The following is a 144,179-nucleotide window of genomic DNA, read 5'->3' on the forward strand; positions in this document are numbered from 1 at the left end:
ATTATTAGGATACACAGTATATCACCACAGTTTTCTCTGTGAGACAAATGATAGAGAGAGCTTTTGGATGTAGGCAGATTGATCCTTGTCACTTTTTTGCTGTCTCCCTGAACAGCAGAATGTAGAGGGGGGTTGTGTGAAGAGAAGGAATGAACAGTTAGCAAAAATCGGGCACCCTCACCATTGTGACAGTATTGCCATCTAGCATGGCAACAAGATATAAATAGGTGCTAATAAGTAAAATCAGGCTAATTGCTGAAAAAATACCACTCATAATACGTCTGCCTTACATAAATGTTTGCACATGTTAAATCATTTAATACCTGCGGACCTGGTCTTATCAGCGTGGAAAATTGCCAACTTTGCCACCATTAGCGGTACAATTTCAGGCAACTCTCTGCATTTGCCTGGGGCTCAATTTCATTGGCCATAAAATGAGACTATTAATTAACTTCTTATAAAAATGGACCAGATGAGGTAATGTGTAGGAACGGCCTTTAAAAACTGGGCAGCACTGTACTGAGGTGTTTAGCAGCACTTCTTATAACAAATAATTGTCCACAACAAGCATATATTTCAGGGGGTAAAAATGGTTGAGAATACAGTTTGAAAGCCAACCTTCAAGATGATCCAGAAGGGCTGGGGGAATGGTTCAGTGCTTTGCTTGCAGTACAGACATGAAGACCTGAGTTTGCTCTTCAGCACTCAAGTAAAGGAAAAAAAAAAAAAAAGCCAGTGTGGTGGTATGCACGTGCAATCCCAGCCCTGGGGAGGAGACAGGAGGGCTCTTACTGGCCAGCCAGTCTAGTTGAACCCTTCAGCCCAAAATTCACTGGGAGACCCTGTCTCCAGATAATAAGATCGAGAGTGATTGAGGATAACACTGACATGGACCTCTGTCTTACGTAGACATGTGTGATCACCTCCAAAAATAATCTAGAAGCACTATATTCCAAACTTCTGTTTTTCTTTACAGTGGAGTCTATAAATTAGAAGCATCTAATCTCTCTTTGACACACTGTCTTTTTATTACACCATCTTTGGTCCTTTGGATATCTTCAGAGGCCAAATTGTTAACTTGTTTCTGAAAGACACCTGGGTGTCCCAAGCTCCTAGAATAAGGTAGGTCTCCTTATGAATATATCTTATAAACTAGATTAAACCAAGCACTTCATTGAGGATAAAAAAAAAAGGATGTCCTGTGGGCTGCACTGAGCTGCTCATAATCTGACAAATATGGATTCACTATTTATATCTAGGAGTTCTGCTCTCTCAAACCATGCCCTTTAGCTCCCCATTCAAATTCATTTCTGGCTAAAAGCAACCAATGGCAGACCCCTGCTGGCCTAGACTGGTACTGTATAGGGGAACACACTTCAAATCCTATTAATGGACATATAAGTTGGAGACTAAAGAGCTGAGGCTCCATAAATTCAGTTCTCTTTCTCTCTCTCTCTCTCTCTCTCTCTCTCTCTCTCTCTCTCTCTCTCTCTCCCTCCCTCCCTCCCTCCCTCCCTCCCTCCCTCCCTTTCTACCTGTGGAAAGTGTTGAGCATCTTCCCCAATTGTTCTTTAAAGAAAATATTTATTTTATGTGTACATGTGTGGTGAGTGTATGCATGCACACTGCATACACATACAAGCCTGTGTTCAGAAGAGGGGGTTGGGTCCCTGAAGTTACAGGCAGTTATAAGGTGCTGGGAACTGAACCTGGATCCTCCAGTGGGAGGGGTAAGTGCTCTCACCACACACGGAGCCGTTTCTCCAGACCTTTGCCTCCTTTTTTTGATACTGAGCCTTTTCACTGAATCTGAAGCTTGCTGTATCAGCTAGGCTGACTGGGATCCTCCTGTCTCTGCTCCCTCCCAGTGCTGGGGTTACAGATGAGTGGCCTCCCTGAACATTTTATGTGGGTGCTGAGGATGCATACTTAGGCCTTCAGGCTTGAGTGATGAGCACTCTATCCACTGGGCCTTCTCCCCAGCCCCACCTCCCTCTATTTCTAATTGCCAGTATCTGTCTAAAGGCTGCTGAAGTGGGGGCAAGAAGAAAGGCTGGGCTTTTTCTACAATGGTGGATGGTTCTTAAAGAGGAATTGCAGGTCTCAATCTCCCTTTAGGGTAGTTTGGGCTTGGCTTGGATCTCTGTCCTCACAGCTCATGCTGTGTTGCTAACAACAGCTTGTAGGGTGCTCAGGTTTTCCAATGTGTTCACACTCAATGTTCGGTACACATTCTAACCCAAGCACAGCATCATCTCTTAAATGCAAAGAGGACTGCGGAGGGCCAAGGGAAAAAAGGAGTATTTAAGGACACAGGTAGAGGGATCATACTAGGAAGTAGAGTCTGCAGGATAAGGAATACCCAGGACTACAATTCTTTACTTCTTGTGATCACTATTTCCTCCTCTTTCATGAAACTGGAATAAATTGAGGTCCACTCCTGTGAGGTAAAATAGGACCCCGGGAAAGGAAGCAAGGCAGAACAAGGACAAGAGGAAGACCCCAAGAACTTGTGAGGAAAAACATAGGTCTTATTTGGGGACCAGAGAGGTTGATGGCAGCTGGAGGTAACAGTGACGAGGTTAGCCAGTACAGGCAGATAAAGGGCCTGTTTGAGTCCCACCTCAGTTCTGGCTGCAGTGGACAGAAAACAAACCTGAAGAGCAGCCCAAAGGATGAGGAGAGCTGAAGGGCTGGGGCAGATCATTTCACATCTGTTCGAGACCTCACAGATGACTTTTTCTCTTCCCCTTTCAGTACAAGGGGCTAAGGGGGTTTGCCAGTGACCAGAAGTCAGGGTCTTCACTAGGCCCATCCAAACTCATTTGTGACATGAGTCAGGGTATCTTTTCATTTGTGACATGAGCCAGAGTATCTTTTGCCTAAGCTCCTCACTCTCTTCCTGCGCAGAGCTCCTATCTCTTCAGTTTGGCTTCACAGTAAAACAAATCGTCACTTCATTAGAATCCCAGGAAATGTTCTGTGACTGCAAGGAGAGCTGTGATTGCTAATCCAGACAAGGAGGTGGTTTTTGGAAGTATTGTTGGCTGGGCCAGTAGGCAGTGAAAAACCCACTCTTGATTTTCTTCACTGTTCTTTCATGTGATGAACTCTGAGATTCACAGCCAGTTCCCTGTTAGTAGCTATTTTTGTCATTACCACATTTTTTTGTCATTAGAAACAATATTATATAAACATTCCTATGCAAAAACTCTTGCATGTGTCAAGGTTTTTAAAGAGGTGTCTTTTAAATATTTGCTTTTTATTATTTTTAATTATGTTTGTTTCTGTGTGGGTATGTACATGGGACCTCCTCAGAGGCCCTAAGTGTTGGTCTCCTGGACCTGGCATTACACACAGCTCACAGTTGTCTGGCAGTATAGGGAATAAACTCTGCAGGAGCAGAATGTGCTCTTAATCACTGAGTCATTGCTCTAGCCCAGATAAAGAGATTTCCAAGAAATACAATTGGCTTTCGTTGATTAATACCTACTTTGATACCTAACAAATAATAATGATTTATTATAATAATTCTACTAGCCAATCAACCTAGTAGTTCATTTAACCTCTATAGAACTCTGCTTGAAGTGTCTTGTTTTTCCTTTTCACAGCCTTGAAAAGTGTCATGAAATAAAATGGGGAGTTCATCCAATTTCAGGCCATACATGGTGTTGTATATTTCTAAACCAAATCCCATGTGCATCTGCACATACATTAATACAAACATAAACACACACATTCATACATGTGCACATATACACACAAATGAAAACCCTAAGTTCCTTGAGAGGTGTGAAACAGTACAGTTGAACATCACACCACCAACAGCTCTGCTCACGCATGCCTATCATTCCAAACTACAGTGGGTAAAGTTCCCTGCTCCTGGTTACAAAGTAGAGGAGGAGGCTGAGCATGAGGGTGAGAGGCAGGCAGCAGAGAAGAAGACAGCTGTCCCTGCAAGGGGCTATTTATTCCTTACCATTATTAAATCCTCCGTGGCATTCCAGAGTGTCTAACAATCTCGTAAGAAAACATCACCCTTGGGTCTCTTTTTACATGAAAGGACATGAACTCTGTACCAGACAGCCTACGGCTACATGGGGGGAATTGTGTTCTGGGGGTCACACACATTTCTGTAAGAGGAATGGTGTCCTGACTGAATTAAAACACACACACACACACACACACACACACACACACACACACACACACACACTGTACACAGCACATGATTAGTCTCTTGGGGTAAGGTATTGGTGGTGGAAAACCTCACTCAAATGAAAATGAGGTGGCAGAAATGAATTCCAAGAATGCCTCTCAGGGAAACAGTTGTATGAAGTTGCAAGATATACTTTGAAAGCCATTTGGAAGTGGGTGTGGTGAGACCCCAGGAGGGATAAGCTGGACTAACAGCAGATGGTTGCTAAATGGTCTTCTAAAAGGGGCTTAGAGCTTTTGTTTCTGAGTGTGGTATGCAAGTGGGGCAGAGCTCCAGTGACAAGTACCCCGACTCTTCACACTACCTCCGTCTTTCCTTTAAATAAACGTTGATCTAATATTGAAAGAACAGCAGTTTGGAGGGGTGTAGAGTCATTTTTCTTCCTGATGTGCACATATTTCCCTGGCGTGGAGCACACACTCTAGAACCTCCCACCCACATGTTGCTGCCTATCACACTGAAGCTGTGTCTGAAGGTTCTCCCGTGGCTTCAAGGATAACACGCTAGTAAAAACATAGCAAGAGTTAATGGCCAATGCTGTCAGAAGTCAGACAACAGTAATTCCTCCCCCAACCCTCCTGGTTTCTTTTCTTCTTTGTGGTGGTGAGGGCACTGCACAGGCTGGGCAAATACTCTACCACTGAGCTCCACGCCCAGCCCCAAATCTCTCATCTTTGAAAATGGATGTAAACTCAAACTGGGGTAAAAGGGGCCTGCCCCCACCCTCGGCTTGCTTGGAATATTAGTAGAATCTTTACTTAAACAGGCAAGTGCTGAGTTCACTGTGATTTTACAGTGGGAGAGCTGGAAGAGAGCGGAAACACCTCAGCTTAGAAGACTCTGCCCTTAGTCTAGGTGTACAGAGAAGGGCATGGCTGCTGGAGACTGCAGAGTCGCCTAGAGGGAGGACAGGGATGGGAGTTAGGTTTCTCCTAGGAAAAACAGGCGTCTGTCAGTGGTACCGCCTGATTTAGACTTTCAGCTAAAGGTGTCTTCCAGTTATCAGCATCCAGATACAGTATCTGGAGAAAGTGTGACTTTGAATGCTAATCAGTCTATCCACAAAATGTCTGAATAGTTACTTTGTGTGAGACAATTTTGTTAGCACTGGTGATACAACAGCCAACAATATAACCTTCACAGAGCTACAAAGAATAAACAAACATAAGATAATCTGAAGTACTTACAATGGGTGTAACAGGGACCATGAAAGAGCCTGGATCTGGACCTCAAGGCTAGACTGAGCAGCTCCGTGTGAGCTAAGGTAAGGATATGCTCCATCCACATCTGTAAGGGGACTCCAATGATGAGTGACTGTCAGCCCAGTGAGTAGTTACCAAAAGTTGCTATTTCCCCCCTCATTCCTTTCCTCCCATTCCCTCCCTTCACCTCTTTCTACCCCATCTCTTCCACTCCTCAGAGAGGCTAAGGCCTCCCATGGAAGTCAACAAAGCATGGCATATCAAGTTGAAGCAGGACCAAGCTCCTCTTATCTGCATCAAGGATAAGCAAAGCATTCCACCATAGGGAATAGGTTCTAAAAAGCCAGCTCATGTGCCAGTGACAGATCCTGGTCCCACTGCTAGGGGCCACAAATAAACCAAGCTACACAACTGTCACCCACATGCAGAGTGCCTAGGTTGGTCCCATATAGGCTCCCTAGCTCTCGGTCTAGAGTCCATGAGCCCCACGGAAAGCTACCATTTCTAAAGGCACACTGTGTGTTCCAGCACTGTACCAGTTCCTGGATATCATCTACTTGTTTACTCCCTAAGTTAGGAAAGGACAAAGTCAGTACTAGAACCAAGACTGTTTACTTCCAAAGCCCAGGATCAGGAGAAAGCTCTACTTATTCCATGTTCCAAAGGCAGAAGGCACACGTTGCTTTTTCTTAGAGACACCACAATAGTGTTAAACAGTTCTTCATGTTAACAGGCCTCCCCTCTACCATCCCCCAAAAACCCTAGGTCTAAATTTTGTTTTTCATGTCACTCCATCACTCTTCATTCCATCCCCTGGAGACTCGCTTCTTCCCTACTAACACACACAAAATCAATTACGTCACATTACCCAAGGCTTGCTGTGTTTATACAACAGAAGAAGAGCATGTTTTTGTGAGCAGAGATTTTGTTTTTCTATTCTGTTACCTCCGAGGGGAAATAGAAATACCTTCTTTGGAGCTAGGCAATGTGTGTGGTTTGGGAACTGAGTTGACAAAAGGGTGGATCCACATCACACCTTATTTATTTTCTCTTCTGTGAAAGGATCTTAGCTATTTTTTTCTTCCAAACCAAATCCTCTTACTCTTGAACAATGACCCAAGCTGAGAAATTTCCCAAACATCTGAAACCTGAGAATTTGTGTCTGGGATCCTTGAAGCTCATGTTTTCCAGATGGAGAGATTGGAAGAAGGGTAGAGGGGTAGGAGGAGGCGGGTGGGTGAGAGATGGGGGAAGCCTCAACTCTGGATCACTTCTGACTTCCTTGGAGTCTGCCATCTGACAGTGTGCCAGGCCTGAGGAGACAGCAGTTGCTCCTCTGAGACTGTGCCAGTGACGATTAGGAAGTCATTGTGAAATAGTTTTTTCCAAGGGCAGTGATGGGCTTTGATAGCACAATATAAAAGAATGCCTATGGCTTGGCTATCACAAGGGGCGTAAACACTCTGGATGGATTTTGTCATCCCTCCACAGGTGGTATGCTGCAGCCACAACTGGTGGACCAGAGGGACCTTCATTCTTTCCCTGTGTCTTGTCCCCTTGCCAGAACTGGGGGAGGGCTTAGCAGGCAACTTTGAGTAAATAACAGGCAAGTATAGTTTCGATAAATGTGGGTTAGGTATGATTTAAATGAGAATGCTTTTCTTGGATCAGATAGGCCCGATCTACCAGGGTAAATGGGTTCTAATCTACCTGTTAACAAATAGAATTGGTTTCAGTGTTGAGAAAATAACATCCCCCCCCCCCCCATTTTTTCTCTTTTCTTTCTGTTGTTTTGGAGGCAGGGTCTTGCTTATGTAAGCCCAGCCTGGGCATGACCTCAGAATCATCCGTTCTCATCCTGTCATGAATGGAGCTGGAAGACATGATGTAAAATGAAATACATCAGACACAGAAAGATAAATATTGTCTTCTCACTCATAGGTAGAAACTAGATGTGAATCTCGTAAAGAGTGAAATAGAGGAACTAGAGGCTGTATGGGCAGGGGATACAGAGAACTCAGGTAATGGGGACCAAAATACAGTTGAGATGAACGGTCTTTTGTATCCCAATAGGTGACTGTAGCTTACAACAATATGCTGCCTTTTCACCAGGAGAAAATGTCCACTTCTATTGCTATCAGTGTTATCTCTACCCCAAACCACCCACCAGGACCACTTCGTAAGTGAGCTCTTCTACGGTGCGTCTGGCCTCTTGGAATAGGTCAATTTTAATTCTAGGATATAGCTTCTCCCTGGGCCCAAAAGGTCTTTCAATGGGGGTGTGGGAAAAAATTACTAAGAAAAGTTCCTTTCAGTTAACACCCTTCACCTCCAGATGTTAAAATAAAATAGTATGTAGCCAATAGTGACAGCCTTGGACTCAATGTTCTCAAGACCAAGCAGAGCGGTCAGCCCCTTCTGAACCCACTCTCCTGGCCTGGGGCACAGAGGTGCATTAAAGTGTCCCGCTTTAGAGAAGCAAGTATAGATTTCCTTCAGTGGCATGCCTGCAGACCCATCTTACCTGAGGTCGGAAGACACCACCTCGGCAAGCTGAGTGGTACCCAGAATTTATGGACTTCTTTGGAGTATGATATGAATCTGGGACCTGGGCCAGATAGTTTCATTGGGAAAATGTGGACAATTTCCACCTCCCTCCTTTCCTATTGCTGACTGTATGGTTCTAAAGTGAATTATGATTTAATCTTTTCTGCTAAAGGTATAAAAAAATGTTGGTTGCAAAGAAATAATGAAAACCATTTAAGTAAAAGAAAGGAAGATGGTTGATTGATACTATTACAGTAAAAGACAAAACTCTGTTCATAACCACAGCCAAAAGGTGTAGAAAAATCCTTGTCTGTGCACCAAATGGAATGAAACTGATTAACACACTATTTCTACACACAATCAATGCAGCCTGTGCTTTTATAACCATGCGGTATTCACTGACAGTCAGTTCCACTTGAATGCTCCTGGATTTAAAAAAAAAAAAAAAATCTTTGGGTCATCAGATCAGGAACAGGCTACCCCGAAGTCCTTAATGATCCATGAGAAATGAACTGAATCTTCATTCCAGGGCTAAGTATATATTCTCCATCAGGATTAGAAGTCAGTTACCCTTTGGTTGATGGCTCCAACATAGAAGTTCTCCAGGGAGGGAATGGTATCCAACTCCATGTTCACGTTGCTTTTGAATTCTTCTCCTAGAACAACTCACCACCAGTTTTCTAGGCTGCAGTGTATTGACAGTAAGGTTTATTCTTCTTGTAGCACAGAGCTGGAGAAATAGGAGTGGAAATCTGCTATTACAGGTTAAATTGTGTTACACTCAATTTGCAGAGAGGGTCTAGCTTCTTTTTATTGTACTTCTGATTTTGTTGTAATGACTATTGCCTAAAATAAATGGGCAATCGACAGGGGCTTAGGGATGCCTAAGTGATTTTTATAATAGCAGTATTTGTTGTTGCAGAATTTGACCTGTATTCTGGTTATTAGTTTTATTCATCACATTGAAAACTTGGCACATCTACTGTTCATGCCATTATATGCAAAGTACTGTAGCATGAAAGTCACTTATAAACCTAGGGGGAAAAAACCTCTCTGAACACAAGAGGCTCACAGGACAATGAACCCTCAGTTAAGTGGATGTACATTTTCTTTAGTTAAATGTTCTGGATTGTCAAACGTTTATTCCTTTTAAGCCCAAGGAGGTTTTTCTTTCTTTCTTTTTCTACCATCTGTTATAAGCCTTTAAAAATATTTACTGTACAAACACTTGCCTTTGAGCATCTTGTGTGTGTGTATGTGATGCTCAGTCATTATTCTGAATGGACACCAAAGTGAGACTCCTCTGATACAAGTGTCCTCTATAAAATGAGTTTTGGCACTCTCTCAGTCCACTTGACGTTGTCTTGTCTAGTGCCGTCACTCCCTTGAATTTGGTTTCTCTGGAAGTCCTCACTTTCCTTAAATTCAACCTTCTGTAGACTTGGAAACTAATCAAATATTTACAATTGGAGAACTGAAGTTCTGGGCAGGTGCCCCATGTTTGGATGTATGGCCTCTCTTGGACGTTTGCTTTCTGGTATTTATTTCCACTAGGTAGAAGGCTAGGCTGCTTCCTTCTTAGTTTTCCATCATTTTTCAGTGGGTTTCACTTCTGCTAGGGTTTCCCAGCTGCTTCAATTACTCATTTTCAAGCCATTTGTTTGGATTTCATGTTCAGGAACCACAAATAAATGAAGTTATCAGATGGCTGAACCTAGATGAATGGGTAGCAACTGAAACCTCTAACAGCATGAAGATTGTGATCCATTTTTTATGGCATACTGTGGCCATCTCAGACACAGAACTATAAAACAGATAGCTTCTTTTGCCACCCATTTCCAAGAATAGGAAGCAGGACTACATCAAGCTGCTGGAGACATCTTCATGATGCTTAATCAACCTATAGGCTCTATGTCAGAGCTGGCTGACATTGGAGATTGTAAGTCCACAGTCAAGACAGCATTGATGCTGTCTCCTGGTGATTCTATTATTTATGGCCTTAAAATTTAGGAGGCAAAGCAAGTCTAACAGTTCTCTCCTTCCTAAAGTGAGGCTCTGGGTCAGAAGAGGATTGCTATGCTGCCTTTAGTCCTTTCTTCACTGTGTTTTTTTCCAGGCTGTACAAGCAAGGGCTAGCAAAGGCCTAATTTATTTGCCCAAGGCTAAACTGTGTGGAGTGAGTGCCAGGGGTAACATGATGTTATTTCTCAATACCAGGTGGAGTCAGTATAGTTAGGAGTGAAGAGGGGACAGCATAGTCTGATAGCCAAACTATTTAAATCCTGGCTCTCTGCTTATTAAAATATACCTTGGCTATAGTACTTAAATATGATCTCTGAGCAATAAAATAAGAGACAATAATAGTATTACTGCTTTGAGAATTAAATAAGGCAATGTGAAAAGCAAGGAGAGTCCTTGGCCCGAAGAGCTCACTAAACAGTAGCTATTACTGTTAACAAAAATAAATGTTTTAACACTGGAAATGGCAATATTTAATAAAAAGACACTCAGTGCAGCCACTGAGTGACTGCAAACGATCTAGTTTCTCATTTGTTTGCTGTAACATTGTTCTCTCTTATTGAAAGGTTGGGAGCCTGATTTTCTGTTGAGCATAACTCACTCTGGCGCCTTGTGAAGGCCAGGAGATATTCCAGACAAGGTGCAATTTCACTTTTTTATGAGTCTGAAGGAAATGAGGCTACATGTAAGTGGAATCAAGAAACAATCGATTAAAAAAAGGAGCTGTCTAAAGGAAAGATAATAAAATGAGAAAGACTGGGACACCAGGATGCAGAATTGAGGTACTGGCACCAGGAAGCAGGGATGAAGACCTTTCAAGATGCTGTGGTTTGAAATGCTGGAGACTATCAGGTGCTACAGCGCCTGGCGATGCCCTCACTCAACCCCTAGCAGCTGGGAAGGAAGTGGGACATAGTGATCGCTCCACAAGACAGTCTTCTGTCCTGCGGCTAGAACCCAGATTGGTTTATTGGGTGACCTTGTGGAGACCAGGAGATACTCCAGACAAGATGCAATTCACTTTTTTAAAAAAATGAATCTAAAGGAAATGAGGCTACATATAAGTTAAATTAAGAAACGATCAATTAGAAAAACTTTTCCCCAAAGTTCCCATACCATGTAGAAAGAGTTAATGAAGACATATTTGATAGAAGGAAATTATAGCAGGGTTGACAAACATACTTCAAGTGGCTTCTAGGATTTTGAAACATTAAGTTTTATGCTTTGGGAAGGTTTGTATTTTCAGATCTGCATAGTTCTAGCATCTCTGATATTCACATTGGCTACTGAAGGCTGGAGTACATGTCTCCAGGTGTCAATACAAATACTGAAGCCAGACTGAAATAAGTTTATTTACAACTTCATTTGCTCATCAATTATATTCAAATAGGTACCTTTAAAGTTCCACAGAGATGGCTCTGCTAGCTTAACTATAATTTGTTCAAGGTTGGTTTTTACTTTTAAACAACATTTGTCAAAAGCTTAATTTTGATTTTCCTTCTAGTTAATCAAAGTTGTAAAGCTGTAAGTGGTATTTGAAAAGACCACAGGAGTGAATACTGCTTACCTTATAACCTACTCATGGATCAAATCTAATCTAATCTAGCCATTGTTCACTTGGCTTGGTTCTAAATACTAACACTCTCCAGTCTACCCTTTGCCACCATCCAGAGGTCTCCTAAGGCACTTCAGGAAGTCAGGAGTAAATTAGGTCCCCACAGCTAATAACACAAATACCATCATCTCTAGCATTGCCACAGTTAAGTATGCAGATCATCATGAATATTTACACCTATCAGGGTCTTTTGTGCACAACTCTTAGAGACAAATGGTATTTCCAGTAATAGTTTATTGATTTCCAAATGCACAGGGGCGGCAAGTCTGAACATCCTGGGATAGCAGTAAATCTCTCTTACAAAATAATTTACAGTATGAAAATGATATACTGAAACATTAACTCAGATATGCAATTCCCTTGAAAGATTGAGTGTTCCCTTGTTTAGTGGAAAGGGTGGCAGGGGACGATGGCTAAGGAGGGAATGTGACTGTGTACACGAAAACAGGCAGAAGACAATGGATATGTTGGCTCTACCCACTCACGCGTTGTGGCTTGTCACTGTAAAAAGACTGGTCAGGTTTAACTTCCATAAAGGATACATCAATGGTCCCCCCTCAAAGTCACATCAAATCCAGCATGGACTCTGGCTGTTTTTCCCCCAGTGTGCCTCCAAATGTCTTCATTTATTTCACTTTCCTACTCTGGCCCTAGTTCTGGTGTTTCTGGTGTGTTCTCAGCCTCACATGGTAAGGTGAGACCAAATGATTGAAATGATCTCCTGTTTTCCTGGGGAATACCCAGCTCCTGTGGCTCCTGGAATTCCATAGGGTAGGGGCCTCAGAAATACTGCTGGGGTGAAGGCAGTGTTGCAATCTCCCTCTGGGCTTGTTCCTTTAGGGCAAGGCTGGACTTGATTTATAATGGGATTTTTGTCTTTAAAAAACAAGCAAACAAAATTCTAAATGTGCTCAGCCCACAGTAAACATGCAACCAATTTACTGAAAAGCATGTACTGAACAGCTATTACATGAGAGAAGAATGTCAGGAATCAGCAGGACATTTTCTCTGTGGGGAGATAGGACTTCCTAGACCTCTGACTACTACAAGGTTATAAATTCTGCAGCTGTACACTCAGGCCAAAATGGAATGACCAAAACGATCCAAGTCACCAAAATGACAAGGCACCTAACTTTCCCATGTTATTAGACATGGTGGAAAGGGGTGGGGTGCAATTTCCTTCCTAGCTCAGTGCTTTAAAAGTTGACACCTACCACTAGGGGCTATTCTGGAAAGGCAGCACACTCACACTCCAATTATCTGCTGACATTGTACGGATTTAGAAGAAACCTTTGTGGTGGTATATAAGATCAGCAGGGACAGTTGTGAGTCTCATTTAACTCTAAAATAATTAAGCAGTATGGTGTGTGCACGTGTATATAAATCTCATACACACACACACACACACACACACACACACACACACACATACACACACACACCAGGAAACACGTCCAAAGTCAGTGATTTGAATTGGCACCTTCTCACAGAGTACAGAACATGGTAGCTAGGTTTACTAAAATAAGAAGATTTGCTTTTCTATAGCAATGAAGCAGGAGATATTGAAGACTGCTGTCACCTTCATACTCCTGAGGGCTGAATATCACCTTTTTTTTTTGTTTGGTGGGGATGGCACTGAAAAGAAAAGGCTCTCCAGCTTCTGGAAGGAAGCTCAAGTTAACAATGAGTATTTAAAACATCTACTAAAGCAGAGGAATAAGGCCATCCTGATATCTTTGAAAAATAGTTTATAATGTGAATGAGCATATTGCACCAGGGAACTGAAAGCCTCTTCCTCTCTCTGAATCTGTAGGTGAGTCATGGTATGGGGCAGAAGGCTGACTGAAGAGCAGGGAGAACCATGTTTAAAACTGGTTCCTGTGTTTCCTAGCAACTACAGACACGTGGCTTGCCCTGGGTACATCTACAGAGAGCCTGGCTCACAGCCTGTCGTCCTCAGGTACTTCCTTGTCCTGGCTGTCCAGCTGAGAAGTCAAACACTTCTTAGAAATGTCCAAATCAAAGATCAAATCCCTCTAAGTACTCACAGGCTGCCAGTACTTCCTGTGGGTACCCAACTCATTTCTGGAGATGTTCTTTACCTGAATCATATGATGATTTCTCCCCAGGGATCTGGGTAAACTCTGCTGTCCACAGTCAGTGAGGACACACAACTCTAACTCACACTGAGCTGGAAGGCAGGAAGCTTCCTTATGATGGGGCACAAGGCCAAGTAGCAGGGCCTAGCTTGGAGAACGAAGCTTGTGCCATTGCAGAAGGCATCCTACATCTCACACTGACAAATGCAGCCACAGGAACTTCGGGACCTGGGCAGAAGCTGCTGTGCTGTGTTTGAAGCTTTCCTGGTTAAAGTTTCATCAGGTGCTGGAGACAGCAGGAGCCCAGAAAGCAAATCCAAAACTTGTTCTAAATAAAGGGGAAATGCTTCTTGGATAGATAATTTATAGAGACAGGTTGGCAAATATTTTTATATTTCTGTTTATAACCACTACATAAATGCTTGGATTCCCCAAATACTGATATAAAGTAATAGCATGATTAGGTATGGAAAGCCAGTGATCTGTCCATTGGTAATACAAGGTCAACATATAAAGATCAAACAATGATTACTGGGGAAAGACAACACAAGCTTCCAAATTCTGAAGTCTTTTCAATCTTCGGATTTTCCACATTCTTTTTAGAGTGTTTTTGATCCTTCTTTTAGAATTTCTTTTAAACAGGATTGGAGGTTATTAACTCAGGGTGTATTAAATTCTCCAGTCTTGGCAGACAGATGGTAAAGCATCAAAATTGTCTAAGCCATCTACTAGTCACCAGTTTGGGAATGAAATCTTCAGCTCCTCTCTGCCCTAATATCCTTATATGTGTAGTGAGCTAGGGTAATCCTAACCTAGAGCATATAGGCTTGGCAGTTTCCTGTCCTCAAAGGAATAAATCATTTTCTAGCATGCACAGGATTGAACAATGATATAAATAGGACTCCTACAGTAAGCACATGTTGTTTCTGCCTCAGAACTATCCTGTACACACACACATCAGCTACCCCTAAAGCTTTGTGATAAGTACACAGGTTATAGGCAGGCAAGCAGACAAGCAAGAAAAGGGGGATTTTCCCCAAGGCAGACTCCTTGGATCTGCCTCAGAGATACTGGAAACAGGCCTTGGTCAACAGCAACCCCAAGGCTGCTTGAAACAGTTCAGACAGAATCTCAATGGGAACATAGAAATACCACACAAGCAGAAGAGAGGGAATACACTGCCCACCTGCAAATAAGAGTTACCTTCCAAGTCTCCTATCTTCTCTTAACAGTTGAAGTGTATGAACATTCTCTTCTCTAACCTGTTTGTTCTATTAAAAATAAGGTTCTCTCCGACTTCAAATCATTTGGTAAGAAAAACTCATGTCTCAACAAGATATGGTGTGTGTGAGCTTGCAGTTGGGTATCTCCCAGCACACCACTGCTTCCTTGATCCTGAAAAGTGTGGTTGTAAGGAACTGTGATCTGAGAATGGGAGAAGGCCAGAAAATCCAGCTCTGGGGCATGCCTGCTCATACTATATTGGAGAGGAGAGCTGGGTGGGAGGTGAACTGAAGGCCTGATGCAGGGGAGGGAGGATTCAGCTGTAGCAAATAGAGGAAATGCTTGCTGGCAGATGGACATGAGTCCAACCACCCAGTGAGTGGCAAGGATTCTCCTCACAGAGCACTGAGGCCACCTTAGGCTAACCTGGGGTGGAACTGGTACATTTTACAGTGACAATTCCCACTTGGCGATATACATGCCAGTCTTCTATGTTGTGACAGGCCTATTAATCCATACAGCTAGCCCAAAAATTCAGGTTTTATCAGACACTTTAGTGACCATTTTGGAAAATTCGGGCAATCTGAATTCTGAAACACTGATTTCAACTTTGGATCAGATTTCTTTACTCCTTCCCCTCCACACTCCTTAAAGTCATTTCCTTTCTATCTCTTCAATCACTTCTTCCATTTCCACAGCACTGAATTATGAATCTCAAGTCCCAGATAACCTCAAGTACTAAAAATATCTTCTTTCCAGCTCTGGACTCTTTCTTCAATCCCATTTTCCACCCAACTGCCTAACGCCTTCCAAAAAGGCAGAATTGGACTGAGAGACTGTTGGATAAGTCAGTATGGCCATACTTGCTTTAGGCTTCGGTACGAACAAAGTGGGTTTTCTGTTTGCAGGTAAGGAAAAAACTGATTTCCTTTCAAGATATTCTAGAACCTTCCTAAGGAAGTGATACTGTTGACTTGCACAATATTCCAGGGGCTGGCTTCCTGAGAAAGTAAGTTCAAAGCAGCCTTTGGGGAGTTGCCTGAAGAGCCCTCCAAGTTGATCAAAGGGGCTCTTCCTGTGACCTACCACAAGAGAACAAGAAGCACACAGTCAGTATGCATAAAACTTGTTGTCCCTTGGAGACATGTGTGCCTGCTGTGGATCTGGGGACATATCCAGTGGAAGAAGTTTGTTGCCAGGCAGCTTTCACAGATATCAGAAGCCATTACATACACACTGTCACATACACACAGGGAAGGGGTGTTTTCCATGGGGAATGGTTAAGTCTTCATGTGTCCTCTTCTTCACTGGCACCACTACAAAAGAAAAGGAAATGCAGGTGAGTTCAATATCAATCACAGGAAGGGAGGCAACACAATCTATAGGCTGACAACCTTGTGCTACTCTTAACTACCACGATCGAGCAGCAGGGACACAGGCAAGTACCTCAGTTTCTTTGATTTCTGAATCTAAATTTAACTACAGTGATCATAAAAATTAAACACTTAAATGATCTTGGGCTGTGAACGGATCAAATAAGAACACATGTAAAATACTCAGTATACAGTAAGTAAGTAAAGGAGCAGGAGGCGTCATCAGACTTAGAATTTTAATGAGCAAAATAAACTGCTGGTAGAAACCAGGAGTTTGAGTTCCTCTAGGTGTTAGACCACCTATTATTAGGTCAGAAAAACAAGCAGCAGCAATTATTGGCACTCTGCACTGGGTAGAGCCAAGGTCTTGCCCATGCAGCAGAGTCAGTCTCCAGGAAGTACTCTACCTCATTAGGACACTGGATCATTCTCTGTGTACTTTCCTTGCCCTTACTACGTTCTATAGTTCGGTATTTATTCTCATTCCCCCTTCTACTGAAGTATATAAGGGTAGCATTAATACTATTTTACCAATGTCTAGGCATCTAGAAGTTGTACAATAAACACACAGAGGTGCTCAACAAACACTGACTTCCAAAAACAACAGAAAGAAAGGGTGGGAGGAACAGACAGGGTCGAAAAGAATAGCCACAGATGGTACTGATATAATCAGAGGATTCCAGTGTCAGTGTTTCAGTGCCAAAACACAAGTGTATAGTCCCAAGGATATAGCTACTACTTCAGATGCTCAGCGTTAAGCATCACTGGTCCTGGGAAAGAAAGGCAGCAGGTCTGAGCACACTTACAGAAAGGCAAAAGCAGCAAACCTGCCTAGGCACTCCTCAGCCACTTCTAGACGTCACCGATTCAAACATGGACAAGAACCAATTTGATCTCCTGCTTACTGGACCTGAACACAGAAATACCATGACCTGGAACTTGGTTGTTTACTAATCCTTCTATCACTCCTCACTCCAATCCCAGGATATGTTCATACAATCTTATCTGAAATTATTATTTTCTCACTGCCCTGAAGAAAATGAAGCTCTTTGAGACGTAAGAACCTAGAGTCCTTTGAGATCAAGGTTTAAAATTTTGACTGGAAGTCTAACATTTCAAGCTGGTAGAGACAGAAATGGTTTGTAGTGTATTAGCTCCCAGCTATGACCTAGAAAAGTTCTCAGAAAGGATTATCTTCGTCTACATAAATCTGTGCTCTTTGTTTCAATCTGGGGAAACAGTCAAGATAAAATAATCTAGCAGTGGGGTTCTAGTACTTCCAAGGAACAAACACTTAGGACACAGGCCTACAGATTAAGGGGTGTACACTCTAAATGCCAGAAGAGCCAATTCAGTAATGTGTCACATTCAGAATGCTGCCCTCCTCTTTTCCTATTGGTTGTCCCATTATGGGATAAAGGGTGCATGTAGGCAGGGCTGACCAGAGGACTGCTATTAGAGCAGTATTTGGTGGCATCTGTCCCAAAGGGAACAAAGGGTCTTTTACAAATTGATTGTAGCCAGAATCAAAGCACAGATAAAACTGGCCTCATATTCTCCCCTCGGTATTATATTCAGAGCAAGCTCTTTCTGTTTCTGTCAGTCTTACTTCTAATAGAAGAGGACAGATGGTGACTGTACCCTTTCCTTAAGCTGCAGTCACTTTTTAGCATTCTTGAGATAAAGTGTTCATGAACCTATTGAAATTGTATTCATAGTTTTGTCTGTGTGTCCCTTTGTTTGAGAAAGGCCATGATTTTCATCATAGTCTCAAAGAGGTCAGCAACTCCAACCCCAAACTGAGGATATCAAATCACACACAATTTCTTTTCCAGTTTTTTTTTTTTTTTTTTTTTTTTCCCCCTCCCAAGAAGGGGAGGCAGTTTGAGACAGGGTTTCTTTGTGTAGCCTTGGCTGTCCTGGAACTATGTAGACCAGGCTGGCCTTGAACTCAGAGGTCCTCCTGCCTCTGTCTCCTGAATGTTGGAATTAAAGGCATGTGTTCAGGTTTTTTACTATAAAACTATATAAAACTTGGAGTAGCTAAGGGAAAAGGTCAGGGGTATTGACTGACAAAATCTATTCTCATTACCCTAAGAGAGATCTGTTCCGTGGGCTGAAAGATAAAATTATCTCACTGTTTAGAGCATGAAACCCTGTGACTCTGACATATCACTTATTGATTTCCTCAATTGCTAAATATTTATTGATTGTCTAAAGTGTATTAGGCTGGATGTCAGGACTAGAATAAAAAAGAAGGGCACAGTAGTCACCCACACAGATGTCACAGCTTTGGTGTGATGGGGGCTGGGGAGATAGCTTGTTTTGTTTTTGTCTTTAAAGAAAAAAAGGAAGCATATTTTCATAGGACAACCTATTCATCATGATAATTCAAAAAAGATCTTAATGAAATGTATAGCACAGGTTACCCCAGCTGGTATATGGTCTCTTCTGGTGGGTTACCCATAACTTCCATCTGTGACAGGCATCTCCTCTCCTCTCCATTCTGCTCTCATTTATTACACAAGCCAGCATATGTTCATACAATCTTATCTGAAATGCCTTAAAATCTCCATCTTCTCCAAGTGAAGCAGCACAGTCTTCCTCTTGGGTACCTATCTGCTTTTACAGAAACACCTACTTGTCACACAGGGATCTACAACTGGACTGGGGATTGCGGACGGTGTCTGTTGAATGTGTCAATTTCTAGTGAACGAGGGGATTAGGCAGACAGCCATGCTATCTATTCTACTGAGGTCCTTAAGGAGGGGGCAGTGTTATATAATGACCCTGAGGTCATGAGACTGAGAAGGTTTAAATTCTTAGTGAATCTCAACTTCCTCAAGGTAGTGCTATATCTTACAGTGTTAATAGTCAGAGCTTTAGATACACATGATACAAGGAGTTGGACCCTTCCTTTTAAAAATCAAAAGTCTGGGGTTGGGGATTTAGCTCAGTGGTAGAGCGCTTTCCTAGCAAGCTCAAGGCCCTGGGTTCGGTCCTCAGCTCCACATACAAAAAAAAAAAAAACAAAGAAAAAAGAAAAAAAAATCCAAAGTCAAATTTGCCTTCTTCTTACTTTCCCTCAATACCTTTGTTTTGGCATCTGAAACTATTATATTCTAGATTAAACATGCTATCTCAATTTCCTTCAGATATCTGAGATGAAACAGGTTCTTTTTTTTAAAAAAAAAAACAACATGTGTATGTGGGGTGTGTGTGTATATCTCTGTGTGATCATATGGAGGCCTGGGGTTGATGTTGGGTGTCTACTTCTATAAATCTTCACTTTATTTTTGAGACTGTCATACACTGAACCCAAAGCTTACCATTTGAACTAGAATAAATTTCAGCAACTCTGTGGCATCTGCCTGTCACCACTCTTCCCCTAATACTCGGGCGATAGACATGAAATGACAACATGCAGTTTTTAATGTGAGCTCTGAGTTTCTAAATTTAGGTCCCCATGCATTTGCTGGTCCCCATGCACTGAACCACCTCCCTAGCCCTTATCTTTTTATTGAATGAAAATTTCAAAGCTAAGGAGATACAGACAGAACAGAATGGACAGAAAGTTTCATGGTTCTGACCATTCTAAGGAGGTTTCTAGAAAAATTTTCCCTTGTCAATGCTGTTAATAGCAGGGCATTGAGTAGTGTGGATTAGTCAGGAGGCTTCTGCTCACTGACTGGTCTGGATTGAAAACACTGTATTTAGAAACAGTAGTCTTAAAGCTGTAGTACACATTCCCTGGTTGTATGTAATGACTTTCCAGGATGACTTGGACATGGGTAATCTTAAGGCGAACAATTTATAAGTCTTTAATTTCTACATATCTTCTTTCCTAAAAGTGATCACCTAAAGAACAAATTCTCTTTGTAGCCAGGTCCACTTTCAAAATCTTCTCACTCCCACTTCAGAAAAGATATGCACACTTTTCTTCATATAGCATTGTATATGCAAAAACTTTAAAGAGATCCCATGAAAGCAGGGTAAGACATAGTAAGACATTATTCTCTATTTCATCTACACAAGGTAATATGCTTACCTATGTTTCACTAAAAATCTAAACTCAGAAGACAACTGTCATAAAGTATTAGTATATTTATTTGAATTGGATATAAATAAAATCAGATCTAACAGAAAGTGAGTGAGATTTGGCTGGCTAGTTTGAGTATAAGAAAATGATCTGCCAATTAGATTATATAGCAAATTTCGTCTGTAAATTTAATTAGTTTGTGATGCCAGTTTTGACAAAAACATACACAAAATGAGATGAAAACTACAAGATGTGAGCAGTTACATCCTTTCCAATTATCTAATTCTGACCCAAAACTTAAGGAATTAACTTTAAGGTGGGCAAGGAGGCACACACTTTTTCCTATATTCCTTTAAGGGATGTAAAACCAGAAAGTTTAACTAAAGGAACTAGGAGCACCTAAATTCTGAATGGGATGGTGGTGTGAGATTTAGCGCCTTTCTGTCTAGGGACAGGGTCTGTGGGAATAGAATGGGGCCAAGGAGTCCCAGCTAGTGTAATGAATGCTGTGTCCTCTTCCCAGACTTGGACACACTGAGATAGCCTTTCTATTTTGCTGTGGCACTTAGAAATGTAAACTGGGAGAAGATACAAGACCCAGTCCCACTCAACCCCAAGCACCTGCTGAAAGAGGGTTACCATGCAGAAGGAAATCCTGACAAATCTACACAGACAGGTGGCTCAGCTTTGCAGCTTCTGTCTTCAGAGTTGAAGGGTTTTAATTAAAGGAAGCTAGGAAGTGAGCTGGCACGCACTCAGAGTTTACAGACTTAACAGTCTTCTTTCTCCTATGCACATAATACTCTACTTTGATTTGGTATCACTTGTGTCTTGCTGAGTTCATGGCTATTAATTAATCATTGCTCTAAAAAGAGTTAGTCAAGAGAATAGAGAAATTAAGAGGTACTGCCACTGAAGAGGGAAGAGGAAGGCTACATGTAGTTAGGATTAAAAAAGATTCAGTATTCTTACAGAAAGCGAACTGGGAAGCCTTTTGCTTCCAGTATCTGAGAAAGCGGTCGTCCAGTTCTAGTAGATATGTCAGCTGTATGGGGATGGACTGCACTGATCCAGGAGCTCTCCTCCATGACACACTCACCAGCCCTACTTCCTGGGCAGAAGGGGGCGGAGCTGCTATGCTGGTTAAGTATAGGAACTTAGTAGTCTTGACCTGTGGAACTAGTTAGGTATAAATATAAAGCAAAGCAAAATGTTCCTGGTGGTCTTGGGGGGAAGGAAGGAAGAAGAAGGAGGAGGAGGAGGAGGAGGAGGAGGAGGAGGAGGAGGAGGAGGAGGAGGAGGAGGAGGAGGAGGAGGAGGAGGAGGCGGCGGCAGAGGAAGAGGAGGAGGAGGAGGAGGAGGAGGAGGAGGCGGCGGCAGAGGAAGAGGAGGAGGAGGAGGAGGAGGAGGAGGAGGAGGAGGAGGAGGAAGAAGAAGAAGAAGAAGAAGAAAGGAAGGAAGAAGAGGAGGAGGAAGAGGAAGAGGAGGAAGAGGAAGAGTATGAAAAGTTTGGCATTCTAGTCCAGGTTCTGCTGTATGACTCTGGAACACATTTTCTCACCTGAGAAAGTGGGACAGCCTGAGTGATAAATGCAATTTAGGAAAACTCCAAAACAGATAAAGCTAAGCTCCTTTCCAAATTAAACACTTGTTGAGTCAAATAATTGGCTCTTATTTGTAGGGCTTACCTATTCCCATGCCCCTCCCCTTTCCACCTTTTCTGTCCATCTGGAAGGCTGGTCAAGCTGTACCATTTGTTTTCCTAGTTGGGCCCAAACACTGGGTTGATCAGCATCTAAAAGAGCCTGAAGAATAAGCTCTGATCTGAGCAAAAACTTCATGGTTCCTACTTCTCTTGTGGTTCTTTAAAAAGCAAGGCTTTGCTTCAGTCACACTCATCTTCCTTCTCAAGCCATGGGAAAGAGAAAGGAAAGGGCCATTCTTTCCCTAGACTGCTTCATGATTTATAGTTTTCCCTCCTTTGGTAACTAACATGATTTACAAAGGCCTAACTTAATGGTCCATAAGCAATTTATATTCATAGCATTTCTAACAATAACTTCTAGTACTGGCATCTCCATTCTGCAGTTAAGAACTGAGGTGCTGGGGCTGGAGAGATGGCTCAGTAGTTAAGAGCTGCTCCCCCAGGACTCATATTCAATTCCCAACATCCACATGGTGGCTCACAACAGTCTATAACTCCAGTTTCAAAGGGTCCAACACTCTTTTCTGGCCTCTGCAGTTACCAGATACTACACAGACACACATGCAGGCAAAACATGTATACACAGAAAATAAAAGCCAATAAATCTTTTAAAAAAGAATTGGTATGCTATTATAGATTCTGGTAGGCACATCTCCATTATACAGAAGAGAAAATTGAGGCCCAAGGGTGTTACATGATTTATTTGTTCAAGGTTCACAGCCTGTAAATGATAGCTCTAGGTGAAACAATCAACTTCCAGAAACCACACTGAACTCAGGAAAGAGGTGAGTTTTTACTCTTCTACTCAATCCCTTGTTTCCCAGCCCTATAACAAGTAGTGGTGATTTAAGATTTTTTTTTTTTAACACCTGAAAAATGGGACAGTAATACCCACTATCAAGTTTTGTAGTAGAATGAAAGAACTGTGCATTGCTTTTTTTAAGGGAGAAAAAAAAAAAAAGAGCCAGGTAAGAAGCCTTATAGAAGAAGGAAATACAGATCTGGTTTGTCTCACAGCCTCACAGCTGCCCCTATGTCTGCAAATCTATTTAGAGCCTCTGAGCAAAGCTTTTGACCAAGTGTCAAGTTTGATCCCTGTGAATCTAGCAGCCATTTTCACAGGTGATGCTCCTCACACTTACACACAAGTATGTGTAAAGTCCTGCTTCTCTGGAAGATCACAAGCCTTTCACCCAGCGTCCTGCAACAGGGAAGTAAAGGAATGGAAGTAGCAGATAGCTCCTTAGCTGCCAACACCACATCTGCTTTAGAACTCCCTTCCAGAGGGCTGAATTCTTTGTTGTTGCCAGATTAAGAACTGAAGCTACTTCTAGTGCCCCTCACAAAAAAAGAAGAAAGATCAAAACATAACTTTTTGGATGTCTTTTACTTTCTATACTAAATGGGTACTACTTCCTTGAAAAAGAAAAAAAAAACTTTCTATAGCACCATACACCAGGGATAATCCCCATTAACACACTGAAATATATTTGCATCTATCTTTTCTCTGCATGTATAAAATACATACCTAGCTTTCATAAAATTGGCTCACTTCCTAAGCTCATTTATAACCCAGTTTTTTCATTCAAGTATCAGTCATGAACATTTTTCCTCATCAAGAAATATATTTCTTTAAGATTATGATTCATGATTGAATTGCATATATTTAGAATACCAAATATTGGATATTTAAAGGATTTCTACTATTTTACTATTTCCCATATTTCTGTGACATACATCAATGCTGATGAATCATCCTTACATTATTGTACTTTGAAAACAAACTTCAAATGTTAGAACGACTTTAGATTAATAAAGAAATTATGCCTATTGTCAAGAAGAAATGGTTCATATCTTGTCATTTTCTGTTTCAGGAAACCATATTGGCTCCTGGTAATTGCCACAGCTACTCCTGATGGTACAGTATTGCTTCTTAGATACTTGGTAGGATATCCTTCAGTTGGGATTTGTTGAATGTCTTGCTCATAATTACAGGGTTTTGGAACGAAGATGACAGTGTTAAAGTATAATCAGTACCACATACTATCAAAGTTCAAGTTCAACATAACTCCACACTGTTATCATGATCATGTTATCACTGATCATGATCACTGGCTTCAATACTGATTGTCAAGTTTCATACAGTGTACTATTTGGAAGTAAGTTACTATGAGTAGCCCAAACTTGCTCCCTCTCTTTGAAGAGTATTTACATAAGTCATCTGAAATACTTTTGGATGTAAGATTTGTCTCTTCTCCTTTTATTTACCTATTCAGTCATTTATACCAGTGTAGACTCCTAGGTATTAATTTTATACTTGGGGTTATAATCTAAAACTATTTTGTTGTTTAACTTTGGCCTCTGGGGTGCTTTTAGCTAGTTCTTAGCTTCCTTTGATATTTCTTCACCAATGTGAACTTTTCTGGCTTGCTTTTGAGCTCTTTCTTACTTTATGATATCACAAGATCCTCCAGGCTTGTCTTCTGTTTTCCCCACCTCTTAGAATCAACTATTTCTCCAATAAACCAAGGATATGTTGGCTCCTGACACATTATTGTTAAAATGTGTGGCAGAAATCACTGTGTGCTGATTTATAACCATTAGTTACACAGAGATGAGAATGCCCATTTTCCCTACACACCTGCCACAAATAGGATGGTTTCAAAGTATATGCAGGAAACTAAAGTAGTGCAGAAATAAAAATGTCTGTGTGTGTATGAGCATGTGTCTGTAAGAGGCAAATGCCAGGAGGACAGTTAAGTTTTCCTTTCTTTCTGCCATATTGGCTGTTTGCAACCTTCCTTCCTTCCTTCCCCGGCACTTCTGGACCTCCCCTCCCGCTCGCTGATCTCCCGTGAGTGAGGACTGAGGGGAACCCTTCACACCCTCTATTAGGGCCCATGCAGCTCTAGGGGGCAGAGAAGGAGAAAATAGCCCAAAGGTTTGCTCTCTCTGCTTCCTATACCTTCAGGAAGCACCTGACCCAGTTTCCTCATCTTCTCTTGGCATATGAATAATGGAAACCAAATCTCTTAAGGAGTTTCCTTTAAAAACAAACAAAACAAAACAAAACAAAAAAAAAAAACCCTGAGACATAAAATTTAATAAATTCTGGGGCTTCAAATTTTCTGTTGCCCCAAGCTGCTAGATCTTGCAAGTAAGCAAAGGAAAGGAAAAAAGGAACAATAAATAAATGTACTTGACACTAACCTCATCTCTATATGAAAAGTTTGTGTGTGTGTGTGTGTGTGTGTGTGTGTGTGTGTGTGTGTGCGCGCGCGTGCGCTTTGAGTGTTATGATGACTGTGGTATAAGGTGTGAAATCTGTAGACCATTATAAGTTGGAATAACTACAACTCTTAAAAATTAAGACTACTTCTCCTATTGCTAAGAATTATGAATGTTGATTTAGCAGTTAAACTGAAGAACCAGCCTGCCTCCATCTTAGACTTAAAAGCCATCTTATAGTAAGGACAAACTAGGTTCATTCCTATTTATGACTAAACATCTGTTTTACAAGGATTGGGCTATGTCCCACCTGTAACCTTAACGACAAATGGTCCTGGTCCTGCACATTCCAAGAATAACAATCATGTCTTTGTTTCAAAGTATTTGTTTATAACCATCTTGCAAACCTACCTTTATTTCAAAAGGTTATATAACCATCTATGATTACCTGGTTATGTTCATTTTGCAATCATGTTTTTGTTTCAGGAGGTAGTTAGTACTAATTGTTACGATTATGCTCCTGTAACCCTGGTTATTTTACGTACCAAATCTCCCATTTGGAAACCCCTATATCTAAGCCTCATCTCCCTCACGTCCAATGCTGACCTCTTAAACCCTGCCTTAGGGAGAGAAAGACCATGTACACAAATAAAAAGCTTTCCTTACTTAATTTGGTCATGATGATTTGGGCAAGTGGTCTTTCTCCTCCCATCTTTGTTTGGGATTAACAAAACATGTGGTTTTGAGTCACAGCTCTACCATTTAGTAAAAAGGACTTTTGACTTCTATGCTTTTACTTGAAAATGGGGGACAAATTAGTTAGTAACTAGCTACTTTAAAGAGTTACTAAAAGGAATTAAATGTGACACACACACACATACATTCTCTCAGTCTAGAGTATATTAATATAGATGGTGTACACACACACACACACACACACACACACACACACACACACAGAGTATAAGTTCACCCATGTGGTATAATATCTAGCACACTTCAGGCACCTGATATATTTTGGAGTTACAAATGAATACGTAATGATTAAAATGACCCCACAGAGTCTGAATATTCTGAGAAACCTCCTTAGCTGACCATGGGTCACCATTGGTCCTAGAGACACTGCCCAGGAATCTCACATATTGTTAACAGTTTATCTCTACACGTAAACGAAGAGCCCATTTTCTTTTCTAATTGTCACTGGAATTATGAGGTGTATGTAAGCACTCCAACACCAAGTGTGGGTCAAAATGCTGTATCATAAACAAGGATTGCTCTTATAAAACACAGACTTGCTGGTAAAGGGCAGGCCTGGTCAATGGATCAGTAAAACTGTTATCACCAAGGACTGTCTTAATTACTTCTTTACTGCTGTGATAAGACAGCATGACCAAGGCAACTTATAGAAGAAACAGTCTGGGGAGGCTTACAGTTTTGGAGGGTTAAAGTCTATGACCACCATGGTAAGGAGCATGCCCAGTGGGCAGCCAGGCAAGCATGGCACTGACGTTGTACCTGAGAGCTTCTATCTTGATCTACGGGCACCAGAGCTAACTGGGAAGGGCATGGACTTTGGAAACCTAAAACTCCACCTCCATCGGCACACCTTCTTCAACAAGGTCATTCCCTCTTAATCCTTCCCAAACAGCTCCACCAACTGGGGACCATATATTTAAATATATGATCTTATGGGGGCCATTCTCACTCAAACTGCAAGGACCCAGTAGAAGCAAGCTTATGTCTAAACATCCCCAACAAGGGAACCTCAAAAACCAACTTAGCTCCATAAGGAAAGGATTTATCTTCATAAAGAAAAATTCTTATCTTGCTTCCCTATTAAACAGCTACATGTTTGGAATCTTACAGTGTTCTGCAACTTAGCTGAAAGTTGTTCTCAAGACACATGCAAACTGCAAGACGGTGAATCATTTACCCCTCATTTACCCCTCACCTTAATGACCATTGGTGGGAGAGAGGTAAGGATGTCGTCATTAAGTCTTCCAGGCCATCCCAAGGGTGAAAGAGTGTTTAAGCCACTGCTTCCCTCTCTCATTCAGATGAAATGTCAGCTGAAGCTTGGATCCAGTAGAGGGAGAGCTGCACTGGAACTGTGGTTGTGACTAGTAGTGTGTAGTAGAATATTTTAAGGTTGTCACTTTTGTTTATGCTGCATTTGTTTAACCCCGTGAAGCTGTGTTACTGTGCCTGTGTAAAACACCTGATAGTGTAATGAAGAACCGGCCAATAACAAGACAGGAGAAAGGATAGGGGGCGCTGGCAGGCAGAGAGAATATACAGAGGGAGAAATCTGGGAGAAAAAGAAAGTGATGGAGGAGTAAAAAGATATAGGAGTCAGAGAAGGAGGAGGACTCCAGAAGCCAACCACCACACTACACAGCCAGTCATGGAGTAAGAAATAAAGAAAGGTTCGATCCTCAGCTCCAAAAAAAGAAAAAAGAAACAAAGAAAGGTATTTAGGAAGAGAAAGGGAAAAGCCCAGGGGCAAAAGGTAGATGAGATAAATTAAAGTTAAGGAAAGCTGGTTAGAAAGCCAAGGTCAGGCATTCATAATTAACAATAAACTTACTTGTGTGATTTATTTGGGAGCTGAGTGGTGGGCCCCCCTAAAAAGAGCCAAAAGACAAACAATAGTAGAAAAAACACATGCAAATCTTCAAGATCCCATTCTCACACACACAAGAGAGGCTTCCTTTAACAAAGGTTTCCATGTTGGTTAAGGGGACACATTATAAGCACTCACTATAGGAATGGTGTGATTATTTGTTAGATACTGAGGTAGTTACTTACCAACATTTTACATTCAGTTTTCACAATGACTATGTAGCAGCACTGACAATCCATTTTACAGATGAAGAAAATGAGGACTAGAGTAAGAAAGTATCATCTCAAGGTCCCAGAGCTAGACAGAACTGCAACTACAATCAAGGCCTGTCCCTTGTGTTCAACCCTGTACAGGAAACTCAGTGATGGCTAGGCAATCTACGAGGAGGCTTGTGAAGTCAATCTCCTGGCCTCTACCAACCGGCTAATGCCTCAATGCTAAAGATTTTCCAAGGCCTTGCGAGTCTTAAAACTCCACTGTGGTTACAACTGCTAGAAAACTTCATGTCATGGAGAATCCACAACAGCCTTGTCAAAAGGGGGTTGGAAGTTAAGATTTTTTTTTCCTCCTTTCAGTTTTTACAACTATTCTTGTGATAACTTTGCTGAAAGACAGCCTTTCCCCTGAGCTTCCAGCAAACAGTGATGCAAAAGACCCACTACCAAGACCCATGAGAAGCAGAATCACTAGAACAGAGTTCCTCTAGGTCAATTTCAGTTCTGTCTGTCCAGGTCAGAAGCATCAGGCTATTTAATCTCATTATCCATTGTTTTATAATCTGTGGGATAAAGAGTCATCTCCCTCTTTCAATGAAAATATTTATTGAACATTTGCAATATATTAACAACTTTAATAGGTGCTGCTTTAGAGCATCAAGAGAGAGAGAGACAAAGTTTTGGCTCTCTTGCAGTATAATTTCCAATGAAGCAACACTAAGCACACTAATTATACTGAGTAGAAAGTACTATGAAGAAAATGAAGCAAGATGATGGGGTAAAAAAATGACTGGTGCTTGTGTCAGGCCATTCAGAAAAGTGAAAACATGAGGCTACCCCTTACAAGTGAGTAAGTATTAAATGAATAATAGATGAAAGTGATTAACATATTCCTAATAATAAGTACTCAGCCACATCTAAATGTTTTTCTATCACTTCTATACTTGTTTTTTTTTCATCTCACAGTAGCTGAATCCCTACTAATGTGCAAATTAATAACCAAGTGATGGAATATAGTTAAAGACCTCAGAGTGTGCAAAAATGTAGGTAGTCTGCACACTATAAGAAAGAGAACAAAGTTAGGTGACTCACATTTAACAAGTAAGAAACTGTTTCATCACTCATCATTGACAGATGGGTTAGTACCATCCAGAAAGACAATGGGGTCAGGAGGAAGGCATGCCAGGTGGAGGGAACAGCTTGAATCAACTCTGGAAGATGTGAAACAGCTTAGCATGGTCAGTGGGCTGTGAAAAGTCCAGAATAGCCAGAATAAAGCAAGGGTGAGTAGGCTGAAAGCAACTCATAGCTCCCAGTACTTCCTTTCATAGGTTATGCCTGAAGTGTCTCCTAAGAAGATGGGGGTTATAGATGGGAAAGAATAGAAGATTAGGAGGTGTCAGATCTCCATATGGCGTCTACCACACTGCCAGCACTTCAAAATGTGAACAAGAACAATGTTTAAAATATTCAGGCTGTATTCTGTGCAACATTCCCTCAAGACAGCACAAACTGATGTTTCAGGGGAAAAAAAAAGAAAAACAAATACCCAGTGGTAACTCAATATAAAGTCTGCGTGGGGGAAGTAGACAGGCTTCTGAAATATAACTATACCATCAGTACACGTCTGAGACTCAGAATGAAAGAGTGTCCAGAGCAGTACTAATGCTGGGGGTCTGAAGTAAGGAAAACCTGCTTCTATGCAGAGCCTGGGAGGGTCCCTTTTTGCCAATGCCAAACTAACTTGTCTGTTCTAAGGCCCATGCTAGGTACAGCAAAACTCTTAATGGAGAAAGAAGAAACTGTGGAAACAAATGTTTTCTGTCAATAGGCCAGAGGTCTCTGTGGACCATCCTCCCCAGGGTTCTGAGTAGATGTTTGTATAAGATAGCAGAAGGTCCTGTTCTACTGCCTGATCCCTACTCATCTATCCCCCTTCTTGCAGCTGGTATGTTTATTATATGTTTCCCCAGGAAATGGAAAAAATCGTAAGCAAGTTCTATCCACCTGTAATCCACTCCAATACTCAGGAAGCTGAGGAGACAGAAAATAGGCACGGACTCAGCAGGATCTGCCTCTACTATGAGGCAGGTTCCTAAGACGGACGGGTTCCTATGGTCATCTGAAAAGATGACTACATTTATTTCCAGCCAGTCTTACCAGAGGCTCTTTCTGGATTGTACTTCAGTGTTATCAGATGAGAGAGAGCACTAGTCTGGTCATTACTAGACCTCCAAACCCACGGTAACAGCAAATGGGAGAGGGAGGAGTGAGCGGAGGGACAATACCTAAACACAGGAAACTGAACAATGCAGCCTTCCATCTACTGCATGTCATCTAGTTTAAACCAAACAAGGCCTATTACTCTGAACTCAAAGTGTCCTATATACTGGCGGAAGTAACAGATACTGAGCATGAGATCACGTGAGGAAAATACAAGGCCTTTATTCCTTTTAATAGGTCCCCAGAGGCTATTAAGCAAAAAGTCCCTATGAAAGTTGTTCTTCATTCTAAAGTCCTATACTTAGAACTTTTCTTCTGCTTGAAGCTGTAGAGTTAGAAGTTGGCTGTGGGACTACCGTAACCCAGCTAAGCACAGATGAGTTACTGGATGAGCCTATTGTAACCACTGAGATGGTGGGATGTAACCACTGGGATGGAGGGTTAGGGTTACTGGGGAAAGAAAATGCCCAGCTTTAAGGGAGCTTGGACTAATGTGTGAGAACAGAGTGCTAAAATCATTGAAGTAAGGATCGTTAAGGACACATTTGCTCTTCTCTCAGTTTTTCCTGAAGCCTGTTCTATGACATTGAAATGATATAATTCTATCACTCAGACTCCATCTATGGAGATGGGTCTGTTTATGTTTATCTCAACATAAATCTAGTGTCATGATATTTATTTATGATATTTACAAAACAGTCACTCTCTGTTGGCCCTACTATAAGACCCTGCCAGACAGAACAGTGCAAATACCCAAAAGAACACCAGGATGACAATGCCCCGAGTAAAGGCTAAGCACCCCTAAGGCTGCCCAATTGATGGTCATCTGTCAATAATCTGTAAGACAGGCTTCCCTGCTGTCAAAACTTTCAATCCTGCCTTTCAAACTGAAGAGAACCAGCAATCATGCCCAAGAGAAACAAAGGTTTAAAGTCAATCCTTTCTTCACTCAGTAACTCCCCTACAAAACTGACTCTCCTTGGCCTCAGTTTTCTTGCTTGTAGTTAGTGAATCCTAGGTTCTTTATGAATGTAAAGCATAGGAAACTGGTAAATGATCAATGTTTTTATGAAATGTGTGAGGACAATGTCTACCTACTGCTCTGTTCCCTTCTTCCTTAAAGGATTAGGAGTCTCAAGTTCTTACATTCTGAGTCCCAATCTGACTTGTTTAATATAGAACAATGCATTACAGATAGCATTCATCTATACCAGCATGAGAAGTTAACATAAAGAACAAAGATCAGTTTGCTTTCCCAACCCACTTACCACTTAACTATTCCATGCAATCTTCACTCAGCCTAGGAATGGCATGGAAGAATGGTTAACTAAGTATTTCATATATTTCTTCAAGGAGAAGAGACTTCTTTCGGGGGTTGTCTTTATATTTAAGGTAATCTGCTGTGAGACAATGAAGACACTTCTTTATAAAAACTATTTTAAGGATTTTTAGATAAATAAATGTAACTAGAAAAAAATGATCACTCTCACAGTTTAAATAAAGTCAGTGGAAGTAATTTTTTTGTTTGTTTGTTTTTGGAGAGAAGACTATTTTCTCCACATACTGATCTTCCAGGTATCTCTCCAGAGTCAAACTGGTGATAGTACTTGGGGATCTGGTGGGCCTAACCCACTGGCTAAGTCACATGCCTCTCCTTGCCTACAGAAGAACCAGACCATGCTCTGGAAAATTAAATGCAGTAGTCCAGCAATGGAGGCTGGGGACCACTGGTCTATGTGAAAAGCAAGAGAACACCCCCCTCCCCAGCTTATCTCTTAATTCTTTTAATTGGCATGGATGGTTATGGTTTACAGATGTAGAAATTGAGGCTCAGGGAACATGGCCACATCTGGAACCCACATCTGGCCAATTACAAAACCCATGTTTTTCAGTAAAAGGAAAGTTGAGGCTGACTGTAACTTTTGTCAAGCCTGCATCACTCAGATCTCATTAATTAGTGCAAAGCATAGTAGCTTCCATTCACCTGATCAAAAGAAGTTTCAACCTATCAGTCTCAAGTAGACTATAATACAATCTCTCTGGTGGATCTTTCTTTGATCTTTTGGTTATCAATTATCATCTCAAAGAAAAGGGTTGGGAACTGAGATAAATAAACAAAGTAAACCTGGTGAGGTCATTTTTCTCTCTGAATTCTAGTGTCCCCATCTATAAAATGGGTCATATATAACCTATGTAATAGAGTAGGTGTGAACCTAAATAGGAAACCTTATTAAAATTCTAGCACAGGGTAATAAATACGTTTTACTAACAACTATTAATGTAACTACTTCTTTATTTCAGATTAATAGTTTTCAAAAGCTCAGAGGTTTGCCACAACTTTTTCCTCATTCAATAAGTACTATTTATAGTTGAAAAATAAAATCATGAGTTTTTTTTTCATAGCTAAAAACAAACAAGACAGAAGAACTGTAATGCAAGCACAGAGGACTGAGTTCAAGAAATAGAGTCACATTTTCTGTGGGGCTAGCCCTCGCCTGTATGCTATAATCTCTGTAGAGCTGAAGTATAGCTTTGTCGAAACTAGAAACTGGAATATATACATAGATGGCCAGGAATGTTGACCATTTAGAGGGCCAAGGACCTGTAGGATGAATTAATGCAAAAGGCTTTGCTCTAGTTTATAGTCCCCGAAGGTAGATTTGTTAGGAACTCTGTTAACATGTGCAGCTCAACAGAAGCAGGGTTCAGGCTGGTCTTCAGGCTTGCCCAACAGTTTATTTGAGCAGAAAGTAGTGAGATGAGGGAGAGTCAGGCTGTTAACAAAGTATCCCTGCTTTACCTATAACGCCTGAGGAATGAGCCTAATAGGAGCACATGCAAGTTCCCTTTGAGGGTTTTCTAGTATTCCTGCAATTCTGACAGACTTGGTCTGGTGGTAAACTGTCCTTGCCTCCTGTGTTCTGTTAACAGAAGCAAGAGCTGCATGAGGCAGCTTCCCTCTGCAATGCATCTCCATGTCCCTTTCACAAAGGCTTTAACAGGCTGAAGAAAGACTAACCCTGCTATGGCAATCATAAAATGTGTTTCAGATCACTGTCCCCAAGGAATGGTGAACAGTGTGGCAGACAGCCCAGACCCACAGGTCTCAAATATTCCTGCCCTCTTGCTGTTTCCTCCTAGAGATATAACAGGCACAGTGTCACTATTTGAACCCACATGTGGGATCAGAGATACAATTCACTTATTTATTTGCATTTTAGCTACTCCCTTAAAATTTTGTGTAAAATCTAAACTTTTTAGCACAGGACAAGTATTAGTAGCTTTCTAGGATGAAGGGGCAGAAAATAACTTCTTCAAGGTTACTGCTTGGGTTTCATCTGAGCATGCATTTCTGGAACGGCACAGGCAAACTAGTTCTTCCTGTTATTGACAAGAGTGTGCAAAAATTAAACCTTGGGAGACTCACAGAGGGAAAGCACTACCCATGCAACAGAAAAGGAGGCATCAGAAGTTCCACAATGTATTTTTTTTTTGGATAGACTTTCAGCTATAAAATTCTGGTGAGATTTATTATCACGTAGAGATACAGAGAGCATTTTTACTTTCCCTAAGCCAATTTCTAGAACAGGTCTCGGCCTTTTTCTTCTCCTCTATCTCCCCTCTCCCCTTTATGGAGCATGTGTTGTTGGAGGCAAATGAACATTTTTCTGAACCCTTAACAATATTGTCTTTAGTATATACAGATAAACATACACAGAAGCATACATATATGAACACATTCTAAGTTTAGTTTATAATCACTATTCTGTCTTGGATTTACCTTGTAAATAGTAAGTTAGTGATCTTAAATTAAGTAGCCAAGTTTTATTAGGGGGGCATTCCTAGATAGTTACAAGTTTAGCTAGTATATTATAAACATGTAGCATTTTTGAGGATACTACTATATTATGTGAACTACAAGACCTCTTACCCTTTAATTTCTGCAACTTATAAATGACTCATAATACTGAGTGCCTATAGCATTACAGCTATACATACACTGTGGAAACAAAGGAGATCATTTCTTGGATAACAGAGGACTGTACCCCTCCCCCCCACAAAGAACCCAGAGCTTTATGGTCCATACTCATTCTTTACAATATGCTTTCCTCTCTTACATAAAGACCAATTCACACAACTACTCCAAATCCTAGCATATTCTATTTCCAAGTGGATTTTTGTCTCACTATTCACCCTCAACACTGAAGGTTATGTCAATATATGGTTAATGGACAGGGAGATGGAGGTCCTGAAAGTAACAGCAACCTTTGCTGGCTCTGCACATAAGGTTAAGATCTTGGAGGACTCCCTTTTCCCTTCCTTATAAAATCTGAGTAGTCTATGCCTAGCAAGCAGTGAGAACATGCATGCAGAAAGTAATCTGCTTGCATAGGTTTGTCAATATGCACAGCAAATAATCTTCAATGTGCCCTTCCAGGAAAGATCTAGACTCTCATTTCAGGCACACAATTCATTCTGACCAAACCATTCTATCTACTGCATGAGTGCAAGAACATATGCACACACACAGGGCGCCTCTCATTTCCTCTGGAGTAATGGGAGCCTGGGCAATACTTTAAGCATTCATTTTCTGACATAAATTAGAATGGAGCATCAAAAACACCAGTGACATCTGCATGGGAACAAAATGTAGTCATTAGAGTTGGTGCTATTACAATGAAAGGAAATGTATTCATAATGGTAGAGCATTTAAAATAATGTGTTGCTGAATTCTGTGTTCATAAAAACAATAATGAAGAAGCAGGATGGATCATATAAATTAAAAGGAGTAACAGGGGCACAGAGTGACTTCAAGGTCTCTGGGCATTGTCAGTGACATGGCACATGCCTAGATAAACAGAGGTGAAGTTTGATAGTGAAAAGGCAGAAGCAGCTGAAGAGCACTAGGCTAACACTGACAGAGTCTGAATTCTGTCTCTGCTCTATCCTGCGATACTGGGTAAATTACATCAAAACTTGTCTATATCTCTATTACTCAGATACATCTATAAATAAGGAGAGCTGAATCCTCTCCCACCAGCCCCAGGAAGGGAGGAAAGAACAAAATACCTGTAAAGTGCTTAGCATCCAATGCATAGTAGGCATGCATATAATCAACACTATCTTGTTTTTGTTATCATTAAATAACTGTATGACACTGTAATATCAGCAAAATAAAGTAGAACTAACAAACCCTGGCTTTCCAATGCACAAGTTTATTATAAACAGCAAATGAAATGTTTGTCAGATACTACATACTAGCTGACTTGGTAGTTGTTCCCAGCTCATTCCATTAAAGATTATTTGCATATATGTCCTATACTGCAGCTAGCACTGGCTGTATAATCTTGCTGCAATGTGTATTACAAAAAAAGAAAAAGAAATCTGGTTTGGTGGTAGGGTTACAAAGTATGATCTTGGGAGAGTGTTTACTTCCCTGATTAATAGAGACATGATCCTTTCATCATGCTTGGGCAAAGATATGATACCTCAAGCTGCAGCCCCCTTTTCAGTTATAAGGGAATCCTAGGGTTGGCTGATGACTCTGTGACTAAAAGGACATGATACCAACCCTGGCCACCTGAGTTTGATCTCCAGGACCCACATGGTGGAAAGAAAGAATCAACTCTTGCAAACTGTCTCTGATAAGAACCAAAGCAGTCTTGACATCACAAGCCACTGAGCTAAAGCCAGAATTCATTTTCTGTTGTATATATTCTGTGATACAAAGAAAGCTTTGTTTCCTGAAAGTACTGACACCAGAGTTTTCTGTTGCTCAAAGCCAAACACAATGCTAACTGATATAATGTGGAAGTACTCAGGAGAATCAAAAGGCATACACTTGAGGATATCTTTTCTTTGCCAAGATTTTCCTTCCCTTGGTTCCAGATCACTAACGTCTACTTTTGTTTTGTTTTGTTTTTTGTTTTTTTTTGGTGGTGGGGTATGTATGTACACATGTGCAGAGGTCAGAGGCAAGTCTTCGGTTTTATTCCTCAGGTATCATCCACCTTCCTTTATTTACCTGTTTTTGAGACAGGGTCTCTCACTGGTCTGGAGGTCACCATGTATAGGATAGGCTGGACAGTCCACGAGCCCCAGGGAATCTTCATGTCTCTACTTTCCCAGAGCTGGGGTTAAAAATATACCACTGTACCTGGCACTTCTACATGGGCTCTAGGCACTAAATCTGAGTATTCATAAACGAAAATATTTTATCAACTGAGTAACCTCCTTATCCCCATTTATACTGCATTTTAACTTATTTTTTAGAATTCCCTTTGATAACCATGTGTTACAAAGTCACCTGAATTTTAAGAAAATTTAGACATACTGCCAACAGCTTCCTTACCCTGCCTCTGGCTTGAGAAAAGCCCAGGTGAAGGCTGCACTGGTTTTGTCATTTCAATAGTTACTCCACTTTTCAGGCTTGTGTTTATGGCATCTCATATTCCTATTCCCTAGATTATTTTATACCATATATTTAATCTACTCTTATTTACACAAAATAGTGTTCTTTCTTTCTTCGCTATTTAAAAAAATGTTTTCCTTCTTTCTTGGGAATAATTTTATTTGGCACCAAAACACTTGACTTGAAAACAAGAAGAGAAGGATGAGGAGAAGCAGCAGAGAGGACAGTGTGTATTCATTTAGATGTTCACATCACATCATTCAGCAGTTCCCTTCTGAGGTAGCCAAGTTGCATATTGGTGACCAAGGTTCTGGAGGCTTCCTGTTGCATAGAGTCCTGACCATTCCTGCTGTAGTATGCAGCAACTAAGGCTGCACCTAAAGCATGTAGTTTTCTCTGCCAGAAAACAATGTAAACTCTCATGCCTTCACTCTCTCATAAAGCAGCCTGTCTCTGGAACTCATATAGATGGCTTCCTTCTCAAACAAAGATTATTAGCTTTCCTTCCAAAATACCCCCCAAATAATAACACCAAATAATGCAACACAGATTTGCATGCACAATGACACACTGACCAATGGTGAACTATTTGTTATGTATGGAGGTGACCCCATTATAATGCTTAATGTCATAGCTGTTTAAAAAGTACATTCTATATGCTCACATAATAACTATCAACCCATTTCTCAGAATGGCTCCCTGTTGCTTATATATATGACTATTATAATCCAGATGTTATATCAGAAACATACATTAAACATATGGCATCAAAAAAAGGAAAGGGGGGGGGAAAGAGAGAGGAGGGGGAGGGGGGGAGAGAGAGAGAGAGAGAGAGAGAGAGAGAGAGAGAGAGAGAGAGAGAGAGAGAGAGAGAGAGGTCTAAAACATGCAGTGGTCTGATGCAGGTCTGGAGTTCTGAGCCTTGTGTCTGTAGCTCTGCCTCCACTTTCCGTATCCATTTTGGCTTGGCTAGCTCTTTCGTCAGTCAGCGTTCTGCTCAAACACACCTCCTTCAATCCTTTGAGCACTTTCCACACCTTATCTACAGCAGCTTCTTCTCCCAAGCTTCCTACTCACTTCTCTCTTTCATTTTCCCTATAATACTGCTATCTGAAATTATTCTGGTATTTAATAATAAGTTTTTGTTTTGTTTTGCTTTTGGTTTTGGGGGACAGAGTTTCAGTGTGTAGTCCAGGCTGGCCCTCAATTTAAAATCTTCTTGCTTCTTTCTACCTCTTCAGTCATGGGATTATGTGTCATTGTGATCCGATTTATTAGCTTTTCTGTCTCTTTTTCTAACAGAGCGATCTTCCCTGGCATTTTTATCCTGTCAAGGGCAGTGTTCAAGTGCCTAAGAAGTATGACTTGAAAACAAGAGGAGCAGCAGCAGCAGCAGCGGGTACAGCATGAATTAACTTAGTTTATCTCCTCTACCGACCTTTATCTCCTTTTAGGGGAGGGTTAAGGTTGACAAGCTTGGTGCATACTATGGACAGTGAGGTGGGCTTTAGGAGCCTACATGGTGCTGAAGAAAAAAACAAAGTCCTGGTCCAATCCTTAAGGACTACATGGGGACTGGAGTAGATCTGTTCATCTCTCAGAGCCTTGGTTTCATAATCTATAGGAAAAATTGATTCAGTGAATCAGTGGACAATGACACAAAACAGGGAGGGCAGTTAGTTAATTCTCTGCTATTCCCTAAGGCCGTAAAAAGAGGAAGCAGTATAGGAATCCTAGGAAAGGGGTCTAATATTTTTCCCATTTCAACAGTTCCCTTAGCAACTGTCCTGATACTTTAGCATGGTTCTCAACTTTCCTAATGCTTTGACCCTTTAATACAGTTCCTCACGTTGTGTGGCCCCAACCATAAGGCTATTTTGGTGTTACTTTGTAACTGTAATTTTGCTACCGTTATGAATAATAACGTAAATATCAGATATGCAGGATATCTGATATGTGATCCCCATAGGGGTTGAGACCCCACAAGTTGAGAACTGCCGCTTTAAGGCAACACTCTCAAGATGCTATGTCATTAAGTTGAGACCACAGGCCAAGTTTTAAGTCTTGAGTACATTCTCAAAACTCTGAGCATAAGTCTACACTATAGAACAGGAGAGATTTATTTCTCACTTCTTACTTGATGTTCACTTATTTCAAATGGCTACTGCATCCCACAGAGATAAGGACACAAATCCATTTTAAAGAACTCTGGGTGTTGATGCTTCCAGAAATATATGAATCCTTAGGTTTTATCAAGCCAGTACATTCAAAGCCATAAGGGCTGCTAGAGAGAATACTTGTCACAGTTGTTTGAAAAACTCCAACACCTTATATTCACTTCATTTTGTCAGTTCATTTATTCATCAGTAAGCACCAAGTAAGTGTCAACTCTTTATGTAGTCCTAGTGATAACACTGGGCGGTTATTTAATGTTAGTCATGATCACCTGCTGTGGGATGTCTTTCTGTGAATATGTGTTGCTATGATTGGTTAATAAAGAAGCTGCTCTGGCCTATGATGAGTCAGGTTATAGCTAGGCATGAAACCCAAGAGAGACATAGGAAGAGGAAAGGAGAGGTGGAGGAGAGCCAGCTGCTGCTCAGGGAGCAACATGCCAACAGACCCGTAAAACCATGGAACATGTGGCAAAACATAGATTAATAGAAATGGTTTAATTTAAGATATAACAGCTAGCTAGCAAGAGGCTTTTCATAGGCCATACATACAGTTTCTAAGTAATATAAACCTGTGTGTTAACCTGGGACCAAGCAGCTGTGGGAGGCGGGTTAGGAGAGATTTGTCCTGACTGTGGGCCGGACAGGACCAGAGAAACTTCCAGCTACAATCAACCAATCTTTTATGTTCTTCATCCTTACTCTATCCCACAATCACTATGAACAGCTCCAGTCTACAGACAACCCGGGTTGACATAGACTATCTTTTTTTTTTTTTTGTAAGATATTGAATTTTCTATTGCTTATTAAATGACTAAAATTTATAAATAAGACAACACTGTCTTCTATTTAACAAGTATTGAGCTAAGTGGTTTTTCTCTTTCTAATTTCTGAGTCTTGAAGACTGGCCTCAAATTTGCATTTTTTTCTGCCTCACCTTTCTCAAGTGCTGTGCTTATAGGCATGCTCCACCAAACTCAACTTAACTACGCCCCCCCCCCCCCCCCCGACAGGGTTTCTCTGTAGCTTTGGAGCCTGTCCTGGACTAGCTCTGTAGACCAGGCTGGCCTGGAACTCACAGAGATCCACCTGCCTCTGCCTCCCGAGTGCTGAGATTACAGGCGTGTGCCACCACTGCCCGGCATTAATTAAGCCTTTGTAATGCCAAACTCCATGATGTTAATAATCACATTTTAGCAAGTAGGTTCTGAACATGTACTTGGTACCTATCAGGGTGCTAGATACTCTCTTAAATTCAAAATAGACTATGACCTTCCTCGGGGAGGGAGATATATCTCACTTATTATGTTCCCAGGCTCCTGCACATGCCTTGATGAGAATGACTCCTTTTCTAAAAGACATAGCAGAATAAAAGAGACAAGCTTATATGACTAACTTAACATTTAAAATAGGACCAAGTCCCAAGACTCTAGAGGGTCAGCGAATGCACAAGGCAGGAGAACAGGATTGGGCTTTTCTCTGCCATTACTAAGCAGTCAGAGGAGGTTGGACTAGCCTCCTCAGCATTATAGACTCAAATGCTTTCAGGGCATGACAGGTAGAACAAGTCAACGAACTGGGCTGTGAAAGGCTAGGGTACACTGAAAAGCACACTCCTATCATAACAACAGCTCAGCTCTAGCTGGTCACTATCATGGAGAAATATTCACCTTTGAATTTTAAATGCTGATCCGAAATTTTAAAATTACTCAAAGCAGACAAAAAAATAGTTTATGACAGATTTGATTGACGACTTAACAGCCTGCAGTCTTGAAATTCAATTACTATTTCATAATCTCTAAAAAATATTTGAATGCATACGTGTGTGCAGGTGTGTATACAAGCATACATGGATGTGAGGATGTCAGATATCCTGGAACTGGAGGTACAGGTTGTCAGCTGACCAATGTTAAGTGCTAAGGACAGAACTATGGTCCTCTGCAAGAGCAGCAAGTGCCCTTAACTGCTGAGTCAACTTTTTAGCCCCTATTTCATAATCCTTTTTATGTTCAAGGGCACTCATTTACCCTTAATGGGCTTCAAATTTTGAAATTCTCAGGTTTTTTTGTTGGTTAGTTTTTTGTTTGGAAGGAAACAAGTTTATTTAGCATGCTGCAAAAGAGAGCAACAGGTCCGATGGTAACATGTTTTAATCTTCTAACAAAAGCATTTCAAGTAGGTCATTAGTTTCCTTTTAAGAAGTTAAGGGGTGTGGTGGTGCACATGTTTAATCTCAGCACTTGAGAGGCAGAGGCAAGTGAATCTCTGAGTTTGAGGCCAGTTTGGTCTACAAAGAGTTCCAGGACAGCCAGGGCTACAAAGAGAAACTGTCTCGAAAAACCAGCCCCCTACCTCCCTCCTCAAAACAAAAAGAGAAAGAAAGAAAAATAAAAAGAATTTAATATATTAATTGACAACAAATCAGGTCTTCATAGGAGAAAAATGATTAACTCCATCCTAAACAAAGAAAGTTGGGGCATTTTTATTAATGAGTAAAAATTTGTCATAGATTAATGTTAAGATTTTTCCATTAGGCAGGGCAGTGGTGGCGCATACCTTTAATCCCAGCACTTGGGAGGAAGAGGCAGGCGGATCTCTGTGAGTTCGAGGCCAGCCTGGTCTCCAAAGCTACATAGAGAAACTGTCTTGAAAAAACAAACAAAACAAAACAAACAAACAAAAAGATTTTTCCATTAAAGCTTTAGATGACTGAAAATACACCGTAGATTTTATTTCTATCTTGGAATCTGGAAATTAGAATTATTGAATTAAGAACGTGGGCTCTACAATCTGACAGCAGTGAGGTATGGTAGAAAAATGTGGGATTTGTACTCTAAGAAAACAGTTTCAATCATAGCCTTTACTAACGGGGTGGCTGTTCTAGTTTGATTTCTGTTGCTGTGCATAAAAACCATGACCAAAATCAACAATGTGCATGGTGGTGTGTGTTTGAGGAGTGAAGGGGAGGGGTTCCATCTTAAACTTCCAGGTCATAGTCCATCACTGAGGAAAGTCAGGTAGGAGCAAAAGCAGACATCATTGGAGGTTTCTAATGGCTCATACCCTTTGGCTTTGGCTCATTTATTATTATTATTATTTTAAATACAACCCAGGCCCATCTGTCTAGGGATGTACTACCCACAGTGTGCAAGACCCTCCTGCATCCATTAGCAATTAAGAAAATGCCACACAGATATGCCCACTGGCTAATCTGATGGAGGTAATTATTCAATGGAGGGTCCCGTTTCTCAAGTGTGTCAAGTTGACAACCAGGATTAGCCATCACAGCGACTTTCAAAGAATTATACAGATTCATAAGTAATTTCACCTACATTATAGGACTTTCCTGGGTAGTAAATGAAATTAAGGAGACAAGCTACTTCACAGGGTGCTGTCATTATCAGAATATTAACTAGTAATACTTCTTTAAATTCTGTTCTGTGCCTACACTCAAAGCTTGAATCCATGTTAAATGCTCTCTTTGGGCCACCAAAAATAAATCACTGAGCTTTTAATCCTCATTCCCCACTTAAACTTCCTTCAATGCATCTTGCTTGGTCCCCTTCCCTAGAGTTCACAACTATGGCTCAGTAAGTGCTACACTGCAGCACAGGGTTGTGAGCAACCTTAGACTGATTACAGTTTTAAAGTTTTCCTACTGTCAATTACTAAAATTTCCCCTGCAGCTACTAACCATTCCACTGCCTCTACCTGGCTGAGCAAGTTTTCAGGGCCAGAACCATCAGGAGCCTAGATAATTCTAGCTGTAGCTATCATTTACTGAATGTATTATTGTGCTAAGCCCTGTTTCTGCACAGCACAGTTGGAAAACCCAAAAGTCACTGGTCAAGGCTGTGTCCATGAGAAAATGACTTGAGTTTTGACTTTTGGATCTACATCTATCCTAACTTCAAAGACCATGCTGTCTGAACTGCACCAAGTGGCCTCTCTTCAAGTAATACATTTGAGGTGGGTATATGTCTATGTGTATATACATATGTATGTATGTACTTGTGTGTATTTTTGTATGTGTGTATGACCTTCTTTCACAGACAGAACACTTTGAGAATGTTTCTCCATTATTCCCACCACAGCAGAGAAACATGACACAAACATAGGAAAGTGAAAGGCACAGAGCTAGCAGCACCTCCAGCCTCCTTCCTCAGTTCTCCCTCCTAGCACAGAGCAGCAACACTGAAAACTATCAACTGCAAATGAAATCTCTGACTGACAGAGGAGGCAGCCTCATATGATGACAAGTCTTTTCTTTGCTCCTATCCATATTCAAGTAAATATTATCCTCAGTTAATCACATTTGTGATCCATGCTCTTTCCCTCTCATCATAACTGAAAGAAGCACCCTGATAACACCCTGCTTGATATTATTACCATTAAAATAGTTCTGGCTCATGAATAAAATGAAAACTCCCCTATGATGACGGGGAGCACACACTGCCTTCTATTACATCTTTATTCAAAGTAGTCCAGGGGTTAGTGACAGCCTGAGTCAGAGCTGGAGAACTAGAAACTTGGCTGAGTCTTCCAAAACCATACCTTATTAGGAAAACAGATTATCAGAGTTAATTCTTAGCAGTTGATGTTGATAGACAGACCCAAACAGCCAGAAACCAATGTTTCCACCTCTAACACAATTTACTAATAGTTAAATTCATTATACACTGCTTTAATATTCTCGAAGTCATCTGACATGATTTATCATAAATCCCTCATAAGTCTCCCAACACTACTGAGGCATGAATCAGTCCTATTTTGGTTATTAGGGAACAGGGCTCCCAAGAAACAGGGACTTTTTCCTGTCACTGAAGTAATAAGAGAATAAATAATCAGTTGACTCCAAATTCATTCTTTCCCTCATATACTCAGCCTCCACTTTCCGTATCCATTTTGGCAGTAAACAAGAAACAGGAGAAGAAGCCATACGTTAAGTTAATGGTCATTGCTCTGATTATCTGTGAAATGCTGGGTGTGCCCCTACAAAGAAATTTATTCGAGGATGTGAACAATTAGGGGGCTACTCTGTTATTGGGAAACAATATGGATTTGAAGAGAATATAAACTTTCTCTAGACTGTATACCTCTGACAGGCTCTGTATCACAGCATAGCAGAATATCATGTAATTTGCTGACCTTTCCCAATGCCCCAACCTATCTCAGGAAAGAAAGGCCCATTTAACTATAGTGTCCTCAACTGACTATGACCATCTATCTCAGGAAAAGTTAACTAAAAGACAAATAGTTTTACTGGGCTTTCTCTGAAGACAGTGGTAAGGCAATGGTGAATCCTGCATCAAAACATTCCTGTGGAGCTGAGGGCAAAGTGATCCTTGGACAATTTGAAATTACAAGGGAAGATGAGAAACACAAGGAAACAGAGAAGGCTATTCTATTGGGAGGACCATAAGGCGGGTAAAAGAAGAAAGCAAAGAAGGAAACTGAGAAAACGCCATAGTTCTAACCATGTCCACTGTCTCTACCAAACACAAACACTTTCTTGTTGTGGGATATTAGTTTAAGCTCTGTTACATTCGTTTATGCTGTGGGGTATTTGCTAATGATGTAAAGCTGTGTTGCATTCTTTTATGTTGTGTTTGTTTTAACTCTGTAAAGCTGTGGTACTTAGCCTGCCTAAAGCACCTGGTTGGTCTAATGAAAAGCTGTAGAGCCAATAGCTAGGCAGGAGAGGGATAGGCAGGGCTGGCATACAGAGAGAATAAAGAGGAGGAGAAATCCAGGGAGAAGAGTGAGGAGAAAAGGAGGAGAAGAGGAAGCCAGGGGCCAGCCACCCAGCCAGCTACAGAGTAAGAAGGAAAGAAAAATATATAGAATAAAGAATGGTAACAGCCCAGAGGCAAACCGTAGTTACAGAGAAAAGGGATAATTTAAGTTAGAAAATTGGGCTAGAAACAAGACAAGCTAAGGCTGGGGGCATCCATAAATAAGAATAAGTCTCTATGTATTTATTCAGGAGCTGGGTGACGGGCCCCCAAAGAGTAAAACAAAAACAAAAACAACTACACTTCTTGAATTGGAGCCTGCTAAATGAATACCACTTTTCCATATTCTTCATCTCCCCCTGTGCTATCTGAACTAGCTTAGGGGGCGTTTCTGTTTCTTATCATTACATGGCCACTGACTAACACAACAACAAACAGACATGAGAACAACTGAAAGGGCAGATGGCAAAACAGACACTAAGGTTTTTATTTATCCTGTCAGATTCTACAGCATGGAGAAGAAGCCAATACAAACTGTGGTATGATGCTAACTTAGTCACTTTATTTTCCAATTCAAACAGGAAGGGGTGAAGCTTAAGGAGCTAATGTAATCAAGGTACAGTTAATGGAAACCCAAAAATACAGTGATGACTCAGATGGTCTAGTATCTGAAGCCACAGTAGAAACTTTTCGACACCTCTCCCACTACATCAAAGTCACCTCTAAATTACAGGTGTAAAGTACTGATTTATCACTGAGAGAGAAGCCAAAACAAAAACTTACCTATGTCTAATAGAGGCAATTTCTTCCTAACTTGTTTACTGCAGTAGGGACAAAAAAGGAAGGCCAACTTTGCTTGACTTAGATGACTCAAGTAAAGATGCCATGCTATCTTTTTAGTGCTGGGATTGTTAACACATGGGCCTCATACAGTGAGGAAGAGGAGCCAGGTGATGGTTGAACTCTCACTAATCAGAAGTTGCTTCTTTTCTAAAGAGAAGCACCAAACAAAGGAGAGAAGAAAGACAGAAGTATGCCCTTCAGAAGGAGGAAGACTTGGCACACATTTCGGATTCTGTAGAGATGTGGCAGTAGGGAATAATAAGGTTTCTCTCCAGACTTCCAGGCTGACATTTGTGAACATGTTATGATATTGCAAAATACACTGGTGGGAGCATATAATGATCCCAGGATATCAAAAGATGCTGGAGAAATGTTGCACAGAAGGCTACATTAATTCATGACTTCATGGCTTTGTATGTTTCCAAAGATCTGACCTTGGAAATGAAGAACCATTCTGTCTCCTTTCTGGATTCATAACATAGGAGAAAAGTGACCGGGGGGGGGGGGGGGGGGGGGAGCTGAGCAAAGTAGAAAAAGGAGGCCAAACCCCAGTGTACTCAAACAAATACATAATGGAGCTGTCTGCAACATCTTTTGTTTCCAAATTAACCTTCCTTCCCAGTAGCACCACTTCTATTATAATGTCTGTGATCTCCAGAAGCGAGACCATTGAGAAAGAAAGAAAGAGAGTGCGAGTGAGTGAGTGAGCTAGAAGGAATCTTTAGGGTCACATCAAATTCAGAATTCTCATTTTCTAAATGTTTCCTGAATTTACTTAACTAAATAAGGCCACAGCCAGGATTACTCCTCAGGCCGATGTTCTTTCTACATTTAACTCCATGTTTCTCCTTATTGTTGCTGAAATGACCATGGTCACCATTTTCTAAGAAACAGCCATGTTTTTTACCATGTTGCCTTACCAGTCATTTTTCCATCAGGGCCATGGCAAGAAGTGCTCTTGTAGTTAAACAGATCTACTACACATGCAGAAACAAGAGCCAAAACGTCTAAGGATAGCACTAAGGAGCTTGCGTATCACAGAGGGTGTGACATGCCCGGTAAGTAAATAATAGAGGTAAAAGTTCCAAGTAAAAAAATGAACTAAAGAGGCAACGAAGTCCAACCTTGAAGGAAAGAGAGGGATATATGGGTAAAATGAATGACAGCCAAGTCTCCTAACAGCAGAGCTCCAGAGGAAGAACCAGGCATCATGGCCATTGGTCATCGATGTTCTACTAGATCCAGAATGATCTTTTTTGAGTTATGTAAGGAAGCCAAGAGGATTCTTTTTCTCTTTACATACAATAACTTCCCTTTAATTAAAACAATACTATCATGCTTTTCTTTGACACAACCACCAAAAATTAGCAAAAAACAATGAAAAGAAAAATTATATCTAATACAAAGTCTTAGGACCCAATCAAGTCTTCACATGTAAACTTCCTGGCACCCATTAGACACTCAGTAGATACCCAATGAATAGACTCTGTTATAATCTTACTAATTACTTCTGCCAAAGGAACTTAATGTTCTATTTCACTACTGATTATTTTGATAAGAAAATTAATGCCTGTAATTTGTCTCAGTTCAGGAAGAAATTACAAATTTAGGAAATATTTTTTTTTACTTTCACAAACATTAGGATAAAGTTTTGTGAGGAAAATGTGACACAAATGCAGTGGCAGGAAAAAGGAACAATACAAAATGTGAATAGTTTACATGTTTTTAAATGGGTAATGGTGGACACCAACTTATTAAGTTATTAAGGTCTTACAGTCTACTATCTACAACTTAAACATGGCATAAAAGCAATATTATAGATTATCAGTATGTATGATAGTGAAAATGAAATATATTCTCAACTAAGTTAATTTTTTTACTTAATTATTTAAAAATCTTAGAAATAAGTAAAAACACCATACATCAAGATTAACCAGACCTAAAAATTATACAACTCAATGAACTTACATACAATTAGAATAGGCATTTAAAACAGAAGCTGTGGAACACATTAAATTTTATACTTTCAGTATTGAATACATTTTATGTACTTATCCTAAATGTTTTAGTTCTAATTCTATCATGGATTTTTATTTGTTTTTGTTGTGGAAAAATTAATTTAATGGGAAAAAACCCGTAAAGGACAAAGATACAGATATACAGGCATAACTCTTTCAGCCTTAAGCCTCAGAGCCACCATCTCCTTTACTGAGCCTCTTCTACAACTTGGCCTCTGCTGTTTCATGACCAGGCTATCTCCAGAAGCAGGTAACCACAGCTCTTCCCCAACCTCTCTCTACCAACACCCTGAACAGGAGAAGCAGTAGCAGGTAAGGCTCTTTGAATAGTCCAGTACTTCCACTTCATGAAGAAATCAACCCTTTATCCTTGTTTGGTGTAACTAGTAATAGCACATTTGGGTTGGGGATTTAGCTCAGTGGTAGAGCGCTCGCCTAGCAAGCACAAGGCCCTGGGTTCGATCCTCAGCTCAAAAAATACTAATAGCACATTTATAATCAGGTCTTACTTGCTTGGAGAGAGAACTTCATTGCTCCAAAAATCTATGCTACCAGAATCACACAACACACAGAAGCCAGAACCTGTACTCAATTATCCATCAGTTTCTACCGAGAAAGAAATGTTTGTAAACAAGTACCTGAAGTGTGATCCTAATTAGTCTTATTAATAAAAACCTAGGGTCAGATTCTAGGGTAAAAGCTGAAAGATCAGAGAAGCAGAGCAGACACTAGAGATTTCTTACCTCTACAAATCCTCAGACCGAACAGGGACCTGAGAACCTGTCTCCACCTCCCTACTGTTAGGATTAAAGGCATGATCCTCCCATGTGCTGGGATCAAAGGCATGCACTACCACTGCCTGGCTCTTTTTCTCTTTTTCATTCACTGGTTCAATCTCATGTAGAGCAGGGTGGCCTTGAACTCCTGATCTTCCTGCTTCCTCCTCCCAAGTGCTGGGATTAAATGTGTGCATATACTCTTAATCCTATCACGCAGAGGTAGCGATCTCGGTGAGTTCAAGGCCACACTGGAAACAGAACCAGGCAGTGGTGGCAAACACCTTTAATCATAGGATTTGAGATCTCAGGAAGTGATGGCAGGAAGCAGAAAGGTATATAAGGCATGAGGACCAGGAACTAGAAACTTTTTAGCAGCAGTTAAACTGAGACCCAAGGGAAGGGGGAGGAAGACTCAGAAGCTTTCTTTCAGTCAGAGGAAATAGGAATACTTGCTCTCTTGAAAGAGAGGCTTTCAGTCTGAGGATCTGTGGAAACAGGATCGTCTGAGGAGTTGTTGAGGTGAGGCTGGCTGTGGCTTGTTCTGCTTCTCTGATCTTTCAGCTTTTACCCCAATATCTAGCACCAGGTTTTTTATTATTATTATTATTATTATTATTATTATTATTATTATTATTAAGACCGTTTAGCAATTCGTGTTACGGGATACCAAGGGCACAAAGGTCACAATGTAAGAAAGATTTCCTCATCTGTTGAAAAAGAGGAAGAAGTGAGTGTGGTTTAAATTGTTCAGTGGATAAGTGGTCAAAATGAGGGTGAAGCAGTAAGCAGTGTCTGTTGGTGACTTTGCAGTCCACTTCTCCTGGGTAAGTCTAAAGTAAAGCGGGGCCTGGTGTACTAATAAATCAAGAGCTGCAAGCTCTTCTTAGCATCTGGAAAGTTTCCTCTACCTTGTATGTCAAGAATGGGATGAGAAGTGGAGATGGAAGGGAAGGGAAATAAGAGTAGCAACAGCAGCAGAATTCTTGGGAGAGAAATTCTGTAGTCCGGACCAGGATGGAAACCTGGAGGGAGCTGACAAGTCTTTGGATTTGACATATACTTTAAGACAAATCTGTCAGGGTTTGTCAATTAAGTAGACAGGAGATGCAAAGAAAAGAAATGATGAGAATGACTCCTACCCTGTGTAGGGAAAAGGGGCTAGCTAGAGAAAGCCCCAGAGCCCAGAATTAGGGAAGGATGGCTCAGATAAAGCCAGTGAGAGAAACACAGTTTAGCTCAGATCAGAGCCATCTCTGGCCCTGTCCAGCTGACTTGTGAAATCAACCAATCACAGAGCAGGACAGCAGAATCCTGGCCCTAGGGCCCGGGACCAGGGAAAGAAACACAGCTTGTGTTTAGGACCTGAGCCAGAGAAATGAACACTTTATCCCCAAATCCAGAACCCAGGAAATATACCCTGACTCTGAAACTAGTACCAAAATAACACTCATGGCCCCTAGAATCAGAGTCAGTGAAAGAAATGTGCCCTGGCCTTAGAGGTAGTGTCAAAAAGCCAAGAAAGGCCAGTGAAAGAAACACAGTTTGGCCCTGAAATCAGGGCCATCTCCGCCCCTTGCTCACAAAACTGGCCTATCCCTGGGCAGAAAATAAACTAACCAATCACAGTTGACTCTGCTCCCTAGCATCCTACATAAACCACCCTGGCAGTCAGTTGAGAGCTGTTCTCTCCACCCTGGTAGAGGCAGCTACTCTCCTGGTCTCCTCCTTCCCAAGTAAACCTCTTTCTCAAAAGAGTATTGGATGAAGAACTTCACTGACAGCTAAACAGAAGAACCTTGCTGGGACATCCCATAGTGGACTTAGCGAGAGAGCTGGTAACATTGAGCCAGAGATTGTGGCTCTCCAGGAGAGGAGCAGGATTGCTGTGTCCTGCGGGGAGACCATCCCCCATCACACCAGGTATATCCTGACTTTCCTGAAGAGTCAGGATACCCTTCCTTGCTGAAGCAGTTCCAGGCCTGACTCCCAAGAAGTCAGAAAATTTTCCTTTCCTAGGTTGGGCTGTTTCTTTGCATTCCCAGCCATCAGAGCTGTGCTAAACAGCTCCAGGTGTCTGGGACAACTTCAGGGCAGAGCTCTTGTTCTAAGTAGCTTGAGGTGTCCGGGATACATTGTCCTCTAGGGCTGAACTGTTTCCTTGCAATTTCAGCCATCAATTTACTAACATTTTGGTGCTGAAACCTGAGACACCAAACCCAGAGTTTTTGCAGTTTACTTACATTTGGTGCGGAAACAGGGATAGACTCCGTTGGTGCCTGTGCTCTCCCCTTGTGGTCTGAGCCACACTAGGACTCTATCCCTTATCTCCAGCCCATCTGCAACAGACCAGACTTCCAGCTCACAGATTGCTCAGCATTCCATCCAACAGTGGCAATTAGGTGAGTTCCCCTTTTGGTTGGTGTAAATGTTTCCCTGGGTCTGAGGAAGTGATCGTTGAATGTCTAGCACCCCTCTAGTACTCTTGGAAGTGGAGGTACCCTAGCCACGGTCTTTAAGGCTACAGCTGGCCTTCTTCACCTGACCACATGCCCCCATCCTCAGAGCTGCAATCAAGCAGTTTTAAGCATCCCTTCCTGTGCTCTCCCATCTTCCCACAAAAGGAGCCATGAAAATCTTCCTTTTAGCCCTTTCCTCTGGATGAGTCCTTCCCCCTAGAGCTTGGTTTTCTCTGGCCCTCTTGCTTCTACTGAAACCCTGGTACCGGGCATCCCAGTCTCTCTGTTGGCTTAGCCTGGCTGAGCAGGACCCCTGTTGAGTTGGGTGACAACCCTCTGAACGGCTTGGTGCCTGGCCAGTCTTCCCTGAGTGAGGGGATGCCTGTGACTACAGGCTGCAGTGACTGACTCCCTCCCCTCTCATCCATGGGAACCCTGCAATCCATACCCTTCCATACCCCCTTAGGATGCCTCCTAGAAAATCTCAAGCCTTTACACCTGGCTCCTGATTTGAAAGGCCCTAAATTTGTTCGCTTGTGCAATAAAGTTTGGCCTCATTATCCTTTAGATAATCAATCTAAATGGCCGCATAATGCACACTACATCCCAATATTATATGGGACCTTTACAACTATTGTGAGCGATTGGGGAAATGGAAAGAGACCCTATATGTAAAAGCTTTCTCTTACCTTCGCTCCAAGCCTTCTCTCTGTGACTCCTGTTCCCCACCCAGGTATTACTAGCTATGAAGTCAGAACAGGATGAAATAATTTTTGATCTAGCTAATGAGCCTCCACCATATAAACCAAAGCCAAAGTCTACATCTTCCTCTCTTCTAGGCCCTTCAGTTTCCCTTTCTCCCTCCTCAGAAACAAGTCATCCACCAGGTCAACCCTCCCTGGAACCCACTTTCAATACACTGACAGCCCCCAGTCCTCCTGCTAATAATCCTTCCCGCTCTACCTTGGGACCTCCTATACCTCCTTGATCTAAACCAGCCCCATACCTCCTCGATCTAAACCAGCCCCAGTTCTCCCTTTGCAGGAGGTTGCTGGGGTGGATGGTCTAGTCAGGGTAAATGTCCCCTTCTCGTTATCTGAGCTCTCCCAAAGAGAAAAAAGGTTAGACTCCTATACTGAGAATTCTCCCATTTTCATTAAAGAATTCCAGTATATTACCCAATCCTATGGCCTTACATTTCATGATGTTTATATGATCCTTACCAACAATTTCCTCCCAGAAGAGCGTAAGCGAGTCTGGGATCAGGCTAGGGCCCATGCAGATGAACTCCATCAAACAGATAACACCTACCCAGTGGAGGCTAGGGCAGCCCCAGACCAGGAGCCTAGATGGGATTACAATAATCCAGGAGACATCCTAGATAGAAATAGGTTTGTAACTTGTCTCCTAGCTGGTCTCCACAGGGCTGCCCTTAAGGCAGTAAATTATAAAAAAGTCCAAAGTGTCATCCAGGAAATAACTGAAAACCCATCTGAATTCCTCAAATGCTTTACAAAGACCCTCTCACAATGGTCCAACCTGGATCCTGAGACCCCAGATGCAAAGCACCTCCTTATGAAGCCAACCTTTGGGTCACCCATTACTGTCCTTTCTCCTCAGCATCTGTCACACCTTTTAACATACAAGGGCCTTCAAACATTACCTCCCTCCCAAGTTTTCTCCCTTCAGGTGGCATTGGTAGAGAACACAACACTGACTTTTCAACCATGTTCACCTCTTAACATCTCAAATCTTCTTGCCCAACCAGTCCTAAAATACTCCACTTCACACTCACGCATTGAGACCCTAGGAGAGTTGCTACCCTATCTGATACATGTGCAGGAAGGAGCATTACTTCAGGCCACTTATACATGGTATACAGATGGCAGCGCCTTCCTATATGAAGGAGTACGTGGAGGAGAATATGCAATTGTCTCAGATACCATAGTGGTCAAAACACAAGATCTTCCAGCCCATACCACAAATCAGCAGGCTGAACTGATAGTTTTAACCCGTGCTTGTCAAATAGCAAAGAGACAACCCCAAAAACTGTATACAGACCACCAGCCTGCCTCTGGTCTCAGAATAATGAGACCTTACCAACCTGTCAAGGGCCACAATGCCTGTTGTGAGGTACTATCTTTAGATATAAGAGGAAAGCTGTATCCATGAAATATCAAAAACATGATTGCTTAAACATGACCTTCATAATGACAACAGTAGTAGGCATGCCAACATGGATGGAAGAAATCCCTATTGCTCCCTCCTGGAAGAACTATAGGCAATGGCTGCTGAGAGAGAGTCAGCTTTCTCCAGAGATGAGCCGCATGATAGGCTATCCAATCCTAAATGGTCCTCCCTAAACACATGCACATACATGTATGTGCATACACACATGTAACAATAATAATTAGGGAAGAGGTCATGAATTTGAGAGTGGGCAAATGGAATGAGTTCAAGGAAGGAATAAAAAGGATAGAAATGATGTACTCTAGTGACAGAGAACTTACAATTTCTTAAGGAAAGACTTTCAATGTCAGAATACCTGAGTCTGAGAATGTTTGTCTTTTCATGGGGCTAATGTATATAACTGCAACACACAATAAACATTATTGTTCCTCTTTTAAAAATAAATACAAAATTAGAATTTTTTAAAAATAAGGAGAATAATAGAGGATGCTTGATGTCAACTCCTGAAATCCACACGTGTACACAGACACACACACACACAGACACACACAGACACACAGACACACACACACACACACACACACACACACAGACACACACACACACACACACACACACACACACACAAGAAAATAGTGGGTTTTTTTCTTGTTTGTTGTTGTTTTTAGATTGGGACTATGATCTCCAACAGAATGGTTTACGTAAACTTAATAGGACAATAGGATTCAGTACAAGGACGTATGAGTGCTCTGACTTGACTTAAGTCTTCAACATTTCTGGATCCCTATAAGGATAATAACACTGTCTTCTTCCTAGGTTGTATGGATAAACAAGACACATACTGGTTTCTTGTGTGTGATGGGTACTTCCATTAATAGAGCTTCAAAAGAACTGATAAAATAAAGCCACAATCAAGTACCTAAGTAGATTACTTCTACAAGTCTTTTACTTCCTAGAAAACTGTCTCTCCTTCCCAACCACACAAGCTGAAACTCCTAAGAAGGATGCTTTGTGGGTCCCATCCTTCAGATTTAACAGTACTTCTGAATTGCTTCTGGCTAGGTAGTGTCACTGAGGTACTCATTCATGTGCTTCCCTGAGTTTCTTTTCATAGCCGATGTAACATTCTTCTTTCCTCGTGTTCCTTAAAGAGACCCAGTTGGCTGGGGGAACTTGACCCTTCATTTTAGTTTATCAAAATTTCAAGCAGAGGGAATGAATGCTGAATGTTAGGGCTTGCTGAGTTGGAGCATCTGTGCCTGGCCTTTGCATATATGCAGCTTGCCAGTAATTGCTAAGTTTTCTCTCTGACAACAATTATCACCCCAATTTGTTCCCCACCCCCACTCCACCCCCTTAGTTAATTATCAGTTCTGGAATTAAACTGCTTGCTTCTCCTGCAGTTGTCATGGCAACAGTTGGCCTGCACCTGCCACTGGGTTAACAGAGGCTCTTTCAGAAGAGGCAATGGCAGTTGCTGGCTCTACAAAAGCCAGGGGGTAAACTAATGTTTACCTGTCTAGGGACTGAAGTTCTGTTTATTCTCCTTCAGGTACTTTCTTGGCAAGCCTGATCTCAACCCTTTTTTTTTTTCTTCCAAACTGCCTGTTTGTATTTGTCAAAGAAATGGAAATTCTGATAAAGTGCTGAATCCCTGTTGACTTTTATAATACTGCCCATCAGCTTTACTAATTCCCAGCCAACAAATTCTAAGATCTAGATCTTCTGTCTCCTGACAAAGGCACTGCAGAATAAATGCTAAACATGGAGAATTTTAGGCTTGCTAGAGCTGGGTTCTTCTAATCCTAGCAATATTACTTGCTAACTGTATGGTCATAGGTCAATCACTCAACTTCTTATAGTATCAATTCCATCATGTCCATAACGGTGATGAGTATAACTATAAGAGCTGCTTTAAAAGTTCTGAGATTCTATAGGTCTATCTCCACTCAATGTTCACTGTTCACAGAAGTCTCACTGTTGTTGCTGGTTAACTATCAATCCTGGACAAAGCTGCCATCTTGGTCACTCTATACTTGTCTGAGTAACAGTACCCTAAGTCAGATAAAATGCCACATTGCCCCACAGCATCTAGATCAAGATGTATCTAACAGCCAGAGCAGAGAAGTGCTGAGATACGCTACTTTCCCTGCCTGGCTTCCTTGAAATTTTGTCAGCTCCTCCCTCTCTGTACTGTTTTTCTCATGTTCAATCTCACTTTCCTTTAAATAGAAGTGATGGAACCAGAGTGTAAGAAGACATGTAGTCACCAAGGAAACAAAATGCTTTTCATTTTACAACCACATTGCAACCTACGGAGAACTGGTAGTGGTACTGAGGACTTGGGGGAGTGGGGTGTTTATATAAGAAAGTGTTTTTCTTCCCTGAATCCCCCGCTTATGAATAAGAAAACATTTCTTTCATGATCAACCATTCATGTTTAAGGTGTCTAAACCTTTTGGTCCACGGTAAAAATGTCACCATTTGAGATACCACACACTATTATTCAGTTTTGTCTTTCTTAAAACTTTAAAATCACTTTCTTATAGTTCTAATGTTAAGAAAACTTCTACTTAGTGACTCTACCAACTCAAAAAACAATGGGATAAAGAAAGGAAGAAAAACAAAACAAAACCCACTAGTATTTGTTCCCAGCATGTGCTATAAATGCCAATTGAAAATTTCCATTGCCCCACCTCCCCTGCCTTAGAGGGTGGGGAGATAGGCTGTTATCTCTTGCCTGCCTTCATTGGGAAGAAGCAAGGAGGCACTTGAGACTAACGAGCAGGTTTCTTGCACAATAAAAAAGACACAATGAACAATTTTGCTGTGAGGGGGACATGAGAGGGGGACATAACAAGGCCATTAAATATAGTTATTCTTAAAAAGATGCTAGAGTTCTGACTTCCTAAAACTTATTCTGCTAAGGACCAAGCCAAATCCTAGGAAGACAAAACGAGAAAGAGTGGGGCCACAGACGAACTCCTTAGCATCAGTTCTAACTGAGCACCAACACAGCGTCCTTTCACATCAATTTCTGACTAGTTGTTAAGTAAAAGATCATGCCTTCCATTTGGAAAATGTTGGTATATTAAGATTGCCTTTCTCTATTAGATAACTATTTTCCAACTTGGTTTTAAATTAGAGGAAGTAGGAACTGTAAAAATAGGAATATAAACAGAATGTAAATCAAATGAAGTCCTTCTACAAATGTTTTATCTCAATTTCTTATTTTTCCATGTAACAGATACAAAAAGAATGCTTTCTGTTTCGTGGTATTTGTTATATATTATCGGATGTCAGATTTTAAAAATTACCTATTTACTTCGTGTGTATTTATGTGGGCAATTGTATACCAGAAGATGCATGTGGAGGTCAGATGACAAGTTACAGGAGTTAGACTATCACGTGAGTCTCCAGAATTGCATTCAGAATTGCTTGGTGGCAAGCCCTTTTACTAGATGAGCCATCTCACTGGCCCAGACGTCATATATTGATGGAGAAAGAGGCATTAAAAACAATCTACAAATTATGAGGGGTGAGTAGAGGAAGGACAGGAAATCCCGGCTTCAAGAAGTAACATGTAACAGGAAATATCTAAACCTTTTGATGTCTCAGCACAGCATCCCAGGTCCCTTACAAGCTCAACTCTACATCTCGCTAGTCTTATCTCCTGCAGTCCGTCATACAGTCATTCAACAGACCTCACACAGCACATGTATACCTCTGAGCCTTTATATTTGCTGATTTCTCTGCTTGGATGGCCTTCCTATTCTTTCTATCAGAAAATATCTCGCTCTACTCATTTGCCAAGATCCGGAAGAGTTCTTTGAGTTAGTAGTACACTACACTCAATAGATTTACTTTATAGGATTACTATCATGCAATGGTATTGCTTACACTCTGGAGTCAAACTACTTGAGATTGGAAACTGACTGCCATTTTTTAAAACAACATGATTTCATAAATGTGTAACTTCTCTGTGACTCATTTTTTCATCTCAGATAAAAAATAAATATATAAACCAGTTATGAGAGCTATCATTAGCAATACATGATTTATCTAAATATTTAAAATATATACTCACATAGTTGGTAATTCATTAATGTTCCTTTAAATATCTTAATGATTATTATACTACAATTAAATATGATAATAAAATTGTTTATTTAGCTCTCTCAAACTAGACTTTGAGACCTTTATAAATATAAGAAAAAAAGTCTTTGTCCTTATATCCCCAAGGCCTGGGCATAGGCCTGGGCACAATTTAGGCAATCTAAGATATTTGTCTGATAAACAATTGAATTCTTCTGCAATCTCTTTTGTTTGAGAAGTTAGGAAACAGAACTCCCAATGGAGGGCCTCATTTTGATAAGCCTTGAAGTCTACTGTAGAAACACACAGCATCATAACTACTATGCCGGGCAGCAGGTAGAAGTTCATCAGAGAAGAGCTGCAGCAGGAAAAGTGGCAAGCCAAGCTGTCCTTAACCAGCCTTTTCTATAGCCCTATGAAATCCTGAAAAGTAGGCAGATATATAGGAGAGTATATACTACAACTACATGGCATTTCCATTTGGAGGCAGATTCATGTCAGAGGCATTTTAGCTGAAATTTCCAGCTACAAATGGATTCTCTGGTTAATACACGTGCACAAAATAAAGTACTGACTCTCAGGCAAGTTTCTGAAAACCAATTACTTTAGCAAGGAGGCTAATTTGGTACAGAGAGGCAGCACAATGCGTAGCATAGTTTCACTATCCACCTGGCTAGAGGAAGAGACAAACAACCCAACTCAGCATGGGAAAACAAAGCAAGCCCATGTTCTATACCATGGAAATGTCAGTTAAAAGACTCCAGGCTGAAAGGCAACTTAAATGTTGGAACCTTACTTTGCATAATAAGCAGCCCAGCAATTTCTACTCTACACACAAATATCAGAGCCCCTTTCTTCAGCTTTTAGACAAGCCTCCAAGGATGAAGAGAATGCAACAACCAAACCATCAATTTGCAATCTGACAAAAGAAATGTGTGTATCAGTGACTTCCTAGAGTATCTTGAAATAAATGAATTAAGTCAGAAAAAAATATGGTTATTCATTTTGGGAAGGTGGAATATATAGCATGCACCTTCAGGGTAATTTTTTTATTTAATTAAAATTAAAATATAACTACATTATGTCCTCTCTCCTACCACTCCCATGCCTGCCCCACAACCAAACAAAATAATGGCCTCATCTTCCTTAACCATTGTTGTTACTAAAGAAACAAAACTGTGATTTACAATTTTTAAAATTACTAATTAAAACATTCACAACTAAAATTAATAAATATTCCCCAAAGACTACGTGCTAGATAGAAGCTTGGCTGCCAACTCCGGCACTACTGGGAGGTAGTGCATCCTTAGAAAGTGAGGTCTGCTGAAGAACCGGGTTATAGTAGTGTGCCCTCAAGAGCTATTGAGATTCTGGCTCTTTTATATTGTCTCCCAGGCACCAAGAGAGGAAGTTTCCTTTACTATCCACCATGATGTACTATCTTGTCACAAGTCCAACCAAGGACAAGGCAGCCCATAACAATGGATTAAAGCCTCTGAAACTGTGTTAGGAAGAAGTAACTTTCTTCCCTTAGTGGGTACTTTGTTGCACAAGGGAAAAATGACTTAACACAAACCCCCAAACTTGGTAAAGGTAGGATAGGGAGGTGAGTGAGAAATAACAGTATACAAGGTTAAGTGACTTGACCAAGGTCACACCATTGGTTACAGGCACAAACAAGAGAAGAGTTAATGCCTTTTGTTCTTACTCTCTGCAAACATGCTTCCTATTTGATCACACAATCAGCATGGGTCACATTCACAATGATCTCAGCAGGCACTTTATGCCTGAATAACAAACAGCCAGCTTTGAAGATGAAAATTCAACAGAAGTTCCCCATATAGCTGATATTATTAAAAAGCCATTTTCCTCTTAGTTTAAAAAGAAAAATCACAGAAAACCTCAACAGCAAATCAAAATTTAATCCCGATCTTGCTCCTTTTCCTCTGAACACAAGAGTTTAAGGGTCTTTCTCTGCCTCTGGCTGACTCCCACAAAACAATTGCTTTCACACCAGCTGATCATACTACCACCCTCTCTCCTCAAATACATATTACTTCTCAGCAGGCTTCAGCAGGAGTAGAGAAGAAGCCAATCTGTGAGGCAGTGAACACAAGATCTCCCATAATAGTATAGAGAAGACAGAAAATTGCAGTCAAAAGTGTAAATTGCTTTTTTGCTTGAAGAAAAAAAAAATCATTCCGGGCTTCAAAGACACCTTCTTACAAGATGACTCCATAGTAGTTAATATCCATGGTCTACATATTAAGTCTACCATACCCTCTGAGGATCCTTGCCAGTCGTATGGCTATGTATCAAGATCTGAGGGCTAGCTAGCTAACACGCAGCAAGCAATAGGCAACTATCCTGTGACGTCAAACAAAGGCTTGCTTGGCTCCCCAGAGAATCCTCTTGGTACTGGTGCTCAGGAGACATTGTGGGGATTAAACAGATATCCCTGGCTAAGCACAGGAGCTAAGGACAAGAGAAATCATTTTCAGAAAACAGGCCACAGCAATTACACATCAGTGAACCATGATCCCCAGGCTACAGGAAGTAGACCAAGGTGATCCTCAAAGGACTGGGTGTGAATTCTCTTGGTTTTCACACTGGAGTCACAAAGAGCCTTGTGTTTGCCTTCTGCACACAGTCCAAATGAGCCCCAAAAATCAGATCAGACTCACTTCCTAGTTCTGCTACTTACTAACTAGCTTGTGATCTGAGAATTTAGTATGTCCTCATTTGACAAATGGGATAATTATATCATAAGATTTGCATGAAGTTAAATGAAGATATAAGTAAGGACTTTGGACATAATAAACTTCAGTGCAGGGTATCTGCAATTGTTAATTTGCTAGACAACTATAGAGTAAAACTTGGTAGAGAACAGACATAAACAAAAGCACAGTATCTGGCTGTATCTTATCAAACGGCCTGGAAGGTCAAAACTGGAGGGAAGAAGGCAAGAAGACTCCAGCTGGTGGAAGGGAAGAACAATCTATTCTACAGGATACAGGATTTTCTTGTTCCTTCCTCAGTAGAGGATGATTGGATATGGGACTCTTTACGCAGGGAGACCTGCTTTTCGTTCCTTGTTCCTTTACACATCAAATTCTCGTTTAATCTCTCAGCAACACAGAAAACTTTGGAAAAAAAATTCTCTTTGGCTTGTTGAAATGGTAAAATGTGTATCATAAATGAAAGAAATTTTAGATCAAAGGCAATCTGCCCTGAAGTGCTAATTGGAATATATTGAGCCAAATGGTAGTTCAACACAAATAAACATGAATTTAAAGGTTAAAAAGAAAATAAGAATCCTCTTCCCTCTTTTTGCCAATGCAGAACATGCTCTCAAGTGCACACAATACTGAAAAAGGTTTTGTCAAGTCCTAGTCCAAGAGAATTCTGCTGACATCCATGGCAGACTGGCTTGAGGGAGAGAGCTTGACATCTTAGTAAAGAAACTCTATATGCCTTGTCAAAATGACACTAAGGTATCTGCAGTTAAACTTGAAAACTAGTTTCTCACATCTCTGCATGTATCCTTATGCTCTCCTAATGAACATGACTTTGGAATGTAGCCATACACAATGGAAATGTTCAGCCGAGTCAAGCTCTGTCAGGATAGAAAAGCCATTTGCTATCCCATGGAACCTATTACTTCTGCTGAGCTCTTGTTTCTTAGCATGGTCTTGCTTGAACTCTCTTTAGGGAAAAGAAAGTCTAAAGCTGTGTCTGAGCTAGATTTCAAGAACCTAGAGAATAAAGGGGCGAAGTATCATGGAGAATTTGGTGTCCAAACCATATCATTACAAGTCTAGTGCTATTGCTTAGACATGTTCTGTCCTTGAGAGATTCACATGCTGAACATTTGTCCCCAGTGTGGCCATATCCAGAAGTAATGTAATTTGTAAAGGGTGAAGCCTAGTGGAATGTAACTTGGCCACTGAGGCACCATCCTGGGAAGGAATTAATTTAGTCCTATGGAGTTGGATTAGTGCTAAGAAAATGAGAGCCCAAAACCTCCCCCTGAGCCTTTCTTCTGCACATATTCAAACTACTATGATGCCATGCACAATTAGGTCCTCACCAGCGCCAATCAAATAGTGGTGCCTACAACCTTCAGAACTACAAGCTAATCAATATCCTTATGTAGCACCCACTCTCATGGATTTTGTTGCAGAACACAAAACAAAACTACATCATTTAGTCAATTTACCTATACTTATGATTGCCTCCAGTCCATTTTCTACTCTGAAAACAAAGCAGAGACATCTAAAGTGCAAACCTGTTCAGGCCAATTTTTGTTCAAAGTGCTGTTTCTGCTCTTTTTGGGAAGAATCTCATGTAGCCCAGGCTAACAAGGCTTGCCTCAAACTGTTGATCCTTCTGCCTCTATTTCTTGAGTGCTGGGATTACAGGCCTCTGTGGTTTAAAATTCTTTAATGGCTTTCCACTGACTCCAGGAAAGTGCAAATACCCAAAGAAGGCTTCTAAGGCCAAAATTATCACTGTGTGCTTTTTATCTTCTACTTTCTCTTGTCTAGGGCTTTTATATAAGAACTTTCCTCGACCCACAACAACTAACCCATGCTCATCCTTTGCCCAGCTTCTCATCTTCCAGACATACCCTTTTCTGTTAGGAACTCCCCATTCATTCAATTCATCCATTCACATTCATTCACTCTTCTTTCCTTCTTTCACCTCCCCCCTTTATTTTCCTTCCTTCCTTCCCCCCCCTTCTGGTTTAATCCTTTCCTCAAGCAGCTTGAACTTCCCTTAACCACAGCATTTCTTCCATACTTCTGCTTTACAAGCTCACCTCTTCTATCTAGACTCTAAATGCACCAAAGTAGGTACCACGTGTGCTTTAGTCACCATTATGGGTAAAACAGTGTGTAGCACAGTACCTGTGCTACAGCAGGATCATAAACATATATTTTTAATGTTTACTTCTTTATTTTTATATGTAAGTGATTGCATGAATTTATGTGTATTCCATGTGAACAGGAACCTACAAAGGCTAGAAGAGGGCATCAGATCTCCTGGAATTAGAGTTACAGATGGTTGTGAAGTGCCGTGTGGGAGCCATTATTTCTCCTAACTGCTGAGCCATTTCTTCAGCTCCCACAAACACATTTTAAAGGAATAAGAAAATGGGAAGGAGCTAGTGAGGGAAGGAACCATAATATAGAACAAACCTGTTCCTGAAAATGTTTTAAGGTAGAATCTGAAGGGATTCTCTGAGGCTCTGTAGGTTTAATGCATGATGCTTCTGGCTTGAACCACAGCAAACCAGAGCTGTGTTACTTCCCTGTAGTTCTAAAGTGGAAGCTGAGAATTACAGTTTTTAAGAGAAGGAAGTACCAAAAGATGCAGATCCAGGACATCATTTGGAACATCTTAAGAAAGAGGTTCAACAGTGCCAGGTATGGGTTACTTCCTTTTGATCAGTGGAGTCCCATAGACTCTCCCAAAACATTATAGGCTATTGGCATTGTTCTTGGTTACTCTCCAGAATTTGATGGTAGGAGCTATTGTTGAAGATACCATATATTTGAGTCAGTAGATGTAGAGAAATTGAGCTGGCACTGACCTAGAAGCTTCACCTCTAGTGGCTAGCTTCCACAGTATTGGAAGATACCATACAGGCTACTGGAAAATGATGTACTCAATAATCTATCTCGCTGTAAATCTTAGAAGATATGCCCATGGGGAATAGTGGGACCAATAATCCAGGAGTAACTGAGCATTTTTCTGGTTGGATTTAAGGCCCAATCCACAAAATGGGCGTGCCTGCTACTGTTAACTGAACCAAGAATCCACAGCTGGGTAGGCCATAAGCCTGAGGGGAGAACCTACTATTATTCTTAACAGACATAATTTTAAACTGATCCCTAAATATTTATCTTGATAGCCATAAATTAGTACATTTTAAACCTTTATCAGGGAAGCTTCTTTTTGCAGCAAATAGTGATGAATATAAAGACTCACAATTGATCAAGATGCAGAGACTAAGAAGAAACCATACACTGCTCAACCTTAAATGGGACATTTGTATCATATGCCCGTCTCTGCAAAAGCCTCAGAGGATCACTAGAGAACAGGGTGGAAAGATTGTAAGAGCCAGAGTTAGTGGAGGGTTACTGCAAAACAGTGTTTCAGGACATGACAGCCCACTACATGCATGTGCAAGGACTGCACGAAATCAAGCCAGCCAAAAATCCCAGAATGGATAAGCGAGAGGCTCACAAAGTCCTACCCTTAGGTGAGGAACTATTGGCAATTGCTGGCTGCTGGGGGAAGAAAACCATCAATTTTCTTCTGGCTTGTGACGTTTGATAGGTTGCCCACGTTCCACAGGATGGTCCTATACCCAGGCACACACTGGCAGCACTAAATGGACTCTGGGTTTAAAAGGAACACAAGAAGTTGGAAGGTAAAAGTGATTGTGGGGATATGGAAAAAGTTGGAGAGGAGGAAGTAGGGAATAGATCTGTCAAAACACATGTATAAAATTCTCAAACAATACATTTAAAGTGGGGGAAAAGTTCAAAATGTGATAATCAGCTTTAACTGTCAACTTGACAAGATCTAAAATTACTTATTAGACAAACCTCTATGTAAACTTGGGAGGGAACATTTGGGTTAGACTGGCTTCTGAGCATGCCTGTAAGGCACTATCTTGATCAGGTAAGTGCAGTGGAAAGGCCTTCCCACTGTGAGTGGCACCATTCCCTAGTTGGGATCTCAGACAATATAAAAATGAAAAGGTGGGGTGAGCACAAGCATTCACTGCTCTTTTCTTCTGCTGCAGATGCAATGTGGCCAGCTGCTTCAAGTTCCTATTGCCTTGACTTCCCCATCATAATGGATTGTACCTTGAACCCTTTCTCTCTTAAACTGCTTTGGTCAGGGCATATTTCATCCCAGCAACAGGAAAAACAACAAATAGCACCTAAGACAGGACCAAAGAGGAACTATATTCGTTGGTTAGAAATAAAACCAGAGTGAAAAACTGGCTCCATGGGCAATCTTGGACAGTTTGTTTAGGTTTAAGAATGGAGCTACATTAGTAAATCTGGCACTGAGTTCTGAGGAACTCTGGTCTCTTTAGAAGCCGCTCAGGCTCTACTAGGATGAAGTCAGTGGTTCACCAAGGGATATTAGTTTTAACTCCACATAAAGAAAAATGGTTTATACTCATTGAAGTTCTACTTCAAATTCATCAGGGAGGCAGTGCTTGTGGTTAAAATAAAAGTTCAAATAGCAGAGACCCAGACACCTTTCTGATATATCTCCCTGTCTTAAGTCCTTTAGTCTCCATGACAGATGGGGCCTGCCTGGACAGTACTGTATGCTTGATGGCACAGCTGCAGCATTTCCTAGTCTTTTCTCACTACTCAAGCAAATGGAAAGAGAAGAAATGAAAGTCAAGTCCAAGTTTACTATAAGGCTGAGGCAATAATAAATACTCTCTTAAATTTCTTCTGTTGACATAGAAAAGTACAAAGGCCTCCTCCCCCCTCCTTAAATAATTTTTTTTCTTTCTTTTTTCTTTTTTTCCGAAACAGAGTTTCTCTGTGTAGCTTTAGAGCCTGCCATAGAACTTGCTGGACAGTCTGTAGACCAGGCTGGCCTCAAACTCAGAGATCCACCTACCTCTGCCTCCTGAGTGCTGGGATTAAAGGCGTGCGCCTGCAACCACCACCACCCGGCCAAATGTTTTTTATACCTATGACCTAGTATTTATTTTGACATTCATTGTGACAGAAATAATGCAGTCTAGAGCACATTCACAAAATCTAATTTCTGTCAAAGAAGAACACTAAGTTTAGTAGCTCCACTTGATAGTCTAATATCATTCAAATATAGAGCCTGTTCTTCTTAACAAGGGACTCTGAATGTGCTAAAGAACAAAGCAAAGTCTCTGTCACCATATACTTTCAAGTCTACCTTTATCTGAAGTTTACAGGCAGAAAATGACACAGACAGGGAAGGTGATGGGAGTCCTACAGAATAAAGGCCTCACATCCCTGGATTAAGACAGATATTCCTTTTCTCTGCTGTCTTTTACTTATCTATAGTTCAGGAGGCATTAGAAGGTCACAAATGTCATTCCACTTCTGAGAATAGACAAGCAGCAAAAATGTAATCTTACCTGGGTCCTTCTTCACCCTGAAATAAATAGAAGAAACAGTGTTAGAAATCAATTGTTGGTAAAAACTGGTTGAGATTTCTTTAATTTTCCTCTTCATGCCCAAACCAAAAGCAAGGTTGTGTATTTATCTTAACAAAGACAAACCAAAAGATGTCTAAGAGCTAAGACAAGGACTAATATATCCCTATGTTCAAACTGCCCAGCAGAGATGGGCTAATAATTTGCCATTGCAAGCATGAAATGTAAACGCACAGACCTAGGAGGTCTAAATAATAGTCTTGCTTTTTTATTTCTATGGCTGACAGTATTTAGTTCTGAGCAAACCAAGAACCCCAAAATAGCAGCAGGTCTTGGGCAAAACTGACCAGCTCCGAAAGTATCAAGCTGCTTTCTTCAAAAACTTAATTTCTGTCTTGGTCTAGCATTTTTTCTTCAAATATGAACACAGTGGTTCTAATACACAGCATATTGAGGTAGGAAGAGTTCTAAATTAGGACTCAGGAAATAGAGATTCTAGTTGAATCCTGAGACTTATGAGAATGTGCTACTGGGACACACTAATTGGTTAAAATGACCCTTGGTTTCCTCTTCTGTAAATGAGTAGTCTGAGCATTGGTAATCTACCTCATTCATTACCCAAACATTATTTTTCCTCTTTTTCTTATTCATTCTGCAAAAATGTGTATTTTTTTCTAGGTGTTTCATTTTCTTGACCTAACTTATCAGTAACCCTCACAGCAGATTATTTGGCATCTCCCTCTGTAACAAAATGAGAGCTTTCAAATGATTTTGAAGCCTTTCCCCAGTTCATTCATCCTTCTAGTGACCAAGTACCTTTCATACTCCCTTCTTCAGTAATTTAGAGTTCATTTCAGTAGAGCACGTACCTTCTGGTTGTACTCCCCAGAGAATCAATTAATAAATGATTACAACTTGTATAAGCTGGAACCAGACACTGTGGGTTCAAATCTTGGCTCTATCACTTACTTGCTGTGTTACTCTAGCCATGTTATTCTGCCTCTTTCAGATTCAACCTCCTAGTTTATAAAGTGAGGTAATAACAGTCTGTGAATCAATAGGATCAATATGAGGATTAAATAATGCTCAAAATTGCCAAGCATACATAGTGCCTAAGAGGACACTGTTAATAAAGGTTACTGATTAATACCAATAGTAATTTTGTATGGATCATTTAAAAAAAAAGTGTGTGTAAGTGCTTAGGACAATGATCTAAATGTCTATGAGCTCTCAACAAGGAGCTCATGTACACAGAAAATAAACTAAGTATGTTATGGACTCCACTGAAGGCATAAACAGAATGACCTCAGGGACAAAAGGGAAGAGAAGGTAACATATACATTGATACTTGAGATAAACAGGATTCTCCCAGGCTGACAATACTAAAAAGTGGGAAGAAGACTGGACTAACAAGAGAAACGCCATAACAGTTTTTAATTAATATAGCCACAAGTTAGTTCGATAGATAGATAGATAGATAGATAGACAGACAGACAGACAGACAGACAGATGATTGACAGAACAGTAAGAAGAACACTGGAATAACAAGAGCAAAGACATGATAGTTTAAGAGATAGATGATAAGATAGATGAAATGAAGGGAGGGAGAGAGGGACAGAATCTGGGTTCTGTGGAACAAGAAAAGGAGCATGTGCCTATGTATTCTGGGCAGTGTGGGAGTGGGGCTAAGGGTAGTGTGGGGTTAAGAGTGCACGTGGGATAAAGACAGATTACCAGACATTAGGCCTGTAAAGGAAGCTCCAGCCAGGAAAGTGATTCAATCATTCTATGTACTGGCAATTGAAAAGAAGGGCATTTTAGAGGACTACAGAGAGTCTGAATATTTTAAGGGCACTAATCATTTGTACTTCAATGAGAGCAGGGGGCAAAGTAGTAGAAAGTAGAAAAGCTGATGATACAGGGGTGGTATAAGTTCCATTTTGATCAACTTATACATCCCAAGAGTACCATAATACAGCAAATAAAGTCATATAATTTAAATTTCATGAGTTATATAACTACCAATGACACAATTAAACCTCAACACAATTTTCCAATTATCTTTGCTATTTAAACATAACCACCTAAGAGAACCTTGTAGGAAAATACATCTAAACATTCTCCCGTGGTTTAAAGCAAGTTCTCTTCACAGCCACACATCTTGGTACAATGGTTATGAAATGGGATTTGTGTATTTTCATGGTATACATACCCTCAGTTCTAGCACTTAAGGCTGAGGAAGAAGGATGGTGAATTAGAATCTTACCTACATAGGAAGGCTTGTATAAGATTGAGTAGGATTTCTGAGTTATAAAAACAATCTCACATTAATCAGTCCCAGGATTATAAAGTTTGGTAATAACATTTCCAGATTCAGTTTTCTAAACAAGTATGGAATATAGTATCCAATAATGGGGACCATGACTGAGGTTCTTCTGAATTACTAATTGATACTGTTTATCAGGGAATAGGAGAGGAAAGAAAAGGCAGTTTTGTTGTATTTCCACCTTTCTCCGAAACAACAGTCACTACTACAAAGCATGAAGAATGCCAGAACAAAGGTTTCACTACTGAAAATGAACAAATGGATGAAACAACAAGCACATTACAAAGTGTAAGTCTATTTAGACGACTTCACCAGGCATCCAGATGGCTATAACTTGCTGGTAGAAGATGTGCACATGCTGGTCCTGCTACCCCAAATGTTCACTGTGGTGATATATTGTGTACCCTAATAAATCTTGCCTGGGGATCAAAGGACAGAGCCAGCCACTAGATTAGACACAGAGGCCAAGCAGTGGTGGCACACACCTTTAAGCCCAGCATTTGAGGTCTCATGCCTTTGCAGGAAGTAATATGGCAGAACAGAGAAAGGCACATAAGGCACAAGGAAACATGAACTCAGTCTCTTTAGGCTGAGAATTTCGTAGACGTAAGAGCTGACTGCTCTGCTTCTCTGATCTTTCAGCTTTCACCCTGATATCTAGCTCTGGGTTTTTTTTATTAAAAGACCATCTAAGATTTGAACAACAATTCACCTCTATCATGAAAACTTTGCTAATTCTAGGTACTCCATTAAGATCAGGCCTGACTCAGTAACTTCCTCACTGAGAGCTTGGGAAAATAATGCTCTTTCCTACTCTTTGTGTCTGTGGAGTTCATTCTTCTCACCTAGCAGCTAAAGAAAACTGAGGGTGGCAGCACCACATGGTGTCTCCCTCAATGGATTTCAACCATTTGAAAACGTTTTGTTCATATCTAGGGTGCATAAGTATACAGTAAATAATTACTTAGGAGTTTAGGCAAAGATATAGTAGAACTTAAGATTAATTTCTATTGCCATTAAAAGTTAATTCTGATTACAAATATCAGAAGTGACTTGTTAGATTAAGCAATATTCCCAAATCCCTCCTTTCAACATCATGAATGCTCTTGGATGGTACACTGCACCCTAATGTGACCTTTTCTTTCTACTTCCACCAGTGGAAATAAGGCTCACTAAGTTCAAGTTGAATCCCAAACCGCTTATTCAGGTAAACCTGCAATCATCATGACAAGCTAAATAACAAAAATGAATGTAAGAGAAACAACTGTGGTGGTATTGTGTGTTCCCCGAAATAAACTTATCTGGGGTCAGAGACCAGGACGGCCACAATATTAAACATGAGGATAGGCAGTGGTAGCACACGCCTTTAATCCTAGCATTTCAGAGACAGAAATACCTCTGGATCTCTGAGTTCAAGCCCATATTAGAAACAGCTAGGCATAGCGACACACACCTTTAATCCCAGAAATCCAGCTTTTAATCCCAGGGAGTGATGGCAGAAAGTAGAAAGATATATAAGGCATGAAGACCAGAAACTAGAAGCATTTGCCTGGTTCAGCATTTGGCTGGTTAAGCTTTTAGGCTTTGAGCAGCACAGTTCAGCTGATAAAGAATAGAAACAGAAAACAGAGAAGGGAATACTTCTCAGTTTGAATTATGAAGCAAATGTATACCTAATACCAAAAACTGACAAAAACATGGACATAAAAAATTATACATCAATATCCCTTATGAAAAGTCATAAAAACTCTTAAATTAGCAAACTGAATGTAAGGTTAGTTTAATATTGTAGGATTAGTCAATGTAGTTAATCATTACAATAAAATACAGAAAATTCATATAATCATCTTAGATAGATGCAGAAGACAAAATTCAGTATAATTTATGACTACGAAAACTTCAATTTGATGAAGAGTACTTAGAAATACCATCAGGTGCAATGTTTACACACTGAGTTTTTCCCTGTATGGCAGCGACCAAGGCAAGAATGTACTCTTACCATCATGCAATCACCGCACGGGTGGTCCTAGCAGTTGCACTTAGGCAAAGAAAGGAAAATAACTAGCATAGAGCTTAGAGGGAGAAGCAAGACTGTCATAGATAGCATGATTGCTCATGCATAAAACCCCAAAGAAGCTATTAGGCCACAGCTATAACTAATATGGGAATCTGACAGAGTTGCAAATACAAGGTGAAAGTTCATTTGTTACTGGGGGCAGTAGAGCCTGTCTAAAGTTACAACTACTTGGAAGAGTAAGGCAGAAGGACTGCTTGAACTAGAAATCTGAGGTCAATCAGAGTAATACAGTGAAACCTGTCTCAAAGAAAAAGTTGTATTTTATATACAACATAAAAAACTGAAAAGTAAAAATTAAAACAATTCTTTTAATAATATTGATGATGCAAAGGATAGAGAAACATTTAACAAAAGCAATTTAACTGAAAAATTTGAATTATTTTTGAGAACATCTAAGAAAAAATCTATAAATTAAGACATACATAGCATGTTCCATCAAATTGTTGTTTTCTGTCATTTCTCTTCAGGAGCAATGTAGTCAAGGCATATTCTCTTCTCACTAGTTTTCAGAAGTCTAATCTGGTATATCCCAGTGTGGATTCCTTAAGAATTTATATTGTTTGGGTTTGCTCTGCTTCTTAAATTTGAAGGTTTACGTTTCCAACTGAATGTTGGGCACCATTATTATTTTCAGACTCTTTTTTAGCTCTTTCTTGCCTCTATTAAATGAACATCAGGTAGGCCCTTTGTTATTGTCCCATGGGCCCCTGAAGCTTAGTTCAATTGCTTTTCAATCTTTTGATAATAATGGATCACTATCAAATTGTCTTCAAATTCACCAATTATTTTCTGATGTCTCCAGTTTGCTAAAGAGCCCATGCAATACTTCTTTGTCATGTTTCTGTGTGTTTGTCTATGTGATACTGGACATAGAACCCAGGGTCTGTCTAACACATGCTACGTAAGTGTTCTACCACTAAGCATTGTCAGTTTTCATAGTTTTAAATTTTATAATCTCATTTGGTCCTTTTCTGCATTACCTATTTCCCAGGTGCTTGTAAATATCCATTTTTATGATGGCTGTCCTTGTCTGATAATTCCAATATCTCCAAAATCTTGGGGCTGTCATGTGCTTTTTTCCCCTACAATTGAGATTTTATCAGTATAATGAGTAATTTTGGACTATAACCTGAAAATATTAAGTTGTATTACAGCAATCTGTAACTATTTATAACCTTCTATTTCAGCCGGTCATTAACCTGTTAAGTTCAGAATGAGTATGTCCTGAACTACTTTTGTGGACTCTGGTTTAAATGTCAACTTAGTGTACATGTCTCTGCCTGGCACAGATGACAGGACTCCACTCTAGTTTCCACAGGTAGCTATGGAAAGGGAGAGGTGCCAACTCATTACTGCAGAGCAGAGTGTAAGCAAGTTCCCATCCACAGATCCTGGAGTGGAGGAGTGGCTTTGTTAACGCGGGTAAGAGGAAATAGGGCTCTGCAAACAGTCTCCACAGGGAAGGCTGTTAGTACTTCCTTATTGAAAAGCAGTCAGGAGTAACTGTTAGAGACCCATCTACAGGTGCATGTCAAATGAGCCTTACTACTGAGAGGAGAAAGGGCATAAGCAGAAAATAAGGATTTGCTTAAGAGTTCCATGGAGAAATAAAGGTAACTTGTGGGAGCTGGGGAGAGGGCTCTGTGGTTAAGAGGGCTGGCTGCTCTTCTAGAGGACCTGGGTTCAATTCCCAGTACCCACACAACTCCTAACTGTCTGTAAATCCAGTTCCAGGGATCCAGCACCCTTATACAGACATACATGCAGGCAAAACACCAATGCACATAGAATATAAATGAATAAATTATATCAAAAAGAAAAGATAACTTGTTACTACTGTAGGGGAACATAGATACCAGATATTCAGCCCACTAGCTCCAATGCAATAGTGCCAATTGGGGCTGATGAGCAGTGAGCTCTTTCTTTATGTATTTACTCTAGAACAGGCAAGTATGATCAAAAGATTTCTCTAGAAGTGGATAACACTTTCTAAGTTCTTTGATTATAGACAGTAGATTTTTCTTGGGAATTCCCTTTCTGTCTGTGTCTGTTAGTGTTTCCAGTTTGTAGAACACCCAAGCCAGGAAATACAGGAAGGATGGGAACCTTGGTGACACTCTGCCTTGTAGGTCTTTAAGTCCAAAGTTCTCAGGTAGTACTGAATCTTTTCCCCTTTGTTAAGTGACTTTCATTTAGGGATTAGAGAAAGGAGTAAAATGAAACATGATCATGATTCCACTGAAGAACTAGAAACTTGGTTCTGTTTCTTTGCTTTCTTTTGTTAGATAGGCTCTCATGTATCCCAGACTGGTTTCAAACTTCTTCTGTGGCCAAGGATGACCTTGAGCTTCTGACCCTACCTCCACTTCCTGAATGCTGTGTGCCCCAACACATCAGTTTATATGGTGCTAGAACCAAACCCAGGGCTTCAAGAATGCTAGGCAAATGCTTTACCAATGGCATCACCAGACCTGACATTCTGTTTTTAGCATTAAAAATAAAATAGATAAGTGGAAAGCTGGAAAGATGACTAGAAATACAGATAAGCAATAAGGGAAATACAAATGAATTAGAACTTAAGTGATAGGTTATAATCCTTCTAATTTTGCTGTATGTTTGCTTGATACTTATAAAAATATTGAAATGGAAACCTTTGACTAAATTCCAAATACAGGTGATTTTTCCTCTACTTCTGTATTGTACAAAGGAAATAAGAACATTCCTCTGTGGAGTGAGAAGTATTGGCTATTTGCTCTAACTAATAAATTCCCATATTAATTGGAACGAGATGCTGTTAATGGCACAGCTCTTTGGAAATGCTCTACCTAACAGAATGCTGCTTCTTATTCTTAAATAGCTTCATCGTGTCCACAGCCTAGTGAGTCTAAGCTTTGTCAGCTCTTGCATCCTAAGAGTAATTCTCTAAGTTGAAGTATTTAAAGAAGAGTTAATGTCTGGGAGAAACTAAATACATTATTTAGAATAAAGATAAAAGAGAGGGAACTAGTCACAAGTGAAAGCTTTCTTTTTTAAAGTATAACTTAACACAGGGCCTCAATATGAAGGGAATCTGAGACAGTTATTGCTTCTGACCCTTCCAGTCAAAATACCCATTACAAACAGGATACTTAGCATACAACACATAGAAAAGGGAAAGCAGGCAGTAGAATAAGACAAACTTAATTCTAAATTCTGGTTCCATTCTACTAACTAAATGACACTGGCTTAGTGTTTCTGTAGTTCTTTGGTTCTCAACATAGCATCTATAGATGGGGCTGATAAACACAGACCTTAGAGTTAAATAAAATGATAACTATAAAGTATTCTCTTGTATATCTAGAAATTAGGCACACAACTTTGCTAATTTTAGGAAGGCTGACATGAAAAGAACATCTATTCTTTCCACACACAAATGAAAACTAATCAAGAATCTTGGATGGGTAGAATGGTATTTTATATTCCTGTTTGACTGATGTGGACAAGGCCTGAGTCTGGGATTATACCCTGACTCCTTCACTGGCCAGTATATTCTGTGGCCTGGGTAAGACTGCCAATTAATGCTGAACTAATTCAACAGCAGTCCTGGAAAGCCCGCAGGACTGTCTGATGTTTTCTTATAGAACAAACCACCTCACCCTACCTGGCATGGGTTTGACCAGTTTTACTTATCATTATGAAGTCCTTTTGAACACCAGCCTCTCTCTGAAATAGATGTTTTGTGTTTTTTTAAAAAATGGCTGCCTTGGCTGACTTACCTACCTACATACCTTCCTACTTTCTTATCTATCCTCCTTCCCTCCCTCCCTTCCTTATGTGTATGTGCCTGAGTGTATGTCTGTGTAACATGTGCATGTAGGAGCTTACAGAGGAAACTTTGGATTTCTGAAACTAGAGTTACAGACAGTTGTAAGCCACTATGTAGATGCTGGGAACCAAACCTAGGTCCCCAGCAAGAGCAGTAATGATCTTAACTGCTGAGCCATCTTTCCAGATCTTTCTCCTCTACTTTTTAGATAGGGTCTGTATATTCCTGGCTGACTTCTTAGAATTAGCTGTGTAGTCCAAGGCTGGCCTCCAACTCAGCGCTCTGCCTGCTTCTGCCTCCTAAGTGCTGGAATTAAAGCTAGTTACCAACATGCCTAGCTTGTCATGATGTGTGTGTGTGTGTGTGTGTGTGTGTGTGTGTGCGCACGTGCGCGCGCGCACACACACACACACACACAAAATTGGAAATGTCCAAATATGATGTTTGAAATATCCTAAAACACTTTATCCGGTTATGAAATGCATATAGTCAAGTAATATTGACTCACATTTACCTTGTGTCTTTTGTTCATGTTATTCTCTTTTCTATTCATAATATGTTCTACTTTTTGTTTTGTTGTTTTCTTAGGAATTTTGGTTTTCTTTTTGAAACAGGGTCTTACTATGCCGGCTGAAGTGATCCTTCTCATCCTCCCAAGTAGCTGTGCCACAATTCACAGCCCCATGTGCTGCTCTTAATCCAGCAAATATGCCTTCAATTTATAGAGATGGATCCATAATATAACCAATGGGAAGCACCCCTTTGTGGTGATACATTGTATATGCTAATAAATTTGCCTAAGGATCAGAGGACAGAGCCAGCCACTAGATTAGATATAGAGGTCAGGCAGTGGTGGCACACACCTTTAATGCCAGCACTTGAAGTCTCATGCCTTTGCTTGGGAAGCACACACACCTTTAAACCCAGGAAGTAATATGGCAGGGCAGAGAGAGGTATATAAGGCATCAGGAAACAAGAACTCAGTCTCTTTAGGCTTAGTATTTCGTAGAGGTAAGAACTAGTGGCTGGCTCTGTTCTCTGATCCTCAGGCAAATTTATTAGGGTACACAATATATCACCATACCCCTTTGCTAGTCACAAAATTAAATCCACAATTTTTCACTCTGTACTATTTTAGGCTTTACCTGACTCATTCTAATTCAGTCCTGTTCTCAAGTCATTTCTATATTCATTTCACAGCTTGAGATTGGGTATGTCTGTTACTTGCCCTCTTCTCTAGTTTAGATTTTTGGCTTCTCTTCTTAACTATGATTAGTATCTGCCCCATTGACTACATTCCTTTAAATTATGTTGGATAATATACTCTGCTAGGACAAAAAGCCAGGTATAGACCCTAGTAGCCAATAACTGCACTCTCCAGTCCATACTAGTTGAAATCCTCCCCAACTTTTCAGTTCATTGTGTTTTGAGATCACAAGCAGGCATTTTCATAGCTAACGAATATACAGTCAGGTTCCTCATAGTTTTCCTGCTAAAAATCACCGACATTTTCATTTACCTCTGCCTTTGGCTCAGCTGATTCATTAGAGGTATCAAGTTGTTCCTTGGCCTGGGCCATCTGAGTCATCAACCTATCCATGTGAGATTGGATGTCCGCCAGTATCTCAGTCACATGAGCTGTTGCCATTGCTTCTTGGATGTCCACTAAGTGAAGGGCCTTCTGCTCCTCATCAGCAATCACCTTCTGAACTTTCTTAAATTCTTGCTGTATAAATACCTTCATCTGGTCTCGAGTTACCTGTAGAACACAGACACGTAAGAAGTGTAGATTGAACATAGCAATGAAATGGAAAGGTAGAGTTTTTTAATAGTGCTAGGTAGTCTTGCTCAAAATAGAAATTATGGTTGCTATCTCATTTTGAAGTCTTAGCAATATGCTCTCAATAGTATTCTTCCAACACCTTCGATAAATGTCCTGGTAACTGTTTTTATTGTTCAGGAAGTAATTCCTTATCTTTTTTTTTTTTTTTTTGCTTTGGGTTTTATTGATTTACATACCAGTAATATATAACTACTTTAAAAATTATAATAGAAGAATACATAAAATAAAAAGTACAATCTAGCCATATATGGCAGTAGTTCATGCCCCTAATCCTAGCTTGCCAGAGACTGAGGCAGAGGAATGTCAAGAGTTCAAAGTCAGCACAAACTACTAGTGAGTTCCAGGACAGCTGAGCTATAGAGGACTCTGTCTCAAAAACAAACAAAACAGAGGAGAAAGAGGAGGCAGTGTGAACCAGAACAGTGGTACATGCCCGAAACCTCAGCACCTGGAAGGCAGAGGCGGAAGGGAGGATCACGGTTTTGAAGTCATGTTGGTGAGTATAGTAAGACTGCCTTGAAAGGTCAAAACATGACAGCAACAGCAACAAAACTCAAAGAAATACCAGTTCAGAAGGTGTGCTATTTTTCTATATGGTTACTCACACATGCCTAAAACTGGGTAAAGTTTCTATGGATTACAGTGAACATATGATTCTATGTCTTGCTTTGCCACTTACAATGTTAGTGAAACACAGACAGCACCTTCATCTTTTGTGTTACTTTTTACCACTTGCAGGATATAAAGATATATCCCATTTATTCCTCTTATAACAGAAATGTGCTATTTCTAAATTTTTGTTATTACAGACAACATAACAATGAATATCTGAGGAATAACTCTTAATATTTACATGAGTGTCTTCAGAAATCTCTCAAGTCACTAAGCCATTTCATACATATGCTACAGTTACTTTGATGCTTCCAAACTGCTCTCTGAAAAGGATGGAGCAATTATACAACAATGTGTGAAAGGAAGCGCTTCTCTACAATCCTATCAATACCGGGTAATATCAAACTTGTACATTTTTTTAATACAGTAGGCAAAAATGTTTCTGTCTTATTTTACTACAACCATAAACCGAACTCACGTACGCACGCACGCAGCTGATGGTGTGTTTGGCTAAGAAATAAGAAAGGTAAACAAAATGAAAACCTATGAAAGTTAAATAAGTTTTTCAAGAAACTGTATTTTCTTATTTTGCTTTACTGTTTTTATGGTGCTGGGATCAAACCAAGAGCCTTACACATACAGGGCAAGCACTCTACCACTGAGCGGCACCCCCAGTTTCATGGGTGTTTTTAAACAACCATCCATAGTATATGTACCTGAAATAAGAAACAGGGAAGGGGGCTGGGAGCTGGTTCATCTGTTAAAGTGCTTGCTGTGTAGTCAGGAGAGCCTGGGTTCCTATCTCCAGCACTCACGTAAAAGTGGGTACAGTGGTGCACAATGGCAACCCCAGTGCCAGGCAAGGGGGCAGGGGCAGGAGCAGAGAAAGAATGAGCTCCATTGTCAGTGAGAACTCTTGTCTTCAAAGTAAAGTAGGGCTGGAGAGATGGCTCAGTGATTAAAGTGCTTGCCCTGCAGGTGTGAAGACTGAAGTTCAGATCCCAAGACCCCATGTAAATGCTATGTAGGCAGAGCAGCCCACCTGTAATCATAAAGCTCAGAAGGTGGATACTAACTTCATTAGACTAACTGTATCTAAAAGCTCCGGTTTAACTGAGAGACCTTGCCTCAATGAATAAAGGGTATAAGACTAAGAAAGACTTCTCATGTCAACTTTGGGTCTGCATATGCATTCACACATACATCTACACACATGCAAACATGCACATACACATATGTGCACATTATACACAATACACATGAAAAATTAAATTATAAAAGATGAGCAATTATTAGAGACACTACTGCATATCAATCTCTGTACATACATATAGGACACATCATATGCACATACACATATAACACTAACACACACACACACAAAATGAAGAAGTAGAACTAAAGGTAACAGGAAAAAGGACCATCAGGAAAGAATGTGGGAAGAAGAACAAGTCATTATCGCCTAAGTGAACTTCTTTTATAGACAAGGAAACAGACACAGAAGTAAACTTAGGTAGGAGAGGAAGAGACTTTTTAGTCTTTTTTTTTTCTCAGCCTGGGACTCTTCATAGAAGTCTAGTAGGGGGAAAATATTGCACTGGAAAAATGTAAGAAAGAAAACTGTGTAACAGAAAGACTGAAAGTAGGGGAAGGAGATGAAGCCATTATTACTTAGCCTATTGCAAACTGAATGAGGACTGACAAGGTCTTAAGCACCTTCTTTAACAATGCCATAAGGATGTCAAAGCAAAAGAATGCCTGCATGCCACATCAACTAGCTAAGTGATCTAAGCTCTCCAGAATTCAAATAGTCTCTGTAGGTGCTCTCTCCCTGGTGCTAGAGAAAAGAGGATGGGAAATGGGAAATGAGTTAATGAATTTATCAGATTGGGTAGGATTTGTGCTTACATAAGTTTTTATATTTCTATTTTAATGTATGCCTGTCAGTGCTGCTATGATGGCCATTTAAATCAGTACATTTCTACTATTAAGATAAATTAACTGTTAACTGATCTTGGAGCTTCTCTCAGAAACTAAATCTAGAAAGTTTTCATGAAGAAATGAACTTTTTTGAATGTCTGATATTCTCCCTAAATATTTTTAATGGTTTTAAGTGACTGAAAATGACAATTAAGATAGAAACTAACTGCAATCTACTTGACTCGACGTCATATACACATGTGGCTGAAAGTTAGGAAGCTAGCACTACAATCAGGAAACTGGATCAGAGAAAAGGCAAATTAAGCCGGGCAATGGTGGCGTACGTCTTTAATCCCAGCAGAGGCAGAAACAGATGGATCTCTGTGAGTTTGAGGCCAGCCTGGGATACAGAGTGAGTTCCAGGAAAGGCACAAAGCTACAGAGAAACCTTGCCTTTAAAAAAAAAAAAAAAAAAAAAAAAAAAGGCAAATTAGTCCTAAGTTTTAATAATTAAAATTCCTCATTTCCTATTGCTTTACATAGTTTTTCAACTATGTATAATAAGACACTTCATCTTATACAAAGAAAGTAAAACTAAGAGTGGAGAGCAGAATAATCCATCAAACCTTTATACCTTCCTATTTCCAGCTATACTAATTAACAGATGGATACATTCCCTTTACTCCGGAGCCTAAGGAACAGTCTCCCTGGGAGAGGGCATCTAGAAGGATGGTGGGTATTCTGGACAAGGACTCTTGCTTTCTAAACTTCCTTCCAGTTAGTTATCTCACCTTGTCATCAGAACTCTAGCTGCTACAAACCATAGTTCTCAAAAGCAATAAGCCCTTAATGCTGCTTCCTATTTCCTGGAAATCTCAGATAACATTTCTGAGTGAGTTTATTGGTACTCTTCAGCCTGTCCTAAAGTTCCCCAGAAATGTCAGTGATATTCTCACTATGTGTGAGGTCTATAAAAAAAAAAAAAAAAAAAAAAAAAAACTCTACAAACTCAGAGAAGAAAGGTAGATAGACAGAATGGTAAAAATGGAACCTGGAAGCTTCTGTTGAGACAGCATCCACTAAACTATCAAGCCTTACTCCAAACACAATCTTAGTGTGGACTCTTAGAAGCTAATTAAACCAAGATGGAACTACTTAATTGGGCGAAAACTATGTCCCTCCTCTTTGAAGTGCATATTTACTAGGGCACTGAGTATCTCCAGGAAAATGTTACCTGAGGGACATGGAAACTGTAAAAGGAGCTTCCTCTTGTTGGTCAGCTGGCTCCCAATTTGCTAAAACCTTTAGCACTTCCCTTATGAGCACAATCATCTATCTGGTTATAGCTGCATTAGTGTACAATGCTATTAATTAAACACAACATTATCTATAATTTGGAAATGCTGGGAGTGAATACTTTTAGGTGACCTTATTTTAAGGGGAAGAAGGGAAGCTCTGGGGAAGAACAGTCTTAATGTCAAGTTTGGGAATTTTGCCTTGGTCCAATACCGTGTTTTCTGCTATAACATACTGCCTCTGATGATCACTTTATGACTGCTCAGTTCCTTTTAGATAATTTATTTGGGATAGGGTCTCTCTCTATAGGCTTGGATGTCCTGAAACTTGCTATGTAGACCAGGCTAGCCTCAAACTCAAGAAGAAATCTGCCTATCTGTAACCTCTGTACGAGATTAAAGGCATAGTCCACTATACCCAGTAACAGAGTTGATTTCTACCTGAGTTATTTCCATATTTAATAGAACAGTTCTCTTAAGGTCCCCACCAGGATAAAGAATTTATATCTTAAAGAGTTAAATCTTATCCCATGATATATTCTATATACTATTGTATTTAATATTTCCTAGCTAGGCTAGACAGAAGAGGTATGTAGACTGGCACTTTACACAGATATAATTGAATACATAAAACCTTTAATTAAGAAGCTTGTACTTAAAAACAATATCTGACATGGACTGGAAGTTATTAATTCCTTTCTAGCTGAACTATAGGAAACCAGGTTTTATTTCTTTTTACTAATCAGAGGTAGCTTCGAAAAATAACAGCTAGAAAGCATCATGGCTTAATAAAAGTATGTTCCAGAAAAGTAGGTCTTCTTCAATGACAAGATCTCACAAGTCCATGTCTCATATATGACTGTAAAAGCCAGTTTATTAATAAAACAACAGTGCATTTCTCAGGCTACGAAAATTATCAAGCAGTTTAGAAACACAACAGGTGTGAACTCTGAACTACATTTCATCGCCAACAGTCTCAGTAAAGTCATTCTCATGACCTAGTTAGAAACCTGACTTCCTTGGGCTTTACACTAGGATGATGAGATGTTTCAAGAATACATTAGGTAAAGTAGTATTTCAAGTCTTCTTGTTGGGCTACAACCCAGTAGTGGAGTGCTTGCCTCCCAAATGCAGTGTCCTTGGCCTAGACCCCAAGCAGCACAAAAAACAAATACTCCAATCTCCCTTAAACCAGCATTCCCATCTTCCCTGCATGCCTCCAGAGAAAGCAGCCACATGTCTGCTCTTCACTTCTCTTCACAATCCCTGTTTTGCTACCAAAGCACCACGCTCATAGTCTAAATTCCCCCCTCTCCACCTCACAGTTGCTGCACTTCTCTAGCTCCTTCATTACCAGCTTCCTCTTGGCAAGAGTTTTCAACCCTGCACCATTCACACTTGAAGCTAAAAATTCCTTGCTGTGGGGAAATGCTAAGGCAATGTATAATGGCCAGCAGCATCCTCCCTACCTCAGCTCTGACAATGCTGTTGAAACACTAAACTTTGCTTTCGTAATTATTATCCATTTGAGAGAAGGCCTTTTAAGTCTAAGTTTTCTCTCCAGGCAACTCATCTCAGTATTCCTCTTGACTCATGAACTTCTCCATCTGGACACGTTCCTATTACCTAAGCCATTGTCACACTTCAAGCCAAATCACCACCAGGCCTCCTTACCTTTGCTACCTTTGTTTTTCAGTGTCTCTCATGTTTGGGACTATCGGAAGTACTATGTGTGAATTACTTCAGTTAGCCATCACAGTAGTACTGTGAGGAAGCTATCATTATACTTGTTTTTCAGATGAAAAAACTGAGGTAGGGAAAGAAATCTAACCCTGCCCCAAGTAAATGGCAAACTGGAGTTTAAATTTGCATGATTTGAGTACATAATCTGCCTTCTAACTATATTAGTTCACTTTCCCATCAAACACTGAAGTGCCCTCTTACCTCCCATTCAAAGTAAGGGCATTTGGGCAGGTATCCAGGATACCAACTCAGGTCAGTTTTATCTTCCCCTTCCCAGGTCTTGCATATAGCAGTAGGCAACTGGTTCTGAGGGAAGCCACACTACCTCTGACCTGCTACAATATAGCTGGAAGATTCCCCCGTCTATGAAAACCCCTTCTTTCCCCAGCATTCCCCTCCCACTGAGACTCCTGCTTCAGCTCTCCATTACCACCCTCCCTTGCCCATTCTACTGTGGCCCTTTAATCTGGTCCTATTCTCCCCACCACCAATTCCCTAAAACAAAATCCTAAGCGATAAAGCATTTGATTTAACCTATGCTTAGAATCCTGCTACTGCTTTCAACTATATCTTGCATAGTTTTTGTTCCCTTTTCATCTCTCCTTGGCTCTGAATTCTGAGCTTTTTGACCTTGACTTCAAACATCACTTTTGATACTTTCAATATTAGTGACTATACTTATTCCTCATTCTCATCACATAGGAAGAAAGACCTTAGCTTTGATAGCTTTTGACCTGGCTTATACCTCTAACTTTTCAAACCACATTCTCTCAGACAATAATCCAAAATTTCAATCAAACTATTCCATCCTTCCTCTATTCTCCTCTGATATTTCTTGGCTAAACTATTTGTTTTGGTTTTTAAGCCATAAGTTTTAGAGCTCCTTACATACGGCATTATGCTTCATCCTCTCTTTCCCCCACAGTTCTCCTTCCTCAACATAAACATACATGCCTTGAGCATACACATCAGAGGACAATATGTCTTGGAGATTTTTGTTGTGGAATGTTAGTTTAAAATGTGTTACATTTGTTTATATTGTGGAGCAGTTGTTTAACAATGCAAAGATATGTTGCATTTGTTTAACTCTGTAAAGCTGTATTACTTTATCTGTGTAAAACACCTGATTGGTCTAATAAAGAGCTGAATGGCCAACAGCTAGACCAGAGCGAGAGGATAGGTGTGGCTAACATGCAGAGAGAATAAATAGGAGAAGAGAAGGAAGAGAGAGGAGCAAGAAAAGAATAGAGGACACCAGGGGCCAACCACCCAGCCACACAACCAGCCACAGAGTAAGAAGGAAAAAAAGGTATACAGAATAGGGAAGGGTAAAAGACCAGAAGCAAACGGTAGATGGGTTAATTTAAGAAAAGCTGGCTAGAAATAAGCCAAGCTAAGGCTGGGCATTCATAAGAAAGAATAAGTTTCTGTGTATTTATTTGGGAGCTGGGTAATGTGTGCCCAAAGAATAAAACAAACAAACAAACAACCCACTAAAGGTTTTGATACTTGAAAGAGCCTAGTAAGCACATGAATTGAATCTGCTAATCAAATTGAGAAGTGAACAGCAACTGTACACTCCAGGCACCTAAGAGAGACACAGTCACTGTCAAAGGATGAGCAGCCCTTAGTGAGAGACATGAACATCTAAACACTATGGATACAGCACTGCTGCCAAGAACCTTCTCCTCCTGGGACTGCTTGTCCTGTTGTCAGCTGCTATGACTTTATCATCCTGACAACTTGATGTGTAACCCAGTGACTTGCACTGAAATGGATGCAGCACAAAGCAGTTCACTGGGGATGTTGTGCTCATGTTGACTTGACATTACTGCTTACTCTTCAGATACTTCTCTCTTTGCCTGATCTCAGAATAGTAACAGAGACCACAGTCACAAACTTCTGAGAACAGAAAAAAGAATTCTGGATGACCTGCACTCCAGGACTATAAAGTAGGAGGAGGCTCAAGGGACATCCAGGACCCATAAAAACTGAGGAAGAGTGCTTCTAGTCTGTCTTGTTTTTCTGTGTCCTCTCCTTCTGACAGGGGAAAGGATGGAGTGGTGGGTGATTTGATTAATTCAAACTAAGGATGTATGAAAAAAAATCTATGGAAACGCATTACTTTGTAAGCTAATTAAAAATATAATTAAAAGAAGAGGAGGAGGAGGAAGAAGAAAAAACTCAACGCAGATGCTGAGGAAATCCAAATAATCATTAGGTCATACTTTAAAAACCTCTACTCTACAAAATTGGAAAACCTAAAAGAAATGGGTAATTTTCTCAACTGATACCACTTACCAAAGTTAAATCAAGAGCAGATAAACAATTTAAATAGACCCATAAGCCCCAAGGAAATAGAAGCAGTCATTAATTCTCCCAAAAAAAAAAAAAAAAAGCCCAGGGCCATACTGTTTTAGTGCAGAATTCTACTAGACTTTCAAAGAAGAGGTTATGCCAATGCTCCTCAAATTATTCCACAAAATAAAAACAGAAGCAACACTGCCCAATTCGTTTCATGAGGTCACACTCACCCTGATACCCAAACCACACAAAGATTCAACAAAGGAAGAGAACAGACCAATTTCCCTCATGAACATTGATGCAAAACTACTCAGTAAAATACTCGCAAAGCAAATTCAAGCGCACATTTAAAAGATCATCCACCATGACCAAACAGGCTTCATCCCAGAGATTATAGGGATGGTTCAGAATATGAAAATCAGTCAATGTAATCCACCATATGAACCAACTGAAAGGAAAAACAAAACAAAACAAACAAAACGAAACAAAACAAAAACCATGATCATCTCATTGGATGACAAAAAAGCCTTTGACAAAATCCAACATCCCTTTATGATAAAAGTCCTGGAAAGAGTAGAGGTACAAGGCACATACTTCAACATAATAAAGGCAATTTATAGCAAACAATAGCCAACATCAAATTACATGGAGAGAAACTCAAAGCAACCTGTGCAGGCCCATAGAGGCCTTACTCAAGGTCAGAAAGGCTGAGCTTGCTTTTACCCAGCAGGGCTGCCTAATAGGATGATATGGCCAAAAGCGTGGTTACCAGGTGTTTTTAAGGGTCTAAACTTGTTGGTACTTTATATCTCAACCTTGAAAGGGGGAGGTCTTTTGCCCTTCCCTTTGCTTATAAAGCCCATCATGAATAAACTCGCAGCTACTGGGTATTGGCCCAGGGCTCTCCTAAAGCTATCCTGTGTCTCTGTCATTTTTCTTTGTCTATGTCTATATTTCCTATCTAGCATTTCTCAATTCCTCACTCCCCACTTCAAGGGACTCTTTGGTAGGTTGGGGCTAGACCCCAACACTGGTCCCCTGACAGCAACCCCACTAAAATCCAATCCAAATACCTTCCCTAAAAAGTCAATTACTTGTATATTAGGGAAACTTTACCATCAAAATAACAGCATATCATCAGTCACCAGTAAACACTTGATAAGGAACTTTCCTTTTCTGGGTCCTCTTCTATGCAGGGGTAGAGCCCAGGGAGCCTGATGTACTAGAGAAATGGTTTTCAGGACTGGTTCTGCTCGCCACTTCTTAAAGCTCAGGCAAAAAAAGTTTATTTGTAAAGTAGGATAACAGTGTTCTCATGGATTTTTTTTTAGCATAAAAAAATTTATTTAGCATAAAATAACACATGGAAAGAGTTGTGTATACTCTCCAGGCACACAGGCCAGTGAGTAATCTGCTGCTGGGAGATAACAGTATCTGAACAGTCACTGTGGGTATCTGTGTGATAACTCACTGGGTTCTCATAAGGAGTTCCTTGCAAGCTTTCTTAAAGAGAGACTCCACACTTGGGAACTGAGATTCTAGTATCCTGAGAGCACACAGGAAAAACATTCTTAGAAATGAAGATTATAATATAGAATCTCTTTGCCTTAGGAGCCTCAAGTTCTTAGGAAGCAACTTCCACCTTCTCTAGTTTGACAAGACCTCACTGAGCATCATCTCAGATAGTCTAGACTATGTAGTTGAAGTTTTCCTGTGTCCTACCTGGCCTTTGGTCAGGACAAATCTCTCTCACCCACCAGTCCCGCAGCTGCTCGGACCCAAATAAATTCACAGAAGCTTATATTAATTACAAACTGTATGGCCATTAGCTCAGAATTATTACTGACTAGCTTTTACATTTAAATTAACCCATAATTCTTATTTATGTATTAGTCAGAAAAGCAGAAATGCTGTGGGATAGTGCTGTTACACACTGGTTTAATAAAACACTGATTGGCTGGCAGCCAAGCAGGAAGTATAGGCAGGGCAAGCAGGAGGAGAATTCTGGGAAGAGGGGATTGGGCGGGACCCAGGAAAACTTCCAACTATAAATGGCACCAAAATGTGGGTCAAGAGTTTCCACCTAAAACCTAAGATAGCTTTAAAAAAAAAAAAAAAAAAAAAAAAAAAAAAAAAAAAAGATCTAAAATGGAGCTAAAAAACAGCTTCCTAGCTGTGTCTCTCAGGCCAGCCAAAGCCTGTGGGCTTGAGCTACTCTATAGCAGGTTTGTGGCACTCAGGGTTGACCTACAACATGGTGGATTCCCACTGAGGTACACAGAGGCATCTCCAAGCCACATATTATGCTGTGTGGTGGATTTAGCCTTTGCTAGTATAGGGAGGGAAGGAAGGAAGGAAGGAAGGAAGGAAGGAAGGAAGGAAGGAAGGAAGGAAGGAAGGAAGGAGGGAAGGAGGGAAGGAGGGAAGGAGGGAAGGAGGGAAGGAGGGAGGGAAGGAAGGAAGGAAGGAAGGAAGGAAGGAAGGAAGGAAGGAAGAGGTTTCTGGGCTACTGGCTGCTTTGATGGAAGCATAGATCCACTGCTTCCCAGAGTTGGCAGTGAGCATGTTTCCCAGAGCTGGCTGTAAATGTAGTTCCACCATGTTGGGAGGTGGACAGAGCCAGCAGCCAAAGCTGCCATTTCAGTCCTAGTCATTATACAGTTTAAAGCAAAAGACTGACAATAAGTCAGATTCAGATTAAGTAAACCTCTAAATGGTTTACAGTGTGTGTAAAAATGTATGTAGGCTTGGAAGAGAGAGGAAAAGGAATATAGACAGTTATATAAAGAAATAGTGTTAAAAAATAAAGTCTTTAAAGAGACAGTAAAGGTAATATAAAAAAAAAAATAAGCCACATAAAGATGGATATTACCGAAAGAATCTGGTTTGTGTCTTTGGGATTTTTAACTGCAGAAAGACATTTAATTATAAATGCTGCTCAGTTAAACCCATATATATTTTAAAGGTATCTTGACTTCAAAATTTGGATCTAAGGATATGTTGCTTTGAAAAGGAGGCTGTTTTTGTTTCTACAGGAAGCAAGAGACTATGGATTTATTACCAGGTTAAGATGGGTCATATTTGATCAAGCCAGACCTCCTGAACCTTAACAGATGGTTCCTATCAACAAAGGTTGTAGCCAGTCTTCCCAGGACTTGAACATTATCTCAAATTTTCTCAGGATCCCCATAAGCCCCCTATCAGCAGGAAATAGCTTAGAACACTGCACCCACATTCCCAAAAAAATGGATTAAGGATGTTTGTCTTTGTTTAGATTGTTGGTTGCAAATTGTTATTGGTCATAGTCAATATCCTTCTAAAAGAAGAATAGATATGATAGGATGAAAGGGTAGATTATTGAATCTACTTTTAAAGAGCAACTTGATTTAAATTGCTATAGATTATAGTTTAGTGATACAAATTTAAAGTTAATTTTGTTATACTGTATGTATAGTTCTACTCTTATTTTAGATATTATATTTGTGCAGTTCATTTGAAATTGTAATGGATAGTTTAAGACATGCAGATTAATAATTAGTCTTCTATGATAGTCAAACTTACAGTCATGTTAGTTTAGTTTTCTAGGTATACACAGATATATTTCAGATAGATAATCTTCAAACATTTCAAAGACCTACAAAATATGGAATTTAGAACTTTCTGGACAGTGAGACATGTCTTTTCCTGGCAGGACCGATTTACTTCAAAGGGAAAGATGGGTGTCAAAGACACTCCATATGGAGTTATCTTCTTTTGGGCAAAGGCAGCCATTTGGGCAAGAAACTGTTCTTGCCCGGACTACTTGACAAAATGTTGTGTCAACTAGACATGCAGGACCCATGGAAAGGTGACCACTGAACTTTGCAAGGCAAGGTGATCCTTCAGGTTCCAGCTTCACAGAGGATACTGCTGGATATTCTACAGGACGCACAGAGAAATGATTAAAAAACTCAAGACCTATAGATTGAAGATGGATGCCCCAACATTGCAGACGAACTTTACATGACTGTCCAGGGAGACAGCTGTCTCTGGCATTCTAGATTTTTGGAAGTTGCTTACAATGCATTTCCTGTTTATTTAGATAAGATATCCTTCTGGGGTCTTTGATGTAGTTGAAACTAGATAGTTATAATTTTCTAAAGATAAATTAGATATGAAACTTTAGACTCACAAATATAGGATAGATGGAATATTTTCTTTAATTTTGCCAAATACAAATAGACTAGATATTATAACTATAATTCTTGCTTGATAACTGTTTTTGTTATATGTAACTTTACTATGTTAAAGTTAAAACCTCCCTTTTTGATTAGACAGAAAAGGGGGAATGCTGTGGGATAATGCTGTTGTACACTGGTATAATAAAACACTGACTGGCCAGTAGCCAAGCAGTGAGTATAGGCAGGGCAAGCAGACTAAAGGAATGCTGGGAAGAGGAAGAGCAGTCAGAAGTCACCAGCCAGGCACACAAGAAGCAAGATGTAAAGGCAGAACTGAGAAAAGGTACCAAGTCACATGGCTAAAAGTAAATAACAATTATGGGTTAATTTAAGTGTAAGAGCTAGTCAGTAATAAGCCTGAGCTAATGGCCATACAGTTTGTAATTAATATAAACCTCTGTTTGTTTATTTGGGGCTAGTGGCTGTGGACTGGGCGGGACACAGGAAAACTTCCAACTACAAGACTACAGTCTCTAGACACAGTATTTTCTTCAATCTCGCAGATTGCCTCTGACTCTATTTCCTTTTCTGTGCAGATGGAAACCCTATTCTTTCCCTATGGGAAATTAGTAGCCTGTGTTGTATAAGACATCTTGATAGCCAAACTACCACTATCTTCAGGATTCCAGCTGGAACTGCTCACCAAAGACCATCACAGCTGATGTTCCCTCTTGGAAAGGGGATAGGGAAGATCATGAAACCCTTGCTTGAGTATGCAGTCAAACCTCCCAACCATTTGTATGTAATTCTGCCCTAAGTACACATGGCCTTTGGGTCTCTGGGAAAGGCTAGAGGAAGGGAATATAGGCAGGGAATGATGCAGGGAAGAGGTTCCATCTATACACTATGGGGAAGCTACCATCCTTCCTGGGTGCTACTGTAAGTGACCTGTCCTCCTGTCCATAACCTGTCCACTGCTCTGTAAGGAACTCTAATAACTCATTGGTTCCCTTGGATGAACCTTAGTGGAACTGTAATTTGGTTTGTCATTAGGACCTTAGGAGGAGGGGTAGACATTGTTCATGTCTCTTTTCAAGTCAAGGAATTTTAGCAACATCTGTATATCCAAGAACCACATTATTCATTAACTAACATGCTTTTCAGGTCCCCGAAGGCTGTGATAACAAATGCTCATTGTTTTGTATCTCCTCAAAAGTCTTCATTTTGAGGCCTAGAGTTGTAATTCAGTGATATGGTGCCTGCCTGGCATATACAAGTTCCCAAGTTCACTCTCCAGCACCACAAAATAAAAATTTCCATTTTTAAATTATTAATCACAACACAACATGATTAATCATATTACTACTATGGAGATAAAACTGAATGAAGGCTCCAGTACATTGACAAGTAATAGGTGCTGTGCTATGTGGACCAGGTCATGTGGATCTTTCACTGTAAAAGGAAAGAAAAGCATGCTATTCTTGATAGAAATACCCTGAAAGTCTGAATAAACTCTACATTGGTATATATTCCTAATCTACTTGTTGTAGTTAGAGTTTTCCTGCCTGGCCCAGTGAGGACAAATCTCTCTTACCCGCCAGTCCCACAGTCGCTCAGACCCAACCAAGTAAACACACAAAAACTTATATTGCCTACAAACTGTATGGCCATGGCAGGCTTCTTGTTATCTACTTCTTCTATCTTAAATTAACCCATTTCTGTTAGTCTATACTTTGTCACATGGCTTATGGCTTACCGGTGTCTTTACGTGTTGCTTCTCACAGCAGCGGCTGTCAGTGTCTCTCCCCCAGCCTTCCACTTCCCAGAATTCTCTTCTCTCTTGTCCTGCCTATACTTCTTGCCTGGCCACTGGCCAAACAGCATTTTATTTATTTTAACCAATCAGAGCAACACATTTGACATACAGAACATCCCACAGCAACTTGTATAGGTAAAATGTCAATAATGTTCTATATAGTCTACATAAAAATCACAGAAAAATACTTATCAGCATCTTAAGCTCTGTGATCTTCCATAATTCCTTTCCTCAATTTTTGTTTATTTTAGCCCTCTATCTAAATGCTGAGACAATTAGAGAGGCATTATCCTCAAATTTTATACATACAAATCCTTAAAAGCATCTAAATATAGACTACAGTACACTGAGAATTGCACTTTGAAGACTTAGTTTTAAGTTATCAAAGAAAGCATCTTTTTGTTGAGTATATTGTAATTTTATTTCTTGAAAGGTTTAATTTATCAGGAAATGGAGAGGGAAGGTAGGAAAGATGCAGACTCTTAAATAAAAAGTCTAGCTGGTTTTTATCACTATTATCATAGTAGAGTTTTATATCTAGGTTCCCAGGCTCCTAAATTAAATGTCAAATACAATCCACACTCAAAACATGAAGCATGACTGCTATGGAGGAGTACAGACAGTTCCACTCCCCTCTTCCCATTAACTGTATAAGCAGCACCTTCAAGCATTCAGCAGAGTATCAAGTCTCCTGTCAGTGTAGAAAGGGGCAAGGGCGGACATCACAATGAATTGGTTTTATTAAGCCATTTAATGCTCAGTCCCTTTGCTTTCTAACAATGTTCCAGCTCCCCCAGTGACTCAAAAATCATTGCCACTTTACTTTTAAAATGCCTATAGTCAATGTATGTAGATATTCCTTATGATTTGGGGGCCCCAATAAGAAAGAGTTACAGTCAAAGGGCAAAGCTGCAAGGGAAACAAGAAGGAGTAAGGGGAAAAATAAAGACTCTTAGTGGCATTTACTTTAAAGCAGGGATACACCACTTGGTGTGACTCTTAAAAGAAACATAACTGCTTTTTCTTTTAATTTGGTACCATGCAGATCTGCTGGAGAATTTGGTCCAGAATAGCAGAACAGATGCTATGCAGTGGATTCTTATTTCTATCAGGAATACCAACACACAGCTGTACACACACAAGGTGGACATATCTGCCTTGACTCGCAGGAGCAAGAAGCTATGCTTAACAAGGCCACATATTTGACAGCTAGACCAGACCTTCAGAATAAGCCTGCCAGCCACACCAAGAGATCCTAACTGTGAGAATTTAACTCAATTTATTTGCATATCATTATTACTCAAAGACATATCAATGACCCTTAAAACCTACAATCTATAAGTATTACTAAGCCTGAGAAGTGCTAATTGATCCAAATAAAGAATCCAGTTATTTTTAAGTGGGTAGCTAATTTTTTCTCAGAAAGGATTGGAAGGGTCTCCTCAATTTTGTAGAGAAGTAGCTGTTCCCAGACCTACTTGTCCCCCTTTTAAAGGTGTTTCTTAGGACTAGAAGGGCTAGTAGTAGCCACCATTAATAGGATATCATTCTAAGTACTTTAACTCATATAGTTTTCCTTTCAACCGCTGAAGTATATACTATTATCCCTACTTTACAGACAAAAAACCAAAAATCAAAAAGTTGAGCACAGGATTTGCCCAAGCTTGTGCAGCTATATATGTCAGAGCTACTCTTGGGTTAGGGACAAAATAATTGTAAAACATATACTGCTTCTTCCTGTCAGAGGTGAACATCACGTTCCTGACCCATACCCCTGTCTAAAGAAGGAAAAGAAAAACACTGTTCATAGCTAACACTTTAAGGATGGAGCAAAGTAATTCAGGCAGTATTTTTGCCTCCCCCCAAGAGCTTTATAAGATATGATCCACAGAGCTTATAATTAATGAATACAGTTCAGAGCTGGGCATCATGGTACATGCCTTTAATCCACTGCTCAGAAGGCAGAAACATGTAGATCTCTCTGAGTTTGAGACCAGCCAGGTCTATGTAGTGAGTTTCAGGACAACCAGGGATAGGTATGGAGACTCTGTCTCAAAAAAAAGTGTACAGTTCAGCTTTTTTTATATTGAGGTTATTACTATACCCAGAGTTGTGGAACTAGCACCAGTATCCATCTCTGATCCCTTTCACTATCCCTCAAAGAAACCCCACGCTCGTAAGCTGTCACCACTCCTCAGCCCTAGACAATGCCAAGTCTACTTCCTATAAACTTGTCCAATATGAGCTTCTGTATAAGTAGAATCATACATTATTTGGTCATCTGTGAATAACTTTTTAAAAACTTATTTAAGGAACATGATATCCCCAAATGTCAAGGACACTGATATTCCAAAATATGACTGTAGAAGAGTGGAGCAGGTTACCCCAAAATATGACTCATTATTACATTATTTTAAGTTGCTTTGATATTATTATTGTTTTGTTTTGTAGACAAGATCTGACTATGTAGCCCAGGCTGATCCCAAATTCACTGCAGTCCTCTTGCCCCAGCCTCCTGAGTAACGAAATGATAAGCACACCTCACCATTCCCAGCACTGACTTAGGATTATTTAACACAAAATAACTTACACTTTCGTGAGAGACTTACAAAGGAAATCTCTAAGGGCATCTCCCTCTCTGTATAGAAAGGGAAAGTGCCTCTAAATCACAGATGCATATGCACCATGCACACCTCTCCATCTTTGTTTACCAATCTGTTTTGGATATCTCCCAGAACTGGCCTATCTCAATGATATTCACATATCAATTCAAGCCTATTCACTGGGTTATATATGCAAACAAATTGGTATTCCTTTTTTCTACTGTTGATCTGTTTCTGTTCAAAGAATTTCTTAATTAAGAACTCTCAATGGTAGAGAGGAAAATTATTTTTTTCCCTACATTATATTTCTAAGAGTAGTTGATGGTATGGCATCTACTACTACTTTCATTTTTCACTGCTAAATACTATTTCACTGCAGATGTACCACGCTTTATTTATCCATTCTTCAGCTGAAAGACAAGGGGGTTGTTTCCACTTTCCAGACAGATTGACTAATGCTGCTGTGAAGATAAGTGTGCTCATTTTTATGTTAACCTGCTGTAGATATTGCTCTGTACAAATAAAATGCTGATTGGCCAGTAGCCAGGATGGAAGTATAAGCAGGACAAGCAGAGAGGAGAATGCTGGGAAGTAGAAGGCTGAGGCAGGGAGACACTGCCAGCCGCAGCCATGAGTACCAACATGTAAGATACTGGTAATCCACGAGCCATGTGGCAAAGTATAGATTAATAGAAATGGGTTAATTTAAGATATAAGAACAGTAAGCAAGAAGCCTGCCATAGCCATACAGTTTGTAAGCAATATAAGTCTCTGTGTGTTTACTTGGTTGGGTCTGAGCAGCTGTGGGACTGGCGGATGAGAGGGATTTGTCCTGACCATGGGCCAGGCAGGACTGGAGAAAATTTCAGCAACATTCACCTGCTTTCATCTCTCTTAAATATTTTTGCACACACAATAATAGAACTGCTGGATAATATAACTCATTGATTAGCCATTAGAGGGACTGACACTACTTACCAATGTGGCTGTACCATTACACATTCCAATCATAAATGAATGAGGGTTGTAATTTCTCTATACTCACACAGAAAAGAAAACTGTAGAGTTGGAGCCCTGAGAGCTATCAGCCTCCATATCTCTGTTATACCTAGCTTGATAAGTCTTGAACTTCTTGGTTCTGTTTCTTCATCTATGAAGTGGGAGGATTAGAGCAAGTGGTCAGCTTTACAAAAGGGTACTACTCTGTCATAAGTAAGACATATTGACCAGTAAGAACATTGATGCAATGAAATAGCTGGTTATATGACTAGGAATTCAACTCTGCATTACATTTTCCCTGTTGCAAATAACTTTAAACTACAACTGTCATATTTACCAAAATACAAACAAAACAAAAAAACACTGCACAGAATCTGTTCCTGCCACCAAAAACCTAGGGCCTTATTAAGTAAAATTTTTATTCAACAGTAAAGGCAAATTGGCTTTCATGATTCTAATACCCCAGAAGGAGTTCAAGTATCAAAGTTTATTCAAATGATAAAAATGTGTGTTTGTACATGCATACATACTCATCACACACACACACACACACACACACACACACACACACACACTCACACATGCTTAAAAGGCAAAGCATAGTAGTATCCTAAGTTTTAGCATCTCTCATTTAATGTCACTGACCCTGTACCTTGGATTGGTTAACCAGATCTCAGAACTATCACTGAATTATGTGAAATAGCCGAGATTCAAGAAACAGCATTAACAAAACCCCTAAACTTTATAACCTATATGGGCAATGGAAGAATAAGTGATTCTTTTCTTTATTCTTTGTACTTTTCCTTATTTGTCGAAATGTCTACAGAGAACTCATATTACTTTTAGAATAGAGGAGAGGGTAAGAAGAGGAGATCTCCTTTAGTATGGATAAAGGGAGGGGTATAAGAAAAATGTAAGAGATTCATTTTCCCCTTTGTGCTCTCAATGTCTACAGCGATGAAAGGGGCCACAACTATTTTTGAGTGGTTCCTATGCAAGAAGCTAGAGCTAGCCTGAGAAAGTAGGTGTGTTTTTCCCAACTGCTGTCCTCAACCAATCTAGTCAAGCTGGAGCTCTGGATGTTCTGGATCTTTCTTGTCTTTCACACTGTCTTTTAAAAAAGGCCATCTACCAATTCTGGTGCTCTGGGACTGTGGTCACTTGGGCTGAAGGATCCTAACAAGGGAAAAGAAGATGTGAGGTAAAAATAATGAGAAGGGTCCTACGGAAAGGGGTGACAGTCTACATGCATCTGTAGCCTATATATGCTTGTTTACAGATTCAACCCAGTTCTGGGGTCAAGAACGTGGAATAAGACAAACCAAAAGTTAAGTCCTTAGCCAGGCTTTGTGGCACATGCCATTAGTCCCAGCTCTCGGGAGACAGAGGCAGGGGGATCTTTGTGAGTTTCAAGCCACCCTGGTCTACATAGCTGAGTTCCAGGACAGCCAGGGCTACATAGAGAGAACCTGTCTTAATAAAAAGTTAAGTTCTGGTCTATCATTTACTAGCAAGCTACTTAACTCCTTTAAGTCTCCAACTACTCATTCATAAAATAGGACAAATTCTTTATTTCATAGGTGTTGTAATAAGTGATAAACATCAATTACTGTGTGTTAAGATCCATGCTAGTAAGTGTTGAGGTTATGAAAACAAAATAAACATGACTTATATCCTCCTACATACAGCTTTTTAAATAAAAAGTACAGAAACAGGTCACTAATTTTCGGACCTCTTCTGTCAAAGGAGCATGCTCATATGCACTATCAGATAGCTGAGCTATCTCAAGTCTTGACCAAATAAGTGTTTCTGTTTTGGTGAAGACAAGCAACAGAATGAAGTATGGCTTAACTCTTAAGAGTAACAGAATATTAACAAGAATTCAAATTAGGTTTAGATTAACCATTATGATTTTTAAATGCAAAACCTGTAACTCTGACATTCTAATTAACACAGAAGGGCAGACTAGGTTGTATTCCTTAACAATGATATTGGTTATGAAAAAAATGATCATAAAGTTCTTGTAATTACAAAATATAAGAAAGCTATCCTTAGATCTATCTATCTAACAAGCTTCATGTTTCTAGACAGCTTTTGGCTTCCTTATTTAGTAGAGTATCTTTAGAGGCTTGCAACAACAACAACAACAACAAAACAACAAAAAGAAGAATTGGCTATGCCTTAGACCTGACAGGACCGGGTCCCATATCTGCTTCCACGTCAGTAAAGACAGAAGAACGTAAACTACTCTGATAGAGTTTCTAGGTGCTTCCAGCTTTGAAAATACTTGGAAAAATTAGTATGAGGGCTGGAGAGATGGCTCAGAAGCTAAAGGCACCGGCTGCTCTTCCAGAAGATGTAGGTTCAATTCCCAGCACCTAGCAGGTGGTTCACAACTATCCATAACTCTAGTCCCAGGGGACTGATACCCTCTTCTGGTCTCTGTGGATACCGAGTACACAAGTGGTAAACAGACATACACATAGGCAAAACACATAAAAATAAATTTTAAAAATTAAAAAAAAAGATTATTATGAATTAGAGAACCACACCGTTTTTAAATGTTTGCTTTAAGTATACTAGTTAAAGGAAACAATGAAAAGCATATTCTGAGGGGAAGAAAGTAATCAATACAAACTAGAGAAAGTACCTGTTACTAGTGGCATAAAAGGTTAGTTTGATTAAGATTAGTATGTTGTGCTTTTGGTTCAGTCTTTCTCAGATAAACTACAAACAGTCACTCAGGAAAGCTGTTAATATAAAGAACTCAGTTTTACTGTCCTACAAGCCCAGGGCTCCTGCATCCTGCCACGGACATGCATCTAAATGACTACATCTTTTTATTTGCTTTATTTTACTCTGCATTTGAAACAGAGTCTCACTGTGTAACCCACTAGAACTCATGATGGCCCTGCTTCAGCCTTTTAAGTACCGAGATAACAGACCTAAGGCATCACTCTCAGAGAGGTATCTTTTATTTCACTAAAGCTGAGCAGAAAATAAGAAATCTACACGCAAACAAAACAAACAAACAAACAAACAAACAAACAAACCATGCTTTGTGTAACATGTTTATGAAAGTTAGCTTGAAAAGAAATTTTTGCAATTTGAATGTCAAACTTATCTGGCCAGTTTATTATTTAAAAGAGAGTTTCTCGGTAATCATTTTTATACAAAGTAAAGGTTGTTATTAAAAGCAATCTTTATCCACCATATAGGAGATGCTAGCTACCTGGAGGCATGTAACCTTTAAAACAAGATCCACCAAAGCAACACACACATGCATAGCTTCCTCAGTCTTGAGTAATTTCTTAGTCATCAATATGGCTCTCATCCCTGTTCTCAAGGTCTAGTGGCTGGGATTTGATGTTTCCTAGGGTTCCTCTGGCTTTAGAACTCAGTCTACTAGAGAAGCACAGTAGTCTTTAATGTCACCCTGTCTTGACTCAACACCTCTCTTCACACTCCTCCTTGAGCCCGCCCTTCCTTCTTCCTGACCTGGCTACTTTTCTGTTAGAAATGAGACGATGAAGCCACCCGCCTCTTTTGCAGACCTCACTGACTTTCCTTTCTATCTCCCTTTTCCGTTCCCACTTCTTTGTTACTTCTGGTCAATTCATGTTTTCTAAGCCTAGATTTTTATATATTTCAATTTCTTTTTCAAATTTAAAAATCACTTAGTCTTATTTTTTAGGTGCTCCATTTGAAGAAAGCAGAAAAACAAAACAAACAAAAACAAGGAAAATAGCTCAGGTGAGCACAGTGGTTCTCACAATCTGGGGCTCTGTCAGCCCACATCAACTGAATCGAAACTCTGGGGGTGGGCCTGGAACACTCTCTGTCTCTCTTAAGTACATATATATGTAAATATATAGTTACAAATAAATAAATTTATTTATTTACTTTTTTTTTTTTTTTGGCTTTTAGAGACAGGGTTTCTCTGTGTAGCTCTGGCTGTACTGGAACTCAAACTTTAGACCAGGCTGGCCTAGAACTATTAGCCATCTGCCTGTCTCTGCCTCCTAAGTGCTGGGATTCAAGGTGTGCACCACCACCACCTGGCTTAGAACTCTATCTTTTAATAAATCCTCTGGGGCTTCTGGACCTGGCCAAGCAGGAGGCGCCATCATAGGTGTTGACATTCGCCACAACAAGGACCGAAAAGCTCGGCACAAGGAGCCCAAGAGCCTAGACAGCTACCTGTGGCTGCTAGTCAAGCTGTACAGGTTTCTGGCCAGACAACCAACTCGACCTTCAATCAGGTTGTGCTGAAAAGGTTATTTATGAGTCGCACTAACCAGCCACCTCTGTCCTTGTCCCGGATGATCCGAAAGATGAAGCTTCCTGGCCGAGAGAACAAGACAGCTGTGGTTGTAGGGATGGTCACAGATGATATGAGGATTCTCGAAGTGCCCAAACTGAAGGTGTGTGCACTGCGGGTGAGCAGTCACATCCTCAAGGCTGGGGGTAAGATCCTCTCCTTTGACCAGCTGGCCCTGGAGTCTCCCAAGGGCTGTGGCACTGTGCTCCTGTCTGGTCCTCGGAAGGGCCGAGAAGTATACCGGCATTTTGGCAAGGCTCCAGGGACTCCACACAGCCATACCAAACCCTATGTCTGTTCCAAGGGCCAGAAGTTCGAACGTGCCAGAGGCAGAAGGGCTAGAAAACTAGCCTTGGATCTTACTGTCATTAAAAAAAAAAAAAGTGCCGGGGCAGTGGTGGTGCACACCTTTAATCCCAGCAACTATGGAAGCAGAGCCAGGCGGATCTCTGAGTTGAGGCCAGCTTGGTCTACAGAGTGAGATCCAGGAAAGGCGGAAAGCTACACAGAGAAACCCTGTCTAGGAAACAAACAAACAAACAAATCCTCTGGGTGATTTTTATGAGCAGTACAATTGAAGAGCAGCTGATCTAGAAAGTATCTGGCATGCTTGAATAGATGAAGTACTCTAGTTTCCCTTTCTTCTCCTGTGACAGGCTTCCATTTGCATAACAGTCCACCAGGGAAGTCAGGGCAGGAACTCAAGCAAGAACTTGAAGCAGAGATCATGGAGGACTGCTACTTGCTGGCTCCCTCATAGGCTTATGCTTAGCTAGCTTCTTATACAGGACCACCTGCCTAGTTAAGATGGTACCCCAAGTGGGCTGGGCCCTCCAGCATCAACTACCAATCAAGACAGCCCCCTCACAGACAGGCTCACAGGTCAATTTGATCCAGGCGATTCCCTAATGGAGACTTGTCTCCCAGATGACACTAGGCTACGTCAAGTTGACATTTGAAGCTAACTAGAACCTGCATCTTATCAATAGGAGAAACTAAGATTCTCCCCCTCCCTCCAGACAGGGTTTCTCTGTGTAGTTTTGGTGCCTGTCCTGGATCTGCCTCCTAAGTGCTGGGATTAAAGACATGTGCTGCCCCTGCCTCGGCCACCACCACCACCACCCAGCATAACTAACATTCTATCTGTCAACACAGAAGAGTATCTAGAATATTCTACATAATGAAAAAAGCAATGTTAAAAAAAAAAAAAACCATAGACACAGTATAATTTTTGCAAAAAAAAAAAATTAAAATAAAAAAAATATCTAGAAGCTTATACACCAGACTGTCAATAGCTGTAACTAATTTGAGGGGAATTCACTCTAGCTTTCCTTTATGAATATCTATATTTATCTACAAGCATATATTCTCTCATAATTATAGAAAACAGTTAATACAGACACCTTTCATTGCTCTTTAGCAAAACACACAGTTAATGTGAATTCAGGGGCTGGAGAGATGACTCAGCTATTAAGAGCACTGGCTGCTCTTCCAAAAGACCTGAGTTTGATTCCCAGCACCAATATGACAGCTCATAAAGCATCTGTAACCCCAGTCCCTCTATGAACATAGCATGCATGGAGTGCACAGACATACATGCTGTGGATAGCGCTCTGTGTAAATAAAGTTCTGATTGGCCAGTGGCCAGGCAGGAAGTATAGGCGGGACAAGAGAGAAGAGAATTCTGCGAAGTAGAAGGGGAGACACCTCCAGCCGCCGCCATGAAAAGCAACATGTAAAGACACTGGTAAGCCACAAGCCATGTGGCAAAGTATAGACTAACAGAAATGGGTTAATTTAAGATAGAAGAAGTAGATAACAAGAAGCCTGCCACGGCCATACAGTTTCTAAACTATGTAAGTTTCTGTGTGCTTTCTTGGTTGGGTCTGAGCGACTGTGGGACTGGCAGGCAAGAGAGATTTGTCCTGACTGGGCCAGGCAGGAAAACTCTAACTACACATACATGCTGACAGAGTCTCATAAATAAATAATAGATAGATAGACAGACAGACAGACTGTGTGTGTGTGTGTGTGTGTGTGTGGACAATCAAGTCTTGTGATGCTTTAGGAGCTCTAGAGCAAGTGAGGCAGAGATAGTGCTCAGTCCCTACAATTCAATCAGTGTCTCCATGTAAAGCAACTGTATCCCAAAATGACAAGTCAGAAAGCCTGAGCTAGCCTGCCCTTCTTAAATAGGCCAATCAAAAAGGGGATGGTAGGATAACAGGACAAGAGACACTTAAGGTCACTTTTGGAAGATAACTGATTTTGTAAAAACTGTTCTCAGAAACAAAGTTTCTATTAAAAGTGTCCTGTTTTTCTCCCTGCTTCCTGATCTGGCAGTCACTCTACACTTCCATTCACTCCTTCTCAAGCCAGCTCCAAGTACACTCAAGCAAATTCATCCTATTCAAGGAGGCTTGAAGGTAAAGGGGTGGACAGTGCGTGTACCCACACCTAAGATCAAGTCAGGTCTTTAGAACTATCTTTTAGCTTATATTAGGGCAATGGTTCTCAACCTTCCTAATGCTGCAACCCTTTAATACAGTTCCTCATGTTGCAGTGACCCCCAACAATAAAATCATTTTAATTGCTACTTCGTAACTGTAATTTTGCTACTGTTATGAACCATAATGTAAATATCTGATATGCAGGGTATCTGATATGTGACCCCTGTGAAAGGGTCACTTGACCCCACAAAGGGAATGAATGACCCCCAGGTTGTGAACTGCTGCCTTAGGGAACATTTTAGCTGGATTTTTCTCCTCTGTGGCAAGTTTCTCAAAGAAGCACTATCTGTATTCATAAAGGAGGCTAAAGCCTGTATCATCAATCCCCTTTTACTGCTTTGCTAATCACAAGCAAGCAGGTATGGCAGAGACAGAAAATACAGTCTGTTTTCTGCAATACATCTGTTACACACAAAACCAAAGAAACTTTTCAAGATATTAGTTTTCAGTTACCTTTAGTACTTAATTGGTTCAGCTTTATCAATGGAAAAACAGCAGGAGTCCTCCTATTCTAGGTAGAAGAGCTGTTAAAGTTATGTAACTTTTTCCTATCTAGATGCTCACTATTGCTAGAACCTTACCTGTTCAGAGAGAGGTGGTAAAGAGAACTATTGATGGCTGCAGTTGCCTTCAGAGAGGCCACTGCTGCCAATGGCCCTGCCGCACTGCGGCAGTTAAAAACCACGATTACACAGCACAGAGGTGTGCAGGGAGAACTGACAACAAAGGCACTAGTCATTTGACTCTGATCTCCACACTATACCAGACTCGGAGCACATAACTCCACTCCTTTAAGCCTCACTGTCCTTAGAATAAAATAAATTAAACTGGGATAAGGAACCCCTTCACGAAGTTTTGTAATAATCAAAAATATGGAAAGGGGAGAATGCGGTGCTGTGTTTAATCAGGAAAGAGTTTTAGTTTGGGACAATGAAAACATGCTAGAGATAGACAGTGATGATGGCTGCATAGCGCTCTAAGTGAACTTAATGCTACTGAAATACGCATTTTAAAAGGTTAAAATTGTCATATATTTAATCACAACTATGTAAGATTCCTAGTGTAGGACCTGGCTCTCAGGTACTCCTATTTGGTAAAGAATGTGTGAGGAAAAGAAAGAAAAAGGAAAAAGGAGAGACATAAAAATAAAAGCATGTTCCTTTCCCTACTTACCTATCAAAGGTTCTTTTCCAACAGAGCTATCTAGTCCCAATACCGGATAGTGCTGCTACAGGAAGTGTCTCAGTAAGAAGGAGGGAATCTATTAGTCATAATCCCTCCTGCACACTCAGCTCCCAGCCCACCACCTCCACCCGTACCCCCATTCTAGTTTGACATCTCCCAGAATATCAATCCTTCAGCTCCCCAAATCTTGAAAGAAGCTGGGGTGCTCTGGTCGATTATTTCCTTGACCAGACTCTAGGTAACAGGACAAAGGCATGCTCAGAGGCAGCTGCCTCCTGTAAGCTAGAGATTGACAAGGCATATTAGTACTGTGCACCAAATGGCTGGGTATCCAGGGACCAGAATTATGCTGATGAGTATCTCAGATGCCTTTGGGTAGATCTAAAGGACACAGAGGACAGAAGTCTCAAAGGTCTGGTAAGGAAAGATTAAAAATGCACTTCTCTGCAATTCAGAAAAAACAATGACTATGTGATATAAGTCATAAAATAGAGAAGGGGAAATAGACGACTTTTCCCCAGGCATACGAGAACACTGTAATTGAATCTAAACAGAAAGCACTGACAGATGATCATTAACACTCCTGACACTCAGATCAAGGAGAACAAATGCTTGAGGTACCAACACCCATTTAATTCCAAAACAATACTTACTTTAGGGTCTGAGCTCTTGAACTTTAACCTTTCCACCAACTCTATCATAGCAGCCTTCAGTCCACCCGAATCTTTGCTCTAGGAGAAAAAACAGTCAAGAGTCACTACGTAGCATATCATTGCTCTCTCAAACACAAACAGTATTTCAGAGGACAAAAAAAGACAGTGAAACAGAAAAAAATTCCCCATCTTATCAGGCAAGAGGACCAAACAACTATGGAAGGTGTGCTGTGCTGTCCCTTCCTGTCTCCATCATGGACAACGAGGGTTAAAGTAATAGGCTGGAATGAAAATTAAACACACTTGTGGCTGGGGGTGGTAGCACTTTTAATCCTAGCACTCAGGAGGAAGAGACAGAAGGACCTCTGTGAGTTCGAAACCAGTCTAATCTACATAGTGAGTTCCAAGTCAACCAGGCTACAAAAGGAGGAAAGAAGGGAGGGAGGCAAGAGGGAGGAGCAGGGGAAAGGTGAGAGGAAGGAAAAATTAAATAAATACAATTTGCACAGGATGGCTTCACTGCCGTATCTCAGACCCAACTGTGCCTGCGTTCAAGACCCTGCAAAGGAGAGTTCTGTCTATGGACTACTGATTTTTACTTTGAAGCTTTATTATCATATACAGAAGTATACAATATTATATATACTTACAAAAATTAAACATCTCAGGTTTAAATTCAAATGGAATTACCATATGCTAGTTAACAACAGAAGTTTTTTGAGTCAGACACATGGTTTTGAATTTGGCACCAATTAGTTGACTAACCTAAGACAAATTATTCAATTTCTCAAAAACATCTCTTTTGACTACAAAATGGGGATAATATAAAGGGTAATATGAGGCTTATTTGAAATGTTTGAAGAAGTATTGGCAGAGTACAGCACAGAGTAAGTGTTCCAAAATGACACCTGCTTGTTATTATTTAGAGTAGTACAATCCAACAAAATGTAATGTGAGCCCCCATAAAGCCTCGGTTATCTTAAGTTTCAGAGTAGCTATAATAGGAAAGCAAGACCACTTTTAATACATTTACTTAACTAAGTATGTCTAAAATATCAGCAACATATAATTTCAATATGAGAATTTTACCTATTAGCCTCTGACCTTTGTCTGCTCTGACCCATTTCTTCTCTTGGGAATCCTTTCTTTCTTAATAAATTACCTCTTCTAACACACACACACACACCAGGGCTGGGGGTGGGGAGAAGAAAAAGAGGAAGAAGGAGAGGGAGGAGGGAGGGGGAGAGAGTCTTATGATTCCCACTCACCTCCAACTAGGTCTCTGAAATCTAGTTCTTATTCATACAGCCCAGTTCAACCTGGACTAGGCACATTTCATGTTACATGTGGCTATGACCACTGTAGAGGTCAGCACAGAATGCAGACCCTTACTGCCTGGTTTCAGATGCCAACTCTAGTTGTCCCATCTTCTACATCTCTATAACTGTCTATCAAATGAAGCCAGCAATAGTAGTGCTCACTGTATACAGCTGAGAGAGATAATTATGTTCATGTAGGCCAGGATAGTTAGAAGAGGACCTAGCACTGGATAAAAAGAATGAAACATGCATTTAATTATTATTTTTGTCTGGTTTTTTTGGTGATGTTTTGAGTTCCTTAAAGGCTAGAACTACCTTTTAATGTCTGTAATGTCTCCTACACCCTGCATCAAGAAGGTGGTGCTTTACCAGGGCCAGTGGCTCAGCAGGTAAAGGCACTATCATTCCAATGGTTTCAAGTCCAATGACCTGAGCTCAATTCTTGGTACCCACACAAAGGTGGAAGGAGAAATTGGTTCCACAAACTTGTTCTCTGACCTTCACACATACATTCCTACAAATATTCTTTCTCTCTAAAAAATTTTAAGACATATAAGGCATTCTTAAAAACAAACAAGGGGGGTGGAGAGATGGCTCAGTGGTTAAGAGCACTAGCTATTCTTCCAGAGGTCCCAGCAACCCCATGGTGGCTCTCAACCACCTGTAACAAGATCTGGTGCCCTCTTCTGGCCTGCAGGCATACATGCAAGCAGAACACTGTATACATAATAAATAAATAAATCTTTTTTTTTTTTTTTAAAAGGTATAAAATGTCCACTGAATGTGCAAGTGGATATAAAATCTTAAGAAACACTCTCGTTATAATTCATGCATGGGGCAAGATCTAAAGTCACAAGAACTAATTTATTTCCTTATCTCAAAAATTCTATGAGCTGGGGTTGGGGAATTAGCTCAGTGGTAGAGTGCTTGCCTAGCAAGCACAAGGCCCTGGGTTTGATCCTCAGCTCTTGGGGGAGGGGGGGCATTATATATGAGCAAGGACAGGACCACTTATTTGACCAGTAAGGAAACAAGCATAAAAGACAAGGATTGTCATTTTATGGGAGAAGGGACAAGTAAGTACAAGAATAAACAAATACTACAGAAGTCACTTACTCAAAATCAGCCTCAAGAACAATCATAGGACAGTCTCCAAATCTACAAAGCTAATTCAATTCCTCCCAAACAGGAAATACTTTGTAAGACTCTTAGTTAGAATTTCTATTGCTGTGAAGAGACACCATGACCATGGCAATTCTTATAAAGAAAAAAATTTAATTGAGGTGGCAGCTTACAGTTTCAGGGGCTTAGTCCATTATCATCATGGCATCAAAAGCATGGCAACTAGTAGTATGGCAGCATGCAGACAGACATGGTGCTGGCTACATCTTGATCAGAACTGAAATGTTGGGCAGTATCTTGAGCATAGGAAACGTCAAAGCCTGCCTCCACAGAGACACACTTCCTTCAATAAGCAATACCTACTCCAACAAAGTCACACCTCCTAATAGTGCAACTCCCTATGAACTGTGGAGGTCAATTACATTCAAACTACCACTGACTCCATTCCATAAATTAAAATATACTAAAGTCTGTCTTCGCCCACTAACCTTCCTCCCTTCCTAAGACCACAAGTAGAAAGTATTATATGGCCATGCCCAGCTTCTGCTTTAGATGTGCTCTCTGAACACAACTCAGATCACATTTCCATTCTAGCTGTGGTTCTAAAGTTTAGTCATTTCTATTTTTTAAGTGGTGGCTTATAATTCTCCCAGTTTCTCCAGTCTTTAATCTCTGTGGTCTCACACCTGACAGTTGGGAACAGAAATCTAGCGGTCACATACCAGGGAGAGTGAAACTTCAAAAAAGGTTTAAGTTACCAGACATAATCTGGCTTTTTACAAGAAAGCAGCTTTTTTCTTTTTTCTTTTTGTAAACAAAAAAGCCTGTCTGGTGATATCATTCCTCTAACTTATTCTCATTGGCTGAACAAGCAGGTCACTTGTCCCTGGAAAGTTCTCCCCCTCCCCAACACAGACACATACAGACACACACACACACACATGCACCCCTCAGCTGTCAGCACCCATCCCTGATGGATTGACTTTCCCCCTGTCTGTGGAAAACAGAAAGGAATGCACTGAACTATGTCTTAAAAGCCCTCAGAAAAGAATGGAGGAGGACTCCCTAAGTAGCAGACAGACTTTTTGCAGGCAGCTGTGCCTTGCTAATATAAAGAGATGAGGAAACCCTTTGCCTTTTCCTAAAAATGCATTTCATCAGCAGAGTATTTCCACCTGTTCACAAAACATCAAAAGCATCACCTACCCAGGGGAGACACATGGCAGCACCCAAGAGAGTCTCCCTTCAGGAAATCATACAGTCTACCTCTCTCTCCAGCCAACTCAGGTATTCTCAAACATTAATTGGGCTTTATATTGAGTCTGCTATGTTTACCCTCAAAACAAGAATGAAGAAAAGCCTCCCTAATACCACCATCACCAAAAATGAAAACAGAATGTTTCTTTAGGGCAGATCTGTCTCTGACAAGTTTTAGAATTGGTGCAAAACTACAAAAGGAAGATCCTGGTGCAAGTTCACCCCACCCACAACCTCTGTATTCTCCACATCTACACTCTAGGGAGCCTCATGCATAGGTGTTCAATTGAGTATGCAAGCTCTGCAAACACCTTCTCAACCAGTCTCTAAGGCCACACCTGCGACCTAAGGATAAACACATAACATGGGAAGAATTCATTGGCCTGATCCATCTTCATATACACAGGCTTTACAGGCCCTGGTAGTGGTCTCAAGACATTCTGTCAGAGTTCTTGAAAAGCAATCTTAAGGGGACAGGCATGGTGAAAGGAAAGAACTTGGAAGACACAAGTCAGAGGCTAAGAGGTTGTTTGGATCTAAGAGTGGAGTCTGAGTCTAAGTAGTCCCAATCTGTAGAGCTTTATCATGTTTCTGCTCATTGTTGAGGGCAGTCTAGACAATCAGAACTGATTCTTACATATACACATGCACACACACTGATATATGTCCTCCAATGTTTCCTCTGAATCCTTTGTTCTGAGAACTGGGCGAAGACACAAAGGCAGCTAATTCCAATCTTGCAAGCATCTAGTCCCATAAATGAACAGGTTCTACAATGTCATTTTGGAGCAAGTAACACGGGTGGAGAAGAGGGCTTTCCCTTACATGGTACCTCTATCCCATAAAGCAATCCAGGACACAGGTCAGCATAAGCATACTTTGCTTTATACACTTCTTTCCTCCACCAAGAGAGTGCAAACTAAACAAATGCTGTGCTGTGACACCTATAGCTCAGAATCTGATCCACGGTCACAAAAGTCAGTAATACTAAAGTGACATCCACCTCTCAGGCAAAGCTCCAAAGCACTGTCACATGCTCCAAATTCTCATGCTGCAGATAAGAAAAATAGCTGGTGGAAATCAAATGAGGAACCCAAAAGGCTTAAACACCCCTTCACTAGCATTTCACAATGAAACACTAACCAGAGATAATGTATTCACACTTTACAGTAGATAAACATTATTATGGATAAAACCCCAAATAGCCAAAATAGTCTAAGCAGAAAAAACAATGCTGGAGTGATTACAATATCTGATCTCAGACTACATTACAGAAATATAGTGTTAAAACTTCATGGTACTGGTACAAAACAGAAATGTAGACCAACAGAACAGAACACATGACCCACAAACCACACAGCTACAGCCATCTTATTTCTGACAATGCTGTCAATTATACACCAGGGAAATGGTCCTGAGAAAACTTGGCATGGGCACCCACCTGTAGAAGAATGAAATTAGATGTGTATTTCTTTTCTTACACAAACATCAACTGGCAATAAATCAAAGACCTTACTTTAAAGCCTGAGATGCTGAATGAAGCTCCTAGACTCTAGCAGCTTTCCTCTAGGCCCTGGAGGAAAACACAGCAAACACACTTTAAGATAAAGATAATGGAGGCACATGTGGTGGTATACACCTTTAATCTCAGTAGCCAGGAGGCAGAGGCAGCCTGGTCTGAGTTTAAGGCCAGCCCAGTCTACAGAGCAAGTTCCAGGACAGCCAGGGCTACACAGAGAAACCTTGTCTCACAGGGGCAAAAAGATACAAACAGAAGCGTAAATGTTTAATGCAACACCATTCACAACAGTTGAGTTATGAAATCAGTATAGGTATTCAACATCAGAGGAATGGAAAAGAAAAATATGGTATATATGCATACATACAATGAAAACATCTTCAGACAAAAAGAAGAATGAAATTATGGCATTTGCAAGGAAACAGCAGCAACTGAAGATAATCATATTAAGACAATTAAGACAATGGCAAAATGCTAACTAGCATGTTTTCTATTATTTGTGGTTCTTAGATGTGTGTGCATGCCCGCGTATTTCTTGAAAGTAAAAGTGAAGCTAAGAGGACAATGGCGACCAAGAACAGGAGAAGGGTTGCAAAAGGGAGGTTATGAGGAGAAATATGTTCAGCATACTATAATGTACAAAAGCTTAAACATTTGAAAACAAGACTTGGTGGGTAGATAAATCCACTCCCAGAAACCATAGTTACTAAATGAAAATTCCAGTTGCAGGAATGGGCCATTTTTCTGAGTTATTGGCCATGGAAGCCCCCAGAGACTCTCAAAACAATACAGGCTTTTGGTCATCGCTGTTGGCTTCGCCCCACAACTATATGGTAAGACCATATTACTAAAGATACCACATACTTTGGTTGCGGGATATAAAGAAATCAAGTGGGAATGGAGCTGAAAGTTTCCTCCACGCTGACTAGCTTCCACAGTGCCAGAAGGTTCCATGCAGACTGCTATAGATAAAATGTCATTAAGGCCGGGCGGTGGTGGCGCATGCCTTTAATCCCAGCACTCAGGAGGTAGAGGCAGAAGGATCTCTGAGTTGAGGCCAGCCTGGTCTACAAAGCGAGTTCCAGGAAAGGTGCAAAACTACACAGAGAAACCCTGTCTCGAAAAACCAAAAAAAAAAAAAGTCATTAAGTCTTACTCAGCTATGATCCTGTGCAGTTCCAAGCAGTAGTGTGAGCACTGGTGCAACAATGGCATATTTTTATAGGGTAACCAACTCCTTTCTGTCTGGACTTCACCCACAGGAGGAAATTCATGTCTAGTAGGGAAACCTGGCTAAAAGCCCATGGCCAGGGAGATCATGGGCCCAAATGGGGACGCTGCAGTATCAGCAGCATCATTTTGCTGAATGGACACAACGTGCTCATCAACTTGCTTCATAAATAGTTATGCTTTTGCTCATAGGTTAGTGCTGTTGTCAGCTTTGGTCAGAGCAGGCAATAGTTACTACAGGGATGCATAACTAGTCAAAGTCCTAAGAATAAATGATTGCTAAATGCTCAGCCCCTCTGAGGTTCACAGAACATTGTGGAAGGGGAAACTAAAAGAATGTAAGACTAGGGGTTGGGGATTTAGCTCAGTGGTAGAGCGTTTGCCTAGCAAGCGTAAGGCCCTGGGTTCAGTCCTCAGCTCTGGTTTAAGAAAAAGAAAAAAAAAGAATGTAAGACTAAAGCTGGACGGTGGTGGCACATGCCTTTAGTCCCAGCACTTGGGAGGCAGAGCCAGGTAGATCTCTGTGAGTTTGAGGCCAGTCTGGTCTACAGAGCAAGATCCAGGACAGGAGCCAAAACTACACAGAGAAACCCTGTCTCCGAAAAAAAAAAAAAAAAAAAAAAAGACTAGAGGATTTGTGTGAAGTACTGTGAAATACTGTCTTCCAGGCATGACACAATTAAAACTCTCAGCAGCTGTGATTATCTGAACAAGACTGGCCCATCGACATTCCACTGTGGAGAGGGAAAGGGTTTAGACCTCACCCCTCCTTAAGGACCAACAGCAGTAATGGCGACATTTTCTTCAGTAGAGTGGCCTCTAAAGTTGTCCATGTTCCTATAAATAACTCTTTATCCACATTCTATTTTTTTTTTCCAGAGCTGAGGACTGAATCCAGGGCCTTGCACTTGCTAGGCAAGCGCTCTACCACTGAGCTAACTCCCCAACCCCTATCCACATTCTTATACATAAATTGTGGTGTGTATACCAATGGAATTTTATTCAACCATAATGGAAAAATGAAATCATTTTGCAGAAAAATGAATGGAACTGGAAATTATTATATTAATCACAACAACCTAGACCCAGAAATGCATGTTTCTTATATGTGGATCCTGGAATTTAATTTTTTTGTAAGTTTAGGTAGGACATGTATAGGTCATGAAACTAGAACCATGAGTGGAAAGGGTGATGTGCAGGGGAAACAGAATACTTACGACATAAAAATGGAATGGAAGTTACTGGGAGAAGAGACCAGCAGGAGGAAGGAAAGGGGGTAGGTAAAGAAGGGGAACCGAGGAAAAGAATCAACAAAACCAAAGAATATGGCAAAATGCCATAATGAAACCCATTACTTTACATGCTATTTTAAAACTAAACATTGTTAAAAAGAAATGAAATGAAAAGTTAATATCACCATGCCATAAGTAAAAATCTTTGCCACGTTGTGCATTTTATTTAATTTCTAACTTGAAACTCACTCTCATGCTGGTCAACCATCTTTAGTTTCTCAGACTCAAAATTATTCTTAGAGCGAAGATCCATTACCATGTATTTTTTATTTTTACTATTGTTTTTAAAGATTTTATTTTTAATTTATGTGTCTCTGTGTACGTATCTATGTATGCCACATGGGGGCAGATGCCATAGAGGCCAGAAGGGGGTGTTGGATCCCTTAGAGCTAGAGTTAGAGGTAGTTGTGAGCCACTCAACACTGGGAATTGGACTCTAGTCCTCTAGAAGAGCAGTAAGCATTCTTAACAGCCGAGCTGTCTCTCTAGTCTCTCAGCTGTTTTAAACCTAACTCCAACATGTCTGTTAAACCTGTACATTTTTCCCCATCTTCTACCCCAACACTGGGCAAGTAGTAATACTCCAGCTCTTGCTACCCTATAGTCCATTCTCCACAAAGAAATGAGTCAAGTTTTGTTTTCTTTTGTTAGACTGAGTTTTTGCTTGTTTGTTTTGCTCTTGTTTTTGTTTTTGAAACAGGGCCTCACCATGTTGGAACTTGCTTGCCATCCTACCTCAAACTCCCATTTGTAAATTAAAGGTATATACTAACTACCATGCAAGCTGAGTAAAGTCTTCAAGAACATAAATCAGATCACTTACTCCCTTGCTTAAACAGAACAAGGCCACTCAGAAGAAAATCCAAAGGCTTCATAATGGTCTACTTGGTACCTTGAACTTTTCACTCCTCACCACCTCCCTAAGCTGCCCTTATTCCTTATACTCCTGTTTGACCCTATGGCCTGTACACTCCTTCTGCCCATCTGAAGGACTATGCCCCCAGACCCTCCCATGCCTGGCTCTAGATGTAACTGAGCTATTAGAGCAGTATTAGAACTACCCATTCCCAATACACCATGTAGTGGATAGCCATCCCAGCACTGGCCTGAAAGTTCCAACCCCCATTGAGGCTTCGGTAATGGTCACGCCCACAAGGCAGGGCGGAGGAGGAAGCGGAAGACCAAGGAGGGCTCTGGCTTGGTTCCGGGACCCTGGACGCTGGAGGTAGACCGAGGAGAGTTCTCCAGAGAACACTGCCAGAATGCGCTATACTTTGCCAGACCCTGCAACCTACCCCTTCATTTATAAGTTACCCCACAAAATAAACCTCCCTTTTAACTACGTGGAGTGGCCTTAATAATTTCACCAATAACACCAATTAAAGAGACAAGTGAAAGAGAAAAGCAGAGAAAGAGATGTATTTAATGTGGCCACATTGGGAAGAGGAACAAAATTAAGGGTTTACTGGTCCCAAAACTGTCTTCTGGATATTGACATGAATTTTAGGGTTAATTAAGCAGGTCCAGCTAAGGTGTGGTCTTGCCCATTATTAATTTTCTCAGCTCAGGTCCTACATGTAATCTGGTAAATTGTTAAACCCATAATCTGTTAATAGCTGAGGGTGGAGCCTGGTTCTCATGAACACTCACTGGTCTTTCATCTACAAGATGGTGCTGTCCTTTTATTTTTATTTTTAGTTTTTAATTTGTTGCTGACTTTTAAGCCACAGCTGTCTGAATCAGAACCAGCAACTACAGCTCTGGTGTTAGTAGCAGTGGTTAGGCCGGAGAGCTGCAGCCTGAGGGATTCTGTTCCCTCAGGCTCCGGCTCTTTCAAAGCTAGGAAGGGAACTTAATTTAAACCTCTGTCTCTCTAAAGAATTCAAGATTCAAAGGTTAGGGTGGAAGTCAGCTCTTCAGAAAGGCTGACTAGCAAGTTGCTTACCTCCAAAAAGCCCTCCTGGTGCTCCTCCACCCTCCTTAAAAACCCTTCTCCACCTGGCTCCTCCCTACCACTTCCTGTCAGGAAGTTGCTGACCCAGCCTCCTGACTGCAGGTGAATTTTATTTAATCAAACACATTTTTGCATCATTAAACAAATGTTCCAGAGCATTAAAAAGAAGTAGCACACCTTAAATATTCTACAAGATGCTCTGTCCTTCAAGGTTTGGCTCTTCTCAAAAGTCAAGCTGACTTAAGTAGAAAGGATTCTCTCTCTCCTTCCACTACCGCACCAAATGAAGGCAGATGCCAGCTTCCATCCTGCTTTTGGACGCCTGTGGGCTCTGAGGACTCAGTACTGTTTAGCAGAAGCGGCTTCTATGTACCGGTTTCAAGGCCACTATTCCAGGTCCTCTTCAGATCCTTCAATTGCCTTCCTCTCCTCTCACTCTACCTAGTCTCTAGTGTGTTTCTACCTTCCTAGTGTGTTTGTTCATAAAACTGAGTATTATTTCAAGTATTGTCTATTAAACTTTGCTTAGTATGTATTGTTCACAGACTAAGTTCAGTGACATCAGGGATTTAGAATTACTTATTGTTAGGTTCCCTACAGTCAAAAATACTCCACATGGAAATTATTTTTTATAGATTTTTTTAAATATAAAAGTTATCATTCAATACATCCATTTCTACCAGTTAGCCTGCTTTTCAAACAGTGTTTTAAGACTTATTCACAGTTCTGGTTTATTTATTTTCATGGAAATTTATGGTATTTAATTATGATTATCCCATGATTTATCTGTGCTATCTTCGGTCCAAGGGCATTTTAGTTTCAGTGACTAGGTGGAAGTAAACCATGTACAGTGACAATCTGACCTGCTCAGGTACATGAGAGGCTCTCTACAGCTAATGACTTTAAACTCTTGCTTAGGTACTCCCTAAAAGAATTTTGGAAAACTGTGCTTCCTCCTAAATTTTAAGTTAACAGCTAAACTGGGCACACATGGTGGCACACACCTATAATTTCAGCACTTGGAAGCCTGAGACAGGAGGATTGCTACAAATTTGAGGCCAGTCTGAGCTACATATCGAGTACCAGACCAGCAAGGACTACATAAAAAAGACCCTGTTTTGAAAAGTCAAAAATAAGAAATGAAGAAATAAACAAATTGTCAGCTAAAATATTTCAGCATAAATTTTCCACTTGGAAAATGAAAGGATTTCAATAAATAATGTGTTGAATGAAGAAATCAAAAGGAAACATAAGGCCATTAAATTTAAGTAACACAAAAAAAGCTTAATAATTACCTCATAAAATTATGGGAGAAGGTAAATGACAAGCGTGTATGATGTTTAGAGTACAGATGGTGGCACATAGGAAGTTCTCCACACATTCTATTGCCATTGTGATTGTTACTAACTGAATACACAGTGACAACTCAGGATCAGATACTAAACCAAGCTAAACAGAAAGAAACTAAGAAAGCCACTTGTTACAACAAACTCTTCTGCAGAATAGGAAATCTTTCAGGGGGATGAAAAAGTAGTTTGAAAGTATTTATGCATGAAGTACATCCCTTCAGACAGCAGTCAACAGGAGGATGGTTCTGTGAAATGTAAAAAGCACAAATGAGAAGAATAACTAAGAATACACACAGAATAAAAGGAATAGGAAGAACATGCATTCTGGTATCAGAATTGAATTCAAATCCTTTTTACTTAGTACTATGAACTGAAGTTCCCAGAAAAAAACAAATAAAAACAAGTTAGCCAACAACAATAAAAACACCCCAACTGTTAAATACTCTGCAAGACTGATGGACTCATTATAACTCCTGTGGTTGTGGAGAGCTGGAATGTTGAATTATTTTGTGCTACCTTTAACCTCTTAAACAGCTATTTATTGCTCATCTCTATATTTGAACTAACACCCTTGTGACTATCAGGCAAGATCTTTTTTGGAACATACAAACTTTAATTTCTATAAATCCAAAGGCTAAGAATGTTATCAACAGCATCTGAGGTCTACAACAGAAACTTTCTACTTAGCTGTAGACTATGCACCTAATGCTCCCACCAATGGGTTTTGAGACACTTTTCTCTATGACTTTCTCTGTTCTGTTTCTATAAACACTTCATGAAGCTGTTACCATCTTGCATAAGGTATCCAGAGTAACCTGAATCTGTGTTCCTTGGCAATGGGCACTCATAATTGGCTCTGAAATAAACTCTTACTCTCTTTGTGGTTAAAAAAAAAAAAAAAAAAACAAAAAACAAACAAAAAAACAAAAAAAAAAAAACTGTGATCCTGCATTGACACTGAGTGACCTGGCAAAATTCAACCTCTTTAAACATCTAGTCCCTCATCTATAAAATGGGACTCATGGCAACACAGCTTGCTAGAGTGAGGATCCAGTGTAAAAACATAGAAAATGTATTCAAACTGCTCAATAAATGGCAGCTATTACTTTCTTTTCCCTTTATCTCTAGAAGAGTCTCAAAATTCAACACACTTTCATCTTTTAATTTTACATATTCAGACAAAAGTTAGCATTTTTACTCTCTATAATTATTGAGTCGGACTCTGCAAGTCAACACAACTTATACCCTGCCAGGGCTCATAAAGACCCAAAGTCCTGGAAGAAGAACAGGGGGGGTCTATAGGAACTTCTCTCCGTAACTACCTACTCGAGTAACTGAGGCTATCCTCTACCCAGAAAATAACCAATTGTTCCCATCATCCCTTGACTTCCGTAAAAACTTGCACAGTTACAGAGTACAAAACAGAATTAAAAGAGGACAACAGCCAAACCTGTGAACCCGAAATAGACTAGCAGCTGTGTTTTGGGTAGCTAATGCATAAGGCACCAGCAGGACACTGACATACACAGGAACCTGTGTCTGAAGAAACGTTTTCAGTAGCCTATCAAATGAGCAGATTAGAGCAGAGAGAGAACAGGAGAGGGGCTGACAGTTTTCACCAGAAAGCTTAGTGTCCAGGACATCTACTGCTGCCACACTAGGTTGCCCAGAACTGGACTCAGAAAAGAGACAGCCTCAGATAGCTTTCTACAGTAATAAGAGCCATCAGTTTCTGAGTGCTTATAAGATCATGCACTGTTCCAGTTCTAGGCTCTAAGTATGAGCTTATTTTTCTTTACCATACCCCCAGGGGTGGGGGTGGGGGGACGGGACGACACAATTATGCCCATGTGAAGAAACCAAGACTCAGAGAAGCTGACAGAATTACCCAACATGACACAGCTAGGCCTGTAAGGATAATCAAGGTGAAGACTTCAATATTCACTCTACTGTTCTTCCTTGGTAACAAAATGTTACCTTTTAGTTTGTCATCTGGCTTGGTAAAATAATTATTTTCTAGCCTCCCTTGCATATCCCTTAGACAAACCATGGGATTGAGTTCTGCCCCATGAGACTTAAGCAGGAATACATGCTTCTGGAGAGATGCCTTAAAATAGAGGGGAGTGTCTTTTACTTCTATGTTTGTTATCTTAGAAGTTACAAGTGCTGGCTAGACTTCAGTGGCCATCTCAGTTTGTAACAAAGATGGCAGAGAGGAGCTGGCAAGAGCCAAGATAAAACTTCATGCTTCCTCCAATCTTAGACTGCCGACATCCAGACATCAATCACATGAGGGAGAAATAGCCATCCACTGTAGGAACTGTTGCCAGTTTAGGATTCCAAGTTATTCCATTACTTCATGTGTAGATGAACTGAGTCCCCACATAAATACTGATACACTACAATACAATCTCTTTATCACTTCTTCAGTGATGCCTTATTAGATAAAATTATTATACTTCATATCATACATAAATCAAGTATGTCATGTGTGTCTGTTATTCTATAGGCCCTATGCTAGGTGCTGGGAACATAGTGAAGACTAACACATACTGCTAGACTTATATAAAAGTTGATAACACAGAGGGAACAGAACCAGCACTGACATAATAACCAATATTTGGGGTTACAATAAATGCATGCCAATTGTTGCTATGGTGGCACAGAGAAGGTTTATCTAATCCCACACCTACCCATTCAGTCATTCCTATCTTTCAAAGCATGCCTCAAATACCACTTTTGCCAATAAACCATTCCTGGTGTCATGCCTCTGGCTAAAACCACTTTCTTTCTCTAAACTCATACAACATGTCATACTGTTTGTAACTCTCCTCTACACTTGACCTTATCCGAAAGGCCAAGAAGTAACTGTTCACATCTCTCCTCTAAATACTCAAACCCACAAAAAAAGCAAAACTATTTTTTTCAAAAATCAGTTGTATTTTCCACTGATACTATGTTGTCTTGAGCTCTGTTAAAATGGGTCTCTCCCTCTCTCTGTGTCTCTGTCTCATGACCTGCCTCCCCTGAGCCAGGCTTTTGGATTTCTCATCTCTACTCCACATACCAGGGCCACAGCTTTGTTCTTTGCCTATACTCTGCCTTCTACTCAGACAGGTCCTGAGTGCCTGTACTCTTTGCTGCCAGCCAACAGTTCAGCCCCAGATTATAGATGTTAAAGTAGCCGACAGGAAGACGTGTACACAAGGGAGCTGCCATCTCAGACTGAATAAAAAGTCATTCTCAAGTTGAGGCTAAAGTGGTGCCACTTAAGGGTGGGTCCATCAAATACCAAGCCATCCTCTTTACCTTCAGCTTTTTCACCTTCTGATAAATACTTGCAGATCTACTGTGCACCCAGTGCGTCATACTATTAGTAATCTATTAGAAAAGGAAAAGAAAAATGACAGAAGATATGTGAAATGGATAGAAACCATTGAGAAATTATATATCACACACACAGGTATATGTGTATGCATACACATAAGTTGGTAAGGAAAAAGATAGATAATCTATGTAATCCTGAGTTTGCTCTTTTGATCTGACAGTACATCACAAAAGATACTCAGAAACCAAAGGACTGCAATTAAAACCACAATATGACACCATTCATTACATAATCACCACACTGGGGAAAATTAAAAATACTGTTAATACCAAGTGGTGGTGAAGACTCAGGGCAACAGGAAATGTTTCCATAATTATGCAAACTAGAACAACCACTTGGAAAACAGATGGTAACACTGGGTACTATTTCCACTTAAATATAGGAAAATGAGTATCAAGAGGCATGACCAAGAATGCCTGTACCTGAACTATTTTTTGAGCGAATGTATCATTTTGTTTTTGAGGCAGGATTTTCCAAACTCACTATGGACTTGAGATTGACAATGAACTCTGATCCTCCTGCATCCACCTCTGGAATGCTGGAATTACAGACATGCACCTGTTACACCTGCATTAGTTGTAACAGCTAGAAATTCCAGAATCTGGAAACAAGTCAAATGATCATGTATATGGTAACTTGTGGCATTGCCATAAAATGGAATTCAATATACAATACAATCCAATGAAAAAATAAACCACAGCCAGCCAATAAATGGATTAATCTAATTCTAAATACTGCATTACAATACATTTCAAGTTTAAAAATGCACAAAAATGCTGTAACACATAAAGATAACCAAGAAAATGATTAGCCCCAAAGTCAGGAAAATGGCTACCAAAAGACGATGCAGGAAAGAGGTATGAAGAATGTCAATATTACTAATAATGTTCTATTTCTGATCTGGGTGGAGTTCTCACAAGTATTTGCTTTGTAGTTATTTGTCAGACTGCATATTTTGTACACTTCTGAATGTGTATTTTACAATAAAAATAGAATAAGGGAAGTATCAATACAAAGTATTTTCACTATTAAAGTATTAGTTATTCTGAGACCAGTGGTTGTAAGTCTGCTTTAGGGAAACACAAGCCATAATATGACATTTACCAACTTGTACCACTTAGCACAGCACACAGAAAAACTGTTCTCTTACTAATCATAGCCATCCACTGTATACATAAAAGGCAACCCAAATGCAATCAACAAATATTTACTAAATGTCTACTGCTGACCAAAACCAGGTCCAAGGTAATATATCCAAGTCTGAAAACCTCTGTCCAGCGCCAATTTAGCCTTCCAGCTACACCCCTTCCTACTAAGTCTGAAAACGAGGCGCCCAGGGAAACTCAAGGCACACACCAAGTCATCGTCTATATCATCACTTTCAGAGTCTTTTCACTACAAGAACTGGCTATCTGCTTTTGTCAAAAATCATGGCTTCTCACATCTTCAGATGGGCAGAGCTGCCATAACAAGAGCCCTAAGTCAAAACAGGGATCCTAACAATGGTGATGAGGTGGAAATTGGCCTAAATGGCGTCAAAATTCTCAAGGAATGCTCTCTCTGGGAGCCAGGGAGAAGTGATTTGCAAAAATTTTGGAAATTATACCCAAGATTTTCCGTGTACGCGCATTTTCTCGGATGAGAATCGACAACTTGACAATTTCAACCAAAATGGTAGACAGTGCTTCCCAACAAAGGGGCTCGTTTGGTTTTTTTGAGAGAGACATGAAAATGAATGTGGTCACAGCTACGCTCTCTGAGTTGAAACTGGGGGTCCCGGTCCCCTTGGCCACAGGTTCTGCGCGCCCATACTCACTCTCAGTTCCTCGAAGGCCTCGTCTAGTGTGGACAGCTGGTGGCCCCGGTGAGCCCCAATGACTGGACACAGGACACAGATGAGCTGCCTGTCTTCCTGGCAGTAGGTGCTCAAATCCAGCCCATGGTCCGGACACTTCCTCTTGGCCACCCTCTCCGCCTCCATCTCGATCTCGGGGTCAAACTCGCTCTCTGCCTCGGTTTCCCCTTCTGCCTCGGATTCTCCCTCTTGGTTGTCTTCCTCCGCCTCGCTCTCCTGGTCATCCTCCATCTCTTCCTCGCTGTCGTCTTCACTCTCCTCCTCACTCTCATCCTCACTGTCCTCCTCGGTCTCGCTCTCCTCCTCTTCCGACTCACTGTCTTCCTCGGACTCGCTCTCTCCTTCCCCCACCTCGCTCTCTACCTCTCCCTCGGGCTCCTCCCCTTTGGCCTCGACGTCCTCGGGGGCCGCGTCGTCGTCCTCGCGGGCTGGCGGGGCCCAGGCCTGGGCGCCATGGACGTACTCGGCCAGGCGGTGGCTGAGGAACTTCTGGCGGTGCGCGTCGGCGTGGCGGCGGCAGTAGCAGAAGCCGCAGTCGCGGCACACCTCCTCCGCCCCGGGCGCCTCGTCGGGCTCGCACTCGTCACACGTGCCGTCGGGAGGCAGCTCCTCGCAGGCCGCGCCCACTCCGGAGGCCATGTGGCTGCAGGGACGCGGCCGAGGCCTAGCGGCTGACGTGCTCTCCGCCTTCACCGCGGAGCCTCCTCACGCAGGCCCGCCTCCCCGGGGGACTGACCGCCCGCCTGGCCGCGCCGCTGGCCCGCACCGCGCCGCGTCCCGACAGCCGAGGCCTTGGGGCCGGCCAGCCGACAGCGCAGGGCCCGGCGCCCGCTCGGCCTCTCCGCTGCGCGCCGCGCTGCGCCTGGTCCCTCCCGCGCCACTTCCGGCTGGGCTGCCCGCGCCCCGTCGGCCCCCGCGCCGCGCCGCTCAGCCTCCGTTGCCCGGCAAGATCGCGGCCGCCGCGGGCCCGCGCCGCCCCGGTTCCACTTTCCCCTCGCCGTCAGCGGCCGCCTTTCACTTCCTGAGTCACTTAAAGCGGCAAGAGCCCTTTTCGGCGCTTTCCCGCGGGGCCGAGCATCTCCCCCCGGAAGGAGAAGCTCCCAACGCAGTCTCTTCCCACACCGAGCAGAAGGCGATGGGGCCCCGCCTTCCCCACGCCCTCCCTGGAGGTGTCAACCTGACCGAAAACCACTAGCCTGAGGTCCCTGCGGACTTATATGTCACTCTAGTGTCAACCTGTCCCCGCCCCATTACAGTCCTAGGGTTCTTGAAGGGGCTCAGGCCCAAGGCTGTTTACCAGACTTGAGCCTGCTCTCGCCTGCGATTTCCACAAGGCCCCCCAAAGGGCTGTGTTTCTTCTACGAGGCTCCGGGAGCCTCAGAGTCAGGCTGAGCAAACAGGCAACATTTTCGATCCAAAGCAGTCCTGCGCATCGTGTTGTATGCAGAGTCTGTTTGCATTCCAGTCTCCACGGGACTCACAATCGCTGGGTGGTTAGCTGTGTCAGGTGAAGGGAGGTGCAGGGAGACCGTGTTTATGAAGTGAGATTCCAGCCCCCAGTTACTAAGGGGTCCCCCTAGATTCGGACCCGGCTCCAAGAGAATGGAAAGGGGCTGTTACCCGTTAAGCAAATAAACGCCCTAGACTGTGCTGGATCTTTATGTGGTGTTTTCAAGACTTGTTTTAGAACTTTAGTCACAAAGATCCCAAAATCCTAAGGTCGCCACTTAGTTTCGTAATCATGAACAAATTTATTCACCTTTCTGTTTTTCTGCTTTAAAAAGAAGCAAACAAAACATATGTAAAATAGAAATAATGATAATATCTACTTCATGGCGATTTGTGGATTAAATGTAAAGGAGTTTGCACTGTGGTGATCAATAAGAGTTAATTATTATTTTTAGCGCAAATTGTAGTTAGTGCCTGACAATGACCCTTTAAAGATCATTCTGTATCTTAAACATATAAGAGATTTTTGGCGGGCTGCTGGCAATGTAGACTTCCCCATCTCTACCCTTCATGGTTGTCTCTCCAGTAACAGAAACAAACAAACAAACAAACAAACAAACAAAAAACCATATATATTTGAGAGAGGACAAGGGACATTTTGATCTAGTGGGGCAGAGAAGTGGGTTAGAAGAATGGAAGGTAGGTGGGCATATGATGCATGCTTTTAATTCCAGCACTTGGGAGGCAGAGACCAGCGAATCTCTGCGTTTGGGACTAGCATTGAGGCTAGCACCGACTACATGGGGGAGGGGAAGTTCCAGGACAGCCAGGGCTACGTAGAGCCTATCTTTGAAAGGAGTCGGGCAGGGAGGGAAGGAAGAAGGAGGTAGGTGGCATCTGTTTTCTCTAAATAAGAACGCTGGGATTTCCAGATCTCCACAAAAACATCAAGGGATGTAGATTAATAAAAAATTTTAAATAATGTTTGATGTCCCTTAAGATAGTGTATGTTTAATCTCTGTGCAGCTGTTGTTAAATATATATTTTTAGAAGGTTTGGAGATTGTGTGTGTGTGTGTGTGTGTGTGTGTGTGTGTTCTTTTGGTGTTTTTTTTTTGTTTGTTTGGTTTTTTTTTTTTTTTTTTTTTTTTTTTTTTTTTTTTTGTTTGTTTTTTTTTTTTTTTTTTTTTTTAGACAGGGATTCTCTGTGTAGTTTTGGTGCCTGTCCTGGGATCTCACTCTGTAACTAGGCTGATCTCGAACTCACAGAAATCCTCCTGGCTCTGCCTCCCAAGTGCTGCCACCACCGAAAATTTTGTTTTTGTTTGTTTGTTTTTAACCTCAGAACAATTCTATAGAATGTTGGAAAAAATAGGTTTTGTTCCAATTAAATTCTGAGCACATTTCTGTTTTCCTTCAGTTCATTTCTCTGGAAATTACTTCTATGTTTTTATTCAAAACAAAGATTGATATACTGCTCTGAAAAAAGAAATTGACCAATGCCAACTCAAGTTTCAGCATTAGTAGTTCTGTGAGTAGTGTTTGTTGCTTGGTTCTTTCTATTTCCTTCCCCCAGATGAAAATAAAACTGTTTAGGCTTTAGGAACACAATGACATAGTAATTACAAAATCTTTGAAATGAAAATACATTTTAAAAAGTATTTTTGACTGTGCATGGTGGCATACACCTTTGGTTCCAGCTGCCTAAAAGGCTGGGGCAGGAGAATTGCATATTTGAGTCCCACCTGAACAACTTAATAAGACACTGTCTCAAAACAAAATTAAGAAAAATTGTAGAAAGTATAGCTCAGTGGTAGAGTACTTATCTAGCATGTAAGGGGCCCTGGGTTCAATACTTAGTACCACAGCCCCCTAGCAAAAGGACATTTATAGATCCCAGAGTCTTTAACAGGAGGAAGTAACAACATGTTGTTACCATTATTGTCCTTGGTTCTTTTTAATTTCAATCAACCTAACAAAACAAGATGCTGTGAAATTCAATATGTGATACCTCACAATGCGTCTTTGAACCTTCTGTGGAGAGAGTCTTACAGGAGAAGTAAAGGAAGTATTAAAAAGGGACTTTGTAAAGTTCTGGTGACCTAGTTAGTGGATTTGGTCAGATGAGCTTCTCTACTTCTCTCCAGTGAAAGTAGAACCAGCCAGTTCTCCAAGCTTAGTAGTCTTGGGGAACATCTAGAGATAGCCTTGCCATACTAACCTATTACTTCATGGGAAATTACCTTAAAATGTAGAGCCTTGAGATAACAAGGCTGTTGTCTCACTTAATTTCCATGAGTAATGAATCCAGGAGTGACTTAACTATGTGTGGCTCAGGCTTAGAAAGGTAAGCAAGGATGTCATCAGTACTACAGGCATTTAAAGGCTTATCTGCAAATGTCATATTTGCTTGCAAGTGAGCTCACTCACATGGCCATTGAAAGGAAGCTGCACTACTTTTTATAGGTCTGTTTGACTGTCCTATTAAGAAAGCTGATGGGGTTGAGGATTTAGCTCAGTGGTAGAGCGCTTGCCTAGCAAGTGCAAGGCCCTGGGTTCGATCCTCAGCTCAAAAAAAAAAAAAAAGAAAGAAAGAAAAAAAGCTGAATTTCCCCCAAAGCAAGAGAGAACATGGTGGAAGACATAATATCTTTTATAACCTAAGCCACATATTGTTATTTCCAACATAGACTATTGGTCATAGAGATAATATTGTGCTGTCCAGAGTGGGAAGATAGTGACCAAGGGCATAAAGATTTGAATTTGGGGAGCTTCTTGGCGGCAACCATAGTCTGCCTTTTGGTCTCCAATGATCTGTCTATCCCCCAAAGGTAATCTGTTCTCACTTTGCTCCATAGTAGAATCTCTTCCCTTGATACCATCACTCCATAGTCATGTTGTCTAAACTGACAGCAGATGTATGTAAGTCTCCCAGGCATAATGTTTTAAATTAAGTTTCTCAAGTATAACTCTGTCCATCTTAACACCAGTGTTTCCTGGACCCCCAGATACATGTTCAGGATAGGCTCAGTAGAACTGGAACAGATAATCTGTTTCAGCGGAAGAGAGGAAACTCTGGGTGGCTACTGGTCCATCAGGATCCTTAAGCCCAGTTGCATACATGTTGGAATTTCTTTGGTTAGAGCTTTCAGGCCTATTCCTGTGTGGGAAGAACTTTCCACAGTTCTTGAATTCACCTGTTGGACTCTTAATTCTTTTCCCATTTAAAGTAATATATGATTAAGAGGCTTGAGGGATGGCTCAGTGGTTAAAAGCACCGGCTACTCTTTCAGAGGTCTTGAGTTCGATTCCTAGCAACCACGTGGTAGCTCACAACCATCTCTAGTGAGATCTGATGCCTCTTCTAATGGTATACATGCAGGTAGAGCATTCATATACATAAAATAAATTAACTTTTGAAAAAGTAATATTTGTTTGAATACTATTAGTATTGCCATTTTTTTTTCTAATAATAGAATCTAGGAGTTCTAAATTCCACTTGAAGTTTTACTTTCTCTATACTTGCTTGTAATACTTTTAAAAGTAAGGCTCCTATAAATATAATTCAGTTTATCCTGTCACACAGAAGTCATACCTACACATCTTTTCAAAACAAACCCATGTCTGCTGAAACTGCCCTCTACTGAAGCTGCTGAGGCTCACACCCTGGGGCATCTTTGAAGTCCTATTTTTGTCTGAGTGGCTCTCTGAATCCCGCTATGGACAGTTTTGAGTTCTAAATAAAGAATTGTACAGTCATACCCTGACCCCATCAGTGATGTTTGCAACATCATCCTGGACTTTATCTTCATCTGGAAGCCATGTCTCTATTTTAGCATTATTTGCCACCTTTAACTGGAGATTTTCTTTCCTTTTCTTTCTTTCTTTTTTTTTTTTTTTTTTGGTGTTTTCGAGACAGGGTTTCTTTCCTTGTGTAGCTTTGCGCCTCTCCTGGAACTCACTTGGTAGCCCAGGCTGGCCTCGAACTCATAGAGATCCGCCTGGCTCTGCCTCCCGAGTGCTGGGATTAAAGGCGTGCACCACCACCGCCCGGCGAACTGGAGATTTTCAAACTAGATTTTTTTTTTTTTTTTTTTTGAAGTGTTCTTCCTTCAGATTAGCTCTTTCCTTTCACATTTGTGAAGCTATCAGGCAGTACCTTCAGCACTATTCCGGGAAATGACTTTGGCTGCAATAGCCAATTGATTAGGCCCACTTTCTGTTTTCCACGTCACTGCAGGTGACAGTACCACCACTCTCCTCCTGTCTCTGTATAACAAACACCACGTCTAGTTTCCAATGGCATCTTCTCTTTAAGCTCTCTCCTGTAGCCACCTCAAAGACCATTTGGATCTGACTAGCAGTTTCTTCAAGGTTCCAGTTTTTTACTAATATTCACCTCAGTGTCCTGCTAGGGTCTTCCTGGTGCCCAAGTTCAAAGTCATTCCAACTTTAGAGTTTTATTACAGAAGAGCATCACAGACATACAATCTGTACTCATGATCTATTGCTGCATAACAGTTACTTCAAAACCTTGATTCTTCTTCAGGCTGCTCGGCACACTTGGCACTGGCATTGTCTTCTCACAGTGGTTAGCTGTATGGCATCTATCTCAAAATGCTCAGCAGGCAGATGTGGAGGACAGGGTACGTTGCAACTGTGACTCTTGTGAATTCATGTGAGAGTCTCAGAAATAAATGATACATTTCTAAATAGCAAGTGTGTGTTATTATGTGACTCTTAGGTCTTAAGCCTTTAAACATTTTCTCCCTGGGGATCTCCCTCTGACTCCCTATGTCTCTCTGGTCCTGGGGACCTCCATTAAAATAATTCAGACAAGATGCTAGGTGGAGTTCATTATAGAGAAAAGTAGAACCCTCTCAAGAGGTGACAATGGATAGTGGCCAAAGGGACCATTGCAGAGTAATACACACTCGTAAGGGGTGACGGTTGGGAAAGAGCCAAAGAGAACATTATGCTCATCTGCATTTTTGGCAGTTTTTAGCCTGTTTCTGAAGTCTCTCAAACAACTTTTCCTGGGGTGTGGGTTTCCTATCCAGGTTATTGACAGGTCCACTTGGATTGATCCTTAAAGGAAGAAACAATGGTAACTACCAGAAAGCCTGCTGCTAAACAGGAATTTCACAGAACTTGGTTATCTATTAATGACCTCCCAAGAAGTTTAGAATACCAGGTCTCTAACTAGAGCCAGAGCTATGGCTTGGATCTAATTCTTTTGACCTGTAATCAGTCTCACAGTTTGGGTTCTTTGTTTTACAAGCTGCTTATTTTGAGGTAGAGGTCCATCCATCTAAACCTGCTAATATTTAGCTACCTAACAATTTGAACTCCATACTAATGAGGAAACTTAAATTATGGGAAGAAAAAAAAACATACACACACACACACACACACACACACACACACACACACACACACACCACTTGAACAACAGCAACAAGAACTTAAGAGATCCTGGCCGCTCCTAGTAGTTTCACCCACCTCCATTCCCACCCCTCAGCTGTGGTGGCAGTGTGTATCCTCTCTTGCTGTGGATAGCCTCTGTATAAATAAAATGCTGATTGGCCAGTAGCCAGGCAGGAAGTATAGGCAGGACAAGCAGAGAAGAGAATTCTGGGAAGTGGAAGGCTGAGTCAGGGAGACACTGCCAGCCACCGCCATGAAAATTGAGATGTAAGGTACCAGTAAGCCACAAGCTATGTGGCAACTTATAGACTAATATATATGGGTTAATTTAAGATAGAAGAACTAGGTAACAAGAAGTCTGCTGTGGCCATACAGTTTATAAACAATATAAGTTTCTGTATGTTGGGTTTAAGCAGCTGCAGGACTAGCGGGTGAGAGAGACTTGTCCTGACCGAGGGCCAGGCAGCAAAACTCTAACTACACTCTCTCACTGCTCCAAGTAAGATGAGTGAAGGTTAGTGTGATTCATAATGTAGCACGATTAGTTGCAGAAAAGCCTCTAGAAGTTTAAAAAGAGAACAAGATGAACTTTTAAGTCCACTCCTACTAAAGAGGTGGATGGGCCCCCTTCAGCTGGTCCCATTTTTTATGTAATTAGATGGTCATCTCAGTGCCTGAATTCATTTTCTCCAACAAGCCCCTGAGATCACCAAAATCTCATCTCTTCCTGTTATCATATTAGCTACTATCTTATCTTATTATGTCAGGACAGTGAAATATGATACCTCCCAGCTCATTCCAGCCCCACCAAAATATAAAGAATGAAGTCTTTGGGGCTGGGCCTGACTCTGCTTCTCAAATGGCTGTTGGAGATGGATATACAGAATAATGAGTTGCTTGGCACAACAATTTTCTGAACACTTCATTTTGTTTGGTGATCACACATGGATGGTTGAACAGTTCACTGCTGCTACTTCATGTAATTCTATGAACACTTACACCTTAAAAGCAAATATCTGCCAAAATAATCCCAGATAAACCCTGATCAAGATATTTCATGACATTCATTTAGTATGTTATTTGCTAAAGATACCTCATTTTCAAAATCACCATTCCATTCACCTCAAGAATTCAGAACATTCCCCCGATGCTTGCTTCACCATTGTTCTCAGATGCGTTCTATAAATTACTTCCTAGTGAATGCCTCCATTTTGCCAGTGTGGAAGCTGCAGGCCGGGGGGAATTATGTGAAAGAACATCCAGTCAATTGTGAGTTAATCTCTGACTTCCTCCCTGGTCTCAAGCCAGCTCCCTAAACCCAGGCTGATGCTAATTCTTTTTGTCAAACTGATGTTTTCAAGCCCCTCTTCTTGGAAATGCTTTCCTAGGGGGTGGTCTTGGCTTTTATCTGCATGGACTGCAAAGGAAGACAGACACTTAATCATCTGTGAGATCGGCACTCTGGGAACGAGGGGTGGGGGGAAATCCTTAAATTTGCCTTCCATTTCTCCACTTGGGAAAGCAGTCACCTCTGGACTGGAACTAATTAAAGACTTTGTATTTCAGAGGTTGGTGCACTGCCCTTGTAAATCAAGAATTATGAGGGCAAATCTCCCTGAGGCATGTTCCCTCTGTTTATTTATTTATTTTGGAACCTGAGTGCAGGTAGACCAGTTAGTTATATGACTCAGATCCTAACCTGCCCTCAGTTTGTGCAAGACATCTTTCTCATTTCATTCAATTTTAATTTAACTTTATTTCTTCTTTATCTCTAAACTCCATTTGCATTCCCCCAAGTTTTCCCCAAAAGGTTTCCACAAAACTGTCTTCAGTGTGTTTAATTAATGTCGTTGTGTATGTATGTATCTTTTAAAAATGTATTCCTTTGTTTAATGTATGTATTAAATTTTACATAAACCTAGAACTAAAGATTTATTTGTCTCATTATTTTACACAGTACTGTGTCATTAAAAATCTTTAATATATGGACTAAAGAGATGACTTATCTGTTAAGAGCACCTACTGCTCTTTCAGGAAACCCCATTTCAGTTTCCAGCACCCACATCAGGCAGCTCACAACACCTGTAACCCCAGTTCCAGTGGATCTGACTCCATTTCTAGTCTCCACAGGCATCTGCACACACGGTGCTCCTACATACACTCAGGCCAAACACATACACATAAAACTATATATTTATTTGTTGTTGTTTTGACTACTAGGTCTCTCTATGTAGTTCTGGCTGTCCTGGAGCTCACTATGTGGACCAAGCTGAACTCTGACTCATAGAGATTCTCCTGCTTCTGACTCCTGAATTCTGAGATTAGAGGTGTGTGTCACTATCCCCAGCGCTCCCCCACCCCCACCCGTGTGTGTGTGTGTGTGTGTGTGTGTGTGTGTGTGTGTGTGTGTGTGTGTATGTGTGTATGCGTGTGTGTTTATCTTGAATACTGGGCTGGAGAGAAGCTTAGGAGTTGAGAGGCCTTGCTGCTCCTTTAAAGGACCAGAGTTTGGTTCTTAGCACCCTCATCCAGTGGCTCCCAACCACCTGAGACTCCAGCTCCTAGCAATCTGACACTTTCTTTTGGCATCCACATGCATTTACACACACACACACACACACACACACACACACACACACATGCACGTATGCACGCACATACAAATAAAATAAATCTTTATTTAAAATCTATTCCTTGACAATACTTGGCATTATAGCTAACTTTGTAATTTTTGTTAATCTCATGAAAACTTATGATAATACTATTTTAAGTGTCTTAGTTCTTAAATAAAGATCAATAGTTCTTCGTGTGCATAGACTGTTCATACCTTTTAAATTTATATTTCATTTTCTGCTATTTTACTATTTTTTTGGATGATTTCCTTGTACTTTCTAGACAATAACTCTGGTCAATTTAAATGCCAAAAACATCTTCTTCTGGCCTGCCACCTGTCCATTAACCTTGTTAATAAGCGTGTCCATTCTGAAAAGAGCTTATGTATTAATATAGTCAAATCCATTTGGGTTTAAGAAGTCTTTCTTTGCTCCAAGATCATAAATACATAGATTGTTGTAGTAAAAGACAGCTTTTGCCTCAGAAGAAATGAGATGGCTCATTCTCAGTAAAACATGTGACCCTAGTCCAAGGATGCAGACTCAGATGGGCCCACAGAACATGTTCCAACATGGAAGTGCTTACATGAATTTTTAGTCATATGAGTTTAAAAAAAGTCATAAATAAGGCATTTTCTGAACATACTGGTAGGAACATCAGGAAGTCTAGTTACATCAAGGTAGGGCCTCGCTGCTCAGCGTCAGATGCTGTCTGTTGGCTTCTTCTTAGCTTTGGAGTTAATGAAATAGTGGTCTGATAACTTAATACCTTCCAAATGCTTTATCTGAGAGCCAAAGGATGTTTATTTGAACATATAAATGGGAAATGAATGAATTATTAAAGGAATTAGGAGAGCCCAAGTTAATTTTGACTCTGATTCTACAACATTCCAACTCACTACGATTATTATTTGAAGCAGTCAATCAGCCATGTAGCTCTTTAGCATAGAGCATGGCTTTTTTTTTTTTTTCCTGGAAACTTCCATTCACATCTCCAACATTTTCCATCTTTTTTCTTTACTTTCACAGGAAAGTCCATGTTCAGATCACTTTTATCATGGTTGCATAGTTTACAGTAGGAATCTATATTTTCTTTGTAGAATAAAACAGCTTTTTAACAGCCTGGTTTAATTTTTTAATGGTAACTATTAATACAGAAACCTGTCTGATAGGAGGGACCACAACGACATCATTAAAGGAAAAAGCAAGAGGGGCTATCCGATAGCTAGTTCCCTCTCTCACGCTCCCTAAATTGTTATGTCTTTAAAAACAAGGCAAGACCAGGAGTGCTTCACATAAACAAAGGAGGTTTCAGTGTTTGGTCTCTGTCCTTAGTTCCTAAAGCTGCCCCGCAATGTCTTCAGAGCAGTAAAATACTGTCTGTTGCTATAGTGTTGAGGCTCCTTAGACTTCAAAAGCAGAGCTCAGAGGACACAATCAGTTAATCAATCAATCAATCAATCTCTACATGGGAGAGAGACAGATCTGATCTTCTGTTTTCCTTTCACCAGCTTCTTTTTCTTTTCTAGATAAACAATAGAAACTAGCAGTTTGCTTCTCCAAAACTGGGTTGTAGAAACTAAATCTATGTTCTTCCTTCTTTCCGCTTTTCTCTTTGTATCAAGACCTGCAAGGCTTAGAGACTGACCTAACGGGGTACTGGGGAATGAAGGAAGAGCAGACACGTACGAACAAGCTGGGATCTGATGGAGATGTACTAGCAGCAGCCGGTGATAGGAAGTCACAACATGCCCACACGGTTGGGCTTGCCCGGCGGACCGCCTAGTTATTTCCAGTTCAAAATAGCCATTTCCGGGTCAAAACATCTCGAGTGACTAGGACTCTGTGGCTTTGCATGGTTGCGTAAAGTGCGCTCGTGGCCATGTAACCTATGCGAATGCATGGAGTAGCCACATGCGTTCCTGTACACATGTGCAGCCCACTCTTTAAAAAGCCCTCGCCATTTTGCACAGGTCTCTTCTCTTCTTCTTCTTCTTGTCCTCTTAACCACGAGTGTTTCACACAGGCCTGTCATGCTTTCTATCCTCTTTCAATAAAAAATCTTCTGTGGTCTTGTCATGTTCGGGACATGTTCCTGGCGGGGTAAGAGAGCCAAAATAACTAACAGCCGGGAAATTCAGATCATATATTATATGAAGGATAAAGGTGGGAGGATTAGCTTATCTCAGTAAAGGGACTCTGCAGGGTCAGACTTCAGTCATCCAGGAACTAGGAAGCTGTGGTTGATATTGTCTGCACACACACTCACACCAGGGAAGGCCTTTCCATCCCCATGGGTCTGAGGCATTGTGGTCTTTAATATGGCCATGTTTCTGTCAATAATGTATATTCGAGACCTCATCAACTCTCCACAGGACTGACAATAATGAATTATATTATCTACCTTATCTGATAGAGCTTGTAAGATGATCAATTCTTATAATTATTATTCCTCTTTTTTTTTTTTTTTTTTTTTTTGCGACAAAGCTGTTTCTCTGTGTAAGCCTGGCTGTCCTCGAACTCACTTTGTAGACTAGGCTGGCCTCAAACTCAGAGATCTGTCTCCCTCTGCACCTCACCCCCCACCAGAGTGCTGGGATTAAAGGCATGTGCCCCAATCACCCAGCAGACAATCAGTTCTTAAGAGGCCCCCTCTCATGCCTGGGAGGAGGGAATGCTACACAGAGATCCCAAGAAGCAACTGAATGGACAGGACTCAATGGGTTTTCTCCTCAGTCTATGCATCACAGTAACAATCACACCTGTGCATAAGAGTCTCCAGGAAGAAAAGGATAGGGTTCAGAGAGCTTCTGCAGGGTTTCACATGGATGTTCCTGGGGAGTGGTACACCCAGAAAGAACATGGATGCTTCTTTTACCAGCCATATTGTAGGGTGTCAGACTGGCCCAAGACTTTCTCTTGATGTAAGGACAAAGTAAACTTTAGTTCTCTGTCATTGTTCAGGAGTGGACTTGGCAAGGCAGGTCTGAGGCTGGAGGAGCCTGTGCCTCAAAGGAGTCAAGGTTTCAGTTTCTGGGGACCCAACTCTTCTGGGCTGTGGTTATCAGTCCTAAGGCAACTGTATCTAAGGTATCTGTGGTGGTTTGAAAGAAAATAGCCCTCAAGGGAGTGGCACTATTAGGAGGTGTGCCTTGTTGAAGGAAGTGTGTCACTGTGGGGGCGGGTTTTGGGGGGTCTCTTTTGTTCAAGCTTCCCTCAGGGTGACTTTCAGTCAACTTCCTGTTGCCTTCTGGTCAAGATGTGGCCAACATTATGGCTGCCTGCACACCGCCATGCTCCCTGTCATGATGATAATGGACTGAAACTGTAAGTGAGCCACCCCAGTTAAATGATTTCTTTATAAGAGTTGCTGTGGTCATAGTGTCTCTCTCTTCACAGCAAGAGTAACCCTAACTAAGACAGTATCCTGTGTTCTCTTTGCCAACATTGTCTGATTGATTTAGCTCTCTGCTGACCTTGGTGATTTTCCCTGAAAATAGTATATGGGAAGCTGTACTTCTTAATAACTTGCTTGGCATAAGGCACAGCTTGTGCAAGACCTCCCAACCTCAGCTTTTATCTTCTCTATCATCTATCTTCCCTTATCTTTTTCATCCTGGGCACCTCACTCTCAGGACCTTATCACTGAAGATTGACCCACTGGTCCAGGTAACCATCTACGCCTTAACCCCATTCAACGTTTCCTCTGTCTTGGTTGGTTTGTTGTTTCATTTGATTTCTTTTTCCTGCAGGGTCATATGATGTAGCCCAAGCTAGCCTGGAACTTGAGGGGATCCCACTGTGTTAGCCTCCTGATTTTAGCCTCCTGGGATTCTAGCCATGCTCCTCTATACTTAGAACCTTTAAATTAGTATCCTTTATCATAAAATTGTAAATGTGTCTGCCTGTGTTCTATGAACCACTCTAGCACATTAATCAAACGGACAGGAAGGTTGTGAGAAGCAGGATTTATATCCAGCAAGCCAGAAACCCAGGCAAAACAACCTGCAGCATGTGATTGGCATCTGAAGGGGGGATGATAGTCCTGGGGGCTGATGGAGTAGGATGCTGTCTTCAGGAAGGTACCAGAATTATAGTGAAGGACCCACAGCTGGTACCCACTGTAGAACTAAGGAAGCACTTTCTTGATGGGTAAAGAAAGTGCCCCAGCTCCTGAAATAAACACACGAGATCTGGATTGTGAGACAAGCACAGGACAAACTGAGTAGGGTTTTGCTCTGTGCTGCCCTCAGAAGAACTCTCCTGAAACTCAGTTACTGTGGCCTCACCTGCTGAACCCCCACATCACACCATCGTCAACCCTGCTGACCTGGGTCTCATTTGACCGATTAACTCCCTCCCAACATCATCTGTCTCTGCTTCCTCAGCCCCATACCCTGGTGCTCCAGAGACCAAGCCAAAGTATGTGCTAGATCAGATAACGGCCCAGATAAGGCAGTTCCCTCACTCTTTCATACTAGCCCCCATGCCAAATTTTATAGTCAGTTTTGAATGTACAACAGTATTATAGGAGTAAAACTGAAATTTTGCAGTATCTACTTCAATATTTAATATGCTTTATTAAATATAGTTTAAGTTAAATGTTACCTGAAATATTTTTGAAATATTGACTTTTGTCATTGTTACCTGGGTGCTTCTTATTGATTTGTGCTCAGATTGAATCCAGGGCTTTATATATGCTAACTTTGTCCTCTACCACTGAACTATGCTCCCAGCCCCCAAATACTGATTCTTTGGCTCTATTTTGCCCATCAAATTTCGGGAAATGATTTTATTCCCGTCTTCATTAGTGACCCCGACTCTTCAACATTGCTACAGCCACTTTTTCTTCCTTGCTAATTAGCTCCAGCTGGCCTAAAGACTCAAACCTCCTGCCTTAGCCTGCCTAGTGCTGGGATTAGGGGTGGAGGCCACCACACCCGGCTGAGGGCCACTTTGTGCAATTCTTCAGAGCGTATAATCGTCATGGTTTTCTACAGCGTTTGTCATGGCAAGCTTTTTGAGGGTTAAATGACAAAACCATGGCAAAGAACTAACTCTCTCTCTCTCTCTCTCTCTCTCTCTCTCTCTCTCTCTCTCTCTCTCTCTCTCTCCTGCCTCCCCCTCATCCTTGCATCTTACCTTCTTCCCCAAATGGAAATTTTTTTTCATTTAAAATCGAGTTAACTAGGAAATCATCTCATAAAATGAGGTCACGTGGAAGCTGAGTTTGGCAGCTCAAGCTTATAATTCCAGCACTTGGGAGGATGAGATCAAGGCCAGCCTAGGCTACACTGTAAGTCCAAGCTAGCCTGGGCTACAGACTCCTGTTTGTTTTTTGAGAATCCTGTCTCAAAAACCATATCAAAAATAAGAGGTTTTGGTTTTGTTTGTGTGTTTGTTTCATTTTAAATGAGATACTGGGGGAAATTCCAACACAAGATGAGTTGTTTTTTTTTTTTGTTTTTTTTTTCAGAGAAGAGTCTTGCATCAGGCCTGGCTGTAGGGAGTGGGTGAGTGCTCCCTAGGTGTGCCATGCCTCTCTGCTTCTGCCTTCCTGCCTTTGTGATTGCTGTCCCTCTCCTGACAGACCTGCCTCATCTCTTCCCCCAGATGCTGCCCAGCTGTGCTCCATGGTGCCTGCTATTGTGCTCAGTTAATGTGTCTTCACCTCTGTGCCTCCAGGAGAAAGGACGGAGGGGTTAACCCGGTACCCTCGGCCCCAGAGACCATGTCTTATACCCACCTCTTTCTGAAAGTCTGGCGTGGTGTGCTGAGAGTGCATGCAACATGAATGACAGGGTCAGGACACCCTGAGTTAGCAATGGAGCCTATGGACACTTCTGTCAGGACACTAGGTATGGATCAGAAGAGCCCCAGGCAAGCTATCATGCACAGTCATTGTACGGAGTGACAGGCAGAGGCTTAGGTTGCTAGTCTCTAGATACTCCTAACCCGTGTTTGGCCTTCATTGGTCCAATGTCCTTCCTGCTTGTCCCTTCTTTCCTGTCCCCACCCGGCAACCTTACTCAGCAAGACTGTACAACGTTTCTAAACCAGAATTCAAGTCTCATCTTTAACCTCACAAGCAGTTTTAGGATGGCAAGTGCCCAGGACTCCTGATGCAGAGTAAGAAAACAGTGTGGGGGAGGGATGAGAAGTGCCACAAATATAACTCTTCTGAGAGATGAAAAACTCGAGCCGTTTTATATTTCACTCTGGAGAAAGAGTCCTAGTGACTCACAGCAAATGTTCAGCAATGAAAAACTCTTTGAAGATTCCAAACAGATCTACTCTGGCTTAATCCTGAAATCTATATCCACCCTAAGGCAGCGTTAAGACAGGATGAGAGTTGGGCTGAATGGAATCGCTGCATCACCCAAGAAAGAAAAACCTCATCTGTTGGGAAGATGCCTCTGAGAGTCAGTGAGGCTGTTGATCCTGGTGCTTGATGCGCCAACGTTTCGGAGTCTAGCATAGTAGGATGTGAATGCAGGTCCGCTGCTACTTAGCAGACAGACTCTACACTCATCATTTAACTCATTAGTTAGCCTTGAACTCCCCATCCTCCTACAGCAGCCTCCCAAATGCTGGAGCTACAAGCATGTTTTCCCTTCACCCCGCTTCCATTATTTAAAATTTTAAATGTCTATTATCTGTAAAATTCAGGAGCATAACAAACCTGAGCTAATATATTTAGGATTGTGCCAAGCACATAATAAGCAATCATTTAATGGGAGGCATTGCTTTATGCATGTTAACAGAAGTTAGAAGAGCACCCATTGTATACAATGAAATAATTATGCCAGAGGACAGAAAATGCAGAAATATGATTTTCATTATTATTATTATTTTTTTTTTTTAGCACAGTCTGTGTAAGCCATGATGGCTGTGACCTGACTGTGCAGTCAAGGATGTCCTTAAACATCTGATCGTTTTGCTTCCTCCTAAGCATGTGGTACTGTGGATCAAATCCAGGGCTTCATACACGCTGGCAAATATTACATTGACTGAGCTACATGCTCTGTCCTGGTTTTGAGTTTTTGAAACAGGGTTCCACATAGCCCAGGCTGGTCTTAAACTCATTGTTTAGCTGGTGGCAACCTAAAACTGATCCCCCCTACCTCCAACAACCAACTACCTGTGCCACCACACTTTCTTTTTAAGTCTTTCTTTCTTTCTTTGGTTTGGGTTTTATTTAGTTTGTTTCTTTGAGACAGGGTTTCTCTGTGTAACAGCCCTAGCTGTCCTGGAACTCACTTTGTACACTAGGCTTGTCTTGAACTCACAGAGATCTGCCTGCCTCTGCCTTCCAAGTGCTGGGTTAAAGATGTGTGCTACCACTGCCCAGGTGTGTTTTTACTTTTCTTTTTTCAGATACAAACATTCTTGAGCTAAATGTGAAGACCCATATCCATTAAGTGCAGCCTTTGGGAAGTGGAATGTGGATGGCCAGCTTGGGCTACCAATTAAGTTCAGGACCAATATGAGCCACAGGAGATTCTATCTCAAAAGCAAAAATAAGTAAAACTCCAAGAACAAGTGAAAGCTTAAGAAACTGGAGTTCTGGCCAAGCTTCCGCCTCTACTAAACTTGGATGTTCTGAGAAAGCCTTGGATTTCACTGGCAGTCTGAAAAGAGGGGAGCAGAGGGCTTCCACTTCACCTGTTTCTGTGTGCCACAGGCCTCCAAAGTCTCATGATTTAAAACAATAACTAAGGTCTTCTTGGGGTCTTGTGACCCAACAGGACTCAGCTGAGCTGTTCTGCTCCATGTGGTGTTGTCTGAGGCCACTCATGCAGCCACGTGCAGCCAGATGCTCAGCTGGGGCCAGAACACCCAAGATCAGGTCCCTCACAGGCTGGCAGCTGTTTGGCAGCCTCGGTTCTCTGCTGTGTTTCCTCTCATTTTCTGGGGCCATATTCCCTCTGCACATCCCGTCCGGTAAGATAACCTCTTTGTGTGGACTCTGGATTCCCAGAAAACAGAAATGGAAGCTTCAAAGCTCCTTAAAGCCTAGGCCAGATGTCACGCATATTTTCACTATGGACGGATGTCAAGGCAAAGAGAGGGCAGCCAAGGTTCAAGAAGAGAAGAAAGCCTCTTCCAGAATCTGCTCAAAGTTACTCTATAGAAGGGCATGCATTTCCCTTAACTGGAGGGAAACAGTTAACATGCTCACATATGGGAAGGTTCATTATCACCGTCAACTTGACTGGATTTAACATCATTAGGCTTGATGATGCAGACCTCTGGGTGAGGGTATTTCTAAAGAAGATCGGATGATGGAGAAAGACTCACCCTGAATGTGGGTGGGACTGTCGTCACGTGGGCTGGGGCCTCAAGTGGAATGAAATTAGGATAGGTGGAAGGTAAGTGGTAGGCTTCCCATTAATCTACATCCTGGTCTGCTGTGATGTGAGCTGCTCTGCTCTGCCATGCCCTCGTGGGTGTAAGGAACCAAACTTTCTGTGAGCTAAAACAGATCCATCTTCCATTAAGTTATAATGTCAGGTATTTTGTTACAGTGACTCAAGAGTAAGTAATGTAATGTGGCCATGCTGGCTCTGGTGGTTCATATTTGCGCTTAAATCTCTGAGGGATTTATTGTGAATCCCACTATAAATTCCCTATAGACAGTAGAGTTCAGGCCTTGAACCCTTCTCTGTGTTTGGTTCTGCTTCAATAGACATCCTTTGTATAATATTCATCCAGACCCTCTCAGCCCCTTTCTGGTAACCCAAATCCCCAACATCCCTCCAGATATAGCTGGTTGGAGCCCCATTACCATCTCCCGTTATTCCTTACAAACCGAGAAGGCAAGTCTTCTGAGATGCTTCTGGAAAATATTTTTTTTTTCTGAACAAAAGGAAGGAGCATATAAGAAGAAGTCCATCCCCCGCTTCCTTCCCAATTTAACATCTTGCCAAGGGGGACAAGTTGTGGAAACCATTTTGTAATCCTGGAGGCAAACCTAAATGGTCACAGAAGAGCCTGTCAACCCTTGACATCACTAAGCTTCAGATTGAACCAGCCCAGAACTTCCAGCCTCTGGATTTCTTGCTATGGAGGATATTAAGTCCCTATAAATAAGCAAGTCTGTTACCTGCTGCCTTAAGTACCCCTTCCTGATCTCCATGAGTCCTTATGGTTCTAAAGATGCTGGCTCACTGCTGAATTTAGGAAGGATCAAATAACCCAGAGCTAATCAGTTAGCATGTACTGCCCAAACTCAGTGGTAGCTTCACAGATGGACCACGGTCTCTGGTAGAGCCCATGAGGGGGCACTGTGACTTTCTTTGGACTTTTGGAAGAAGGAATTCACTTGTTTTTCTTTAAAAAAAGAAAGAAAAAAAGCAGATGGAGGTGGCAGTTAGGACTGCTGTGACACTTTTTTTTGCTATTAATGTGCTAACATGAAGAGCTCATTCTGATCCAAGAGAGATCCAAGAGATCCAAGCAGATCCAAGAGAGAAAGGAAAACTGATTATTGCCAGGTATGGTACTGTACCTCATCTTGCGCTATGCATGAGGTATTCCAGCACTCGGGACCTGAAGGTAGGGGAATCTGAGATTAAAGGTCTCTCTTGGCTATCTGGAAAATTCAAGGCCAACCAGGGCTACATGAAACCTTGTTTCAATCCTTTCTCTGCACAAAAAAGCTGATGACTGATAAAATCACTTAATTCCCAACTCCAGCTGTGCCCTGGAGCCCTGGGTTTGGAGTAGTTTGTTCTGGTACTTTCTGTCACTTTCAAGGGTAGACTGTGAGCTGAGGAAACTTATGCATTATAAAACATGCGCTAAGCTGCCACTAGGATTTTAAGGTACTCTCTGAGACTTTTATTCAGAATATCTGTTACTCATTTGAGTTCAACCACACCAATAGTTATATTTGACACTTATAATTAGACAATGTAGTATTAAGAGGCCTTGCAAATGATCCAAGGTTCAAATCGTAGCTCTGCTAATGATTATATCTCTGACCTTGAATTTTTAAGTTCTAAGATCTTTAGCTTTGATGTGCTTAAAATCAGGGCTGTGATGTTTGTGATTCATTGAGTGGAATCCCGGGAAGTAGGCCCTAAAGCCAGGGAAGGAATAGGCCAGCCAGAGTGAGGGCGAGCAGGCAAACAGCAAAGAGCTGCTTTCTTCTGTGTCCTGTATGTATGCTACCACCAGAAGGTACGGTCCAGATTAATGGTAGATCATCCTACCTCACAAGATCCAGATTAAAGATGGTTCTTTCTACTTCAAATGATTTAGTTAAGAAAATCCCTCACAAATTAAATTTGCTAATTAAAGCAAATCCTTACTTGGAGCCTCAAGAAAGGGATACAACTAAGTTGATTGACATCCTGAGCTCAGCCCATGATGCCTAAGGCCAAACACCTTCACCGAGTCTTCCTGTGGGTAAATACCAGGGTCTTAGTCAGGAATGTAACAGACATGACCCTGTTCTCACAGAGTTTATAAGGTGGGTGTTTCTGTGGCAACTAGCATGTTATGAAATCCTATTGGTTAATGATCATGGCTTTACCAAGGAGAATTAGAAGGTGTAAGTCAGGACAGCAACACAGCAGGAGTGTGGGACAGAGAACCATGAAGAGAGAAAATTGCATAGCATCCATCACTCTGTATGTTACAGACTACATGTTTATGTGCCCACCAAAACTATCATACATCAAAATCTTAACGATCAATGAGAGGAACCCCATGAATGGCATTAGGCACCTTGTAAGAAGAAAGGTTCATGAACCTGCCAAAATAAAACACTGCACTGGCACTGGGTCTTTGGGTACCAGCCTCCAGCGATGGATCTACGGGATATTTCATTAACAGCCCACTCCAGGGCTTGCCTATGATTTCATTTTCTTCTACTTTAATCCAGACAGTTTTAAAAAGCCTCAAGTATGTGCCTTTTGAAACATTCCTTTGGACATTTTATATTGTTCAAAATACTATATTAGGAAATATCTCCATAAACTTAAATAATGAACTGTTTCATTTATTACACATTGGATACTGGGCTAAGTCAGACTCCTGTCAGCCTTATGAATTATGTTTCTATCTTGTCCATTTACAGACAGTGCAGTTGAGGCTCAGAGAAGTTTAGCTACTTGGGCTGAGATGAGAGATGACTGGGTTGTGAAAGCACTTGCCATTCAAACACAAAGGTCCCACTGCTCCCTTCATAAGCTTAATGTGAGAGCTCTTGCCTGAGATCACAGCTCTGTGGAGCAGAGACAGGAGGCTCTTTGGGGCTTGACCGCCTGCTGCTCGAGCCAACTCAGTGAACTCTAAATTCAGCAAGAGGCCTGTCTTTAGCAATAAGATAGGGAAGTTTCAGGGTTAAAAGCATTTGTTCTGCTGCTCAAGCCTGTTGATCTTAGTCCAGCCGCTAGCATCCATGGTAGAAGGATAGCACAGACTCTCAAAAGTTGTCCTTTGACCCTTACACATTCAGTTCCTGTGGCACTACCACCCCCAACATGCATACAGACAGCAATAAATAAAATTCCATTTAAAAAACTAGATGGGGAATGATTGACGAAGAATTCTGAATCATTCTCTAGCATCCACACACAGACATGCACACAAACGCATGCACATACATTATTATTATTCTGTTGTTAGCGTTTACTTGTTCACAGAGCCAACAAATGGCAGGCATAACGCTGGACTTCGGTGCCTGTGTCCTTGATCCCTGTTACAAAGCAAGAGCAGAAAAGGCACAGAGAAAGAAAAAGGCTCCATTTTCCTTTAAATGTGTTTTTTTTCCACTGTGGCCCTTGGATGATATAATTAATGTCTGTTTTTTTTCTCAGCCTCTCTGAGCTACTTACCCAGTTATCCCCCAGTCAGTGATTTTTACCTCCCAGTACTTTTTTTTCTTTTACAAATCCATCTCTAGAATTTTAATCATTCTTGGCTCACTTCTCTGACATCTTAAACAGAGAGGAGATGTGTGCTGGAATTGCAATCACAAAAGTGCCCTGAAAACCAGAGAGAGAGAGAGAGAGAGAGAGAGAGACAGAGAGAGAGACAGAGAGAGAGAGAGAGAGAAGCAACAACAGCCCCAAACTCTTTTATAGTACATCTAGTACATCTGATCTACACAGGAAATTAGAAAACATCACATACTCACATACTTAACTGGAAAAATACGTGAAATGAAATGAAAAGAGAGATTTACTGTTATTTAGATTTTGATTAAAAACTGTTTATCCCTTATCTAAGGCTCCAGGACACTGGAAATGAAGAAGCAGAGAGAACGCTTACTTTATAGAACTTTAATGATCTTCTCGAACTATGTTACATTGCTGTCTCTTAAGCCTGTGGTCAGATACAATAGCTTTATTAAAGCTGTGATTCAGTTAGAAAGGGGAATGAATTTTTCTGCCATCGGAGGACTGGTGAGGGATAGGAGAAGCCGGTATTCTAGGGAAAGGAAACCCTTCCAAAAATACAGAAAAATATAGGGCAGAGGGTGGCTCACCAGAGGGGCTGGGGTGTGCTCTGCCTGGCAGTGCTTTGCTGAGTTCACTGATAAACATGGATATTTAGCTTCTAGTCCATTCCATAAGGTGAAGAGAAAGGTGGTCTGGGGACTGCGTGTGGGCACCTGATAAAGCTTGCTTGTGTTGCCCCAACTTCCCATGTGGTATTGGTAATAATAATATAATATAATATAATTACTACCACAACAACAACAGTAACAATGCTCACATTTGTTAGTCATTTGCAATGGGCCAGATTCCCTGGCCATTTCTTTCTGTATTTTCAATACTTCCATTGTTCCCCTAGACAGTTTCTTTCATGTGTGTGCATACAGGATTTTACATGTTTGTATAAAATATAGGAACCACAAATGAGAGAAATACACAATACTTTTCAGAGTCCGCATTAGTTCACTTAATACCATTATCTCTAGTTGCCTCCATTTCCTAACAAATAGTAAAACTTCATCCTTCTTTTATGTTCAAGGAAAACACACTGTATACACATACCACATTTCTTTATCCATCCTGTTTTTTGTTAGTTTGTTTTTGAGACAGGGTCTCCCATAGTTCCTGTGAGCTCTATCCCACTCTATAGTCAAGGCTGGCCTTGAATTCATAATTCTCTTGCTTATACCTCCCAAGTATTACAGGTGTATGTTATAACCTAGTTCATTTCTTATGCCATCTATTTTCCAGAACAATCTCAAGATACAGATACAATTATCACTTGTATTTTGTAAATGTGGAAACTGAGGCAGCGCGGTTAACTTACCTAAGTTTGCTCAAGTGATGGAAACATGATTTAAACTTATATTTTTAATCTATATACTTGGCCATAATTATGAGACTAAATACAACGCTCTGCTTTCCAGCAGGCCATGTGCCCAGGCACTTAGGGATGGGGTGGGAGCAGTAGAGTGAGCCCTCTCGGAGAACCAGTAATCTCAACGCAGCCTGAGAAATGAAGGATTTGGAAGGAAATTGTTGTGGGCCTTCCAAACTAAAGCCGTTCTGGCTCCTTTGAAGGGAGAGAAATGAAGCAATTTCAAAGAGTAGGGAAGGTTAGGGGTCAAGACTAAGCCACCATAGCTAAGCGATATAGAAATGTAAGCCTGTCATTGCTAAAGTGACAAAATAGAATATCAGGACACATTCACAACACCCTCACAAGTCATTATGGAAATTAAGTGCTGTTATTTCTGAGACATTTTTGTAAGCTATGTGAGGGACATATAACACCAGGAACAATTACTGATGCAACAGAAGATGAGAAATTGAGACTCAGGGCAACTCTAATCTTGGCCAATTGACTTAACCTCTTGGAGCCTCAGTTCCTTCCACTGTAAAGTAGAAATATTAACAGTATCTGCCTCGTGGTGTTCTTGCAAGGCGTAAAGTGATAGTAATATAAACAAAGTATTTGCAATAGTACACTGCACAGAATGAGCCCGATGGAAGTCCATTCTCCCTTTTGGTCTCCATTGTCTTGAGAGAAATATAATATTTACCTATGAGTAGAACCTTTGAAGTCTAATCATTCAACAAATACTTACCAAGCATCCTATGTGCTCCAGGGAGGATGTTGCATGCTGGAGATCTAGGAGGATGGTCTACGGACCTCTTGTGGCAGCTTCTAGTTTGGTAGGACTGGGTGCAGAAGATAACACGAGCAGTCAGGATGCAGCGAGAGTGTGCAGGAGCAGATCTAATGCATTCTGGGGGATCAGAACATGCCTGCCTGAGTAAGGGGCTGCTTAACTAATGCCTTCAGAGTGAGTGGTAATGATGGTCCATGTGGACTGGACTTTAGAGAGCCCATGGTAACTGATGTTGGGTGAAGTCAGAAGGGGGATTGTGGGTTTGTCAGGCCTGTTGCAGAAGCAAGCTCCTCAGGTGAGACTCAGAGCCCCAGCAGCCTCTGCTCCATTAGATCTCTTGATGTTAGAGCCCAGAAAGATAGAATTCTCTCTACGTATCTTCATAGTTCTCTACTCTGTCAAGATTCACTAGAGAAAACAGAGACTACCTAATGTATCCAGGATTGAAGGTTTATGAAGGAAGGACTTAGAAACTGGGGGATGAGAAGGGTTAGCTGTGGAAACAGCCAGCAAGGCAGCCCCTGACCATCTGTTCCAGAAACCCCAAAGAAAGGGATTCTCCAGAGCCCTCCTGAAAGCCACTGAAGATCACTCTGGCCCACATGTCTGCTTAACAGAGGAAATAGCTTCTCCTGTTTCATGCTCCAAACATGAGGTCAGGTCAGAGCTTTGTCAGCCAGGCTTGTCCACAAAACCAGGCAGGGAAGGGAGTTCTGAGAAGTCTAGTTCCTGGTCTCTCTTTTCTGAGTCATGAAACATTTTACCTGGAAAGAAGTGGACTGTGCTTTTATCTAGTCTAGGACACGCCTTTATTGAATGTACTCCAAAGAGAAACATGTTAGTTAATCATTGCACTGTTTTCTTTCCTATCCACAGGTAGGCATGTTCCCATTCTACAGACATAAAAATACATGTGCATGTGGCTGGGAACAATATTCCTTATAACTGATAGAAAATCAGATTAGAAAGTGTTGGTGCCAGTGCCCTTTCCACATGCTAATCTTCCAAAACAAGGCTTGCAGAGGGATGCTAAAGCAATGCTGAGCCTGATATCTGGTGAGAGTTGAGGAGCTCCTTTCAATGGGAGTAAAATGTCTGTCTGTCTTGCCTGTGTCCTGTGCTGATCGATCACCTTGATTTGTTTCACAGGGTTCCTCACAAGGACGGAGAGGAAATACAGTTTCTAACAGAATCGTAAGAGTTATCCTTGTTATACAGCCAATCTTGAGTTGTTTTTTCTTTTAAGATAGTACCTTTTGTAGCCCAGGCTGGCCTTGAATTCACTACGTGTCTTTGAATTCCTAATCCTCCTGCTTCTATTTCACGTGGGCTAGGTTTTTAGATGCAAACTGCTGTATCCAGCTAAGCATGTGTCCACACACAGGTACAGGTACACGTGTGAGTGTATGTCTGTGTGTGCACACATGTGTGCATGTGTATGTGTAGACTGAAGACCATCTCCAGTGTCATTCTTCAGGTGTTAGCCACCTTGTATTTTTATTGTTGTTCTGTTTTGCGTTGGTTCTTCTCACTCACCGACGAAGCTAGGCTGGCTCTTCAGTAAGCTCCAGGGATCTGCTTGTGTCTGCTTCCCCAACCTGGGATTACAAACCCACACAGCCAGCTTTTCTTAAGTGGGCTCTGGGGATCAAACTTGGGTCCTCATAGTATCAAGGTAAGCACTGTACTGTGCCATCTCCTTAGCTCTAAACTTTTTTTAAAAATATGTTTAAAATTGTAAACTGTATCACAGAGATGGAAAAGTGGACAAACCAAAATCATCACATAGTAAAAAGGCAAAAAAGAAAAAAAAAAAAAAAGAGAGAGAAATTGCAACAAAACAAGTCTCAAAATCTCCTCTTTCCATCTGCTGCCAGCTGGGATTTCTTCCTGTTTCCTTGCCTGAGGCCGCTGTCCTCTCTGCTGATTAGTATTGCCTTCTTCTAAGCTGAATCCAGGGGCTTAGATGGTGCTTAGAGGTAGGGTGCTTGCCTTTTGCCTGGCGCCTTAGCATCTATCCCCAAACTATGCAAAAACCCAAAACGTCCAACAGAGGATGAAGAAAATCATAGAATGTGTCTTCTTGGCTCTGCATTCCTTCTCTCAACATCTCGGGTAATATTTGTCCATGCTGCATGTTTTCCTTTCTTCTTTATGGCTCATAACATTCTATTGTAGTGTTGGGTATTTGGGCATTTTTGGTGTAGGACTATCAGGAACAGGGGTATTACAAATATTCTAGCATACACCTCTGGTGACACGTTTCTGTTGGGTGCAGACCTAGTAGTAGAACTGAATATGTAGCTGGCTTTAGTCGATATTTTCTAGCCAGAAATGTTGAGTGTGATGGGAGCTTCCTGGCTTTTGTCTCTCGGGGATCACAACAGCACTGCCCAGGAACTTTTTCAGAGAAGCTTCCAGATGTAGATTTGAACCCTGGAAATATTCCGTAAGGAGGAAAATGACTGTGTTATAATAGATGAGGGGAGGGTGGAGCAGACTCATGGTCTCTAGGCGAAAAGGAAGAGTTTGGAGGAGACAAATGCATACTACTCAGTGACTGTGAAAGAACTGTCTGTGAGCAGAGTTTCTTGTGGGGGGCACTTACCTGTACCTTACCTGTACCTAGCTACCAAGGCATGTCCAAAGTTCCTGCCTTCAGCAGCCTATATACGCACGGTTGATTTTGGCATCAGCGGCAACACATATTTTTGCATAGCATTTCACGTCAAACAAGGGGAAATTAAACATTTGATGTGAAGCAATGTCGAGCTCCAAGGTGGAGGGTGGGGGAGGGGCGAGACTGTGTCTCCAAGTGGCTGGCACTTTGTCAGACGGAATGCTTAATGCAATGCACTTAAAGAAGGGTGTTGATAGAAAGTCTCCTTGTTCTGTGGTGTGCATAAAAATGTTTCCCACTGC

At 41.0% G+C, this 144,179-nt stretch overlaps 2 protein-coding genes across 2 annotated transcripts; one reads left to right on the forward strand and one right to left on the reverse strand.

The window, feature by feature from the left end:
• Positions 1-11,816: 11,816 nt before the first annotated feature.
• On the reverse strand, positions 11,817-118,781 carry Trim44 (tripartite motif containing 44). The gene is made up of 5 exons (XM_036184488.1): positions 117,631-118,781; positions 101,385-101,462; positions 74,940-75,179; positions 65,195-65,211; positions 11,817-16,241 (listed from the first exon to the last, which is right to left on the reverse strand). The coding sequence occupies exons 1-5, from the start codon at positions 118,306-118,308 to the stop codon at positions 16,214-16,216; spliced, it is 1,041 nt and encodes a 346-aa protein (XP_036040381.1). The 5' UTR covers positions 118,309-118,781; the 3' UTR covers positions 11,817-16,213.
• On the forward strand, positions 95,621-100,327 carry LOC118581254 (60S ribosomal protein L18-like). Its single transcript, XM_036183278.1, is given in 4 exon segments — positions 95,621-95,682; positions 96,783-96,952; positions 96,955-97,373; positions 100,103-100,327. Coding segments are annotated over 4 exon segments (876 nt in total).
• Positions 118,782-144,179: the final 25,398 nt, after the last annotated feature.

The sequence above is a fragment of the Onychomys torridus genome, chromosome 4 (assembly GCF_903995425.1).
Source record: "Onychomys torridus chromosome 4, mOncTor1.1, whole genome shotgun sequence".
NCBI classification, from domain to species: Eukaryota; Metazoa; Chordata; class Mammalia; order Rodentia; family Cricetidae; genus Onychomys; species Onychomys torridus.

Excerpts from the sequence above, each read along its gene's own strand:
- Trim44 (XM_036184488.1), bottom strand. The coding sequence starts at position 118,308 with ATGGCCTCCGGAGTGGGCGCGGCCTGCGAGGAGCTGCCTCCCGACGGC. Across the intron at positions 101,463-117,630 it reads AGGCCTTCGAGGAACTGAGA|AGCAAAGATTCGGGTGGACT; the intron begins GTGAGTATGGGC and ends TTTTTCTCCTAG. Across the intron at positions 75,180-101,384 it reads TCAAGAGCTCAGACCCTAAA|GTAACTCGAGACCAGATGAA; the intron begins GTAAGTATTGTT and ends TGTGTTCTACAG.